Source organism: Mobula hypostoma, chromosome 27 (genome assembly GCF_963921235.1).
Source record: "Mobula hypostoma chromosome 27, sMobHyp1.1, whole genome shotgun sequence".
In the NCBI taxonomy this organism is placed as follows: Eukaryota; Metazoa; Chordata; class Chondrichthyes; order Myliobatiformes; family Myliobatidae; genus Mobula; species Mobula hypostoma.
Window position 1 is genome coordinate 3779448 of NC_086123.1, and position 137661 is coordinate 3917108.

Consider the following 137661-nt stretch of genomic DNA (forward strand, 5'->3'; position numbering starts at 1 on the left):
CCATTGACGGTGGCCCATCTGCTGCACAAGCAAGATTGCTGGCCAGTGGAGTGTTCTTCTCTTTGAAAAAATTGCTCAACAATCCAAAAATATTGACTCCCCTTTGTATCTGTTTCTTGTCCCCTTGAACCATGCTTTCATCGCAAACACAACTAAGAAACAAAGATTAGTTGCCTGGCAAATTTGACTCACCCAAATGCAGAACAAATTCTCTTGTCCTAAGAATGTTGCACGTCTTCCACAATCTTCGACATTTCATCTATTCATCTTTGAACGGTTGTCACTGAGCGGAGTTGTTTTATTTGGTTTGATGGCTTATGCAAAACCCTACTCAAAACCTCTTACAGCTGGCAGAATCAGTTCTTCTCTCTCTCTCTTTCATACGCACACACAGACTCTTTCATTCTACCATCCTGTCTCCTATTTCTTCACCTTTTGCTCACACTGTAACCTCCTGTTCTCACTCTCCTTTCTCCCCACTCATATAAAATGGCTGGCAGCAGAGTGAAAAGATGCTTCCATGGCATCAAGTATGTTTGTATGGGATGTTGAGCATACACCTCTTGTTCCCCAAGTAAGGTGGGTGGGCAATATTGCTCCCCTGGGGGCAGGAGTTTCTAAGACGGCAATAAATATAAAGGGTTCAGGTGGTAGCAAAGGAGGTAGTCTTATTCAGGAACGTTTGACAAGATCCAAATCACTCCAAGTCTTTCACAATGTACCTAGTCAGCATTTGTTTCAACCACCCAATCCCTTCACTGCAAATCCTTGTTTGTTTTAAATAAGCTGCTTTTCCATTAAAAGATAAGTCACAAATTATACTCTTCATTGGAAAGAAAACCTAACTTTATTATAATACTGGTGCTTGGCATTGTTACAAGGAAATGAAACTTTAACAAATATTCCTTAATTTCACACTGTTCAGTTGATATGTTCATTGTTCAGAGGTTGGCTTTATATCCAACCTTTCAGAAATTATACTTTAAATAATTTAATGTTACAATTACTTCAACAGGCACTTCAATAATTTATTGATGCAGGCATTGAGGATATTGATACATGTGGTAGGCTCTTCAAAGGCTATTTTAGTAGCAATTGGTATAAATCAGGAAGGTGGCAAAGTTGAAAAATTACATCTTCAGCTTCACAATTCCAGCATGCTTCAGTGCAATGACTTATTTACTAAACGCCACTTTTCATTCACAGATTATCTATATGTACAGCACTACTAGAGGTTCTTTCCCATGCTCTTGTGTCTTCTAATCTATGATTCAGCTTCTATGCTTTAAAGAACACAAGGAAGACTAAAGTGTGCTTAACTTACATAATTTAAAATGTATAAATAATATTATACAGTTTTATTGGTATTTTATACTGTGCACCATATAAATGTCCTTACATTTGGAGAGAATGAATTACCATTTTCAATGTCAAATTTTGATTGTGAAGCAATTGGTTTTCCTGCTGTTATACAGATTCTCCCAGCATCCCAGAAGTATGAGAGTCGCAGATCATTGTGAACTGAGCTGAGCTGTGGCCAGTGGATTCCAAGCTACTCAACTACAGATGCTCCCAGCTAGCATGTCGTGGATTCGCATGGCCCCATCATCAGCTCACGTCAAGCTTAGTGTCTGATGCCAGCGTATCCACGTCTTGGGCTGAATTGCCAAGTATTATGCTGAAGGGTCCACCTATCTGACTGAACACTGAGTTGTCCTCACTGAACTCACTCAAACATTCTCCAAGCTGCTGCCCAACTTCATTGAAACATTCGAAAGTTTAAAACAACTAATACAATCTGAAAAATAAGCTTACAAGTTGTTCACCTTTTTTGAAAATATGTATTTAAATATTAAAACATCACTAAGATTATTTGCTTTCTTGATTCAAATCATCTTTTCAAGTTGTATTTATTTTTCAGTACTTGATTTTTATCTTTTTAATGATATGTTTGAATGTGCATTTAATAAACATTGAAATAATTTAATGTTTTTATGTGACTTTGTACATCAGAGATACTGAAAAAGTTTTCATTTTTAACTATATTGCTGAGATATTTAAAAATAATACATTCTAAAAGATGAGGTCTTTGGAAGCACTTTGATTGGTTTGCCTCCTTTCAGGGTCTATCAGAAAGTTCCAGGATTTCGGGTTGTGGCCTCACTGTGGGGTCAGTCAGACTATGTAAATGGACACATGCATCTGCACCAGGCCAGCATGGGAACGGGGAGTGCAAATCCAGATGTAAATTGAGCACAATATGGCCCATCTCATCTTCAACGAGTCTTCTAAACACCTGCCATCTCTCTCACCCTTCTTTTTGACAACACAATGCTGAGGACACTGTTGAAAGTAGGATAGGTGTACTTGGGCAGGTAGAAACAGAGATATCCCTTTGAGGAAACAACAAGCAGGAAAGTCACAGGAGAATCAGTGGATGTTGTTGACTTGGATTTTGAGAATGCCTTTGTCGCTGGTGGGGCTCTAAGCAAGGTAAGAGCCCATTGCATTACAGGATAGACACTGGCAAGGATAACAAGATTGGCTGACTCGTAGGAGGCAAAGCATGAGAATAAAGGAGGCCTTTTCTGGTTGGCTGTCAGTGACAAAATGATGTTCCACAGGGGTCGGTGTTTCATATTATATATTAATGACGTGGGTGACAGAGTTGATGGCTTTGTGGCCACGTGTGTGAATGATACAAAGGTAGGTGGAGGGGCAGGTAGGGCTGAGGAAACAGGGAGTCTGCAGAAGGACTAAGGCAGATTAGAAAAATGGTCAAAGTGGCAAATGGAATACGGTGTAGAGAAATGTATGGCTGTGCACTTTGGTAGAAGGAATAAAGGCATAAACTATTTTCTAAATGGAAAGCAAATTCAAAAATCAAGGTGCAAAGGGACTTGGGAGTCCTCATGCAGCATTCCCGAAAGGTTAACTAGCAGGCGTAAGGAAGGGAAATGCCACGGTAGCATTCTTTTTGAGAGGATTAGAATATAAAAGCAAGGATGTAATGCTGCGGCTTTATAAAGCATTAGACAGACCACATTTTGAATACTGTGAGCAGTTTTGGGCCCCATATATAAAAAAAGATGAGCTAGCATCGGAGAGTCCAGAGGAAGTTTGTAAGATTGATCCCAGGATCGAAAGAGTTGATGGATGAGGAATGTTTGATAGCTCTGGGACTGTATTTGCTGAGTTTAGAAGGTGGAGAGATCTCACTGAAGCCTATTGAATATTGAAAGGCCTGTATAGAGTGGACATGGAGAGAGAATTTCCAATAGTGGAGAGTCCGTAACCACAGGGAACAGCCTCAGAATACAAGGATGTTCCTTTAGACCAGAGAGGGGGAATTTATTTAGCCAGAGAGTGGTGAATCTGTGGAATTCATTGCCACAGATGGTTGTGGAGCTAAGTCATTTGTATATTTAAAGCAGAGGTTGATAGGTTCTTGATTAGTATCTATCATTGTCAAGAAGTCCTTCATGACTTTGGATTCCCCATTATAATTATTGCCTAACCAGATGAGTATTTCCAGCATTTCCTGTCATTAAGTTCGAAAGCTACAGAGGTTCCCAGGCTATGGATGGCCTGATTTGTGCAAATGTGATGTACATTTGTAAAACATTTATCTAGATAGCAATAATAGTGTTCTGTGGTGCTTGTGAATAACATGATACATATATATTCAATTAGTTTACTTATGAGAGTGAGTATACAATGAAATGAAAGAATTACAGCAATTGTATGTAGAGCGATTTGATATGGGCAGTAGTGGAAAATGAGTATTTCTCAGGTACAGAGAAATTGGCTTACAGTTGTCAGGAATGGAAAAATATGAAACCTAGGGGCTGCCTAAACTTTGGGAAATTATTTCTCATAAGGGTATGTGACCCGGATCCGGGCCGTACCCTCCAAATATCCAGACCTGCCTTTCGTTTTTTTTGCACTACCTTACTTTCCATTTTTCTATTTATGATTTATAATTTAAGTTTTTAATATTTACTAATTTTTACTATTTTTAATATTTAATATTTGTAACCCAGGGAGCGGGAAGCGCAGAAACAAACATCGCTGTGATGATTGTATGTTCTAGTATCAATTGCTTGGCGACAATAAAGTATAAGCATGAACTCAGTTTTCACTGACAATTGTTGGTTCTTTTGATCAATTTTATGAATTAATCTGCAGATACTTGAACATATGACCTGGATTATCAACAACTGTTTCTGCTGTAGGTTCCCTGCCCAGTGACAGAGAAAACTAACAGCAAAGATCAGCTACTCTACCCCACACTGCATGAAGGCAGAAAAAAAAAGCATAGGGAAGAATATTGTTTAAATACTGAGTAAGAAACTACCAATACTATGATTCTGAAATAAAATCCAAAGATCCTGGAAACACTCAGCAGGTTAGGTAAAAAAAAGTCTGTGCTAATGTTTCAGATCATAAACAACCCCTCTCTTTCTAACTCACAAATGCTGCCTGACCAAATATTAAGCACCAGTATTTAACTGGACATCAGAAATAGAAGTAGCCCAGAGACACCTCACTGTCAAATATCAAGGCTAATCTTTCCACTCAGTATTATTTTCTCGTGCTAACTCAACATCCCTCAAGTCGATCAATCTTTGCCACAGGTACACTCAGCCACCACTGCATTGGACACATTTTCTCATTAACATAAACATCTGATCAGCCAATCAAGTAGCAGCAACTCAGTGCATAAAGCACGGAGACATGGTCAAAAAGTTCATTTGGTGTTTCGACTGGACATCAGAATAGGTAAGAAATGTGATCTGAGTGGCTTTGATCGTGGAATGTTTGTTGGTGCCAGGCCTGGTGGTTTGAGCATCTCAGAAAGTGCTGATCTCCTGGGGTTTTCACAAACAGTCTCCAGAGTTTACAGAGAACCGTGTGAAAGAAAACAAAAAAAAAACACCCAGTGTGCAGCAGTTTTGCGGGCGAGAACGCCTCGTTAGTGGGAGAGGTGAGAGGAGAATGGCCAGACTGGTTCAAGCTGACAGGAAGGTGACAATAATCATGCACTACGACGGTGCAGAAGGGCATCTCTGAACACAAAGCTTGTCAAACCCTGAAGTGCAAGGGCTCAGCAGCAGAGCATACCCTCAGTGGCCACTGTATTAGGTGTAGGAGGTACCTCACAAAGTGACCCCGAGTGACGTGTGCAGCAAATCAGCCTCCACAGAGGCACATCAGTACAGACTTGCTAAGATTCACCAGCCTCCAGATGATGAATTTTCTTCTCTCTCAAGTCCTGAACGTTTAAATCCTTATTTTAAGAAAGGAACCCTTGGTTGTTTATGTTTTGACAGGCTTTAACGTAGTTTCTTTGCTTTATCTTCACTCGGTCTACTTGAGCCCTCTGGAATTTTGCTTATGAAACTCCTTGGAAATTTCAAGAAAGGTCTTTCCTTTTGTTTCGGGCAGGAAGATTCCAATAAAGACGACGAAGAGGAAGCTAAGGAAAAGGAATGGCACATAGCAGAAACTGCCCAGCCCCTCCTGAAAGACAGAAAGACAGGGTGAGGGCAGCACAACAGATTTTCATTACAGAATCAAAGCAACTTCATCATTTACTACTGTCTTTTCTTTTTGCCTCACCCTTAAATGATTTTTTATTAAACTTTTTAATTTTCTGGAATCTGGGCATTACAAGGAGGCAAGTTAATGCCTATTTCTAACTGCCCTTGAGAAGAAGGCTTTCAACTGCCTTCTTGAATAACTGCAGTCCCTCTGCTGAAGGGGAGAGAAGTCCAGCATTTAGACACAGCAGCAATGAAGTGCCGGTGATATATTTCCCAGCAAGGATGGTGAGTCTTGCTATTCCTGTTCTTCATACAACCCGGCAACAATAATATAATTTGCATCAGGATTGAATCCCCCCTGCCCTTCAGATGGCATGTTTTCCAAAGAGCTGGCGGTGTGGTGGGGAAGGAGAGCATTTTATTTCGAATAGACAAGGATTGATTACAAAGATCCTGCAGAATTCCACAAGATGTCCATTCTCTGATGTCCTGAAATGGAAAGCTGCATCCTGGGAACAAATGCAGCGGAGATTAAGGAATTGAGAAAGGGGAATAGCATTTTTACGGCAGACGGAACAGGAAGAGGTACAGTCAAGATAACCATAGGAATCGGCAGGTTTATAAAAGATGTCGGTAACAGTTTGCCTCCAGAGATGGGGACAGAGGTTGAGAAAGGAGAGGGAGGTATTTGTAATTGTCTATAGGTCAGGTTGGGTACAGAAAAATTGCAAACCTCAAGGCTTGGGTTGGTATGAGTCAGACATCTACCAACCCAAGTTCCACTTTTGCAGATTAATTTTACATATTGTTTTGACATTTTCTTTGTCCCTAACAATTACAAATCCCTGTAAGATCTTCTCTCAGGTGACCGTTTTTCATGATGAAAAGCCCAGTCTCTGCAATCTTTTAACACACACACTTAAAAATGGCAACCTACCCTTAAAACTGACAAACAGCTTATTCTCCTTGTCTGGTAAATAAATGCAAGCTGTGGTTTCATTGCCTCCAACTCTGAATCTCTCTCTCTCTCTCTCAGGTCACCAAAAGCCAGCCAGAAGTTGGAATGTCACTGATGCACTGAGCAATTTTATCATCATCTCCTTATAGAACAGCCGACTGTTTTGACTATTTAAAATTCCCACTGGCTTAATTGATTGCAATTGGCAGCAGGTCTATCACTTTGTCTTTTCCATCCACATGCTTAAAATCTTTTAGTGTCATTTGCGGAGGTAATTCCTGCTGAGAGAGAGATATACACCCGTCCTAAAGCAGCTTTCATAGTAACATTTTTTTTGTTTTTATTTGCGGATTATCCCATATTCAACTAGAGTGCTTCATAATGTAAATGTGCACCACCTTTGAATCTTCGTTTTACTCAGAGCTCAGCAGAATCACATTTGTATTATTTTTTTAACATTTTCCAGACTGTTTATTATCTATCCTGCAATGTGTTTCACACATTTTGAGCAATGCACTTCACCCAATTAATTTTACTGCAGGTATTCCTTCCCTCTTGGATCCCTCCTACACATTACACACTTGCATTCTTCAGCCTATATATTACACAGTGTATCACACACTTCATTTCTTTAAATTGAAAATTAGGAAAGATCTTGGAGAACTTTTAAATTGCTTGCAACTAATCATAAGCCTATATAAAAAGTGGGAAGGTGACTTTACCTTGGGGCTATTTAATTCTCTCTTAATTTGTGTATGAATGGGTTTGAAGTATTTAATAATAGGAATCAAACAAAACAATGAGAACCTTAATTAAAAAAAAACATTACGCACACTTGTCAATGCAGTAACAAGCTCACAGCACCCAGTTCCGATAGTGACGTATGGGATGTTTTTGTCAGAAACTCCCACAGCACGAAACACATATGCAGCGTAGTAGTACATCTGTTGGGGCAAAAGGAATCAAAACTCTGAATCCAACCAGATATAACCTGTTTCTGCTAACACGTCAGACCAGGCAAATAGTCATAGTCATAGCCATACTTTATTGATCCTGGGGGAAATTGGTTTTCGTTACAGTTGCACCATAAATAGTCAATAGTAATAGAACCATAAATAGTTAAATAGTAATATGTAAATTATGCCAGTAAATTATGAAATAAGTCCAGGACCAGCCTACCGGCTCAGGGTGTCTGACCCTCCAAGGGAGGAGTTGTAAAGTTTGATGGCCACAGGCAGGAATGACTTCCTATGACGCTCTGTGTTGCATCTCGGTGGAATGAGTCTCTGGCTGAATGTACTCCTGTGTCCAACAGTACATTATGTAGTGGATGGGAGACATTGACCAAGATAATACAAACACAAAGCCGATTTGCTGTCCCCATGAAAGAGTCTATTAACACTTGATTTGCTCTCTCCTGTCATACACAGTGTTATGTAAAATATACATGCTCAGCTAATTCAAGAGTTTATATTGTTATGCAAGATGCCCACAAAATACTATTCACTGTAATATACGGTGTGTTATACTATATGGTATATTCTAATGTATTCGATGATCTATTCTCTGTGTTGTTTGATGTCCTTTCACTTTAATAGTTGATGTGATTTTTTTGCAATCTTGTTCCCAGGTAGTTTGTGTTTTGAAGTTTTTTGACTCTCATATTGGTCTCTTCCTTTACGGCCATTCCTCAGAAACTCCTTGGCAGGTGGGCGCCGTGAACGTTGAAGTTGAAATACAAATTTGATACTAATTTATACTGAAGTTTCCTTTCAGTCACGTGTAAACAAAGTGGGCAATAGTAAGCCAAACAACCAGTGAGACACACTTCCAGACAATAATGTTTCGTCCATTTTTCTGTACACTTTGCATCAAATATCAATTCCTTTGCCAATGCAACAGAATCCATTGGAATTCAAGTGCGTCACAACTACAAATATATCTCTTGTTGCAATTCTACATATTAATCCATTTTAACATGTCCATGCCTCACTGAATTCTAAATATGTCGCTCTGAGGAAGTCCAGCAGAAGCTTGCAGATCTCTCATTCACATCTTTATCTTTTTGTGCTGCCACCTTCAAAGAAATGTCTATGTGAATGCAGAGTTGTTTTGTTTACCTAGCCCCATAAAATTGTACCATTTGAGGTACATTGCCTCTCCACTGGTGCCCATCCTCAAAGCCTTCCGAAATGGAGATGTAAAAGCGCCTTGTGAAATGCATCATGCAGTCCTGCATCCAGCATGTGTTTGAGAAAATGGAGCTTACATTTTGATGCCATCCATTTGATTAAAGATTAGACAGCCACTATTGCTATTATATATTTCCAGTGTCAAACTTCCTTTGGACCTCATCCTACTTACAGTGTCATTCCCACATAACTGTACGGCACAGCCCAGCACAGTGGTGATCATCAGCTGCCTTCGGACACTACGGTCTAGAAACATGTCCCATATTTTCTTGACATTTTCACCTTCAAGTGCAGATTGCTCTTCCAACATTTCATCTAATTCTGACGTCAGGTTGGCGTCACCACGCAGCTGTCTTAGTGCTGTAAAAATAGAGAGGGTGATGTTACTGGCAATCAGAGGGCCAATCATGGTCTGGGGTATTTGCCAATGGTCATGCATTGCATTTCGCTCACATGAGGCAACTGTGAATGTTCTACAGGATGGGCCAGGTCCTGCTAACCCAGAATTTCCAACTGCAGTCCCCCCAGTTAATCTCACTAGCTTTGTACACCGTGCAGGCCAGAAACACGAGGCTCCACCAAAGGACTCCAGAGGAAGTTCAGCTGCAAAGCAAAACTAACGCTAAATCTAACGCAATGCACGCAAGTCAACAAGTCCTTCACTTCCACATGTAGCAGTGGACACACAGAAGTCCAGGTAGATGGCTTAATGTAGTGAGATCCAGCTATTAATAATGAAATTAATTTCTCTTCCCTATAAAAAAACAAATGATCTAAATTTATTAATTTATTTATTTACAAAAAAGACCCTTCTGTCTCAACAAGCAGCACTGCCCAGCGACCATCTATTTAACACTGGCTTAATCACAGGACAATTTAAAATATCCAATTAACCTACTAACCGGTACATCTTTGGACTGTGGGAGGAAACCAGAGCACCTGGAGGAAACCCTTGCATTCACGGGAAGAACGTAGAAACTTTCTTACAGAGGATGCTGGAATTGAACTCTGAACTCCAACGCCCTGAGCTGCAATAGCGTCACACTAACCACTATGCTACCGTGGCTTCACTCGTGCAGACAAGTTTCATTGAAACTAGCCTTAACAGTTTTCCATGATGAAGAGGGTGCCAGATTTCAATGATGCTTTGTGTGAACTGTCCCCTCATGAGGGGTGACTTGATAGAAGCGTACAAGATATTAAGAGGCATAGAACAAGTCGATATCCAGACTTTTCCCCAGTGCAGAAATAACTACTATGAGGGGCATAATTTTAAGGTGATTGGAGGACAGTACAGGGGAGATATCAGAGGCAAGTCAGAGACTGGCGAGTGCATGGAATGCTCTGCCAGGGGTAATGGTAGAGGCAGATAGATACATTAGGGACATTTAAGAAACTTTTAGATAGGTACATGGATGACAGAAAAATGGAGGGTGTGTGTGTGTGTACGTACATTGATTTTAGATTAGGTTAAATGGCACAAAATTATAGACCAAAGGGCCTGTTCTGTGCTGTAATGTTCTATTTTATCATCCCTAATTCTGAAGTCCCTCTCCAAACGTAGCAGTTTCTCCTTATCTTTCCTACTAACCCTTCAATACCTTCAGTTTCTTTATAAAATGTTAAAGGTTGCTATAATCAGAAATTTAGGCACTTCAGCTCTCTTCATAAATTACTTCTGGGAGATACTGTGCCTTATAAAAGCATTCAGCCCCAACCCTTTGTTCATATAAATAAGTATTGCAACCAGGGATCTTGATCAATTTAACTGAGAATTTGTATTTGTGAATCACCTGCTCTTTTTTTCCACAATATTGCCCAAACACAGGAAAAACTAAAAAATTCAAAACCTGTAATGTCAGCATTTCAAAAGTATTCATTCCTCTTTGCTCAGTACTTAATACAACCAAGAGGTGGTGGTGGGAGGCAGGAGAACGGTTACAGGATTGCCTTGAGTCAGTGGACTGGCCAAGTCAGCTGTGGACGGGTGTGTCCCAATGACATCATTCCACACTTCCTCCAATCAGAAGCCCTGGATGAACAAGGAAATCCAGAACCTGCTGAGAGCCAGATCAGAGGCATTCCGATCTGGAGATCAGGAATGCTACAAGAGGTACAGGTATGATCTCTGGAAAGCCACCCCTTAGGCAAAGTGGAGATTCCAGACAATACTGGAATCAATGAGGGATGCTCGACAGCTGTGGCAGTGTTTGAATGCCATAGCCTCCTACAAAGCTAAATCTTGCGACACAGGGGCACAGAGCTTTGCATCCAGATGAACTCAATGCCTTCTCTGCTCGCTTTGACCACCAGAACAGTGAGGAACCATCGCATACCCCCATGTCCCCCAATGATCCTTTGGTCTCAGTATCTGAAGATGTCTTCCAGAGAGTGAGTCCAAGGAAAGCATCCGGTCCGGATGGAGTACCTGGCCAAGTGCTGAAGACCTGTGCCAACCAACTGGCTGGTGTATTCACGGATATCTTCAGCCTCTCACTCTCACTCCAGCAGTGTGTGGTACCCACCGCCTAAAGCAGGCTTCAATCATACTGGTGCCCAAGAAGAGCATGGTAACCTGTCTAAATTACCATCACCCAGTGGCACTTACATCCACAGTGATGAAGTGTTTTGAGAGGCTGGTGTTGAAGCATCTCAGCTCCTGTCTGAATGGTGACTTGGATCCACTCCAATTAGCTTACTGAAGGAACAGGTCTACAGCGGAGGCCATCTCATTGGCTCTTCACACAACCTTGGAACATGTGGACAGCAAAGATGCATACATCAAGGTGCTCTTTATCAATTACGGCTCAGTATTTAATACCATCATCCCCTCAAAACTAATCAGTAAACTCCAAGATTCAGGCTTCAATACCCCCTTGTGCAATTGGATCCTGGATTTCCTCACCTGTAGACCCCAGTCAGTTCGGATTGGCAAAAACATCTCCCCTGCAATCTCCATCAGCACAGGAGCACCACAAGGCCCTGCTTTACTCATTTTACACCTATAACTGTGTGGCAAAGTACAGATCCAACACCAGATACAAGTTAGCATTCATTTCAAGAGGTCTAGAATACAAGAGCAGGGATATGATGCTGAGGCTTTATAAGGCACTGGTGAGGCCTCACCTTGAGTATTGTGAACAGTTTTGGGCTTCTCATCTAAGCAAAGATGTGCTGGCATTGGAGAGGGTTCAGAGGAGGTTCACAAGGATGATTCCGATAACTTAAGGGTTATCATACGAGGAACGTTTGACAGCTCTGGGTCTGTACTCGCTGGAATTTAGGTTGAGGGGGAATTTCATTGAAATCTTTCCAACGTTGAAAGGCCTATATAGGAGATGTGGAAAAGATGTTTCCCATGGTGGGGGAATCTAGGACAAGAGGGCACAGCCTCAGGATAGAGGAGCGTCCATTTAAAACAGAGATGCTGAGAAAGTTCTTTAGCCAGAGGGTGGTGAATTTGTGTAATTTGTTACCACAGGCAGCTGTGGAGGCCAGGTCGTTGGCTGTATTTAAGGCAGAGATTGCTAGGTTCTTGTTTGGACACGGCATCGAAGGTTATGGGGAGAAGGCTGGGGAGTGGGGTTGAGGAGGAGAGAAAAGGATCGGCCATGATTTGAATAGCAGAGCAGACTTGATGGACCAAATGGCCTAATTCTGCTCCTATATCTTATGCTCTTATGGGTAAAGCCCTCACAACCATTGAGCACATCTACATGAAACGCTGCCCATCCAGGCCGTGCTCTGTTTCCGCTGCTGCCATCAGGTAGAAGATACAGGAGCCTCAGGACTCGCACTACCAGGTTCAAGAACAGTTACTACCCCTCAACCATCAGGCTCTTAAACAAAAGGGAATAGCTACACTTATTCAAGAACTTTGTTATATTGTTATTTCATGTTCAGTATTTATTGCTATTACTTTTACTTTGAACCACCTTGCGTCACTATTATCAGCCAGTAGTCTCTTTGGATAAGTCTCTAGTAGCTTTGCACAACGTGATGCAGCAAGACTTGTCCATTCCTCCTTGCAAAATTGCTCAAGATGAGCCAGGTTAGGTAGGGAGCGGCAGTGGACAGCAACCTTAAGGTCTTGTCAGAGATGTTCAATTGGGTTAAGCTCAAAACTCTGAGTAGGCTACTCAAGGTCATCAATTTTCATCATTTGAAGCCACTCCCCAGTGGATCTGGCAGTGTTCTTTGGGTCGTTATACTGCTGAAAACAAACTCACTCCTCATTTTAAGCTTCCTGGCAGAGGCTAGCAGGTTTTTATCCAGGATCTCATTGTATTTAGCAGCTTTCATTTTCCCATCAATCCTGACCAGACTTTCAGTCCCTGCTAGTGAAAAGCATCCCCATAACATGATGCCACCCCCACCACTGTCTACCGTAGGAATGGTATTACCTGGCTGATGCGCAGTATTAGATTTACACCCTATGTGCTGAGGTAAAAATAGTCCACTTTAATCTCATCCAGCTACAAGACCTTCTTCTACATCTTTACAGTGTCTTCTAAGTGACAATCTGCGAAGACTTTACGAGCAAGGATATGTTTTTTTTAAAAGCCAGGGCTCCTCCCTTGCCAATCTTCCATAAATCCCTTTTCTGTGCAAGGCTTCAGAGATTGTGGAGCCATGAACTTCAACTTCAGTTGGAGCCAATGACTTCGGCAGCTCACTCAGACTGACTGCTGGCATCACAGCAGCCTCTTTCACAAGGGCTATTCTTATTTATTTATTTAATATCTTACATCCAAAGGAGTGAAAGTCTTTATGTTGTGTCTCCATCACAATGTACAAGAAATAAAGAGGGGAATGTAGGAGGATATTGGCCAAACTCTAAGGTTGTATACATGTCTGTACAGTCTGAAATGTGACCAGTCAAATCTAGTCAGCCTCATGAACTGCCTTGAGAACATACAGTGTTGGATGGCACAAAACTTCCTACAGCTGAATGAAGGCAAGTCTGAAGTTGTCCTATTTTGCCCCCCTGACTCCATCAAAGTGAGTACCAACAGTCTTGGTAACCTGTCCACCCGTGTCAAACCCCACGTTAAATCCCTTAGTGTGACATTTGATTCCGCCTTTAAGTTTGACAAGCAAGTTAATGCAGTAGTAAAAGCCAGTTTTTTCCAGCTTCGTACTATTGCCAAAATCAAGTCATTTCTCTCTTTCAGAGATCTCGAGAAAGTCACCCACGCCCTTGTATCCTCCCGCTTGGACTACTCCAACTCCCTGTATACTGGGATTAGTCAGTCGTCCCTCTCCCGTCTGCAACTGGTCCAGAACGCCGCAGCCAGGCTCCTGACAGGTGCCCAGAAGAGGGACCATATTACTCCTATCCTGGCCTCTCCCCACTGCCTGCCAGTATGGCTTATAATTGATTTTAAGGTTCTCCTGTTTGTTTATAAAGCCCTAAATGAGCTGGCCCCCTCCGATATCGCAGACCTTCTAACCCCTTATTCTATTTCCAGGTCCCTCAGGTCGGCTTACTTGGGGCTCCTGGCTGTCCTGCGATCTAAATTTAAGCTCAGCGGTGACCGCACCTTTGCTATTGCAGTCCCTAGACTGTGGAACAGAATTCCCCTCCCTATCAGAGCTGCCCCCTCTATTGACTCTTTTAAATCCAGGCTCAAATCTTACCTTTATTCACTAGCGTTTGAATCTTCCTGATGTGGCTGATTTTTGGCTTGTGCCTCGGCTCATGTGTTGTTTATTTTGTGTCTATAAGCTGTGTGCCTCGTTGTTTATATCTGTGGTTCTTGTATTTATGATTTTAGCTACCTGTTATGCTTTGTACAGCACTTTGGTCAACATGGGTTGTTTTTAAATGTGCTTTATAAATAAATTTGACTTGACTTGATAAGTCTGATGGCCTGGTGAGAGAAGCTGTCTCTGAGCCTGTTGATCCTTGCCTTGATGCTGCTGTACAGTTTGCCAGACAGTAGCAGCTGAGAGAGTTTGTGTTCGGGGTGGCTGAAATCCCTGATGATCTTCCAGGCCCTTTTTATGCACCAGCTGCTGTAAATGTTCTGAATAGAGGGAAGTTCACACCCACAGATACACTGGGCTGTCCGCACCACTCTCTGCAGTGCCCTGCGATTGAGGGAAGTACAGTTCCCGTACCAAGCAGTGATGCAGCCAGTCAGGATGCTCTCAGTTGTGCCCCTGTAGTCCTGAGGATTTGGGGACTCATGCTGAACCTTTTCAGCTGTCTGAGGTGAAAGAGGCGCTGTTGTGCTTTTTTCACCACACAGCCGGTATGTACAGTCCAGGTGAGATCCTCAGTGATGTGTATTGAGGAATTTGAAACTACCCACTCTCTCAACTACTCTGGAAACTAAGTTTAGAGGGGTGGCCTGACCTAGGCAGAGTGGCTGTGGTTTCATACTTTTCCCACTTCTTCACGATGGACTGCACTGAGCCCGAGGTATGTTCAGTGCCTTGTACCCTTTCCCAGATAATCATTTCCCCAACTTGCCTTGAATGCTTTTGTCACATTGGTTTGGCCTGGATCAATCTCAACACTTAAGAGAAATTTGGATGGGTTCATGGATGAGGGGGTTATGGAGGTCTATGGTCTGGGTGCAGATCGATGGGACTAGACAGATTAATGGTTCAGCACAGACTAGATGGGCTGAAGGGCCTGTTTCTGTGCTGTACTCTACCTATGACAGGCATCTGGGAGTGTATTAAAGACTGTATTCTAATCTAATGCCACACAACTGTTAGTGAGCACGATGAATAGCGCAGCAAGGTTCTCTGGGGATTGGATAGTTTGTACATTTACACTTTAGGGTGTAGCTGCAGCTTTCTCAGTTCTTAATCAAAAGTTCACATGTTGCAGGGATACAAAGTGAGAAGATCTCTTTTTTGGTGCCTTCATCTTTTCAATTAACTTACTTAGCAAACGACTGCATTTAAATAACAATTTTTTAATATAATCAAACAGCCAGGGCCATTCACAGAAATTGCCATCAAGCAGAGTTTGACAATGTGAAAAAATGAAGGTGACAGATGAGGAAACCAAAACCTTTGCCATAGTAGGAACGTCCTCAAGAAATAGAGACACAAAGAGAGATGGAAAGATGGAAAGGTTTCCCGAGCAAATTCCAGAGTTTGGGCACAGACCTCAATGTTTAGTCCCTGGGTGTACTGGGGCTGAGGAGGAGAGGGAAAAAAGAGGATCAGCCATGATTGAATGGTGGAGCAGACTCGATGGGCCAGATGGCCTAATTCTGCTCCTGTGGCTTATGGTCTTACACTCTTCTTTACAACTACATTGTGAGCAATAGATTTTATTCAGGTTTTGACATGAGCATTAAGGTACACTAGAGCAATCATCTATATTGTAAATAAGGAAATGGTAGAACTTACCTAAGACCTAAAACCTGCCCAGTCACTAATCCCACTGCAGTGAACGGAGCATATGACAAGGCCACTATGCCTCGTATCTTCTTTGGTGCACTCTCACCGAGGTACATGGGGTTGATATTCACTCCCACACCTCAAGAATAAAAGTAAACGTTAGTTGCATGAAGTACAGATTTTAAAATAACAAATTTTACAACATTTGTCAGTGATATTAAAACTGATTCTGGCAGAGATACTGAGCCCAACAGAATTGGATATTTCGGTCTATTTTTATTTCTAGTTTTCCCCAAGTACAATTTTCCATTGATATGTTCCATCTATAAACCAATTCAACAACCCACTGTCTTTACAATTTGTGTGTCAGCTTTTGTAAATCATCTGCAGTTCTTTCAACCTTTCTTTCTCCTTGTTGGAGCTTTTCCCTGGCTCTACTGAAGGGAAGATGATTCCTCATGGAAAGTCTTAATGTTAATCCATTTAACCACATGGAGGAGAAAGAGATCTCAGCACGGTCCAGACAACGTCCAGAGAAACCCCATTTCCAGCAGTTTCAGAGGGCATTGATCATGACTGTGAACAACCACCCCAACGGAATTTACACAGTTCACAGAAATGTCCAGCACAGAATAAGACCTTCAGCACACGATGTCTGTGCCGAATATGACGCCACATTAAACTAAATATCTTCTACCTGCAACTTATCCACCTCATCCTCAGGCCAACTGCTCCTGATGACTTTTAAATCTGGAAATTCCACACAAGGAAAGGTAGATTGTCTCACACCAGACCAGAAAAGAGAAGAGGGTCACTGTGGCTGAGAAGTTTGACAAAATTAACAGCCAGGTGTTTTTATTTCCATATTGCCCTACAACATTAAGGGAGGCCATTTGTCCCAGCAAGTCCATGCCAGCTCTCAGAACAACCCTTTCAATCACATTCACTCACTTGTTTCTCTCTCACATGTCCACTAACTTCTCCCTGAACCTCCAATTTCCCATCTAACACAAAGGGCTACAGTTAACCAATGTGTCAATGGAGAAATGCCAGAGCACTGGGGGAAACCCACACAGACAGAGGAAGAACGTGCAAACTCCGACAGTGCCAGAGATCAGCATTCAACCCACCTAATTGTGCACTACGCCACCCATTATGAAGATATTCTCAAGTGAGATAGAGTATTAAACTTTAAAATCAGCCACGGCAGTGTGTCTAACTTACATGAACAAATTAAAGAACTGGTTAACTTACCACAAAACTTAATTGAACTTTAGATTTTAATAACTTGTAAGAAAACTGCGGTGCGAGAGCAATCCCTATCCCATTCCCACTGCTACACCAGCCTATAACATCAGGTACATTTCCTCTGTAAATAAGTGGCATGAATAAAAACTTAATATCCCAAAACAAAAGTGACAACCTGAGCTTATTCCAGTAAAAAATCTCCCAATTAAAATCATTTCAAAGGATTTGGCCGTCTTGCTCAGTCCCATCAGCAAAGTACCAACGAGCACAAAAATATTGCTCAGTAGCAGCGAATTCCTCCTGAGAGAAGAGAAATGGAAATCAGTTAGTAAAATGTGTTGGCAGTGTTGTTATGTTAATAATAGCAGCAAACATGTTCTGCTCAGAGCTAGTTAACTTCATACTGCATGGTATGAATGGTAGTCTTGACTCGCTAACAACATAGCCTACAGCCAGGAACAGGTCCTTCAGTCGGTAATGTTGTGCAGAACTAAATTAATAATCAAATGTCCAAGTAAACTAATCCCTCCTCCCTAAACAATGCTCCCGTCCTAATTCATGACCTAAGAGTGTCTTAGAATGTCTTCAGAAGTCCATTCACCAGCCCTTCACAATAGTAATAAACGCTGAACAATTTTCAGCAAAATACCTGACAACAAGTAGGTGAGAACGTGCAGGCCAAAGTACGCGACTCAGCCCCCAACCCATTCAAATATTAATGCTCAAAATCACCTGTGCCAATTCCCCATAATTCACTAAAATGTTTAAAAAGTATATCCCCAGTTTCTACAAGCCTCAAGAGTACAGAATTCTAGAGATTCATCATTCTCTGTGAGAAGTTGGTCCTGTGGAGTTATAAATAACCTCGTAACCATCTCCCCTTGTTCAAGATTTTCCCACTGTGACATCTACCCTGTCGTGCTCCCTAAGGGTCTAGAATATTTCAGTAAGATCACCCCTTGAAAAGTCAGATGTCTTTTGAATTATCATGAACCAGATGTTTCATGGCTCAAAAGTGGACAAAATCCTTTATTCTGTCTGTGGAATAAAGGATTTTGTCCATTTTTTTGAGTCATTGAGCTTTGTTCAGGGAGACCTTTAAGTGAAAGTCCATTTTTTGAGCCATGAAGCATAATAATTCCAGAGACATCAGTAGCATGGTTGTCCTGTGGGTAATTGTAGACATGAACTGGATGTGGAAGGGTAAGTGTGATGTGAACAAAAAACGCACCGCCCTTTTTCATCTTGTACTGGAACTTCAAATGCATTGTCCCTTCCCGCTATCGCAGTCTGCCCAATTACATTTAGAGCCTGCTCCCCCCCCCGTACTACGTTTACAGGCAAGAATAGGAGATTTATCACTAGCTTTTAATTTTCACCCTGATAATTCATGGGTGAAACAGTGGCTTACTGTAAGTTACTGCTCTGTATTCACTGCTTTTGATGTAACCACTCTTGTGTACTGTCCACCCTTGCAACTGAAATCCTGGTGAATCTCTTCTGCACCCTCTCCCATGCAATTGCATTCTTCCTATGGTGTGATGACCAGACCTGGCCAAAAATTCAATCTCTACTGGAAAGAGCATTGACAATTATTATATCTACAGCTTACTGATCACACTAGCCATGAACTGTAGATATAACAGTTCTACGTAGGATTTCCCTGAAACCTTTAAATTATTTCAAGGGTTCCTCCAGGGCAAAAAGGTTGAGAGAGGCTGTGCTGGTGTCATGCCCAGGGTTAACTTTAACGCGGATACAAAGTGAACTAATATTTACCGCCCAATACTAATGAACGTAACTCACTTTTAGATTTCCGCAAGTCACGAGTAAATGCAGAAAGTGCTTTTCTTCACCAGGCACTGATTTTAATGGGAAACAGCTGCAAGAAACACAGGTAGATATTTCACACTGTGAAATTATGTTTATATTTTCTAAAGGTTTGTTAATTAAAATCAAACATTTTAAAATACTCCGAGATTTTTTAAACTTCTCAAGTAATATTGCCTTTGTTTAATGCACTCTAAAAGATTTTAAGGATTACTGGTGGCTTTTTTTTGTGAAAAATTCCATAAAGTGTAAATATAGCTTACTTCCTGGTTTGCCAGAGGGTCTGTTTCAGCCCGCGTTTTTCCGCGTCTGTGTGATCCCGGGAATGATTTGGGAGACCACTCGGGAGAGGTCAGGTTGTAGTCTCAGCTCACCACTCCCGTCAGCACACTGACCAGGCGGAACGACTGGCAGAAATGCAGAATGGTAAAAGGAGGAGACACGGGTGACTGCGGATACCGTCAACTGGAGCAACGGGAAATGTGCAGAACAGCAGCTATGGATGCAGAGGACCAACGCATGCACCAGGACACGGGCTACCTGGGGGATTGAGTCGGCACGTCGGGTTACAGCCTCTGTCGCCGGACCTCTGCTATCACTGTCAGTTTAGCATTCCGGTGCGCACTATTCCGGTATTTCTGCGCTCGTCGCTGTACTTATTACTTCCATGCGGTTTACACTGTGAAGTGCACACGAACGAGGAATGCCATTATGGGGGGGGGGGGGGACTACCTGAATCTATTTCTGCGGCCCTTCTCCATCACGGACACGGCAGGTTCGCTTCATCCGGAGCCGCCGGGCTGGTGTGCCGGCGTCGGCCCCACTCCCTCAGTCCCCGCAGTCCATGCTCAACCATCGCTGCAAGTCAGCGAACTCACCGGCATTCCTGACCGATCCTTCACTTTGCTCCTTCTTGTGTTATTTCTCCCAGTGATTTGCCGCCGTGTCCAGCGCTGCCTTGTCCCGAGTCCGCGGACCCGAGTCCGCGGGGCGGCCGCTGTCACCCTCCGGGCGGCAGGGGGCAGCGTCGCGGCGCCGCTGTAACCCTCCGGGCGGCAGGGGGCAGCGTCGCGGCGCCGCTGTCACCCTCCGGGCGGCAGGGGGCAGAGTCGCCACCCCGCTGTAACCCTCCGGGCGGCAGGGGGCAGCGTCGCGGCGCCGCTGTCACCCTCCGGGCGGCAGGGGGCAGCGTCGCGGCGCCGCTGTCACCCTCCGGGCGGCAGGGGGCAGAGTCGCCGCCCCGCTGTCACCCTCCGGGCGGCGCTGTCCGCTGGGGAGTTAATACGAAGTTAGGAAGCGAGACGTTTCATCTCCACAACTTTTTCGTGATTCACTGGAATCTGTCGGGCCACGGAGTTACCGTGGAAGCGGGATGTGACTGTCTCCCGGTGCGGACCTGATGAAGAGTCTGGCCTGAAACGTCAACTGTTCTCTCTTTTCTGTAGAAGCTGCCCGACCTGATCTGCAGCTGTCTTCCCTGTGAGAAGTTTGATTGTAACCGTTGTTGGGTCTCCTTGAAGCCCGCTGACATAAGTTTTTTTAAATCCAAAACGAACTTTATTACTAAACAAATATTTAAATGAATAAACCGTGCAGTGCCTTTTCATTCTTTACTTTCAAAGGCAATGCGTTCATGCTGTGTTACATTCCTGCACATCCAGAGCACAAGCAACACACATCAAAGTCGCTGGTGAACGCAGCAGCCAGGCAGCATCTCTAGGTCTCTGCCTGAGACGTCGACTGTACCTCTTCCTGTAGATGCTGCCTGGCCTGCTGCATTCACCAGCAACTTTATGTGGTTTTTGTTAGTTTTAGTTTTGGTCTGTCCTGTGTTTCTGTGATATCATACTGGAGGAACATCGTATCATTTCTTAATGCATACATTACTAAATGACAATAAATGAGGACTGAGTGTCCTCATAATCTAATAATCTAATATTTTACTATCTCATCTTGAATGCTGAGCAGCTGAATGTTCTTGACTAACCTCCCATGCAGGACCTTGTCAAATGCCTTTCCAAAGTCCATGTAGACAACATCCACTGCCTTGCCTTCATCCATGTTCCTGGTAACTTCCTTGAAACACTCTATAAGATGGGTTACACATGACCTACCACACAGTGAAGCCATGCTGACTATCCTTAATCAGTCTATGTCTATCCAAATGCTCACATATCTGGTCCCTTAGAATACCTTCCAATAACTTTCCCACAACTGATGTCAGACTTACTGGTCTATCATTTCCTGGATTCTGCTTAGAGCCTTTTTTTAAACAGCAGAACAACATTGGCTATCCTCCCATCCTCTGGTACCGCTGATTTAAAGAATGATTTAAACATCTCTGCTCGGGCCCCTGCAATTTCTGCACTTGCCTTCCACGGGTTCGAGGGAACACCTTGTCAGACCCTGGGGATTAATCCACCCTGATTTGCCTCAGGACAGCAAACACCTCCTCCTCTGTAATCTGTACAGGGTCCATGAAGTTGATGCAACTTTGCCTCACTTCTACAGACTCAGTGTCCATCGCCTGGGTAAATACAGATGCCAAGACTGCATTTAAGATCTCCCCCATCTCCCCAGAGCTGACAGTGTGGCTGGGGTGAAAATAAATGATGTTGAAGCTTTAAGCAAATCCGCTGATAGAAAGGTTGTGAGTGGTGGTAAAAATCTTCTGAGGTGTATATATTTCAATGCTAGGAGTATTGCGGGGAAGGCGGATGAGTTGAGGGCGTGGATTGACACGTGGAATTATGATGTTGTAGCAATTAGTGAAACTTGGCTACAGCAGGGGCAGGACTGGCAGCTTAATATTCCAGGGTTCCGATGTTTCAGATGTGATCGAGGCAGAGGAATGAAAGGTGGGGGAGTAGCATTGCTTGTTAGGAAAAATATTATAGCAGTGCTCAGGCAGGACAGATTAGAGGGCTTGTCTACTGAGTCCTTATGGGTGGAGCTGAGAAACAGGAAAGGTATGGCCACATTAGTGGGATTGTATTACAGACCACCCAATAGTCAACGAGACTTGGAAGAGCAAATCTGCAGAGAGATAGCAGGCAACTGCGGGAAACATAAAGTTGTGGTGGTAGGGGATTTTAATTTTCCATACATTGATTGGGACTCCCATACTGTTAGGGGTCTAGATGGTTTAGAGTTTGTAAAATGTGTTCAGGAAAGTTTTCTAAATCAATATATAGAGGGACCAACTAGAGGGGATGCAATATTGGATCTCCTGTTAGGTAACGATTAGGGCAAGTGACGGAAGTCTGTGTAGGGGAGCACTTTGGTTCCAGTGATCATAACACCATTAGTTTCAATTTGATCATGGACAAGGATAGATCTGGTCCTAGGGTTGAGGTTCTGAACTGGAAGAAGGCCAAATTTGAAGAAATGAGAAAGGATCTAAAAAGCGTGGATTGGGTCAGGTTGTTCTCTGGCAAAGATGTGATTGGTAGGTGGGAAGCCTTCAAAGGGGAAATTTTGAGAGTGCAGAGTTTGTATGTTCCTGTCAGGATTAAAGACAAATTGAATAGGAATAAGGAACCTTGGTTCTCAAGGGATATTGCAACTCTGATAAAGAAGAAGAGGGAGTTGTATGAAATGTATAGGAAACAGGGGGTAAATCAGGTGCTTGAGGAGTACAAGAAGTGCAAGAAAATACTTAAGAAAGAAATCAGCAGGGCTAAAAGAAGACATGAGGTTGCCTTGGCAGTCAAAGTGAAGGATAATCCAAAGAGCTTTTACAAGTATATTAAGAGCAAAAGGATTGTAAGGGATAAAATTGGTCCTCTTGAAGATCAGAGTGGTCGGCTTTGTGCGGAACCAAAGGAAATGGGGGAGATCTTAAATAGGTTTTTTGCGTCTGTATTTACTAAGGAAGCTGGCATGAAATCTATGGAATTGAGGGAATCAAGTAGTGAGACCATGGAAAGTGTACAGATTAAAAAGGAGGAGGTGCTTGCTGTCTTGAGGAAAATTAAAGTGGATAAATCCCCAGGAACTGACAGAGTGTTCCCTCGGACCTTGAAGGAGACTAGTGTTGAAATTGCGGGGGCCCTGGCAGAAATATTTAAAATGTCGCTGTCTACGGGTGAAGTGCCGGAGGATTGGAGAGTGGCTCATGTGTGCAGGTCAGTGGGACTAGGCAGAAAATGGTTCGGCACAGCCAAAAGGCCTGTTTCTGTGCTGTAGTTTCTATGGTTTCTATTTTGGCTCCACAAATGGATTACCATTCTGATCTTCCAGAGAACCAGTTTTGTCCCTTGTAATCCTTTTGCTCTTTTCCCTAAGGATTCTCCTTCACCTTGTCTCTGGAACAACCTGTGCCTTCTTTTTGCCCTCCTGATTTCTTTCTGAAGTGTTCTCTTGCATTTCTAATACTGCATAAGCACCTCATTTGTTCCTACTTGACTAAACCTGCTATGCACCTCCTTTTTTCTCTTAACCAGGGCCTCAATATCTCTCAAAAATCAAGGTTCCCAACACTTGTTATCTTTACTTTCTATTCCGACATACACACACGTACAGGCTTCGTACTTGCAATTTTGCTTCTGAAGGCCTCCCACTTACCAAGTACACATTTGCCAGAAAACAGCCTGTCCAAATCCACACTTGCCAGATCCTTTCTGATAACATCAAAATTAGCCTTTCTCCAACTTAGAATCTCAATCCACAGACCAAATTTACCTTTTTGCATATGTACTTTGAAACTAGTGGCAATCGGATCACCAGCTGTAAAGTGTTCCCATACACAGACTTCTGTCGCCTGCCCTGTCTCTTTCCCTAATAGCAGATCCAGTATCACACTCTCTCTCGTTGGGACTTCTACGCACTGATGAAGAAGACTTTCCTGAAATATTGACTGTTCCTCCCACTCCATAGGTGCTGCCTGACCTGCTGAATTTCTCCAACATTCAGTGCGTGATTTCCTGATTCTGCATAATCTCTAGCGTTCATCTATTTTTATTCCTTGTGTTCTGCCTCAAAGGTACGCATACAGAATGATCTGTCTGGATCCCATAGCAAAGTCAGACTATTCACTGTATGTTGGTACATGTGACAATAATAAACTATTTACAATTACAGTTACTATAGTTCCCTACCCATAAGACATTGGGGCAGAATGAGGCCCTTTGGCCCTTTGAACCAGCTCCGCCATTCCATCAAGGCTGATTTATTATCTCTCTCAACCCTCTCCTACCTTCTCCCATAACCTTTTTATACTTACCGATCAAAAACATATCAATCTTCACTTTAAATATACCCATTGACTTGGCCTCCAAAGCCATCCGTGGCAATGAGTTCTACAGATTCACCCCGCTCTGGCTAGCGAAATTCCTCCTCATCTCTGTTCTAATGGGATGACTTGTATTCTGAGGCCGTGCCATCTGGTCCTAGACTCCCCCACTATAGAAAATATCCTCTCCACATCCAGTCTATCAAGGCCTTTCAGTGTTTGATAGGCTTCAATGAGATCCCCCTTCATTCTTCTAAACTCCAGTGAGTACAGGCCCAGAGCCATCAAACACTCCTCATATGTAACCCCTTTATTCGCAGGATCGTTCTACTGAACTTCCTCTGGACCCTCTCCAGTGTCAGCACATGCTTTCTTAGATAAGGAGCCCAAAACTACTCACAATACTCCGAATGTGGTATGACCAATGCCTTATAAAGTCTCAGCATTACGTCCTTTATTTTATATTCTAGTCCACTTGAAATGAATGCTAACATCGCATTTGCTTTCCTCATCACCGACTCAGTCTGCAAGTTAACCCTCAGGGAACCTTGCATGAGGATCCTCTGTCCATTTCAGCCTCTGATTTCTGAATCTGCTCCCTGTTCAGAAAATAGTCTATGCCTTTATTCCTTCTACCAGAGTGTACGAGCATACACTTCCCAACACTGTATTCCATCTGCCACTTCTTTGTCCAAACTCGGAATCTGTCTAAACCCTTTTGCAGACTCCCTGCTTCCTCAACACTATCTGCCCCTCAAACTATCTTCATATCATCCACGTTAGGCCACAAAGCCATCAATTCCATCATCCATCACCGACATGCCACAGGAAGGTAAGTGGTCCCAGACCTGATGAAAGATCTCGGCCTGAAACATCGACTGTTTATTCATCTTCATAGATGCCGCCTGACCTTTTGAGTTCCTCCACCATTTTGTGTGCTGCTCTGGATTTCCAGCATTTGCAGAATCTCTTGTGCTTATGGCCTATAATTTCCTTTCTTTTCCAGAATCCAGTAATTCTTAAAGGATTGCTACTAGTGCCTCCAGAATCTCTTCAGCTACCTCTTTCAGAACCCTGGGGTATAGTCCATCTGGTTTAGGTGACTTATCTACCATCAGACCTTTCAGTTTCCCAAGAACCTTCTGCCTAGTCTTGGCAACTTCACATACTTCTGCTCCCTGGCTCTCAAATTTCTGGCATACTGCTGGTATCTTCCACGGTGAAGACTGAGACAAAATACTCATCGAGCTCATCTGTCATTTTTTTATCCTCCATTACGACCTCCTCAGCATCATTTTACAGAGGTCCGATATCCACTCTTGTCTATCTTTTACTCTTTAATATCTGAAAAAAAAATGTTGGTATTCTCTTTTATATTATTGGCAAGCTTACCTTCATATTTCATCTTTTCTTTCCTTAGTACTTTCTAGTTGCCATTTGCTTGTTTTTAAAAGCATCCAATCCTTTAGTTTCCCTTTAATTTTTGCTCTATTATATGCCCTCTCTTTTGCTTCTATGCTGTCTTTCACTCCCCTTGTCACCGACGGTTGCCTCATCTTCCCTAGAATACTCCTTCTTCTTTGGGATGTATCTACCCTGCAACTTCTGGATTGTTCCCAGAAACTCCATCTGTTGCTGCTCCGCTATCATCTCTCCCAATGTCCCCTTCCAATCCATTTTGTCCAGCTCTTTGCTAATGTCTCTGTAGTTCCCTTCAGTCCACTCTAGTAGTGATACGTCTGATTTTAGCATCTCCTTCTCAAAGTGCAGGGTGAATTCAATCACATTATAATCATTAACTCCTAAGGGTTCCTTTACCTTAACCTCCCTAATGAAATCTGATTCATTACACAACACCGAATCCAGGATTACCTTTAACCTCGTGGGCTCAACTGCAATCTCGCAGGCTTTCAGCAAATTCCCTATCCAGCACCAACCTGATTTTCACAATCTACCTGCATATTGAAATTCCCCATGGCTATCATGACTTTGCCCTTTTTACATGTCTCCTCCTCTTATGGATTTAATTTAATTTTTTAGCAACAGGACCACCCCGCCCCCTCTGCCTACCTGTCTATCCTTATGATACACTGTGTATCCTCGGATGCTGAGCAGACAACCCTGATCTTTCAGCAACAACTCAGTGATGCTCACAATGTCATTGCTGCCAATTTCTAACTTGCACTACGAGATCATCGACCTTATCCTGTGTACTGTGTGCATTCAAATATACCATCTTCAGTCCTGTATTCATCATCCTTTTCAATCTTGCCCCCCTGTGTAGAAAGTTACATTTTTATTCCTTTCTAAACTTTTTGTTTTTTTAAATTTATTCTGGAGACTTTTGTAACCTCTCCTGCACTCTCCTTCCCTTTTATTTTATTCTCATTTTTCCAACTGTTGAACTGGTGAACCTACTATTTGGCTTAAAGGCACTCTTTAACCCTTCCCACTGACTGCAATTTTGTCCTATCATCTGCCTGTCCTTCTTTATGGTCTCACTACACACTGCACCTACTGGTATACCGACTGTCCCATCCTCTGCCCTATCACTCCAGTTCACATCCTTCTGCCAAATTAGTTTAAACCCTCCGCAACAACTCAGCAAATCTATCCACAAGGATACTGGTTCTTCTCAATTTCAAGTGCACCTCATCCTTTAATACAGGTCATACCTTCCCCAGATGAGATCCCAATGTTCCAGAAATCTGAAACCCTACCCCCTGCACCAATTCCTCAGCCACACATTCATTTGCCAGATGATCCTATTCTTACCCTCACTGGCACATGCCACAGGCCACAAACCAGAGATTACTATCCCTTGAGCTGCTGCTTTTCGGCTTTCTACCTAGCTCCCTGTATTCTCCTTTTAGATCCTCATCCCTTTTCCGACCTGTGTTATGTGTACCAATATGTACCATGACTTCTGGCTGTTTTCCCTCCCCTTTTAGAACACTGTGGACCCAGTCTGAGACATCCCCTGACCCTGGCACCTGTGCCCCTGCTTGCCCACTGTACAGCTAAGTCACTCACAGAACCGTGTGCACAGTGAACATCCATTTCAGGTCACAAGAGATCACCATTGTTGTTTTATTGGGATTTCCTAATCTGCCCTCCAGACTGAAGCTCAGATCATTAACAACGCCGACTGTGTCTGAAGTTCTTGGGTCCTTAGCTCCTGGAGGATCATAGATCACTGGTGGCCTTTCATCTTCATCGTCCCCTGTTCTGAGCCAGTTCCTCAAGATACCAGAATCCGTTTTCAAAGTGGAGAATTTTTTTTATTATTATTGAACTAAATGGTTACATTTTTAAAATCATTTTGCATAATTAATGTCCTCCTCAACCAGTCCTGAAGCATCAGCTTCCTAACATCAACATGGAAAAAATGCAAAATATTTCAATATTCATTTCTTTTCTCCCATGCAAGTGAAGAAAAGCAGACACTAAAGAGAAAGGAGAGGCCAGTTGACAAAGGATGTCACACAATGATACTATTAATACAGTTATCTGTTTGGTGCTCATGACATTATCTTTCTCTCTTGGCTTTCAGGAACTTGCTGACGATTCTTCCAGTTGAGTCTTAAAGTTGCGCCTGTGAAATATCTGAGAAATTTCCAAAAAGGTTTTCCCTTTTGTTTCTGGCAGGAAACATCCAATGAAAATAGCCGCAAGTAAGCTGAATGAGAGAAATGGCATATAGCAGAAACTGCCCAGAGCTTCCTGAAAGACAGAAAGACAGAGTCAGTGCCCTTTGGTAGTATACTGCTTAAATGCATTAGCCATTACATGTTTGTCTTGCAATGTCCATACTTTCAACTAACCTTAAACACAAGAGATTCTGCAATGCTGGAAATCTGGAGCAATGCACTCAAAATGCTGGAGGATCTCAGCAGGTTAGGCGGCGTCTACAGCATAGAGAGGAATAATGAGTCAACGTTTCAGGCCGAGACTCCTTATCCCTTTCTATAGACGTTTCCTAAGTTTCTCTAGCATCTTGTGTGTTATACATCTAATCTTGTTCCACATCTCCTAAAGATAATCAGTTTGAAACGTTTATGTTTTTCACTCTCCACGGATGCAGCCTGACGTGCTGAGAACTTGGAGCACTCGGTTTATTTTTTCTTATTTTAAGTTATTCTTCAAGTGCAACTTCAAAGTTCTTGTTTGGACCCTCAACAGAAGCTGATAGAGCTTCCAGTACAACACTCGCAAGTTGGTTGACCTCTGCTTATAGTTGGATGGAAGCTGACATGTCAACTGTGACATACTCCATATAGTCTACAGGTGATGAAACTGAACTGGCTGCTGGAAGATGTGGCTCCGAATTATGCACAAAACCATATGTATGACAGGACCTGGACTTTGTCCACGTTTACATTGCAGTCCTGCTTTATAGCATTGTGCACATCCATCTGTGGTCTATTTCTTCAAAGTCTCAAAAGTCCTCCACAGTAGAACTTCTGTGTAACACTGCCCACTGCAAAGCCGCCACATGAGCTAACCTTCCCCTTGCTATGGCTCATGGCCGGAGACTGCGTGTGCCAGCCCCACTTCCAGACAAGTCTCTACAATATGCAAGATTCCTGTATTTCAACTAGTGACTAAAGGGGACTATGGAGCCATGAGGGAGGAGCTGACCAAAGTTGACTGGAAAGATACCCTAGCAGGGATGATAGTGGAACAACAATGGCAAGTATTTCTGGGAATAATACAAAAGGTGCAGGATCAGTTCATTCCAAAGAGGAAGAAAGATTCTAAGGGGAGTATACACTAGAATTTAGAAGGATGAGAGGGGATCTGATTGAAACATATAAGATTATTAAGGGATTGGACAGGCTAGAGGCAGGAAACATGTTCCTGATGTTGGGGGAGCCCAGAACCAGAGGCCACAGTTTAAGAATAAGGGGTAGACAATTTAGAACGGAGTTGAGGAAAAACTTTTTCACGCAGAGGGTTGTGGATCTGCGGAATGCTCTGCCTCAGAAGACAATGGAGCCCAGTTCTCTGGATTCTTTCAGGAAAGAGTTAGGTAGAGCTCTTAAAGATAGCGGAGTGAAGGGATATGGGGAGAAGGCAGGAACAGGGTACTGATTGTGGATGATCAGCCATGATCACAGTGAATGGTGGTGCTGGCTCGAAGGGCCGAATGGCCTACTCCTGCACCTATTGTCTATTGTCTATTGAGTAAGAGTGTGACACTGAGTGACAAATTGTCAGATGGCACAGTAGAGGGGGAGGCCATTTGGCCCGCTGTGCCAAGACTGATCTTTTATTTGGAATAATGTGTTCAGTTCTGGTCGCCCCATTAGAGAAAGGATGCAGAAGCTCTCGAGAGGGTGCAGAGATTTACCAGGAGAATATTTATGAGGAAAGGTTGAGCAAGCTGGGGTTTTTCTCTTTGGAGTGAAGGAGGATGAGAGGTGACTTGATCGGGCATATAAGGTAAGAGGCATAGGCTGAGTGAATAGCCACAGACTTTCTCTCACAGTGAAAATAGCTAATACAAGAAGGCATAAATTTAAGATGACTGGAGGAAAGTATGGGGGAACATCAGAGAGAAGTTTTTTTACATAGAGAATGGTGAGTGCATGGACACGATATCAAGGCTGGTGGTAGAGGAAGGTACATTAGAGGCATTTTAAAAACCCTTAAGAGAGGCACATGGATGATATAAAAATGGAAGGCTATTTAGGAGGGAAGAGTTAAATTGATGTTAGAGTTGGTTAAAAGTTTGGCACAACATTTTGAGCCAAGAGGCCTGTACAGTGTTGTAGTGTTCAATTGTTCTATGCTCTATATTCTTTATATTCTCTTGGTGTTGAACAGTCATTTAGTCAAGAGATAGTTTTGGCCAACTGAAAGAAAAAAGCAGCAAGGTGTGGACTTACATCTGTACAAATATCTAAATGGAGAAATTAAACTTTCCAAGTTAAATTTGTAAAATTAATAAAGAAACTTAAATTGTTTTTTTTCTCTGTTGAATCAGAAAACTGTGACTCCTGATCACTGATGGAAATTTATGACCCATAAGGTTACATTGAACTAATCAACCTGGTTCCAAGGACTGGCAGAAGAGAAAGCTGTTCACAGGATCTAAGAGCCGAGAAGCAGTCGTCAAGATACAACAAAGAACCACAGGAAGGCAGTCAGTCAGTTAGCACTTCACAGCCAGTCAGGAACTGATTAAGTGCTTACAGCAGAGGGTGGTTGGGTTGAGGAGCTGGAGCTGTGAGCAATGGCACCTTATTGGAAAGGGCAGCCACTCAGAAAAGTATACTCAGCCCAGACTGACTTGCTGAGAAACATTTGTACACAGCCAAACAACTGAAATGATGTAACTCTAATGTAAAGTAACAATTTGTAATTACAATGAGAGATTGATAGTATTTGTGGAAGATATAATGTACTATGTCAATGGATTTAATGACCATGAATGATTGTGTGTGACCCTCTGCAAGAAAGAGGGAACCTAGTGATTGTTTTGTGTGTCGTGCACAGGTCATGGTAGAATAGTTAGTAGCTAAGCAAGCTGCTATATGTGGATTCAAGATTGTCTAATGTCATTTCCAATGCACAGGTGTAAAAGAGAATGAAATACTTGTGGTGGGGGGTGTGGAGGGGTAGGTTAGTGGACGGAGGTTGTGTTCAGCTTTACTGCTTGGGGAGAGTAACTGCTTTTGAGTCTGGTGGTCCTGGAACGGATGCTACATAGCCTCCTCCCTGATAGGAGTGGGTGAGATCCCTCGTGAAGTGACTGGCCTTTTCCTGGCACCTTTCTGTATCCGTGTCGTTGATGGTGGGTAGGCCAGTGCCAGTGGTGTGTTGGGCATTTTGACTACCCATTGTGGAGTCTTCCTGTCTGCTGCAATGCAGTGGCTATGTCATTGGCAGTGCTGCTTGAAGGAGAAATAATGCATGGAAAATTCAGATACATCCTGATTGACAGAAGCTGTTGGCAGATGGAAGTGTGGTGCACAGAGCAGTGCATCTAGGTAGTGGTCTTGCCGATGGCAATGCCATTTGAACATGCGTTCACTGACTTCTACCATTCTGAAAGCACAGACAAACTTGTGGGCTGCCTAGCACAATCCTTGCTGATTTGATTTGACAGAAATGATGAGTTTCACTGTATGTTTCGATGTTTTCGATCTTTATCTACAGGAATGTCAGCGGCTGCTCCAGCTCCAAGAGCCCGTCTCAGCCAGTACTGTAAAGCTTGTGCATTTATTCTTGCCTGATCTCCAACCTCCCTCAGATTTTCCCTTTCCTGCCTCATCTCCTCATCTCCTCACCTCCTCACCTCCTCTGCAGTATTGTTTGGGGTCTACTTGATTTCTGATCAAACCACCTGAGATGCTAACTTCTACTCCCTCCACAAATGCTGGCTGACCTGAGGAATTCCAGCATTTTCAGTGCAATTTCTAGACTTTGCAATGTTTTGAACTATAACTAAAGAAGGGTTTTCTGCTTTCATTTCAGACATTGGTGTGTTTATGGTTAGTTCCAAGAATGGGTACAAATTCATCCACAAACAATTCAAAAAACTGGTGATTGAATCCATCCTTTGTTTTTTATCTGTTTCATTTCATCACAATAGAATGGTGGCTGAGTGAATCTTCAATGGAATGGCAACTTGGTGAATCTTCAATGGAATAGTGACTGGGTGAATTTTCAATGGAATAACGACTGGGTGAATCTTCAATGGAATGGCAACTGGGTGAATCTTCAATGGAAGAGTGACTGGGTGAATCTTCAATGGAATAACGACTGGGTGAATCTTCAATGGAATCGCGACTGGGTGAATCTTCAATGGAATAGTGACAGGGTGAATCTTCAATGGAAGAGTGACTGGGTGAATCTTCAATGGAATAACGACTGGGTGAATCTTCAATGGAATAGCGACTGGGTGAATCTTCAATGGAATGGCGACTGGGTGAATCTTCAATGGAATTGCAACAGGGTGAGTCTTCAATGGAATAATGACTGGGTAAATCTTCAATGGAATTGTGACTGGGTGACTCTTCAATGGAATGGTGACTGGGTGAGTCTTCAATCCTCCAGTGTGGGTGTGGGCAACTGGAAGGTACAGATTTGGTCTGTGCCTATGGGTAGTAAGAACAGAACTAAGGCAGGGTGGGACATCATTAAAGCATGTCACTTCAGCAAAACTTCCAACAGAATGAATCAATAATACAGCTTGTAAAGAACGAGATAGAAAAAAATCCAAATTAGTGAATAATTATTAATGGTATATGCAAGAAATTTTCCCTCCTCTATGCAAGAAACTTCCAAAAAGGACATGTGGTGCAACCTAGAATATTTAGCAAAATCTTTATAGTTTGTACCACAAAATTCAATTGCATTCAGGACACTTACAACAAGAAATGGAAAAGTCAGACCAACTATAATGAGGGTTATCCAGAACAGGGAGCCAATGGTCATGTAGGCGGCTGGCCGTGCAGTCTGGTCGAAGATTTCCATCGGGATGACTGCAGACACACCAGCTAAGACATAGAAAAGAAAGAATTTACAAGTTGAGTGGAACTAAAATACATGATATTGAAATATAGTGAAACATTCTTGGTGGATAGTCAACGGGGAAGAGTGCACCTTGCAGACTGAGTTTTTACAACTGAATGTTCTGTATGTATATTGGACGTGGAACTGCATCAGGTCGGGTAGGGAGAGCATTCTAGTTCTGAAGTAAAGTGGGTTGGAGTGGCAGATGCAACGAGAGGATGTCTCTACCCCCTGGGTCCCACTGGAATATGGGAGTCTCGTGAAGGTAAGCAAATCCACTTGGGGCTACACAACTGCAAAACCCATTTCCCCACACACGTCTAAATTCCAATTGCTCCATGCCCCTCCTGTTTCTGGGAAGTTCAAAGCACCTGTTTCACTTTTCTTAGGCTCTTCTCATCCCTCCAGCTAACACAGAGTTCAACAATGTTCCTTGATGACTTGGCTATTCCTGTTTATATCTTTCTTGAACCATTCATTTTATTTCTACCCCATTTTAGACATCTAATCTTTTGCCATCCTCACTATCATAGCTTAATTCCTTTCCTTCTATATTTTTACCCATGTTTAGAACTTGTCTTATTTACAGTTATGTTGAAAATCATCAAGTTGAAACATTAATTCTGTTTCTTGGTCACTTTCTCTGCACAGACGCTGCCTGACCCAGTGAATATTCCCAGCATTTTTTTTTTAGCTTTTACATCAGATATTTTGTAATTGCCTTGTTCTCTTTTGATTTTGTTTCTCTGTGTAAGATAAAAAGTTTAATAGCAGTAATGACCTGGGCCAATTCCAAAGCTTAAGATCGATGCAAAGATACAGGCCATGCTGAGGAACGGTGCCCAACTGATCTTGTCCTGGGTCAGTAGAGAGGGAGAATCAATTAGACAGGTAAGGCACAGTCCTTTTCCTAATTGCAACATATTGTCAGGATTAGTACTCATTGACAATATGATGCTCATCTCTCAATTCAGAAGTCATGCTTCACTTGCCAGTTCACGTCAAAAATGCAAACCAGGCCTCTGCGTTGCAGCACAGTGTTAAGGAAGTGGATCCATTATTCCTCCCAGTCCAAACATACATGGCTGCAGATTTTTAACTTCAATGTAAGTTGGCTATCTGATATAAAAATATCTCATTTTCATTTCCCATTGAAGCATTTTTCTTGTATTTCTCACTTAACTCAATCCAGCAACTCAAGCACAACATCTTCCACTGAGAACAAATCACGGTCCTGGCCTTGGATCTGATTGTTCCTCAGGGTGGATTATAAAAGTCTATGCTATGCTCAGCACTATACAAGTGCATAAATATTTTGGTCTGTCAATGCCCGCTTTTACACACAGCAATAACTGTTTGCATATATGTATTTAACGTAGCAAGACACTTCACCGGGGCCATTATGAAACAGAAGAAGTTGACTCCAAATGACCAAAGGAAATATTAAGGCAGGTGATGCAATCTTTGGTCAAAGAGCATCTTGATGGATGGCAGAAAGAAACAGACGATTTGGGGAGCTAGTTCGATATAAGCAACATCTTCTGGTGTAAATACCAGTGGTGGAATAGTTAAATCAAGAGCTGAGCTAAGGGGCTGAATTAAAGGAGCCCCGATTTCCAAGAGATTTACAGGACTGTGGAAGGTTAAAGATAGAGGGGAACTCAAGGTCAAGTAGGGATTTCAAAGTAAGGATGAAAATTTTAGAATGTATGTAAGGCTTAACTCGGTGCTGGTGCATGTCAGTAAACACAAGGGCAATGGATGAGTGGCGTAGTCGGAGTAACATGGTGGTCTTTAATGACCTTCGAGAACAGAAGAATAAAGGTCAGTCAGGAATATGTTGTAATAATAGAGCCTACAACTCAATAGACTTTAATGAGAGTTTTATCAGCAGCTTGAAGTGAATTAGGCAGTGAAATAAAGATCAAGAATAGGCCATTCACTTTGTCAGACAGATTCCTTTGAGTATTTTATCCCTCCCATTCCCCAACCCAATAGCTATTGTTCTGACACCTCACAGGGAAATGTGGCCCATTGATAAATTGGAATCTTAACCTATCATCCAAGAGCATAAAATTGAGCAAAGGTTCCCATCCATAGTTGGGAATTCTTAAAACGTGACCTTCATACGTTTATGAACACACCAGATAAATGTGCTCCAGTTAGTGGGAACTTAACAGGAAAACAGTTGAAATCCAACATGACTTGTCCCTTTTACCAGTGAGGAAGAGGCTATGACATACCTGAAGAGTCAAGGAGATGGTGAACAATATTCCACAAGCAGCCATCAGACTATAGCCCCCCATAAGCAGCACCTTGCGCCCAGTCCGGTCAATGAACAGATTCTAAAGGAGGAAAATCAATGTCGTCATTGGATGCTGCTCGAAGTGATCACCCTTCGAAGGCTTACAGTGCAGATCAAGGCACCAATATGCAAGGAATGCACGAGGGGGATCTGAAGAGCACAGAACTACTGTAAAAGTTTTCATAATTCAGAGGATTGACAGGAACTACAAAGCACTTTAAAAGTTGTTTTTCTAGTGTTTCCAGTTGCAACAGCCAGAGATTGGAGAGGAAGAGCCATCAGTATTTTGGCAGGCACAGTTCGAAGATGTGATATGGAATAAACAGTACAGTCCTTGAGGATTCATGTGCATGTACCTCTGATATGTGACGTTTCTACAGATGTACCATGGAGAGCATACTGACTGGTTACATCTCCGCTTGGCTTGGAAGCCACAATGCACAGGATCGGTAAAAAACTGCAGAGGGTTGTAAACTCAGCCATCATGGCACTAGCCTTCCCACCATAGAGGCTATCTTCAATAGCGATGCCTCAGGATCCTCACCATCCAGGACATGTCCTCTTCTCGTTGCTACCATGAGGGAAAAGGGTCAGGAAGGAGTCTGAAGATAAAACACTCAAAGTTTCAGGAACAGTTTCTTTCCACCTGCCATCAGATTTCTGAATAGACCACGAACACAAGCCTCACTTTTTGCTCCCTTTTTCAGTAGGTTTCAATAGGTACATTTAATGTCAGAGAAATGTATACAATATACCTTCTGAAATTCTTTCTCTTCGCAAACATCCACAAAAACAGAGGAGTGCCCCGTACTTCAGTATTTATTTTTAAAATATTTCATATTATGACTTATGGTTTTTTATCTATTGCACTATACTGCTGCCACAAAACAACAAATTTCATGGAATATGTCAGTGATAATAAAGCTGATTCTGATTCTAAGATGTTAGGATATATTGAGTGGATATTTTCTTCGTGGATCTTAGTAAGGTGTTTGAGGAAGTCCCTCATGGATGCTCATCCAGAAGATTAAGATACATGGGATAAATGGAAATATTGAAAGAGGAGTTCATAAAACATGAGAGATCTTAGGCTTTGTAATACATGAACAGGGCAAAGTTCTTCAGAAACAGAATACCGTACTGACGCTGAAAATCCAAAATAAAAGCAGAAAATGTCGAAAATACTCAGCAGGTTTTAGGAGAGAAAGAAGCAGCCTCGTAATTGTTCAAATTGAAACAAGGGAAGAGAGACATCAGACCGGTTTGTTGCAGAGGAAGGTGGACGATAACAAAGGGAATACCTGTTATAAGGAGGAAAGCAAGAGAGACAGAACACTGCGAGTCACAGAGTAAATCCCATCGACCACTACCCGCTACCTTCTATGGGCACGCTGATCCGAAATTTGAGGGACAGAACAAAGTAAATGGTGAGCGAGGATGTTAAAGGCTTGTTAATTCTAGAAGATGCGTCTGGAGGCACCTCTTTCTCCCTTATTAGGGAGAGTGAGAGCCTGTGGTATGTCGAATACCGGGTGAACAACGTAGTCTTTGAGCTCACTGCAAGTCTGTGTCTTTACTGTTGCTTTGCTCACGCTTGAGTGCTCCGTGGCGGGTGCCAATGCTTTTTTTCCCTGGTAGGAGGAGGGGGGATCGTTGCTTGCTGCCAGTTATGTGCGGGAGGGGCTTCGGGGTTCGTTCATTCTTTGGGGTGTTCCTCTTTTCGTAGATGGTTGCGAAGAAAGGCAATTCAGGATGTATATTGTGTACATTTCTCTGACAGTAAATGTACCTTTGAAACCTTTGAAGCCTTTGGCAATGGGACTTGTAAGAAGAGGTGAGTGAAATTAGCCATTTGTTTGAGATGATTAGAGGAATTTCTAGGCCATTAAGTCTCATTTAGTAGGAAATATTGTCTTCCTTCAAGGCACAGTGCAGTGTACAGGCTGGGATAAGTCAGACTCATAATTGCTCTAGTGCTCTCCAAATTAGATATTTTGATGTATCACACTTAATCTGCACAGGTCTCCAGTATATTTTAAAATATTTTTTATCCAACCCAATGTTGATGTTATCCAGCATGATCTCACTTCTGCACTATCTTTAGGCAGCATGAATCAATCTGTGTATAATTTTAGTGACGGGGGGAATCGCTGACAGATTTAAATTCAGAGGACACTGCCTGAAACTTAGCCGAGATGAAAGATGGTGGAACAGCCAACACTGGTGCAGCTCAGTCCTGCGATTAAAGTCAAAAAACATGAGAGTTGGAAATTAGATTTGATGGAGATTGTCATAACCTAACAGAATTATGAGAAAAATTGGTTCATAGTGAAACAGTACATACACTTGTCAACGAGGTAGTGAACTCACAGCACCCAGTTCCAATAGTGACATACTGGATCTTTTCATCCGGAATTCCTGCAGCACGGAACACATATACAGCGTAGTAATACATCTGTCAGAAAAAAAAAGAAATTAGATTCTGAATCCAGCAAAATATAGACAGAATAACGCATTGGACAGGCAGTAAATTCATGTAATTTAGTTTTCTTTACAAAATGCATTTATTATAAATTCAATCATGATAGTGCTATTATACAATCACATTACAAACAAAAACCAGACAAGTCATGTCTAACAGACTGAACGAACACATTCCAATTCTCATCGAGGTTGGGAACCCACATGTGCTCTAAGTGAGATACGAACTCACAGCCTTGGCATTTCTCGATAATGTGCTGTGTTCTGATTGTGCCACTAGATAACAAGTTCAAAGTGTGACTGTGAAATGGGGAGTCAGTTATTCCATTGTTTAACTCTAGAATCCGCAGCACCTAATAACTGGTTGTTTATATAAAACTGAGACTGTGTGGATGCTCCAGACAGTGTGACTGACCGTGATGCATTGAGAGTGTAGACATTGTGCAGGTACACACAGTAACTAACCTGGGGGTTGAAGAGACGTCTCGGCAATGGAGTAAAGCATTTGGTGGGAACAGTATGAAATACAGGGTCAAGCCATTCAGTTACCAGCTCCGGCCACCAACCCCAGGCTGCAATTTTACATTCAATACGATGATGGCTGTTCTCTTGCTTATAAAAGTCAATTAATCTCTGTCTTGAATATAACAAGTGTCCAAGCCTCCACAGCCCTCTTGGGTGGGGAATTCTGAAGGTTTTACAAATCCATTCTACTAGAAAGGAGGAATAAACGAGATGTGGCTTGGAAATACAAGGTTTAATGGTTAACTTCCTGGTTCAGTAATCCAGCAGCCTAGATGAATGACCTGTAGGCACAAATCCAGTCTTCCAGGCTGGAGAACGCAGAATGACGGGGCACAGCCTGATGGAATGCCAGGTAAAAGAAATGTCTTAATTCAGAGGCAGCTGGGTCTGTGCAATTCTCCACCGCAGAGGCGGCAGAGACAAACTCATCAAGACACTACATTTAACATAGAAACAGAAGAAGGGACATTGAGCGGGACATGTGCATTGTTGTGGATTGGGAACAGGGTGCAGACGTCTGTTACCTACTCCTGCTCTTAGTTACCTCATATCTGTCTTCAAATGCCATTGTAGCTGGGAAATCTAAAGCAATTGACCTAAATTAATCTGGAACTAAAACCTGGAATCAGAATTAACAAACAAGAAACTAAAGATAAGTGAGGTCAGCTTTATTTGTCACGTGTACATTGAAACATACAGTGAAATACGTCATTTCCGTCAAATCAAATCAGTGAGGATTGTGCTGGGCAGCCCACGAGTGTCCCAGCACCACGCCCACAGCTCACTAGCCCTAACCTGTAGGTCTTTGGAAAGTGAGGGAAAACCAGAGCATCTTAAGAAAAGCTTGAGGTCACAGGGAGAACGTACAAACTCCTCATAGCTAGTGGCAGGAATTGAACCCAGATCTTACAACTGGCCACTGTACGAGGTTGTGCTAACCACTACACTACCCTGCCACCCCAGAAATACAAAGCCAAAGGGTTCATGGATACCCCGTTCCCTGTTCCCACCTTCTCGCCAAGTTCCTTAATCCCTTCCGTATTAAATGTATTCAGGAAGTTGGATATAGAGTTTTTCATGACGATTTGTTCTCTGCTACCTAGCCCTGATAAAGCTGTACTTCAGTCCCACAACAACCAAAACCACACGCAAAATGCTGGAGTGACCCACGGGGTCAGGTAGCTTCTATGGAAGTGAATAGATAGTTGACGTTTCGGGCCGAGACCCATAGATAGTGTAACACAGGCTCAGATTGCCTCGAGCGTTACTGATGATTCACACCGGTGCACAGAGTTGATCTTCTGTTATGGACTTGGATTCAGTCCAGCCCCTAGGGTCCATCCCACCGGAGTAATGCCATCAGTCTCATTCCTGACCTCGGAGAGGCACGAGACAGCAGGCGCTGGAACCCGGAGCTGCAAACAAGCCGCGGGAGGAGCTCTGCGGATCGAGCAGCGTCTGCGGCAAGGAGGGATCGTCAATGTTTCCTGAGGCAGGGCTTTCGTCTAAAGTATCGACAGCTCCTTTCCTTCCACAGGCGCTGTTGCATCCACTGAGTTCCTCAGCAGATCATTTGCTACTCCAATCTCACTCTTTCCTCCTTCTCACCTCCACTTACTCTCTCACAATCACTATTTGAGATCCTCAGCAGAGCATTTGTTACTCCAATCTCACTCTTTCCTCCTTGTCACCTACACTTACTCTCTCACAATTGCTATTTGCACCCTTTCATTAGTCTAGCCTAACTAGAGGAAATTAAGTTGCCAGCACTTCTTCAGGTTTTAGGAGGAAATTGGAGCACAGAACAGAAAGAAAGCATAAATCCCACACAGACAGCGGCTGAGGTGAGGGCTGTACTCATACTGCCAGAGCTATGGGGCATCCGCTCTGACTGCAGTGACTGGCTTTTAAGAGCTGAGTTTCCCCTGGATCTCAATGCTACTTACAGCATCATTGCCACATAACTGGAAGGCACTGCCCAGCAGAAAGGTTATGATCATCTGCCACCGGACGGCTTTGTCCTGGAACAGCTCCCAGATTCTCTTTGCCCTTTGACCTTCAAGCACAGCCTGCTCCTCCAGCATTTCGTCCATTTCTGCCGTGATGTCGATATTGCCGTGCAGCCTTCTCAGAGCTGCGTAAACAGAAAGGGTGATGCTAGATCGATAATGATTCAGCTCCTCCTTTTTGACCATCTAAATCTCCAACAATACAAAGATCTTGGTGACAAAAAAGCATCTGCTGTCTGAAGTGAGTTCATCAGGAGGTGACCCCCTTGAAAACCCCTGTGAAAATGAACAATAAGCACCCAGAGCAAACCGGGCTATCGGGATTGTGTGGCGTGGGGGACGGGGGACTCGCACTGGAGTATTGAGAGGGTAAAGTCAGATTTATGGATATCTGATTCAGATTCAGATCTATTTATCACTTTTACAGTGAAATGTGTCATTTGCATTAACAACAGACAGACCTAGGGATGAGCTGGATGCAACCCTAAGTGTGGCCACACATTCCAGCGCCAACTTAGCATGTCCACAATGTTCGACAGAACACAACGAGCAACAAAACAACAGCAAAACAAGCCCCTTTCCTACCTCCCACACACCCACCCACATGGACAGTCCCACTCTGGCGGAGGCCTCGAGCCATCAGGCATTGAATTCTGAACTTCCAATTGACCAACGGGCTCAATCATTAGTATTGACCCCTGGACAAGCCAATGATGGGACCTGAACTCTGGGCGCACTGATTCAAGTCAAGTCACTTTTTATTGTCATTTCGACCATAACTGCTGGCACAGTACACATTAAAAATGAGACAACGTTTTTCAGGACCATGGTGCTACATGAACAATACAAAAACTACACTGAACTATGTAAAGCAACACAAAAATTACACTAGACTACAGACCTACCCAGGACTGCGTAAAGTGCACAAAACAGTGCAGGCATTACAATAAATAATAAACAAGACAATAGACACAGCAGAGGGCAGTAGGTTGGTGTCAGTCCAGGCTCTGGGTATTGAGGAATCTGATGGCTTGGGGGTAGAAACTGTTACATAGTCTGGTCGTGAGAGCCCGACTACTTCGGTGCCTTTTGCCAGATGGCAGGAGGGAGAAGAGTTTGTATGAGGGGTGCGTGGGGTCCTTCATAATGCTGTTTGCTTTGCGGATGCAGCGTGTGGTGTAAATGTCTGTAATGGCGGGAAGAGAGACCCCGATGATCTCCTCAGCTGACCTCACTATCCGCTGCAGGGTCTTGCGACTCGAGACAGTGCAATTTCCGAACCAGGCAGTGATGCAGCTGCTCAGAATGCTCTCAATACAACCTCTGTAGAATGTGGTGAGGATGGGGGGTGGGAGATGGACTTTTCTCAGCCTTCGCAGAAAGTAGAGACGCTGCTGGGCTTTCCCTGCTATGGAGCTGGTGTTGAGGGACCAGATGAGATTCTCCGCCAGGTGAACACCAAGAAATTTGGTGCTCTTAACGATCTCTACGGAGGAGTCGTCGATGTTCAGCGGAGAGTAGTCGTTCCGCTTCCTCCTGAAGTCAACAACCATCTCTTTTCTTCTGTTCACATTCAGAGACAGGTTGTTGGCTCTGCACCAGTCCATTAGCCACTGCACCTCCTCTCTGTATGCTGACTCATCGTTCTTGCTGATGAAACCCACCATGGTCGTGTCATCTGCGAACTTGATGATGCAGTTCGAGCTGTGCGTTGCAGCACAGTCGTGGGTCAGCAGAGTGAACAGCAGTGGACTGAGCACACAGCCCTGGGGGACCCCGTGCTCGGTGTGATGGTGTTGGAGATGCTACTCCCGATCCGGACTGACTGACCGATTGCCTAGCCCTTGTGCCCCCTGCTCACACAGACATCCGATCCCATAGATCTACGACATTCCGGTATCCAGTGCTCTGGCTTTTGAGTGCGGAGAAGGCAGGGACTCAGGACGGTCTTCACATCCACATCGCTGGCCCTCTGGCCAATGCGGATTATTGCTTAAGATGCCTGCGTTTCTCCGAGTACGAGCTCTTTGAGTTCACGCAGCCTCGAGGCAGGGTGAAGAATGCTCTGCCAACGTTCAGTGGAGTCAGGACCGGTTGGGTGCCTGGATATGGAGATGGTTGTTTGACTGCCGTTACTGTGTCCAAGTCGTATTATTGAAGCTCTCCATTCAAGGTGAGATAGCCACATTTCACGTCATTGTGCTAAGTGCGAAGCACTGCTCTCTGTGAGGAGTTTGTACCTTCTCCCCACGGGCAATGTGGCTTTCCTCTGCCTGCCCTGGTTTCCTCCCACAGTCCACAGACATAGCACTTGGTCGGCTAATTGCTGATTGTAAATTGTGCTGTGACTAAACTAGGGTTAAATCAGGCGTTGCTGGAAGGGACCATTCCAGGCTGTCTTTCAATTAATAAATAAATAAAAAGGATTTACAAATTCTCAAGATTCCCAAGTCTCCATATAACAAAGGCACGAACTTCACTTTGAGAGTGCTCAGCTCAACTCTTCCGTGCGGCAAAAACAAAAGGAACTCCACTCCCTCCAGCCGAGGTACATCCAAGGCCAGGAATTGGAAATGGTGAATCCCCAGAATCGTGACAGTGTGTGTCCTCAGCACCTAGAGGAGGGGGTGAGGACAGCGGAAGGAGAAGAGGGTGGCTGGAGAGAGAGGGGATAGGAGGGGAGGGTGAAGGAAAGAGGAGAAGGTAGTGAGGACAGATGGAGGAATGGAATGCGAATGGGGAACCCATTGATGGAACAGAGGAAGTGAGAGTGGTTTCCGTTCACTTGAGAGCATCAACTGTCTCTGAGTCCTGATGATCTATTTTCTTTCTTGCTTTCCCACAGTCAACAAAAAGAATTGCTTGCTTCCCTCAGCACCACTTACCCTTCACGCAGGAGTTCTCATCTTTCCTGTCGATGAGCAGGTACCTGGGACTCTCCGGGCACCATGGAAGCATGGCCAGCTGGATCAGGGCTGGCACAGCGCAGGACGCCAGCAACAGAGGCCACCACTCATCTGAGCCCAAAATCTCTCTGCAAGTCATATCACAACACAGATTCACTTGTGTTCACCTTGTGCATTGTGTGGGTGCTGCGATGGAACAACAGTGGAACGCTGTTCCTCTGAATATTCCTCAGTTCCCAGAGATTTACTTAAAACTTACATTAGATTTGAACAGGATAAATGACCCAAACAATATTACTTTATGCTTTGACAATAATCATTAAAGTCTCTCTATTGTCTACCTTTTGCCCTACTATGACATTTTCTCTATTTTTTTGCACAAATGTTTTGCACACTCTTTCCTTCATGTCTTGTATAATTATGTACTATTGCCTGAATCCCTGTGCCTGGGATTCTGCTACAAACAGGCTTCCCACTGTGATTGTAACCCCACCATACCTGTGCGTGTGAAAATAAACTCGACTCGACTGGATAACTTGGCCTTTAGACCTGTAGTACCTGGCATCAAGGAGAGGGTGTTGTTAAGCACCAGATACCATGACGATATGAGGGGACTTGGGATAAATGTAGGGTACTTTCCTTAGCTAACATCACTATATAAATGCTGGCAAATTATTGTTGATGGGGCAGATGATTACATTCAGAGGATTATGGGTCCATGTGAGGAGGAGAATGGGTTATTTAGGATAATGAAAGAGCAGATTATTATTTAAAATGGTAAAAAATTGCGACATGCTGTTGTGCAGAGGGACTTGGGAGTGTTTGTGCATGAATCACAAAAGGTTGGTCTGCAGGTGCAGCAGAGTATCAAGAAGGCAAATGGTTTGTTGGTCTTCATTGCTAGAGGGATTGAATTTAAGAGCAGGGAGGTTATGCTGCAGCTGTACGGGGTACTGCTGAGGCCACACCTGGAGTACTGGTGCAGTTCTGGTCTCCTTACTTGAGGAAGGATAAACTGGCTTTGGAGGCAGTGCAGAAGAGATTCACCAGGTTGATTCCAGAGATGAGAGGGTTAGACTATGAGGAGAAATTGAGTCACCTAGGTCTGTACTCACAGGAATTCAGAAGAATGAGAGGAGATCTTATAGAAATATATAAAATGATGAAAGGAATAGATAAGATAGAGGCAGGAAAGTTGTTTTCACTGGTAGGTGAGACTAGAACTAGGGGACATAGCCTCAAGATTTGGGAGAGTAGATTTAGGATGAAGATGAAGAGGAACTACTTTTCCCAGAGAGTGATGAATCTGTGGAATTCTCTGCCCAATGAAGCAGTGGAGGCTACCTCAGTAGATATATTTAAGACAAGGTTGGATAGATTTTTGCATAGTTGGGGAATTAGGGGTTATGGGGAAAAGGCAGGTAGGTGGAGATGAGTCCGTGGCCAGATCAGCCATGATCTTATTGAATGACAGGGCAGGCTCGATGGGCCGGATGGCCTACTCCTGCTCCTATTCCTTATGTTCTTATACACATCCAGGGTTGTAGGGAACAAAAGAACAAATCCACAGAATAATTAAAAAACGGGTCCACAAGTTACACAGGGCCCTTGACTAGGAGAGCAGTGTTGGTGGAAGAGTGGAGGAGTCGAATTATTGTGTGCAAATGTATGTGTGCGTGTGTGGGGGTGTGTGCAAGTGTGTCAGGATCATGGGACTGCGGCATGGGTGGGTGCAGGCACAGAGGGATGGGTCGCAGAGACAAAGTAATCCCAGGTTCATCTGGGTGGCTCCTACTGGCTTTTCTGTAGGGCTGAGGATTTCAGGATGAGCCCAAGATGTTGTGGTGCTGATGTGCCAGCTCCACTGGAATTGGGACCTCAGAGGGAATGCTGGATTCAGGTTGAGTCCAGGGGGCTGTCAGATGTGTACCAGGGGTGAAGAACTATGGGGCCTAAGTGAGTGTTACCTTGGAGAGGAGGCAAGTGTGACAGGAAAGCCAGCTAATGGGTCATAGTACTTGCATTGTCTGTGAGGTGCATACTGGGGGTTACAGGGAAAGATCTGAAGCACAGCCCTGGTCTGTGAGTGTTGGACAGCTCGACTGCTTTGAGCTGCTTCTCTGAACTGATTCTAAGACCTACAGATGAGCTTTCAAGGCCTCATGCTCTCAGTACATTTTTTATTTGCAGTTTGTTTTCTTTTGGACATTAGTTATCCGCCAGTCTTTGCTTATGTACAGTTTTTAGTAAAGTTCTATTGTATTTCCCTTTTTTGAGAACGCCTGCAACAAAATGGTGACCCATATGTTCTTAGATAATAAATGTACTTTGAAACTTGAGGTGTTTGAGACAAAGGGAGGCTGACCTCACGGGAGGTTCAGCACATGGAATGTAGGTCAAAAGTTCCTGTCCAGGGGGACTTCCGGTAGTGCTCATGGAGTGAAGTCGCGTTCTTGACTCGCTCCATTACCTCTGAGTTTTTTTCTCTATGGTCAGCTATACTTTAATTAACCATTAAGGCATCAACTGTTACAATACTTTGAATTAAACTGAATTCTCCGACAACTGGATGGAACTTAGATCTGCTATGTCTAAGAACGGGAAAAATGGCAAGGATGGTAAACCTCCGGTTAAACCGAAAGGTATGGATTTCCCCCCGACTGAATCACCGGTGACTTTGAAAGCTATATCGGAGTTAATTCAGAGGGAAATTTCAACCTCTGTTAGGGAGATGATTCGTACGGAAATTGCAGACTCTGTTAAAGACCTGATTCATACGGAAATCTCAATTAATCTCCAGAAAATTGCCGATTCAATTGATAAGATGCAAACATCTATTGCGGAACATCAGTCGGCTATATCTGATCTTCAAAAATTCGCGCAACAGAGTGAGCTTAAGATGGGGAAAATCGAAGAAACTATTAATGTAATGAAGAAGAAACTTGACTTTCTGACTTTTAAAAACTCTGATTTGGAATCTAGAATGCGACGGCAGAATTTACGAATGATTGGAGTGCGTGAAGCTGTTGAATCTAACAACCCCATGAAGTATTTTTCTCAACTTTTAAAAGATGCATTCCCTACTGTATTTCCTGACCAACCACCGCTACTGGATCGTGTTCACAGAATCCCATCATACTCGTCTAGGTCAGATAGATCTAGGCATGTTATCTTACGTTTTCATTACTTTCAAGACAAGGAGAGACTGTTTCGATTCGCTCGATCTAAAGGTTTCATTGATTTTTCGGATCTTAAGTTCCGATTCGTGGAAGATTTCAGTAAACCAATCTGGGACCAATGGGTTCGCTACAGATCTGTGATGTCGGAATTCTATAAGATGGATTTAAGACCAGCGCTGCTGTACCCTGCACGTCTAAGGATTCGCATGTCAGATGGAGCCCTTCGTTTTTTTGATTCTCCATCGGATGCCCAGAGTTATCTGGATCAATTTTCACCTTCAACATCTTAATTGCTATTTTTTTTAATTATCTCCGTTGATCGGAGGCTGTGAATTGGTTGGTTTTAACTTTTTCGTGCCCTATTTGGGCAGAAAAGTTTATTTTTGATTTCTTAATATGGTTGCTAAACTTTCTTTTCAACTGCGTCATTTCTTTTTTTCCCAGGGGATTCTGGGTGGTTACTTCCTTTTTGTCATCTTACGTATTTCCTGTGTGGCCTTAAATTTTGTAGTTTTTTTAAAATTTTATTTTGTTTTGCTTTTTATAACTAGTTTATGTCAATAATCTTATTTTTTCTTGTTGTTGTGTTTATTCATGGGTTTGGGGTTTATTGTGGTTTTTTTTTAAATATATATTTTCTGGCTTTTGTTCTGTTGTGTGTGTATTTTAATTGAGTTACCTTTTTTTTACTTTTTTACTGTTTTACAATTAGCTGATCTTTTTCATATTTATACCTTTTTTTTAGGGAGCGTATACCGGAAGTCACGGGGGTAGTTTTAGCGCTTGTTTCTTTCGGGCGGGTCTGCTTTAGATTTTGCCTTGGGGTCTTGGGGCGGGGGGTGGCGGGAGGGGCTTCACGTTTTAGTTTTTTTTCTCTTTGGGCTATATACATTATTGAAGTACTGGTTGCGTCCTTTTTCCCGGTATCTTTTGTATGTTCTGTTTCCTCTCCGGGTTCGTGGGTCGAGCCTATCGTCAATCCTCTTTGCTGTGGGTTGACTTTAGGATTTATGGAGTCTATTATTAATTTTGTCTCCTGGAATACTAACGGTCTTAATCATCCTATTAAAAGGAAAAAAGTTTTTAAAGTGTTCCGGAGACTTAAAGCACAAATTTTATTTTTACAAGAGACCCATGTACGGAGGGGGGACAGACTACGTTTTTTTAAATTCTGGAAGGGACAATTTCATTCGAACTCCAATGCTAAGATTCGAGGCGTCTCTATTTTTATAGATTCCTCAGTTACTTTTATACAACAGGATATTATTTCTGATCCGAATGGTAGATTTTTATTGGTTAGTGGTTTACTATTTAATAAAAAAGTAGTTTTGGTTAATGTTTATGCTCCTAATATGGATTGTCCGGAATTTTATAAATCATTGTTTAATCAGTTTCCGAATTTGAACGAGTTTTCATTGATCTGGGGCGGAGATCTTAATACCTGTTTGTCTCCAGCTTTGGACCGTTCGGCTCCTTTACGGACCTTACCTAATAAATCTGCAAATTTGATTAACTTTTTCCTTTCTGATTCTGGGTCGACGGACATTTGGCGTTTTCTGCATCCTCAGGAAAAAGATTTTTCCTTCTTTTCACATGTTCATCATTCCTATTCAAGAATTGATTATTTTTTTTATTGATTCTCGTCTTATTCCTTCAGTGATTAAATGTGATTATGATTCTATAACCATTTCGGATCATGCTCCACTTAAGCTTTCTATTAAAATTATGGCCAATATACCAAATAATAGACAATGGCGTTTTAATTCGCTGTTGCTTCAGGACTCGGACTTTGTTAACTTTATGAATGAACAGATTGAGCTTTTTTTTACAATTAACCATACAGAGGATATTTCGGTTAACACTCTTTGGGACACTTTTAAAGCCTATATTCGGGGTCAGATTATTTCGTATTCTGCTGCTTTGAGGAAGAAACAGAAGCAGGAGGAGATGGCAATTGTGGACAAGATTAAAGAAATTGATAAGAAATATGTTATGGCTCCTTCTGAGGAGTTATACAAACAAAGAACTGAACTTCAAATGGAACACAGTTTACTACTCTCGTCCTCGATTGTAAACCAATTAAAGAAAACAAGAAGTGACTTTTATGTTCACAGTGACAAAATTGGCAAGCTGCTGGCTAATCAATTGAAATCTAATTATGTTAAATCTCAAATCAATCAGATTTATAACCAAAATGATCGATTGATACTGGATCATGTGGGGATTAATCAAACCTTTTGTGATTTTTATTCTTCTTTATATCAATCAGAGTCTCCTCGAGATTCTAAATATATGAATGATTTTTTAGATAAGTTAGACTTCCCTCAGATTTCACAGGATATGTCTTCTTTATTAGATACTTCCATTACAATGGATGAGATTAAGAATGTTATTTTTTCTATGAATCTGGGGAAAGCTCCTGGCCCGGATGGGTTTACCGTTGAATTTTATAAATGTTTTGCTTCTTTATTGATCCCTTGGCTCTGTAGGGTTTTTGAGGCTTCTCTGAAACTTGGTAAACTTCCTGAATCTTTTAATAGAGCATCAATTTCTTTAATACTAAAGAAGGATAAAGACCCTACTCAATGTGCACCTTATAGACCAATATCTTTATTAAATGTTGATTCTAAAGTTTTTTCTAAGTTATTAGCAAATAGACTAGAAAAAGTACTTCCTTCTATTATTTCGGAAGACCAAACGGGTTTTATTAAAGGTCGTTACTCTTTTTATAATATTCGTACATTGTTAAATATCGTTTATACTCTCTCACAAAATGTTCCTGAGTGTGTTATTTCTTTAGATGCCGAGAAAGCTTTTGATAGAGTAGAATGGCCTTATTTATTTAAGGTGCTTGAAATGTTTAATTTTAGCTTGAAATTTATATCCTGGATTAAACTGTTATATCATTCCCCTGTAGCCTCGGTTCGTACTAACTCTTTAAACTCACCTTTTTTTCCTCTCTTTCGAGGTACTCGACAAGGCTGTCCTCTTAGTCCCCTATTATTTGATATTGCATTAGAACCTCTTGCAATTGCCATTCGAGAATCTTCAAATATTACTGGGATAACTCGGGGATTAAAGTCCCATAAATTATCACTCTATGCTGATGATTTACTTTTATATATTTCTAATCCTGAGAAATCCATTCCTGCTGTTTTAGAGTTATTAGCACAATTTGGTTTTTTTTCAGGTTATAAATTAAATCTTAGTAAGAGTGAACTTTTTCCGATTAATAAACATCTTCCCTTATATTATAAATTTCCATTTAAATTGATTAATAATTATTTCTCATATCTTGGGATTAAAATTACTTGTAAATACAAAGATTTATTTAAGACTAACTTTTTACCATTAATAGACCATATTACTCAACTTTCATCTAAATGGTTTCCCTTATATTTAACTTTGATTGGTCGTATTAATGCAGTTAAGATGTTTTTTTTGCCAAAATTTTTATATGTGTTTCAGGCATTACCAATTTTTGTTCCTAAATCTTTTTTTGATAAAGTTGACTCTAAAATTTCTTCATTTATTTGGCAGAATAAGAATCCGAGACTGGGTAAAATACATTTACAGAAAGCTAAGAGAGATGGAGGTTTAGCATTACCTAATTTTAGATTTTATTATTGGGCTATTAATATTCGACATATGAAATTTTGGTTACTTGACCGGGACATACTATCTATTCCTAAATGGGTAGCATTGGAATTACAATCTGTTCAGGGTTATACACTTGGTTCTATTTTAGGCTCCTCTCTCCCTTTTGATTCGAAACGTCTTAAGCAGGTCTCTAACCCGATAGTTAAATATGCTTTGCGCATTTGGTTTCAATTCAGAAAATTTTTTGATCTTAATCAATTCGGGTTAGCGATTCCTATTTTAGGTAACATATTTTTTGCTCCCTCTTTTACGGATCGCGCTTTTCAAACTTGGAAGACTAAGGGTATTTTACGGTTTTTGGATTTATTTTTAGATGGTTCCCTTATGTCTTTTGAACAATTATCTAATAAATATAACTTATCAAGAATACATTTTTTTAGATATTTACAAGTTAGAAATTTCCTAAGTACTATACTTTCTTCCTTTCCAATGCTTCCTCCTACATATATTTTAGATTCAATAATTAACCTCAATCCATGTCAGAAAGGTGCATCGGCTATGATTTATAATATTATTATGAAACTTAGGAAAGCTCCATTTGATAAGATTAGGGTAGATTGGGAACAGGAATTGGGGCTTACCATTTCTGTGGATGATTGGGGGCAGATTTTACAATTAGTTAATACTTCCTCTATTTGTGCTAAACATTCCCTAATTCAATTTAAAGTGGTTCATAGAGCACATATGTCCAAAGATAAGTTAGCGTGTTTTTACTCGCATATTAATCCTTTTTGTGATAGATGTTCGGGGCAGATAGCCTCTTTAACTCATATGTTTTGGTCTTGCCCTACTTTGGAAACTTTTTGGAGAGATATTTTTAATATTATTTCTAAGGTATTAAATATAGATATCTCTCCTCACCCTATTTCTGCTATCTTTGGACTACCTAAAATTTCTAGTAATCTTTCCCCTTCAGCCCGCAGAATGATTGCATTTCTTACTTTAATGGCGAAAAGATGTATTTTACAACATTGGAAAGAGCTTAATGCTCCAACTACCTTTTTTTGGTTTTCTCAGACGATTTTATGTTTGAATTTGGAGAAAATTAGAAGTAACCTTTATGATTCTTCATTTAAATTTGAACAGATTTGGGGACCTTTTATTCGATATTTTCATTTAATGTAATATTTACCCTTCTTGTTTTTTTTCACTGTTTTTAATGGAGGTCGGGATTGAGGACATGATTTTAAGTTTAACTCTGTTTGGTTTCAAGTTAGCCCATTGCTTTGCTTTGCTTTTAGTTAGTTGCACGGTGGGTTTTTTTGGGGGGTTTTTTTTCTTTTTTTTCCATTGATATATATAAAATTTAGTATACTATTATGTTATCTTGGTTTCTTATGTTTAAATTACATTGTTTGTAGTATTTTTTTTGGTATTGATACCTTTTGGAATTTTATTATACTTTAACATTGTATTAATGTTTATATGGCTTACCTTTTTTGTATACTTATTCAATAAAAAGATTTAAAAAGAAAAGTTCCTGTCCAAACGGATGGAGTTCTGGGAATACGGAACAATAGGGGTCAGGCTGGGCTGTTGTTGGGGCAATGGTGGTTTGGAGTCTCACATGGTAACAGAAGATGGGCAGGCCTGGCTACTGGGTTTCATAATCAAGGTGGTAACAAGTAGAGGGGTGGGCACAATGTGGAGTGCACATCAAATTTAATGTCTACTTCAAGTCAAGTCAAGCTTGTTGTCACTTAACTACAGTATATACACGTGTATAATGTATATAATTATATAATGTATATAGAAATGAGACAATATTTCTCCACAGCAAGGTGTACACAGTGGTACACAGAACAGACAGCAGCTTATGAAGGTAAGGATAAAATCTACAGATGAAGCACGCATAAATAATGAACTAGGTGCATAAATTAAATGCTGTAAGGGACAGAACAGATTAACCGGTGACACTTCGAATACAATGCAGCAGGGTGTTCAGAAGCCTAATGGCCAGAGTGAAGAATCTGTTTCCCATCCTGATCGTTCTTGTTTTTATGCATCAGAGTCTCCTGCCTGATGGTAGAAAGTCAGAGGGTGCTGGATGGATGTGTGGGATCCTTGTTAATACTAAGGTCCCTGTGTACACAGCGCTCCTGATAAATGTTCCCAATGGATGGTAGGGAGACCCCTATGATGCTCTCAGCTGTTCTCATAGCCCATTTTAGGGACTTCCAGTCCAATGCTCGGCTGCTCCCAGACCAGATGGAGATGTAACTTGTCAGGATGCTCTCAATGCTGCTCCTGTAAAATGCAGCTGAGATGGGGGCACAGGTAAGATGGTGAAGATTTCACTACATGTGTGATCTTGCTGAATGTTGTGTCGACCTTTTAACCCATTCTAAGATCTAACTAACCCTTCCCTCATATAGCCCTCTATTGTTCTATCATCCTTGTGCCTATCTAAGAGTTTCTTAAATGCCCCTAATGTATTTGCCTCTCTCAAAAATGACTATGATTTTGTCTCCTATGTCTCTATATAATTGTCTAGTCTGAAACATCTACCCAACACCCAGGGATGGAAGAACTGTAAAATCCTAGAACCTACCTCAGTCCTATGAACTGTCCCACCACCAATCCTGCTGCAGTAAATGGAGCAAATGAGAGGGCCACTGTCCCACGGATCTCCTTTGGAGCACTCTCACCGAGATACAAGGGATTAATGTTGAATCCCACGCCTAAAGAGCAAAGGGGAATGAAGATACTCTTCACTCATACACTTATTGAAAGTTTATCACATCACACTCATCACATTCCACATTCAACTTGCAAGTTTGTATTCTTGGCATTAGGTGAGACACTGAAATTTTAGCATTGCATTATAAAGCTTCATTCCATGGAAGAAGCCACACAGTGCATACAAACAGTGAGTCCCACTTCTTTGCTCTTCCCCTGAGGCTGCTGTGGCTTTCTGACATCTCCTGGAAGGAACATACCTCCAATCCCAGACTTCTTACACTCACTGAGACGCCAGTCACCCTTGCATCGAATGAGCAAAAAAGGCTGTGCTAGCTTGAGCATTTACTCTGGAGATGGATTGCCAGATCATCAAGGATATGCTGGAAGGTTAGTCTGTGGGAAGGAAAAGATCTGAGGGGAGTTCAGTTTTAAGACGATTTGTAAAGGTAATTGGAAACTCTCAACATTGATTCTGACAAGGGTGAAAATGGAGTTAATGGCAACAGAGAATGGACACATTGGCTGTTAGAAAGGATAAAAGATTAGTTGAGAATAATTACAGGAGTAGGGGTTGCCAGTCATTTGTGGACTTTGGGGTTTGCTTTTGTTGGAGTCACCCCGCTCTTCAAGCCCAAGGTGAGTCCCTGCTGCATCAGTTGTGCTTGTCAGAAATCTTTGAGGTAGTGTTCATTCAATGTACAGCATATTTCCACCTTAATTAAACAAAACGGATGTAATAACAAGGGGAATTAAGTATAGGAGCAAAGAGGTCCTTCTGCAATTGTACAGGGCCCTGATGAGACCACACCTGGAATATTGTGTACAGTTTTGGTCTCCAAATTTGAGGAAGGACATTCTTGCTATTGAGGGAGTGCAGCGTAGGTTCACGAGGTTGATTCCCAGGATGGTGGGACTGTCATATGTTGAAAGATTGCAGTGTCTGGGGTTGTATACACTGGAATTTAGAAGGATGAGAGGGGATCTGATTGAAACATATTAGATTATTAAGGGATTGGACACGCTAGAGGCAGGAAACATTTTCCTGATGTTGGGGGAGTCCAGAGCCAAAGGCCACAGTCTAAGAATAAAGGGTAGACAATTTAGAACGGATTTGAGGAAAAACTTTTTCACACAGAGGGTTGTGGTTCTGTGGAATGCTCTGCCCCAAAAGGCACTCGAGGCCAATTCTCTGGATTCTTTCAAAAAAGAGTTAGATAGAGCTCTTAAAGATAGCGGAGTGAAGGGATATGGGGAGAAGGCAGGAAAAGGGTACTGATTGTGGATGATCAGCCATGATTATAATGAATGGTGGTGCTGGCTCGAAGGGCTGAATGGCCTACTCCTGCACCTATTGTCTATTGTCCATTGTCTATTGTAATAACCTGATAATATTTTACAGGGTGACGACCCTACTTTATCTTATAGTCTTACTATGTTGATACAGTAGATGAGTGAACATACAGAATAACATATTTTAAACTACTAAATCACACATGGTACTTATACTTGATATTTGTGTGCATTAAAGAGTTCTGTAACAAGTGGGAGACTACTTCGGACGGAGTGTATTAAAAACAGGGTGGTATCTCCGCTGGACAAGGCCAGAATGGTAAGTTATTGTTTTTTTTTATTTCGTTAAAGATACAGCACAGTAACAGTCCCATCTTGCCTAGGAGCCCACACTGCCCAATTACACCCATATGATCATTAACCTAGCATCCACATGGCTTTGGAATGTGGAAGGAAACCGGATCATCTAGAGGAACGTACAAGCTCTGCATTATTCAGCAGAATACACAGACAGTGGCTGGAATTCAATCTGGGTCTCTGGGTCACTGGCTCCAGAATAGCATTAAGCCAAGTGCTACACTATCGTTTCTCCCCAATACGTTATGCCATTTTCCCAAGGCCATTTCCTACTCCCTGCTTTGAAAGAAAATAGATACCTGAGTTTACTCCAGAAAAGAATCTTCCAATTATGATCATCTCAAAGGATTTGGCTGTTCTGCTCAGCCCCATCAGCAACGCACCAATGAGCACAAAAACATTGCTCAGTAACAGTGAATTCCTCCTGTGTAGGAACAATTTAACAGTCAGAGAGTGTCACGTGATGTCCATATTTTCATAATAATGTAATCATGAGATCCAATCTGATCTGGATTTGAATGTATTAAGTCAGAAAAGTGCTCCAAACAAGTTTATATACGAGTGCATCCGAGTGCATTTGGGTGTATCACAGCTCAGTGACTGCAAGGAACTGCAGAGAGTTGTGTGACATTGGGTTTGCTGACTGCGAACTTCTAACCTGAAGTGAAGACCTTAAGCCCTAAACAGCCACGAGTACTCTCACTAACGGGAGATCCTACTGTAACTACCCAATCTTCAAAGAATAGTTTACTTCCCTGTTTATTCTCCATGGTGAGTTTAGCTGCCAATACCCACTATTTAAATGGTGGGTCCCCATCTCCCTACCAAGGTGAAGATACTTCCAGCTAACAAAGTAGGTTAAAACACAGTTCATTTATATTCAGTGATACATGTTTAAATTCAAGCAACTTTCTTAAAACACATTTAAAGCTCAGAGAATTTTTATCTTAAACATTTCCAAATTATGAACCACTTCTAAAACACAAACCACATAGCATTTCTAAATCACAAAGTATAAAGGATCTCCAAAACACAGGTACAATTCCTATAAACTAAAATGACATACCACGGTACAGACAAACAAATCGTCTGTCGCAGAAACCAAAGCTGGAGAAATGGATCTAGTTCACCCTGTGTTCCTTTCACATTTCTTCCTGATGTTCTTTCCCCATTCCTAATAAGACTGAACTGCTTTCTACACTTATAATCCTTTTCTCCACTTGGGTGATTTCACACATATATGGTATTTCCTCAGATATCCTTTTAACACAAATGGTCTAAAACCATCTTGGAGATATAGATCTCAATTAATACTGAAAATGCTGTGAAGCTAACGTCCTTTTGTACATAAAATCTTTGAATTATAAACACATCACTTATTGATATGCTAAATAGTATTAGCCATCTATTTGACAATGTAAAAATCAGGTTGTCTGTTTGAACCAAGCCAAATTAAACAATCCATTATCTTATATTACACCTTGAGCAGTAGTAAAGCAGGTACAGTGAGCTAGCAATCTGCTACATAGACAGAGCTTGTTTGCAAAGATATGTTTTTAACCTCAAGCTAATCATTGCTATCCATTTACATTTTAAAAACTGAAGAGTCGCTCCCTAAACAAAGCAATATTACTTTGGAAGTTTACCTATCATTGTTTTTGGTCTAACCAAGTCGCAGATGCTGTTTAGAAAGCTGAGATTAGCAAACAACCAAGGAGTGAATATCCATCACAGTTGTGGACAGAGCTCAGCACATAATGGAAATCAGCCTCCCATCCATGGACTCTGTCGAAACTTCCTGCTGCCTCAGTAAAGTATCCAACATAATCAAAGACTCCAGGCACTCCAGGCATTCTTTCTTCTCCCATCTTCATCGGGCAGAAGATACAAAGTGGGAAAGTAGGTGCCACCAGGTTCAAGAACAGCTTCTATCCCACTGTTATAAAACCATGGAATGGTTCCCTAGTTCGACAAGATAGACTCTTGACCTCACAGTCTACATCATCTACCTGCTACCTGCACGGAACATTCTCTGTAACACTTCATTCTGCATTCTGTTATTGTTCTAACTTGCGCTACCTCAATGGACTGTTGTTAATGAATTGATCTGTATGAATAATATGCAAGGCAAGTTTTTCACTTTACATTGGTAATGTGACTATAATAAACCAATTTACCAATTTAATTTTGCATCATTCCATAACCTGCAAGTATATCAGTTCCTCTACCTTCTTGTAGTTATTGTGAGGCCTATAGTCTAGCCCCATTGATTCCACATTTAAACTTTGCCAATTTTAAATTTAACAATTTAAGAGAACATTTATTGAAATTGTCAGCAACAAATGTTTTAATGTCTCAGAGCCTGTAAGATTAGAAAAGGCTGTTTTCTCATTGAAGGATTTAACCTTATCGGATGATAGAACAACAGCCAAATTAACCGCTGATCACAGAAGTCAAAATTTACTCAGATGTCATCTTACTGGAATTCCAAATTTCAGGGAATTGCAAGAATGGGGCAGGAGGTTAATGAAGAGGAGAGTGACAGAGGATGGATGGATGGATAGATGGAGGGAGTAGATGGGAAAGGAAAGAAGGAATAGCTGGAGGAAGAGCACTGGGAAGGGTGAGGATGCGAATGCAGAATGGAAGATGAAGAAGCTAGGTTGACTTGGATATGGCTAATGATATAGGGAGACTATGAAGAGAAAGGTAATAGGTGGAAAAGTAAAAAGAGAATTGAGATAAAGTGTGGCAGCACACTGGAAGTGGAGAATTCAGAGGGAGATGGAAACACTGAAGACGGGGAAGAAAACAGAGGATTGCAGTCGAGAGAACCATGTTGTAAAGATGGAGGAAGGAGGATAGAAGACAGAGTAAGGGTGAATGGAGGACAGGATGCAGTGAGGAGATATCATGGTGGGAGAAAGACGTGGGAGTGAAATCAAATCTTTATGTGTTTGGGAGTTGGACATTACAAATAACCTCAACAAGTCTTAACCCCTAATAAATGCAAATAGAAGTGGATATATCTGGATATCAGAATTCAACAAGCACATTCTTTTCATGATTCATACCTTCCAAATGTTATGGCCATGGGTCCAGCAATAAGAGCCCCAACCAGTCCTCCAACAGAGTAAGTGGCCACGATAAGGGTCCAGAAAAATGTAATGACCCTGTTCTCCAGCTGTGTGTTGTAGCGTTCGGTCCAGGTCTCATTGATGAACTTCTGGACAAACTGATTAAAAGTTACAGATTTAGTTTTGGTTTTACAAATTTGGAGAACACTAATGTTTCTTTGTTGACCATAACTGTGGACTCACGGTTGTTGGTGCATTAATGATCGTCAGGTTCAAGCCATACTGGAAGGTGCCACCAATACAGGCCGCAAAGATGGTCAGGAGGAGACCCCGAATCTGCAGCTAAAGGAACAAAAAGAAAGCAAAGAGGATTATTTTCTGTAGGCACCATGTATTTTGAAAGGAAGACAAAAGCAGACATTTATACAAGATTTTCACATCCCAAAACGAGCAGCCAATGTTTTACTGCAGGTACAACCGAGAAATTCGATCACTTTTCTGTTTTGTTGGGCAAACTGCATTTGTCTGAATTTTATAGTAATTTGTTGGTGCTATTCAGGAGTGACTTGCTTCTACATTATGGTATTCCTTTCAACACTGCTTATTCCAATATTGTATCTTTCAGCTGATTGCTGATCTGAGAAATTCAAGAGTGCAGGAAGGGATTTGCTTTGATAGGATTGGGTAGGATATTTCAGTTGTATGAAATCATGAGTGTTACCTAAAATGGTACTTGGAGCTTTGAGCAGCAGCAAATCAGAGGTCATAAGCCTGAGAAAACATAATTCACCCATGTTCACCGAATGAGTGAATAGGCAGTGATTTGCAGCGGTTTGGAGCTTTGAGCAGCAGCAAATTGGACATCGGAAGCCTGAGAAAACGTAGTTCACTCAGATTCACAATTGAATAGAAAAAGTAGAAAATCATGGCAGTTTCGTGCTTTGTTCAGATGCCAATCAGAATTTGGGATTGATTGGCAACATCAAATTAAAATAAGGCAGGGTCAAGCGGAGCAGCCATTGTTGGAGTGGTCAGTGTTGGAGTGGAGATTTTTTTTAGGCTTTAACTCTTTGAGGTTTCAGTGAGAGAAGGCAAAAAAGCTGTAGGTGGAGTTCCCCCACCTCCATGGTTTATTGTTCTTCCTACTTTATATTTGATCAGTTAGAACAGGATAGTGGAAATGTTCCTCTTGCGGGATGTGGGAAAACAGGGAGACCTCCAGTATCTCTGATGACTATGCCTGTAAGAAGTGCATCCAGCTATGGCTTCTAACCATACGCGCTAAGGAGTTGGTGCTGGAACTGGATGAACTCTAGATCATACGGGAGGGAGGATGAGGGGGTGATAGATAGGGCATATAGAGAGGTATATACACCCAAGGTGCAGGGCACAGGAAGCTGGGTGACTGTCGGGAAGGGGAAAGGGATTAAACAGCCAGTGCAGAATACTCAAGTGGCCATCCCCCCAAACGACAGATATACCACTATGGATACTGTTGGGGGGTTGTGGGGGGCGGGGAATGACCTAGCAGAGGGAAGTCATAGAAGTTAGGTCTCTAGCACTGAGTCTGGCTCTGCGATTCAGAAGGGAAGGGAGGAGAAGAGGTGAGCTGTGGTGACCGGGATTTGTTAGGGGAGTAGAAAGGAGGTTCTGTGGACGAGAATGAAATTCCCGGATGGTATATTGCCTCCAGGGTGCCAACGTCCACGATATCTCAGATTGAGTCCTCAGTAAGCTTAAGTGAGAAAGTAAACAGCCAGAAGCTGTGGTCCATGTAGATACCAATGACGTAGGTAGGACAAGTGATGAGTTTCTGCAAAGTGAGTTCAGGGAGTTAGGTGCTAAGTTAAATGGCAGGATCCCCAGGGTTGTGATATTAGGATTGCTACCCGTGCCACGTGCTAGTGAGACAAGAAATCGGCAGATTACAGTTTAACACGTGGCTAAGCAGTTGGTGTAGGAGGGAGGGCATAAGATTTTTGGATCATTGGGCTGTCTTACAGGGAAGGTGAGTCCTTTACAGAAGGGATGGCTTGCACCTGAACTGGAAGGGGACTAATATTCTAGTGGGAAGGTTTGCTAGTGCTGTACGGTGCAATTTAAACTGGAGTTTCAGGAGGGTGGGAACCAGAGTGCCATAACAGATAGCGGAGAGGTTGCGAAGGCAGATGTTGGTAAATCCTCACACAGTCAGGAATCAAAAGATTGAGCGTGGTGTGACTAGTGTCCTGAGCTGCGTATATTTCAATGCAAGAAGTATCGTACAGAAGGTGGATGAGCTCAGGGCATGGATCAACACATGGAATTATGATATTATAGCCATTAGTGGTTGCAGGAGAGGCAGGACTGACAGCTTAATATTCCAGGGTTCCGTTGTTTTAGACGTGATAGAGTGGGAGGGATTAGAGGAGGAGGGATGGCGTTACTAGTAGGGAAATTTCGTGGCAGTGTTCAGTCAGGATAGACTGGAGAACTTGTCTAGTGAGGTGTTGTGGGTGGAACTGAGAAATGAGAAATGTATGACCACATTAACGGGGCTTTATTAGAGACCGTGCAACAGTCGTAGGGATATAGAGGGACAAATTTTTAGAGAGATTGCAGACTGTTGCAAGAAACATATGGTTGTTGTAGTCAGTGATTTTAACTTTCCACATATTGACTGGGACTCCAATACTGTAAAAGGACTAGATGGGATAGAGTTTGTCAAATGTGTTTGGAAAAGTCTTCTTCATCAGTGCGTAGAAGTCCCAACGAGAGAGAGTGCGATACTGGATCTGCTATTAGGGAAAGAGACAGGGCAGGTGACAGAAGTCTGTGTATGGGAACACTTTGCATCTAGTGATCTGAGTGCCATCAGTTTCAAAATATGTATGCAAAAAGGTAACTTTGGTCCGTGGCTTGAGATTCTAAATTGGAGAAAGACCAATTTTGCTGGTACCAGAAACAACCTGGCAAATGTGGATTGGGACAGGCTGTTTTCCGGCAAATGTGTACTTGGAAAGTGGGAGGCCTTCAAATGTGAAATTCTGAGAGTACAGATCTTGTACGTGCATGTCAGAATAACAGGTGTATGGAACCTTGGTTATCAAGGGAAATTAAGGCCCTGGTTAAGAAAAAAAAGGAGAGGCACAGTAGGAATAGATATAAAGGAGCAAATGATTTACTTACTGAGTATAGGAAATACAAGCGAGTACTTATGAAGGAAATTAGGAGGGCTAAAAGAAGGGATGAAGTTGCTCCAGAGACAAGGTGAAGGAGAATCCTAAGGGATTCTACAGTTATGTTAAGAGCAAAAGGGTCGCAAGGGACAAAATTGGTCTCTGCAAAAATCAGAATAGTAATCTATTCAGGGAGCCAAAAGAGATGGGGAAGATTTTGAATGATTTCTCTACATCTGTGTATACTTTGGAGATAGGCACAGAGTTTCGAGAAGTGAGGCAAAGTGACATCAACTTCATGGGCTCTGTACAGATTACAGAGGAGGAGGTGTTTGTTGTCCTGAGGCAAATCAGGGTGGATACATCCCCAGGCCCTGACAATCTGTTCCCTCAGACACTGTGGGAGGCAAGTGCAGAGATTGTCAGGGCCCTAGTAGAGATATTTAAATCATCCCTATTGACTGGAGGATTGGAGGGTAGCCAGCGTTGTTCCACTGCTTAAGAAAGACTCTAAAAATAAACCAAGAAGTTATAGACGGGTAAGGCTGACATCAGTCATGGGAAAGTTATTGGAAGAAATTCTAAGGGACGAAATGCAAAATTATTTAGATAGACAGGGACTGATTAAGGATAGTCAGCATGGCTTTGTGCGTGGCTGGTCACGTCTAAACAATCTTACAGAGATTTTTGAGAAAGTTATCAGGGAAGTTGATGAAGACAAGGCAGTGGATGTTGTCTAAATGGACTTTAACAAGGCTTTTGATAAGGTCCCGCATAGGACGTTGGTCAAGGATTAGGTGCTGGGCATTCAAGGTGGGGTAGTAAATTTGATTAGACATTGGTTTGTGGGAGAAGCCTAAGATTCGTAGTAGATAGTTGCCTCTCTGACTGGAAGTCAGTGACTTGTGAGTGCTGCAGGAATCAGTGCTGGGTCTGTTGTTGTATGTCATCTATATCAACGATCTGTATGATAATGTGGTTAACTGGATCAACAAATTTGCATATGACACCAAATCCTCCCGGGAGGGGGGGAGAAGATGGCGGCGCGACAACAGCGCGCGCGGCCACTTCAGTGATGAATATCTGTTATTTGTCAAGTAGGGGACCGTGCACAATCCTGATTTGATGGAGACAGACGTGAGCGCACAGCAGAACATCTGGAAAACTTCTGAAATGCCCGCTTCACTGCCGCTGCTACTGTGTGGTAACTGGAATCTCCAGAGCTGAAAGCCTCAAAATCCTCGGCTTTGCGTGTTTCAGCGGCCGGGGAGAGGTCGAAGGTGCTCAGCAGAGGATGGTGCTCAGGAGGCTGTATCGGAGAGGCTGCTCGGAAGCTCAGAGTTTTTGGACGGATGGACTCAGGGTCGGCTGGGGTCGGCTGCTTCCAAGGCATCGGCAAGTTGATGGTGCCTGGAGGTTTATGGCAGGGAGTTTCCCCCTTTTGCCGCCTGCTATCGGGGACTCAGGAGTCGATTGACTCGGGACTTTGAGACTTTATTTACCATGTCCATGGTTTGTTCTTCATCAAATTATGGTATTGCTTTGCACTGCTGTAACTATATGTTATAATTATGTGGTTCTGTCGGTGCTAGTCTTTGGTCTGTCCTGTTTTCTGTGCTATCACTCCGGAGAAACATTGTATCATTTCTTGATGCATGTATGCATTTCTAAATGACAATAAAAGAGGACTGAGTGTTCTCATAATCTAATCTAAGATTGGGGGTGTGATGGACAGCAAGGAAGTCTATCATGGCTTGCAGTGGGATCTGGATAGCTGGAAAAACAGGCTGAAAGTTAGAAGATAGCATTTAATGCAGACAAGTGTAAGATGTGGCACTTCGGCCGGACCAACCAGGGTAGGTCTTGCACAGTGAACGGTAGGGCACTGAAGAGTGCAGTAGAACAACGGGATCTGGGAATACAGGCCCATAATTCCTTGAAAGTGGCATCCAGGGGCGGCGCTCAGGTGGTGCTAGCTGGGGCTATAGCCCCAGCAGAAATTGCAATAGCCCCACCAAGAAATTAACTGCAGCTGCTTTGCTTCTCTGTATAGTTTTGAACACAGCTTGTTTCTCCAGCAGATCTAGTGAAACAGCGCCCCCAATTACCATAGCACCCACGCAGCAATAAAGTTATAAACTCTGTCCGATCCACTCTACACTTCTGCGTATTGTCAATGTCTTGCCGTTGCTGTCCTCAGATCAGTTAAGCTGGTGACGTCAGTCACTCTGACTCACGCGAGAGATTGATAGTATACATCCGGGCACAGATCCGTGGTCTCGCGAGACTAACGGATGCCACACACACACAGTGCTTTTACACGCGAGCGTCAACCTGGCACGTGCATGATTTTGGCCGGCTTGAAAAATGGTTCGATTTTTAGTCAGAAAACGACCTCATCCAGAGGAATCAGTGGTGTCTCAGCCTGAGCCTGTCATAATGGAAAGTGACATGCAGAAAGTAGTAAGTGAGGATGAGGATGACAGCAGTTCATCAAAGGAGTGTGAGGGTGAAGTAGAGGAACAAGAAATGGAGCGGGATTCAGAAGAGAACGTGGATGAAGCTGCTCTTAGTGCTAGTGGGAATACTGTTAGTGATGTCAGCCAGCATTGAAAAAGTACCTTTTGCTGCTCGCAACAGTTTGGCAATCAGCAAAGCAGTTTTATTCATGGCTGGTTTGACTGGCTGGAATATTCGATCACGAAAGATACTACGTTCTGCTTTGCATGCAGGCATTTCCTGTGTGGAGGACATGGGTTCCATTCCGAGTCTACCTTCACTGTCACCAGTTACCGCAACTGGCGGAAAGCTACAACAGCTTTCATAACCCACCATGTAAGTGCAGCTCATAAGTTTGCTATGGAGGCATGGGCCGAATTCAGATTGAGAAAACAAGATGGTTCAAGATCGGGAAATATGCTTGACAAAGGACATGCAAAGATTGCCCAAGAAAATTGTGAGTATATGAGAGCAGTAGTTGAGTCTCTACGCTATACTGCGTGCCAAAGCATTGCTCAGCAAGGACACTGGGAGGATGATGGATCTGGCAATAGGGGAAACTTTGTTGAGTTGCTCAGTGTAATTGGGAAGTTTGATGAGACTGTAGCTAAAAAAAAGAGGACAATCCTGGAAATGCAAAAAAAAACACCCATCACGATATCCAAAATGAAATTATGGGAATTATGGCAGATATGGTCAAATGTCAAATAAGTGCAGAAATCAAGGAGGCTGGACATTTTGCCATCATGGTGGATGAAAGTAAAGACTTGAGTAAAGGAGCAAATATCAGTGGTGGCGCGGTATTTGAATATCGAAACAGCGCTTGAAGAATTCTTGCACTTCACTCCAGCAGAAGGGTTGGACGCAGAGTCACTTGTTAAAAGCATTGAACAGACACTCGCCCGGCCATGTCTGGGTCAGTGTAGGTCCTCATGCGAACGGAGTTTCTCTTGCCTCAGACGCGTCAAAAACTACTTCAGGAATAGCAGCACCGATGCTCGGAACAGCAACTTGGCTCTGTTGGCCACAAACAGCCAGAGGACCAGGCACTTGACATCCAGAAATCACTGATTCTTTCGCCACCGATCACAAGAACAGACGGATTGTGCTTCTCTGAAAACATCAATGGTAAGTGCAGTTGATTTTTTAAAAAATTTGGGCCAAGACTAATGCTGATTATTATTATTATTTTGTGGTGGCTACCCCATAGTCCTTATGTTTCCTGCAAATCCTAAAATATTACATTTACTGCTGTTAAGCCTCCTGGTCTTGCTTAGACTTCCAAGCGGTGATTCTGTTGATTTTTGTTTAAATTCAATAGCCGAATTAATTGAGGTATTGCATGCTCAGAGTACGATTTGTCCAACGCCTGGTAAAGCCCTGCATCTGTTGTTTGCCTTACTTGACTTTAATAATGGTGTATCTTTTGGCATTGCTGTCTATGTAATGCGAATAGCAGTGGATTCGTGTTGTGTTTTTCAGTTGAAAAGCACGCATTTGACACTGATTGCGGGATTGGTGCGTGATTCACGTTGTCCGCTGTTGCTCGGATGCTCTGTTTGTTTTTTTGTTTATACTCTGTGTAGCCCAGGTTGTCTCCGATGCCGTTGACACTGTAACAGTTCACTTCTATATTAGATCTATCAATTGCTGTTGCTTGTGAATCAACAGAGGCATTTATAATAGGCACATATTGCTTGAAACTGACTTTTTAACGCCACCCATCTGGCCTTGCGTATACATATTACTGTACCATACAGTGCATCCCTCAGCACCATCACCGAATCATTTTGCCCCTCCGTAGCACCAGCAAGAAAAAATCTCTGTTGCCGCCACTGGTGGCATCACAGGTAGATAGGGTCATAAAAAAAGACTTCATAAATCAAAGTGCTGAGTACAGGAGATGGGATGTTATGTTGAAGTTGTGTAAGACATTGGTGAGGCCTAATTTGGAGTATTGTGTGCAGTTTTGGTCGCCTATCTGCAAGAAAGACGTAAATATGGTTGAAAGAGTACAGAGAAAATTTACAAGGATATAGCCGGGTCTGCAGGACCGGTGTTACAAAGAACGAATGAATAGGTTAGGACTTTATTCCTTGGGACATAGAAGATTAAGAAGAGATTTCATAGACCAGCGGTCCCCAACCACCGGGCCGCGGACCGTTGCCGGGCCGCAAAGCATGTGCTACCGGGCTGCGAGGAAACGATATACTTTGGCGATATGAGTCAGCTGCACCTTTCCTCATTCCCTGTCACGCCCACTGTTGAGCTTGAACGCATGCGAGGTCATTACCTGCACGTCATCCATGTCAGCGCGGGAGGGAGATCAACTCCTCGAGCTTGCAAATGACAGCGGGCTGAAAAGTATGTTTGACATAACATCTCTGCCGGTATTCTGGATCAAAGTCAAGGCTGAATATCCTGAGATAGCCACGAAAGCACTGAAAACGTTGCTTCCATTTCCAACATATCTCTGCGAAGCAGAGTTTTCTGCAATGAATGCAACGAAAACTAAATTGAGAAATAGACTGGACGTAAGGAACCCCCTTCGGGTATCTTCCTTCACTCCTGACGAAGGGTCTCGGCCTGAAACGTCGACTGCGCCTCTTCCTATAGATGCTGCTTGGCCTGCTGTGTTCACCAGCAACTTTGATGTATGTTGCTTGAATTTCCAGCATCTGCAGAATTCCTGTTGTTTGCCCTTCGAGTATTGCTGTCTCCCATCACCCCTCGATGGGACCGTCTTGTTGCAGGAAAACAAGCCCAGGGCTCCCACTGATTCAGCGATATTGGTGTGTTGCAATTATTTTATATGTTCATACGGGGAAAATACGTGCTGTGTGTTTAATATCCAAACGTCACTTAAAATGTTATGATGCTATTGACTTATAAGTGACTTATATAACCATATAACAATTGCAGCACGGAAACAGGCGATCTTGGCCCTTCCAGTCCGTGCCAAACGCAACTGTCACCTAGTCCCACTGACCTGCACTCAGCCCATAACCCTCCATTCCTTTCCTGTCCATATACCTATCCAATTCTTCTTCAAATGATAATATCGAACCTGCTTCTGCCACTTATACTGGAAGTTCGTTCAACACTTACTTCAAGCTCCCCTGTCTTCCCCTGATAATTGACTTATCACTATATTCATGCGAGGAAAATATGAGCTGTGTGTTTAATATTAAATTTGTTAGATAAACCCTTTTAGAAATGAAATTGAGTGTATTAGCCACTTATCACCTATATGCCGGTCATGATTAACATCAACTCCCCCCCCCCCAAACAGAATTGGCAAAAATGATTTGCAGGGATAAAAATCGGCAGGTATGGTGCCCGTGCAAAGCTCCATGGTCATTGTAATCTATTCTGTGTAAACACAACGTATTTGACTGCTACTCTTGTCCGTTGACAACCCTACTGCACCCCCGCACCCCCCCCCCCGCCCTGGGTCGGCCGGTCCAAGAATATTGTCAATATTAAACCAGTCCGCAGTGCAAAAAAGGTTGGGGACCCCTATAAATAGATGTATACAAAATAATGAGGGGTAAATGCAAGAAGGCTTTTTCCACTGAGGTTGGGTGGGACTACAATGAAAAGGTCATGAGTTATGGGTGAAGGGTGAACATGAGGGAAACTTCTTCACTCAGAGGGCAGTGAGTGCGGAATGAGCTGCATGCAAGCTCTATTTCAATGTTTAAGAGAAGTTTGGATAGGTACATGGATGATAGGGGTTTGGAGGGCTATGGTCCAGGTGCAGGTTGATGCGAGTAGACATTTTGAATGGTTTGGCATAGACTAGATGGGCTGAAAGGCCTGTTTCTGAGCTGTACATTTCTATGACTCTCACTTCAAATTGACATTAGTAGTACGTTTACCCCTCAAGAGCATGTCGGGAAAAGAGGGTTTTACCGGAAGCATCAGTCACCAAAATGTCATGCAGACACTTCAACAAGCACAATAGGACACTTATAGAATAATCATAGAATAGTTACAGCTCAGAAGGACGTTCAGTCCATCATATCCATACTGACTTTCAACAGGGAAGCATAAATAGCATTTCACCAGCCTCTTCCCTTCAGCCGTGAAATTTTTCCACATTATAATTCCCTTTTGGTGTCGGGAGATCATAGTAAAGTTTACAAAGGTAGGTGGGGGATAGGTGGTGAGAGGGAAGCAGGGAGTTTGCAGAAGGACTGGATAAGTTGGGAGAATGAGTCAAGAAATAGCAGATGGAATACAGTGCAAGGGAAGGGTGTGTTCATGCACTTTGTAAGATTAATCCTGGGAATGAAGGGGTCAATGTATGAGGAACGTTTGATGGATCTAGGCCTGTACTTGTGGAGCTTAGAAGGATGGTGATGGTGGATTGGGGAGAAATCTAATTGAAATATACCAGAATTGAAAGCCCTAGGTAGAGTGGAGGTGAAGAAGACATTTCCTATTGTGGGAGAGTTCAAGACCAGAGGACACAGACTCAGAATAGAGGGGTGTCCTTTTAGAACAGAGATGAGGGGGAATGTAGAGAGAAGGTTTAGCCTGAGAGTAGTGAATCTATGGAATTCATTGCCACAGATGTCTGTGGAGGCCAAGTTTTGGGGTATATTTTAAGAGGAGGTTAATCAGTTCTTGATTAGTAAAGGTTTCAAAGGTTGTCATTTTTAGAGTGTTTGATGGCTCTGGGCCTGCATTCCCTAGGATCCAGAAGAATGAGGGGTGACCTCATTGAAACCTATTGAATGGTGAAAGACCTTGATAGAGTGGATGTGAAGAGGACATTTCCTATCGTGGGAGAGTTTAAGACCAGAGGACACAGGCTCAGAATAGAGGGGTGTCCTTTTAGAACAGAGATGAGAAGGAATTTCTTTAGTCAGACAGTGGTAAATCTGTGGAATTCTTTGCCACAAGCAGTTGTGGAGGCCAGGTCTTTACATATATTCAAGGCAGAGGTTGATAGATTCTTGATCGGTCAGGGCATGGAGGGATACAGGGAGAAGGCAGCAGCCTGGGGCTGAGAGGAAAATTGGATCAGCCGTGGTGAAATGGTTATTACTCGTGTTTCTATTTATTTTGTTTCTTTTTATTTTGTACTATATGAAAGAATTGTAAAGAAAAATCTGCATTTTCTAGAAATCTAAAATAAAACCAGAAATGATCAAAATATGCAGCAGGTCAGACAGAGTTTGTAGAGAGATAGGCAGTGTGAATGCTAACAGAGTTGACACTTATAAACCAGCTTCTAAAGTCTCTGAGACTATTATAACATCGAGACATATCTTTCAATGATCTGCGAAAGGTTATTGCTAGCACTTTTTTTTTGCAGTAAATAACCAAACTGGGTTAGGTACCTGTGCAACTTGTTTTGTGCTGTCCATTATTTAGCAGGAGCTTCCACTAAGATGCCAATGTTCCCATTAATCCCAACCTCAATGGAATCATAAGTCTTGTGCTAGAGTACAGTCTTCATGGCCAGTGATTCAAACAGACGTACAGTATGTAAGTTGAGCTCAGCAAAAGCCTGTCTATTCACGTTAATCTTTTGCTTTCAATACTGAACTTTCACACAAAGAAACCTACCAACTTTCTTCCAGTGTGTCTTACAGTCTGACGCCAAACCAATATATCAAAAGTCACAACTCAGGTCACTAGGCTTCCTTACATTTGGTTATTCGCTATGCAACAACTTGCATTAATATATTGCCTTCGACTTAGTTAACACATCTAAATATTTCCAATGTGATATGCTGTTATTTCATTCCTGAAATTTCAGGCTTATTTTCAAAGTCATCAGCAAAAATGTAACATTGCACTGTTTCAAGTTATTTTCCTCAAAACGCAGATTCTTTTATTCGAGAGTCATTAAGGACGTGACATCATGAAGAGCCCAAACCAGAATTGACCAGCAAGTTAGTAGAAATCTGCCTTGAATGGAAAAGTAAATCAGAAAGTAGCAAATATTTATATTCAGATACATTCGCGGCTGATTAAAATCCCTGGCTTCACAGAGCTGTGATCAGTGGCTGATTCACATTGCGCCTATTTCCAATCGGGATTTTATTCAACTAAATACTAGATGCAACTTCAGCTGAAGGAAGGTACATTTCAGATCTTACCAACTTGCTCAGCATTTGTGGTGTCCAAGTCTTCAGTCTGTAAGTTACTTTAGCGGTAGCTGGATTCTCCCAATTACTTCCAAAAATACTCAATAGAAAATGGACAAATGAGTCCAGATGTAACTATTCACGTGCAATTAATTTATGGTAACTTTGTACACCAGAGATGTCAACGGATTGATGAAGTTCACTATTGCTCTGGAGTTTTAAACTGTCTGTTGTCAGAAAGCCAACATCATTAATCACTGACAGACCACCTTTACAAACAAGCCAACAAAAACTGAACTCAAAGCAATACCTAACTCCAGGAATTCAAGGAAATGAAGGTGTATGAAATGTGCCACTGATAGTGACGACTGACCTGGAAAATCCAAATGACCTTTATGTCATGAAATCAGCCAAGCCACATCCTTATAGTTGGCATTAATGCGATAAAGGGTAAATACTAGTAACTGGTGGAATGCTCTCATTGTCTGAAGAATGAGCAAGTGATTTAAACGGTATTCACGGAGCATAAGAATGTTATTTCTCATTCCTTCCATACATATATTTTACTATTAGCGTTTATCATCATTCATTGATAGAAAGCACAACACTTCTCAAATCTCCACTGTCACTCATTGACAGAAAACCCATAGCAGCCTCCAACGTCCCACTCTTCCCACATGTTTCTGAAAATATGAAGATCCAAGGACATTTGTCGCAGTGTCTACAGAACAGAACAGTTAAACACTAGACATAAGTTGTACGAATAGAATTAGGCCATTTGGCCCATCGAATCTGCTCCACAATTCACCTTTTCTTTGAGTAAGGATATTGATTTACCTGTCATTCTGACAACGGCAGATGAACCAAGCATCCTCATTCAAGCAAAGGGTGGTTTACCTGTTCCATAAGGACAAAGCAACAGATCAGTAGCAGCTTATTATTGGCACATATACCAAGATGCCGGTGGTGTCGTGGCATCTGCACCCAAGTGGTCCCGGGGTTCGAATCCAGCCGGCTCCTTTCACAGGCTGGGTTGACAGCATTCAGCTGGCAGCTCAGTCTCAGAAAACAGGCAGTCGCTAAAGAAATGGCAAGGTTGCCATGGAGGTGCAGGAAGATATTTATTATTATTACATAGTGAAAAGCTTCAGTTTGCATGCTGTCCAATCAGATCCTACCATATAAACGAGTATCGAGGACTGGTGAGGGGCCTCAGCTCCAAACGTCGACTGATTATTCTTCTCCATAGACGCTGCCTGGCCTGCTGAGTTCCTCCAGTATTTTGTGTGTGTTGCTTTGCCTGTCATGTGTGTGGTATATGTGTGTGCAAAGTAGACAATTGGTACTACCAGTCTTTGTGGAGTACTGATTGATGCTTTCTCCAAACCAGCTAGTGTTTACTTGTTAATTACACATAGCAACCTGGCATTTGGCTGGAGGGAGGGATCTTCCACTTGCTTCATTGGCCATGAAACCTTAAACTTTAAAGTGTCCTTAAAGCCTGTATGATTGTACTCTATGTGTTTAACCCCTGAGATAAAGACGCATTGTGTGTTTTGAATTTATTTTAATTGGGTGAATCTTTCCTGAGTTTCAAGAATATGCTTTGGCAGCTTCTGAGACCCTATGGTTCAGAGAGGAAGTGGGAGTGAGAGAGACAACAAAGAGAGAAAAAGGGGTTGTAAATCCAAAATAAAAATTCATTGTCTATGTTCTCACTCTCTAACTACTCCCCTTCACCCATTAACAGGATAACTTTTTGTAACTTATTCTCAGGCTCATCCCATTAGGGACATAACCCTTCTCCACTGACCCTGCAGCTTAACAAGCTTCTTTTCTCATGGGAGGGGCTTTGACCTGAAATATTATCTTTGTTACTCCTCCCCCAGATGTGGCCCAGCCTGCTAAGAATTTCCAACATTTTAGATTTGAGTAAAGTGAGTGAGTGTTAATTAACTCTGAGAGAGGTGTTGAATTTAACTCCACCTACTGTGGAATCAGCTCTGACTGGAAAAATTACTTGCTATTTTATCTGTAATTACATTGCAGGGATTTTGAAGAAGTTCCTGCGTAGAATCATCTTTTTAATAATGTTCTTCCTTTCTTTTGTGAGATATCTGAATTAATGTTGGTGGAATTTAGAACTTCAATTCCACAATAACACATTTTGGCTTAATAAAGAGAAAGACAGAAGGATTTCCAATATGAGTCACCAGTACAGTACTTCTCCACAATCATTACTGCACTGTTCTCCGTAGCGAAAATCTCACGCAAGTGCCATCGGCAGAAAATCTCACGCAAGAGCCGTCGGCAAAAACACGGTGCAAGCGCTCTCCAGTAACCTTTAAACTATGAAGCTGCCAAATCATACCAAATAACACGTAAAAATACACAGCCTATATAAAGTAGAAATAATGTACGTACAGTGTAGTATCACTTACGGGAATCGGGAAGACAGCGCAGAGCACACTGATGATGGTGTGTTAGACTGAGTCGTAGCAGGCTGGGGTGGTGCAGTGGCCCCCACCCTCCGGGCCACCACCGATACTGTTCCACAAAGCACGCAGGGGTGCAGCGGTAGACGAGAGGCACACAGCACATCTTTAAGAAAAAAGCCAAAACAAACATGCTAATTAATTAGGTGCCGCCCAGCACGTAATTGTCGGCCCAGATCAGTGACGATCGTGTCGTCTCTGATCTGGGTCGACAATTATGTGTCGGGCGGCACCTAATTAATTAGCATGTTTATTTCGGCTTTTTTCTTAAAGGTGTGATGTGTACCCTTGCATTCTCCACGAACCGGTATCTGTCCGTGGCCTGGGTGTTGGGGTGCTGGGACACTGGGGTGTCATCTCGTCATCGTCTGTTTCCATTAGGGCAGGCAGCTCATCTTCTATCTCTGCCTACCTCGATGTCGAAGGTCGAGGTTCGTCGTCTGCTGTGGCTGATGTGAAAGGCTTGCTTGACTGCTGAGCCTTGTGCATTTTTCTATCACACAGTTCTTTGCAAGGACTCAAACCATCTTGCAAATATCCCCTAAACCTACGTACCCTTTCAAAATTAAAGTTGTACTTTATCAATGCAGCGAAAATCTCATGCAGTTGCTTCACGTTCACTTCGCTACTGCATTCGGTTTCGATTGGTATCCTTTTTTCTTCCAATTGCATCAGCTCTTCATCTATCAGATCTTGGTCATGGGATATCTCTTCAACATCATATTCATCAGCTTCCACAAGCCAAACTCACTTTGTCCTTACTTCGTTCACCATGATCGAAACGCTTAATTATGTCTAGTTTTACGCTGTGTAACACCCTTAGGAGCTCTTTTAGGCTTTTCCGATACCATAGAACTCATCTTGCAAATGACTGCTCACAGGCATGTGATTAAGCAAGGCCAGCGAGAATGCCGTTTCGAATCCGGGGGAGAGTGGCTGCTCGGAGCGCGCGCTGCCTTTTTCGTAACAGTGAAAACACCTTCTGTTAGTGAAAACAGGGTACTAATGTAGGTCTTTCGTAACAGTGAGGTTTCGTAAAGCGAACGTTCGAAAAGCGGGGGACACCTGTATTTCTACTTCATATAGGCTGTGTATTTATCATATCATTCCTGCTTTTACTATATGTTACTGTTATTTTAGGTTTTATGTGTTATTTGGCATGATTTGGTAGGTTATTTTTGGGTCTGCGAACACCCACAAAATTTTCCAATATAAATAAATGGTAATTGCTTCTTCGCTTTACGACATTTCATAGGAACGCTCTACCTTCGGATGGCGGGGGAATCCTGTAAATGAAATATGCATATATGTATCTAAAGCAATGATAGAGTTTCAAAACCTAATTCAAAACTCCCTTTTCATCCATCCATTTTAATGAGTACCCATTCCTTTCCTTAATATCCTCTCCTTCATCCTGTTATTTCACACAAAAATTGTAAAAGAATAACAAATTTTCCTTGGGATGATTTCTTTCAATAAACATTTGGCTAGTGCATCATTCCTTCAACAAGGAACTGTTTCAACCCATCGTGAAGAAAACATCAAGAATGACCAATACCTATTTATATCCTTCACACAAAGGAAATTCTATAAAATCCATCTGTAAAATCATGAAAGGTCTATCAGAGCATGGTGTATGAGATCCTTCCAAATTCACTAGTTTCCCTGGAGTCTGTGAAATACATATCATACATTATTCATAAATTTGATTTGCAGCATTTGATAAACTAGGGGCATGCCATGTTTGATTTATATGATCTATCAATCCCCTCTTCAGCCTCTAGGGAAAGATTTCCCACCATAATAAGCTGTACAGTGAAGATAACGGTGTCACTTACTGAGTTATAGATCTAAACAGAATCTAGAGAACTCTCCAGAGGCTTTCAAGGCACTCTCGTAAAAATGTTCCAAACTCCTTGATAAGTGGTTAATGAGTAACTGCACTTATACAAAATAGATTGACTACTACTGAAATAGTATAGCCACAATGGCTCCCTGGTAAGTCCCTCAGGAGTGTAGGTAATAGTAGCTCGCATTTTACACAATAAATCTCTTCCACATGGGTTCACAAGCACATCCGGAGAAAGTGAAAAGGTATGATATAATCCTGGTCTCCTATGCTAAATTCCACCGGTCTGATTTCAAGACATTAGTAGTCTGTCCACTGTTTGGGAAGGACAGAATGCAATTCAGGCCAAAGGAGATTAGCAATAATACAAATTGTAGGTTTCATAGCCTGCCCTTTCAGCAGTCCTGAATATTGTTCCATTTTCTATGCTATCCTCTGTATATATTCTTCTGCAGAATCACCTCAACCTTCTTGTGTCCCCATAATCTTAGACAAAATTAGCCTTTTTTGGAAAGTCAGCCTGCAATGCATCATACGTATTTTTTAAATAAATCTTCATTTGATGTGATGGCAGCTCCTGGCCTGGCACTGTTATGGTGTTCTTGAAAGCCCTGAAATTTAACCTCAAAATATGAAATTAGGGCTAACCATTGCCTCGTTAAGGTATCCAAACCCATAATACTAGGTCCTTGACACAAAACAATAGTTTTAAGTTTCTGAATAGCTATTTCCAAACCTGTCTCAAAGTCTCCTGCTGTCCATGGTCAATATATACCCCTTGGTTCCCTGTCCATAATTCTTCCACTGATCCCTTGCCTTAATTATTAAACATATACCATGATGGTGTCCCCTTATTTGGAGCAGGGAAGGACTCCTCTTGTCCTATTATTACCAATTTTAGCCTCTCATTCTCATCCTACTTACAGTATTTACTCTTTCACTTGTTCACTACAGTGTCCTGTCGGGATTAAATTTATGAGCCCAATGTCCACAAATCTCACTCTTACTTACTCTTTCTACCGGTACCACTGCGTCCCTAACTTCAGATCTCAGGTGTCCCTGACACACTTACCGTACAGACTCACTGAGTCCCTGACATTCTTACCGTTCAAATTTGATGTGTCCTGAATGCCATGGGTGTTCCTGACAATCTTACCAGTTAAAGCTGGTGCATCCCTGACTCCAGGGGTGTCCCTGACACTCTGAACTGTCAAAACTAATCAATAATTAATAGGCTCCAAATCCTTGGCCTCAATACCTCCTTGTGCAGTTGGATCCTGGATTTCCTCACTTGCAGACACCAGTCAGTTTGGGGGCTACTACATCTCCTCCACGATCTCCATCAGCACAGGTAAACCACAAGGCTGTGTGCTTAGCCCCCTGCTTTACTCACTTTACGCTTATGAGGGTGTGGCTAAGCACAGCTCCAATGCCATATTCAGGTTTGCTGATGATAGACTGAATTACATGTGGTGATGAATCAGCATTTAGGAGGGAGATTGAAAATCTGGCTGAGTGGTGCCACAACAATAGCCTCTCACTCAACGTCAACGAGACCGAGGAGCTGATTATAGATTTCAGAAGGAGTATTGGATTATTGTGAACGGGTTTGGGCCCCTTATCTTAGAAAGGATGTGCTGAAACTGGAAAGGGTTCAAAGGAGGTTCACGAAAACGTTTCCAGGATTGAATGGCTAGTCATATGAAGAGCATTTGAATGATGCAATAAACAAAACACATCCATTGCGTGATGTACTGTATGTGTAAGAATATCATGGACGAAACGAATATCTAATGAGGATGTCATGAGCAGAGCAAGCACAAAAAGAGAAATAATGTATGAGATCATGAAAGGGCAACGTAACTTCATTGGACATGTGATTAGGAAAGAGGAGTTAGAATGCACGGTAATTATGAGAAAGATTGAAGGGAAGAAAGCAAAAGGAAAGCAAAGACAAGTGATGATGGAGACAGCAGCCAGAGAACTGGAAATGAATACCAATAAATTGATCCACTTAACCCGAAACAGGAGTGTGTGGGCCATGGCAGTCAAAGCTCAAACTGGGCACGGCACCTGATGATGATGATGACTGTACGTGTCTGAAGAAGATGCATGTTGTAACACAAGGCTTCGATCTCAGATTGAAAAGTGCAGTGAAGAAGAATCCTTATTTTCTTAGTCATAGTCATAGTCATAGTTATACTTTATTGATCCCGGGGGAAATTGGTTTTCATTACAGTTGCACCATACACAATAAATAGTAATAAATCATAAATAGTTAAATAGTAATAAGTAAATTATGCCAGGAAGTAAGTCCAGGACCAGCCTATTGGCTCAGGGTGTCTGACCCTCCAAGGGAGGAGTTGTAAAGTTTGATGGCCACAGGCAGGAATGACTTCCTATGACGCTCTGTGTTGCATCTCGGTGGAATGAGTCTCTGGCTGAATGTACTCCTGTGCCCACCCAGTACATTATGTAGTGGATGGGAGACATTGTCCAAGATGGCATGCAACTTGGACAGTATACTCTTTTCAGACACCACCGTCAGAGAGTCCAGTTCCATCCCCACAACATCACTGGCCTTACGAATGATTTTGTTAATTCTGTTGGTGTCTGCTTCCCTCAGCCTGCTGCCCCAGCACACAACAGCAAATATGATAGCACTGGCCACCACAGACTCGTAGAACATCCTCAGCATCGTCCGGCAGATGTTAAAGGACCTCAGTCTCCTCAGGAAATAGAGAGGGCTCTGACCCTTCTTGTAGACAGCCTCAGTGTTCTTTGACCAGTCCAGTTTATTGTCAATTCGTATCCCTAGGTATTTGTAATCCTCCACCATGTCCACATTGACCCCCTGGATGGAAACAGGGGTCACCAGTACCTTAGCTTCTATGTTTCGGAGAGAAAATAACCATGTGAGTATCAAGGGGAAGTGACTTGGAAGGACAGAGAGAGGGTGGTACTTCCATTGAACTGTGTAGTAGCCCCAATACAGGCAGACGTAAAATGAGAGAGCCCTTCCCAACACTTCTGGAGACAATGATCAGGAGGTATGGACCAAGATACTTGCTAACTCAAAGCCTCCTGCTGACAGTTTAAAAGAGCTGAGTGTTCGGAGCAGAACTGACCCCACAGAAAGCTGTGCCCGCCATGGTTCGGCGACCTTTTGGGGTGGTTACGGTCTGAACATTTCACCAACACAAGTTCGTGTGTATGATCCTCAACTTCACGCAGATCCATTTATTCAATTGATGCCCCTTGCCCATAAGACAACAGCCGAGTCACAATCAACATTCCCAGATGGTTGACCTGTGCCCAGGCAGGTGAGAATATGGGGAAGGACTTAAAAGCAGCAGTGTAAAAAGTAAATTAATCCTACTCAGGATAACTAACACAGGACAGGGAGGACTCTAGGAGGGATGGTTCAGGTTATTCTGGAAGGGGATAGTCCACAGTGTGAGGGTGAATCATGACAAGGGGTAGACTCCAGCCCCTTGGCATGAAACCTCATTTACTGTACTGTCTAGGTAGACTCCAGCCCCTTGGTATGAAACCTCATTTACCATCTGGGTAGTCTCCAGCCCCTTGGTATGAAACCTCATATACAGTACTATCTGGGTAGTTTCCGGCCCCTTGGCACGAAACCTCATTTACCATCTGGGTAGTCTCCAGCCCCTTGGCACGAAACTTCATTTACCATCTGGGTAGTCTCCAGCCCCTTGGCACGAAACCTCATTTACCGTCTGGGTAGTCTCTAGCCCCTTGGCACGAACATTGAATTCTCCAACTTCCAGTAATTCCCTCCCGCTCCCTTCCCCCATCCCAGTTTCACTCTGCCCCCTCTCCCAGCTGCCTATCACCTCCCTCATGGTTCTGCCTCCTTCTACTACCCATTGTGTTTTCCCCTATTCCTTCTTCACCTTTCCTGCCTATCTCCTCCCTGCTTCCCCTTCCCCACCCCTTTGTCTTTCCCCTTACTGGTTTTTCACCTGGAATCTACCAGCCTTCTCCTTCCCACCCTCCCCCCACCTTCTTTATAGGGCCTCTGCCCCTTCCCTCTTCAGTCCTGACGAAGGGTTCCAGCCTGAAACGTCGACTGATCGTTTCCACGGATGCTGCCCAACCTGCTGAGTTCCTCCAGCGTGTTGTGAGTGTTGCTCCTTCCCACATTTGATATCCCCGTGTCCTTCCTCTGCCTTTCACTGTATAATCCCCAGCCCTGTTAAAATCTGCTGTGTGGGTCTGATACAAAACTATGATGGTCCTGTGGTGGTATCCTGGCTGTCCTCTACAATCCATCCTTGAAATTGTCTGGTAGCTTCACTGACTTGTGGAAAGTATCTTGACTGCGCAGAAACATCAAACTGCAGAGAGCAGTGGCCGCAGCCCAACACATCATGGACTCGTCCCTCCTCACCACCAGTAGTGTCTATAGGAAGGACTGCCTTAAGAAAGCAACATCTATCATCAAAGATTCACACCATCCAGAACATGCCATCTTCTCACAGCTACCTCAGGAATGGGGAACAGAAGTCCCAAACCACCAGATTTAGAAGCATTATCTCCCTTCAACCATTTTCTTCTTGACCCAAACAGTGCAACTCACCACTACCTCAGTATAGTTACACTACGTCCATGTTAATCACTTTACTCCACTATGGACTTTATGTATTTTTCTCTCTATTTGTGTTCTTTCTTGTAATACTTGTGTATGATTTACGTTTCATTTATTTGTCTGGGGGACTCCTGTGATGGATTTCACTATCCAGGCTGCTTCTCTGATGCTGTGAGCCCATGACACCTGTGCAAGTAAATATTTTATTACATCTGTACATGAAAGTACTTGTGCGTATAACAACAAATTTACTAAAGATATCGTTTGTGTTGAGATCCATTAGACATCTCCCACTCTGCCCTGTGTGTTTCTGTTCCCCCGAATCTGTCAGGCTGATTTGGTCATCAACAGTGCAGAGTTGGGAGGGGAAGGTGAACATTCCCCATAACGTGGCGGCTTGGAGCCTGAGCGTGAGCTGGCGAACTAGGAATCATGGGGCCGCACTGAGTCCAACGGCTACTGCTCAGACTTCAGCCAGCCACTCCCACCCGCATCTTCTTTCTCTCCTGAGTTATCCTCTTGCTCCTGGTGATCCCCTTATGATCCTCTCGGCCATTCTCACTGCCCTTTGTTGGGACATCCGATCCAGTGCTCGGCTGCTGCCATATCAGTTGGAGCTGCAGCTTGTCAGGACACTCTCAATGGTGCTCCTGTAAAATTCAGTTAAAGTGGGGGGTAGGAGGCTCTCCTGCCTCAGTCTCCTCAGGAAGTGGAGGCACTGCTGTGCCTCCTTATTCAGAGAGTGACGTTGAGGGACTAGGTGAGGTCATCCGTGATGTCAACTCCCAGGAACTTGGCGCACTTGACTCTTTCTACAGAGGAGCCATATATGCACAGAAGGGGATGGTTCCTAAAGTCCACAATCATTTCTTTGGTCTTCTCCACGTTCAAAGTTGGGTTCTTCTTCTCGCACTTATTATGGGTTATCCTATCGGTTATAATATAATTTGTAGAACTCTGACTCTAAAACTGAATTAGGCTTGTATTTACAGTAAGATATGGTGTATTTATGAGTTAGTATTTTAAAGCAAAATTTTGGTGAACTATGGTGAATAGCGGAGCAAGCTCGACAGGCCAGATGGCCTACTCCTGCTCCTATTTCTTATGCTCTTATGCTCTTCTAGGGTGATAATTTCTTCACTTTCTGGGTTGTGCTTTCATCTGAGTTGTGTACTGTAATTCTTATTAAAGTTTCATATGCATGCTTGGAGTGCTGAATCCTGTTTTTGTTGATGAGAATATGTCCTTAGAAATTTTACCTGACTGTTGTGAACACTTTTTATGTCTGTTATTCCTCTTTCTCCTCCTGTCTTGGGTAGTGTTAACCTAAGTATGTTCGAGTGTACATAGTGCTTTATAAAATTTGTCATTTCAGTTCTACTTCTCTTTGTAAATTTTCCAGATTGGTTTCAGACCAAGACATTATGCAAAAAGAATACATTAATGTGGTTACAGTGGAAGTGTCTATTGCCTTTGTTATATTTTTACTACTGAGCTCTGTTTGCAGATTTTCTTAAGCCTGGAAGTGATTTCTGTCAAAGATTATCCCTTTATCACACTACTTTCTATGTTTGTTGATATCCCAAATACTGCTATGCTTCATATTCATCCACTGGTTGTATTGCAGGCTGCTGCTCTCTTTTAAATTCTGCTTGCTCTTTTCTTTATGTTTAATGTTCTGCACTTATCTCATCCAAAGTTCATGTTTATAACTTTGAAAAATAATTCTACTATTTGAATTAATTGCTTTAGCTTTACTAATGAAGAGGCATATAATTTCAAATTGCCCATGTATAAGAGATGTGACAAGGTATAAGTCGTTTGGTTGTTTCTGATTTGATACTGTTGTGTATGTAATATTTAAGTAATACTGTATATGTATTTGGTTAATTAAGCATTCTTGTTTGTTTGTAAAATTCATTATGGGTTATATGTATAAATACGTGAATTGCATGCGTCATTATGCCACCAGATGATATGAGTACACCTCGCTTAAAGTAAAACATGAAGTTAAACCCACATTCCTGGACTTGCATGTCTTTCTTTGAATTAGTTTAATGTTTTGAAGTTACAAAAGACCATAAGACCATCAGATATAGGAACAGAATTAGGCCATTTAGCCCATCAGGTATGCTCTGCCATTTCATCATGGCTGATCCAATTTTCCTCTCTGCCCCAATCTCCTGCCTTCTCCCCAATCAAGAACCTAATTCCACAGATTCACCGCTCTCTGGCTAAAGAAATTCCTTCTCATCTCCGTTCTATTTTGAGGCTATCTTCTCTGGTCTTAGACATTCACACCATAGGAAACATCCTTTCTACATCCACTCTATCAAGGCCTTTCACCATTCAAAGAATTTCAATGAGGTCACCCCTCATTCTTCTAAGTTCCAGTGAATACAGGCCCAGAGCCATCAAACACTCTTCATATGACAAGCCATTCAATCCTGGAATCATTTTCGTGAACTTCCTTTGAACCCTCTCCAGTGTCAGCACATCCTTTCCAAGATAAGGGGCCAAAACTGCTCACAATACTCCAAGTGAGGCCTCACCAGTGCTTTATAAAGTCTCAACATTACATCCTTGCATTCATATTTTAGTCCTCCTAAGTAAATGCTAACATCACATTGCCTTCCTCACCATAGACTGTTTCTTTATTGATGCTCTGATGGACACTTGAGCGCTTGGCGGCGGGTACCGATGCTTTATTTGCTGGTGGGGGGGGGGTCGTTGCTTTGCTGCTGCTTACGCGTGGGAGGGGGGAGCTGGGGGGGCTTTGGGGTTCTAACATTTGACTGTCGTTCATTCTTTGGGGCACTCCTCTGTTTTCGTGGATGGTTGTGAAGAAAAAGCATTTCAGGATGTATATTGTATACATTTCTCTGACATTAAATGTATGTTTGAACCTTTACAGAAGCAATTCCCGTACCTTCTCTGCAATGAAGACAACTGAAAGCAAAGTAAGAAAGGTACTGGGTGATGACACAACTGTCACTATGCTGCACAACATGAACCCTTGTCAAACAGAGGGCAAACAGGCCTTCGTGCCAACCTCTGTCCCTCTGGGTGGAAAACGTATTGGACCAAGGAAGCACCAGGTTGCTCAGAGGAATCGTGATAGTGGCAAAAGCAGTGATCCGATTGCAACAGTTTCTGTAGGCAACCTATGTGAGAAAGCTTCTGCTATGTCCATCAGGCAGTTACTTGTGAAATGAGGCTTGGTTTTAGGCTGGAAAGGAGATCAGGGAAATTCAGGAAAAGGTGCAAGCATCGGCTTTTGTGAGTATAAAGAAGCAGAATCTACTCTGCATGCAGTAAGGTCATTGCATGAATCTCAAGTGGGAGACAAAAAGCTGCTTGTAAAAGTAAAGCCCAGCTGGATGAATGGAAGGCCAAAAAGAAAGGAGTCAATGGAGATACGAAAACAAGGTTTGTCAGATGATGCTGGGGATGCGGAAATCAAGCGGAGAGATCAGATCATAAAGGGGGCAATAGAAGAGAGTGGTGATCGAAATGGACCTTCCCAAGATCAAGCTGCACAAGCTAGAAGAAGGAAAGGGAAGTAGCAGAAAGGTGTCCAGAGCTGTCAGAAGCACTTCCTGCAGTTCCAGAATTAACTCCTACAACCACCATGGAGGAGGCCCCTAATGAGATTGTTTTACAGCCGCAAGCCTTACCTGCCAAGCAGAGTGATTCCCTCTTCTCAGGAAAGACATTCTCCTACAAGTGTAAGAAATTCTTCACAGCGATTAAATCTTTAGGCCTGAATGGGACTTTTTAAGATTTACTATGCTGTGGAGGTTCCTAAGGTTGTCATAGCCCAGGGTGGTAGTGGGGATAAACTCCTACTGCCTATAAAGTGCTAGTGGTGTGCGTCTCCAGCAGCCTCTGACAACTAAGTCCAGCTCTCGGCCTTCATGTGCGGCTGAGCTACTAGACCCGGCGGAACTGTTTCTACTGACAAGAGGAGGAGCAAAGGCGGACCACTGGCACTTCAAAACCAGTTGCTTCGGGCAGGTGGGGCTTGTCAGCCTAGGGAAAGGAAAACTCTGATCTTAAACCTCTGCTGCCTTGCAGCCATGCCCACCCATGGGAAAGGCTTCGGGAGTAAACCCCAAGGAAGAAATCCAGAGCCGGGGTCCCTAAGGCAGTTTGATGTTTACAACTTCACTCTGGCAGCCTCTGCGACGACACTGGTGCCAAGCTGTATCGGCGCTTGCCCTTCCCTTGGACTACATCGGAGACGTGGAGAGTGGAACCCGCTGCATGGGCAACAGCCGGTTCCTCAGATCTTCCTGCCCAGGCTTGCGCCCTGGAGAGGACACAGTCCACCAGAGGCACAAACCCACGATCCCCTGGGACAACGGCTGCCTACTATGCTCTGGATGTCTGTATAGTAGTTGGATTATATAGTAAACTGCGCATATTTGAACCTTCTCTCTATTTATAGTAACTTCACACACTACATGACCCCGACACCTGGAACTTCCACCAAACTGCTAGTGTCTTCCATAGTGAAGACTGATGCAAAATACTTACTCAGTTCATCGGCTATTTCATTATCCCCCATTACTACCTCTCCAGCATCATTTTCCAGCGGTCCAATATCCTCTCTCGCCTCTCTTTTACACTTTCTGTGTCTAAAGAAACTTTTCCAATCCTCTTTAATATTATTGGCTAGCTTACTTTCATATTCTATTTTTACCTTCTTAATTACTTTTTAGTTGCCTTCTGTTTGTTTTTAAAAGCCTCCTAATCCTCTAACTTCCCACTATTTTTTGCTCTATTATTTACCCTCTCTTTGGGTTTTATGTTGGCTCTGACTTCTCCTGTTAGCCATGGTTGTATCATCTTTCCTTTAGTGTACAGGTGTCCCCCGCTTTTCAAACGTTCGCTTTACCAAATCTCGCTGTTACGAAAGACCTACATTAGTTCCCTGTTTTCGCTTTCAGAAGGTGTTTTCACTGTTACAAAAAAAGCAGCGCGCACCCCGAGCAGCCATTCCTCCCCCGGATTCGGAACGGCCTTGCTTAAACACGTGCCTGTGAGCAGCCGTTTGCAAGATGAGTTCTAAGGTATTGGAAAAGCCTGAAAGAGCTCGTAAGGGTGTTACACTTAGCGTAAAACTAGACATAATTAAGCGTTTTGATCGTGGTGAATGAAGTAAAGACAACATGAGTTTGGCTTGTGGAAGCTGACGAAGATGATGTTGAAGAGGTTTTGGCATCCCATGACCAAGATCTGATAGATGAAGAGCTGATGCAATTGGAAGAGGAAAGGATAACATTTAAAACCGAATGCAGTAACGAAATGAACGTGAAGCAACTGCGTGAGATTTTCGCTGCAATGATAAAGTACGACTTTAATTTTGAAAGGGTAAGTAGGTTTAGGGGATATTTGTAGGATGGTTTGAGTGCTTACAAAAAACTGTATGATCTAAAAATACGCGAGGCTCAGCAGTCAAGCAAGCCTTCCACATCAGCCACAGCAGATGATGGACCTCGACCTTTGACATCGAGGCGGGCAGTCATAGGAGAAGATGAGCTGCCTGCTCTAATGGAAACAGACGACGAAATGACACCCCAGTGTCCCACCACCCCTCACCCAGGCTGTGGACAGATACCAATTTGCAGAGAATGCAGCGGTAGCTGGGAGACACACAGCACATCTTTAAGAAAAAAGCCGAAATAAACATGCTAACTAATTAGGTGCCGCCCGACATGTAATTGTCAGCCCAGATCAGAGGCGATGCAATCGGCACTGATCTGGGCCGACAATTACGTGCCGGGCAGCACCTAATTAATTAGCATGTTTATTTTGGCTTTTTTCTTAAAGATGTGCTGTGTGCCTCCCGGCTACCGCTGCATGTTTCGCGGATTGGTATCGGTTCGCTGCCCGGAGGGTGGGGTCCACTGCACCACCCAGACTCCGACAACTCAGCCTAACACACCATCATCAGTGTGCTCTGTGCTGTCCTGATTCCGGTAAGTGATACTACACTATACATACATTATTTCTACTTAATATAGGCTGTGTATTTTTACATGTTATTAGGTATGATTTGGCAGCTTCATAGCTTGAAGGTTACTGGAGAACGCTTGCGCCGTGTTTTTGCCGATGGCGCTTGCGTGAGGTTTTTGCTACAGAGAACAGTTCAGGCAATGATTGTGGAAAAGTATTTCTACTTTATATAAGCTGTGTATTTATCATATCATTCCTGCTTTTACTATATGTTACTGTTATTTTAGGTTTTATGTGTTATTTGATATGATTTGGTAGGTTATTTTTGGGTCTGCGAACGCTCACAAAATTTTCCCATATAAATAAATGGTAATTGCTTCTTTGCTTTACGATATTCCGGCTTATGAACCATTTTATAGGAATGCTGTACCTTCGGATGGCGGGGGAAACCTGTACTTCTTCCTCTTTGGGATGTATATATCCTGTGTCTTCCAAATTGCTTCCAGAAATTCCAGCCATTGCTGCTCTGCTGTCATCCCTGCCAGTGTTCTTTTCCAATCAATTCCAGCTAACTCATCTCTCATGCCTCTGTAATTCCTTTTAGAAACATAGAAACATAGAAAACCTACAGCACAATACAGGCCCTTCGGCCCACAATGCTGTGCGGAACATGTACTTTAGAAACTACCTCAGGTTACCCATAGCCCTCTACTTTTCTAAGCTCCATGTACCTATCCAGGAGTCTCTTATTGTATCCGGCTCCACCACTATCGCCGGCAGCCCATTCCACACACTCGCCACTCTCTGCGTAAAAAACTTATCTCTGACATCTCCTCTGTACCTACTTCCAAGCACCTTAAAACTGCCCTCTCATGCTAGCTGCTCTAAAAAGCTATCTCGTAGGCACTCTAGAAATCACCCCCTCCACCTCCTGTAATCCAGCACCAATCTGATTTTCCCAATCTACCTGTATATTAAAGTTCCCCATGACTATTGTAACATTTCCCTTTTGACATGCATTTTCTATATCCTGTTGTAATTTGTAGGTCACATCCTTACTGTTTTTTGGGTGTCTATATGCAACTCTCATCTGGGTCTTTTTACCCTTGCTGTTCCTTACTTCTATCCACAATGATTCAACACCTTCCAACCCTATGTCACCTCTTTCATTTTTTACCAGCAGAGCAACACCGCCCCCTCTGCCTTCCTGCCTGTCCTTTCATTGCAATGTGTATCATTGGACATTAAGCTTGCAATTACAATCCTTCGGCCATGATTTAGTGATACCCACAACATCATACCTGCCAATTTGCAACAGTGCTGCAAGCTCATCTATTTATCCCGTAAACTGCCGCGTTCAGTCCTGTATTCACCCTTGCAATTTTGCCGTAAGTTTGATTCCGAGCTTTGCCTCAGGTCTTATCAACATCTGGCTCCACAACCTTTCTACTAACTGTCCCGGCACCCAGGTTCCCATCCCCCTGCAACTCTAATTTAAACCCCACCATGTAGCATTAACAAACATTCCCACTGGGATATTAGTTCTCCTCCAGTTCAGGTGCAAACCGTCCCTACTGTACAGACCCCACCTTCCCTAAAAGAGATCCCAGTGATCCAAACACCTTATGCCCTTACCACCATTCAGGGCCCCAAACAGTCCTTCCAGGTGAGGCAACACTTCACCTGTGAGTCGACTGGGGTGATATACTGCGTCCGGTGCTCCCGATGTGGCCTTTTATATATTGGCGAGACCCGACGCAGACTGGGAGACCGCTTTGCTGAACATCTACGCTCTGTCCGCCAAAGAAAGCAGGATCTCCCAGTGGCCACACATTTTAATTCCACATCCCATTCCCATTCTGACATGTCTATCCATGGCCTCCTCTACTGTAAAGATGAAGCCACACTCAGGTTGGAGGAACAACACCTTATATTCTGTCTGGGTAGCCTCCAACCTGATGGCATGAACATCGACTTCTCTAACTTCCGCTAAGGCCCCACCTCCCCCTCGTACCCCATCTGTTACTCATTTTTATGCACACATTCTTTCTCTCACTCTCCTTTTTCTCCCTCTGTCCCTCTGAATATACCTCTGGGTCCCCCCCACTTGTCTTTCTTCCTGGACCTCCTGTCCCATGATCCTCTCGTATCCCCTTTTGCCTATCACCTGTCCAGCTCTTGGCTCTATCCCTCCCCCTCCTGTCTTCTCCTATCATTTTGCATCTCCCCCTCCCCCTCCAACTTTCAAATCCCTTACTCACTCTTCCTTCAGTTATTCCTGACGAAGGGTCTCGGCCTGAAACGTCGACTGTACCTCTTCCTACAGATGCTGCCTGGCCTGCTGCGTTCACCAGCAACTTTGATGTGTGTTGCTTGAATTTCCAGCATCTGCAGAATTCCTGTTGTTTACCTTATGCCCTCCCTCCTACACCAACTCCTTAGCCACGTATTAAACTGTATAATCTGGCCTCACTAGCACGTGGCATGGTTAGCAATCCTGAGATCACAATCCTAGAGGTCCTACCCTTTAGCACCTAACTCCCTGAATTCCCAATGCAGAACCTCATCACTCGTCCTACCCATGTCATTGGTACCTACATGGACCATGACTTAAGACCATAAGAGCATAAGACAAAGGAGCAGAAGTCGGCCATTCGGCCCATCAAGTCTGCTCCGCCATTTTATCATGAGCTGATCCATTCTCCCATTTAGTCCCACTCCCCCACCTTCTCACTATAACTTTTGATGCCCTGGCTACTCAGATACCTATCAATCTCTGCCTTAAATACACCTAATGACTTGGCCTGCACTGCTGCCCGTGGCAACAAATTCCATAGATTCACCACCCTCTGACTAAAAAAGTTTCTTCACATTTCTGTTCTGAAAGGGCGCCCTTAAGTCATGCCCTCTCGTACTAGACTCCCCCATCATGGGAAACAACTTTGCCACATCCGCTCTGTCTATGCCTTTCAACATTCGAAATGTTTCTATGAGGTCCCCCCTCATTCTTCTAAACTCCAAGGAATACAGTCCAAGAGCGCACAAACGTTCCTCATATGTTAACCCTTTCATTCCCAGAATCATTCTAGTGAACCTTCTCTGTACCCTCTCCAACGTCAGCACATCCTTTCTTAAATAAGGAGACCAAAACTGCCCACAGTACTCCAAGTGAGGTCTCACCAGCGCCTTATAGAGCCCCAACATCACATCCCTGCTCCTATACTCTATTCCTCTAGAAATGAATGCCAACATTGCATTCACCTTCTTCACTACTGACTCAACCTGGAGATTAACCTTAAGGGTATCCTGTACAAGGACTCTCAAGTCCCGTTGCATCTCAGAACTTTGAATTCTTTCCCCATTTAAATAATAGTCTGCCCATTTATTTCTTCTGCCAAAGTGCATAACCATACACTTTCCAACATTGTATTTCATTTGCCACTTCTCTGCCCATTCTTCCAATCTATCCAAGTCTCTCTGCAGACTCTCCGTTTCCTCAGCACTACCGGCCCCTCCACCTATCTTCGTATCGTCAGCAAACTTTAGCCACAAAGCCATCTATTCCATAATCCAAATCGTTGATGTACAATGTAAAAAGAAGCGGCCCCAACACGGACCCCTGTGGAACATCACTGGTAACCGGCAGCCAACCAGAACAGGATCTGTCTGTTCTGGCTGTTCACCCTCCTACTTAAAGATGCAGAAGACTCAGTCCGTGATGTCCCAGACCCTAGCACCCGGGAGGCAACATACCATTCGGGAATCTTGTTCTCTCCCACAGAACAAGATTCCACGAACTGAAGAATTCCCTAACAGCGCAGCGTGACGGGTATGTCACTAACACTTTACCCCTTTTGCAGAACTGAATCGGCTCTTTATCAGCCGGTTTGGTTATGCCATCAGGAAGAAAAGGAATAGATTGTCCAAAAAGGGAGTACTTTCTTTCAAGAGGCGATTGTTCAATTTGACAACAAGAAGGACAGGTAACCATCCAGATAAGGCGTGGGCAGCAGTAAGTAAGCAGGTTTGTTGTTTTAATAGACCATTCGTTCGCTCAATTAGACCACTAGCCTGAGGATAATAGGGTCAGTGGAAGACTCACCTTACACCATTAGAGACAGCACACTTTTGTACCTTGGCGAACCATTATTGGATTGAATTTCAAGGGGATTGTATGCAGAAGCAAGATGTTCTAGTTCCCGAAGGGTACTATCCTGATGAGCTTTAACAGATGGAATTGCCATCAAAACCCCAGAAAAAGTGGCTACCATAGTGAGAAGGTACGGGAATCGCTTCTGTAAAGGATCAAAGGTGCAATTTAATGTCAGAGAAATGTATACAATATACATCCTGAAATGCTTTTTCTTCACAAACATCCCCAAAAACAGAGAAGTGCCTCAAAGAATGAACGACAGTTAAATTTGAGAACCCCAAACCCCCCCCAGCTCCCCCCGCCCACACGTAAGCGACAGCAAGCAACAATCCCCCCCACCAGCAAAAAAAAGCAAGTATCATCTCTGCCACCAAGCACTCAAGTGCAAGCAAATTAATAGCAAAGACACAGACTTGAAGGTACCCCAAAGACTCTGCTTTTCATCTAGCATTCGACATTCCACAGGCTCTCTCTCTCCCTAAAAAGGGAGAGGGAGGCATCTCCCTTTTCCGGAAGGGAACCGACATAATTTATTTGCCAAATCTGAGCATGGCAAATGGCAGCCAAGAGTCACTTTAAAAGCCCGAAGATAATTTCTAAACATAGCCCGCAATTTCCGCTTGCTGTGCAAGGTTTATCAGTGGGAAGGGATAATCCCCACTGCCTCGACCGCTCCACGGCACCCAGAACACCACCGAAATGAACAGAAGACTCATAGGCCCACCGGGCAAGTGCCAGTAACAGGACGAGAAGTTGAGGGCGAAGTGTCACCATGTCAACACAAGTGAGTTTGTCAGCAATGGCATTAAATCTTGTCATTGGGAAATCATCTTCCAAATGGGCGTCGACATGGTTAACTGCAATGGTAACATGCCATGACTGGTTCCATATGTCCGTCCATAACCCTGATCCCCATAAGGGACACCCAGTACCAGTATAAGACTGGTATTCGGGGCAACCAGGCATCAAACCATCACCAACTGCCCAAAAATCAGTATAAATCCGGCTTCTTCAGTTTCAAGCATGATGTCAGTACACACTGTATACTGACTTGACCCATCAGAGCCTTGCTCCTTCAGAACTTGCCAGGTGAGAGGGTTAAAGGCAACAGCCTTCCATCTACGACAACCATTCTTCCACACCACAGAGCCGTCGGGGAGCCAGGCGTGCGCTGCTGATCAGCAGACAGAAGATCAAAGGGAACACCCCAAGCAAAAAAAGTCCCCTTTGTTTTATAAAATCTTTTCCAGAATGTAATATAACACAGAGCTGCACTGATCAGGGCACTGGAGGGTATCCAAATCCCGACTTGTGCCTTGTAGATGGCGGCCCAAGTCTTTGGGCTGTAAGAAGTGAATCACTGACTGCAGTGCGTTTAAATTCTGACTTGTTCTCCTAACTGCTAGTTGGTGGCCTTTATTTAGTTTTGGGTCAGTGGTGATCCCACAATGTTGATCAAGGGGGAACAAAGTGATGGGAGTGGTGTAGTGGATTTTTTTTGGAAATACTTATTGCCTGATACCTGTGTCAGTGAATGATACTCAGTGACTAAGAATCTGTGCCTGGAAATTGCTTGGACGGTGTGCAGAGAACAGATCCTGAACTGTGGCCAACAGGTTCCATTACGTGAAATAGGAGAAGGAGTAACCATTTGGCTCCAAAAGCCTGCCTCACTGTTTCTCAAGATCTAGCTTCTTCTTTGGCCTCAACACTTTTCCCTGTCCCTTTCCCAAATCCCCGGATTCCTCCCTTTTCCCAAATTCAATGGGTTTCAGGTTGGAATGAATTCAGAGGGAGCATCCACGGCCCCGGGATGCAAACTTGCACAGTTTCAGACCTACAAGGCTATTCTTTTAACCTAATCCCATGACCCCTGGTTCCAGTCCCCACCAGTGCAGAAAACATCCCTCCATATCTGTCCTGTGATCCCTGCTGTGGCTTTGAATTTCAGTCTGCAGAAAATGCATTCAAACTAACAAACAAAGGAATAGTCTTCTTCTCTTCACCTCAGGGCATAACAAAGTCTCTACATGGTAGTGAGCAGTCTGTACACAGCATGATTCTATTGGAATTATGACCAGATAAATTATCTAAGCTGGAAGTATCACAGTATCATAGGGATCTTCTCAGCTTTTTTGTAACACATAGTTTCCTCCATCTGAGAGCTCAGTTTAACACCTCAGGAGAGAGTGAACTCCTAGGGTGAGGTCAGCCTTCTCTCGGGACTGCAGTGGAACATCACCCTTGCAAATTGTGTTAATGTCACTGCAGTGGGTCTGAAACCTCAGAGTCACAGGCAAGAGCCAAGGCTGCTGCTTGGGGCCACATCAGTGGTGAAGGGCTGGGGATTACCAGGGACTCTTCAAGAACCTTGTCCACAATGCTTCATTGTGGTGTAGATCTTCATTGGATTTGTTATTTTAATGTCAATTTGTGTCTGACATCAGTTTAAAAGGATCCATTGACTCTAGAAATGATGAGGTCATCACAATAAAATAAAAAAGCCCTAATTACAACTACTGTAATATTTTAAACAATATACAGAGCATTGACATAAAGATTAGAATATTGCACATACTATATAGATAGAAGCTGAAATACTAAAGCATAAAACTATCTTTCATTCCTTCACATTCCAAGGCTAATATGTTTAAAATAATGCATGATTTCAAATATGTTTCTTTCCAGATACAGATAACTGTTGAAAGAATTTTATCTGTGAATGTGATCGTAAGGCAGCCATCTGCTTCTCAAAAGCAGAATACAACTCTGAGCATTACTTCATAGATCAGTCCCGCTGTAAATATGAGTTTTCTGGCCATGCGTTTATGAATTTCCTTGACATTGAATGACAAATACTTTCCATCCAAATTGTATCATCCATTTTATTTCCAGGAAATCTAAACATCTTTGATCTCCATATCTGCTATGTTAATGTAATCAATAATCTCATTTGCAATCAACACCCTTTATCTTGTTCTCATAGTCTAATGTTATCTGTGACATTAGGGAAGCTAAAGACCTTTATTATTTCAACCTTCCTCCCAGTGAAAGCACATTATTCTTGTGAATTTCTTCCCATCATTTTAGAAAATAAATTCTGGAATTATCCATATCCATTTTCTTCAGATCTTCTCCAGAGTATTAAAGTTGCAGCACTTGGGAATCTTATGGAACAGCCGGATGCATATCCTACTCGGACACTGTTCATTCCCTCGCCTAGGCTTTCTTTAAAACCTCATCTGTGGAAGCTGAGCAGGTACCTGCTCAGTTTCAGGTGATTTTTGTCATTGGATGATCCACCACATGTAATGAGGCTGTTTCTAATTGATGCCATTCTTCTAAAGCCAAAAATGATTATAGGCACTGGTAACACTAAGGTGGTGGATGTCCATCTCCTATAATCTACTAACACTGATTTGAGAGCATTTGAGCATGTCTGGTGTTGCAGTTCCTGTGTAACGCAGTGAGTAAAAGTAGTTTAAGGATGGGATGCCTGGGCTGGAGTGTTTACAACCCACAGACAAAGCAGGCAGGATGTTCAACAAATCTTCATCTACCTTGCCCACCTCCCAGCCTCCTCCCTCCACTCAGTAAGCAGAGTGCCCATTGCATTTATGACAGGTTATGGTGAGGGACCAAGATAGAGCTCAGGGAATTTCTGAATTTCTGACATTGAACGAGACAGCAAAATGAAATTGACCGCCTTGAGCTTTGACCTCAGGATCAGCCTTTGAAGGGAAGATATTGCTTCCATTCACATACATTACGAGCAACAGAGGTCTCATCACGAGTCCCTGCAGAACACTACTGTACTATCTCACCACTACCCTCTGGCGTCTATATGCAAAGCAATTTTGAATTCAAACTATTAAGTCACCATGGATTCCACCTGCCTTAATCTTCCAGACCAGGTTGACATTACCATAAGGAACGATGTTAAATACTGTACTAAAGTCCATGGACCAAGTTGACATGACCATGAGAAACGATGTTAAATACTGTACTAAAGTCCATGGACCAGGTTGACATGACCATGAGGAACATTGTTAAATACTGCACTAAAGTCCATGGACCATGAGGAACATTGTTAAATGCTGCACTAAAGTCCATGGACCATGAGGAACGATGTTAAATACTGTACTAAAGCCCATGGGCCAGGTTGACATGACCATGAGGAACATTGTTAAATACTTCACTAAAGTCCATGCAGACAACGTCCCTTCCATCATCAATCACCTATGTCTCCTCCTTAAGATATCAACACAAAATCATGCTATCGCTAATCAAACTCTGTTTATCCAAATTCTTACATATGGAAGAGAATCCGAAGGGCTTCTGTAGATACATTAGGAGCAAAATGATAGCAAGGGACAATATTGGTTTTCTTGAAGTTCAACACTGGCTCATCCAATTACACCTCATCCCTCCTGTCGCTGTTGGCCAGTCTCTCTCCAGGCTGCCTCGGTAAACCTGTGGAAGTGTGCTCATCCTGTCCTGTACATTTATAGTTCACTGAATCACCACTGCTGTTTGAAAGTCACAACCAGAAAATTTTAGGCAATAAAATTTAACAGAAGAATTGCTTATCCTGTGGTGTTTTATACTCATGTGGCATTAATATATCACAGTAAGAGCTGACTCCTAGAGTCCTCTCCCTTTCTCTCTCCCCCTTCCTGCACACTCATCACCATCTTGGGGGTCAATCCATTGACAATGTATGTGAACCATGAACTCCAGTCACTGACCAGCTCTCCTCTCCTGACTGCAGTAAAACTGTAGCTCACAGATTAAAACTGTAAGTACAATTTCACTGTCATAAACAATCAAACCTGCAGCTGTCCCTTTGTTCTAACACTGTTTATACACTCACACTCCTCAACTGTCCCGAGCAAATTGTGCCACCCACTTCCCCTTCCGTCTCTGCCAACCGTGCTTGAAGCAATCATTCAAGATTCAAGATTGATTAATGTCATTTCCAGTACACAAGTGTAAAGGGGAATGTGAATCTTACCACATCACAATTTCACAGTTACAACCCAGAACATTAAATACTCCTTCAGTATTTACAGAGGGTGACTTTGAAAATGTTTGGGTGTGATGAGAGTTTGATCAAATTACACATTCACAATGGAAATATGGGGGAATTATTAATATGGAAAAGGACATTCTTCAATAAATTACATCTGCAGAGAACAACAAAACTGCTCATACGTTTGCTATGGAGGCATGAGCCGAATTCAGATTGAGAAAACAAGACGGTTCAAGATCGGGAAATATGCTTGACAAAGGACATGCAAAGATTGTCCAAGAAAATGGTGAGTATATGAGAGCAGTAGTTGAGTCTCTACGCTATACTGCGTGCCAAGGCATTGCCCAGTGAGGACACTGGGAGAATGATGGATCTGGCAATAGGGGAAACTTTGTTGAGTTGCTCAGTGTAATTGGGAAGTTTGATAAGACTGTGGCTAAAAAAAAAATAGAGGACAATCCTGGAAATGCAAAAAACACCCATCACGATATCCAAAATGAAATTATGGGAATTATGGCAGATATGGTCAGATGTCAAATAAGTGCAGAAATCAAGGAGGCTGGACATTTTGCCATCATGGTGGATGAAAGTAAAGACAAGTAAAAAGGAGCAAATATCAGTGATGGTGCGGTGTTTGAATATCGAAACAGCGCTTGAAGAATTCTTGCACTTCACTCCAGCAGAAGGGTTGGACGCAGAGTCGCTTCTTAAAAGCATTAAACAGACACTCGCCCAGTGCGTTATTGATAAGAACGCGTGTACAGGTCAGTGTTATGACGGGGTGGCAGTGATGCCCGGGTGCAATAACGGGGTACAAGAGAGGTTCGGGAAAGAGGTCCCACAGGCATTATATATACACTGCCATGCTCACAGACTTAACCTTGTTTTAGTGGATGTTGTGAGCAATGTACAACAAGTAGGCGGGTGAGTTTTTTGAAACTGTGCAGCTACTTTACAACTCCTTTACAAATTCTGTTGCCCACGATCTTTTCATGAAGAAACAGAGAACACTGGAATCAACTGCACAGCCCATGGAGTTGAAAAAATTGTCAGATACACGCTGGGCATGGCAGTATATAGATTTGTGGGCTATAAGGAAATCACTCCCTGTCATTTGGAGCTTTCATCCGCTGTGGACTTGGCTCAGTCTGTTATCGATGCACTCTCAGCAAAACGGAAAGAGGAATCATGGAGTGAAATTCAGACAAGAGCTAGGGACCTGTGCATCAAGGCCGGTATACAGAGGAGACAACATGAAAGGAGACAGGTCCAGCCACCCCGCCGCCTACATGATTTTGTTGTTGAGGCCTAAACTGAACACACACCTGTCACATCCTCTGATGACCTCTGCAAGCACTGTTTCTATCCGGTTATAGACAGACCTCGGACTGAAATGAAAAGACGGTTCTCAGTTGAGACTGGGGGTGTTCTGACAGGAGTCTCAGCATTGAGTCCCAAACACAAGTTCTTCCTAGACAAGAATTGTCTTTGGCCAATGGCCCAATGCTATGGAGTGACTGAAGTGAACCTGACTGCAGAGCTACATCAGGTTCGGCGTCTGCTGGAAACAAAACAAAAGCAAGGACAGACAGTGAATGACACAGTGGAATTTCTAGCTCTAATGAGACCCTACCACGATGCATTTAGAGATTTATACAAACTAATCTGCATATCACTGACTCTGCCTCATGCAAACGGAGTTTCTCTTGCCTCAAACAGGTCAAAAACTACCTAAGAAAAAGCAGCGGTGATGCTTGGAACAGCAACTTGGCCCCGTTGGCTATAAACAGCCAGAGGACCAAAGCACTTGACATCCAGAAAATCACTGATGCTTTCGCCACCAATCACAACAGATGGACCGTGCTTCTCTGAAAAGATTAATGGTGAGTGCAGTTGATTTTTTTTTAAATTTGGGCCAAGATTAATGCTGATTATTATTATTATTTTGTGGTGGCTACCCCATAGTCCTTATGTTTCCTGGAAATCCTATAATATTACATTTACTGCTGTTAAGCCTCCTGGTTTTGCTTAGACTTCCAAGCGGTGATTCTGTTGATTTTTGTTTTAAATTCAATAGCCAAATTAATTGAGGTATTCTATGGTCAGATTATGATTTGTCCAACTCCTGGTAAAGCCTTGCATCTGTTGTTTGCCTTATTTGACTTTAATAACGGTGTATCTTTTGGCATTATCTGTCTATGTAATGCGAATAGCAGTGGACATTGTGGGTTAGCGTTGTGTTTTTCAATTGAAAAGCATGCATTTGATGCTGATTGCGGGATTGGTGCGTGATTCACGTTGTGCGCTGTGGGTCGGATGCTCTGTTGGTTTGTTTGTTTATACTCTGTGTAGCCCGATTTATCTCTGATGCTGTTGACACTGCCACAGTTCACTCCTATATTATATTTATCAATTGCTGTTGCTTGTGAATCAACAGAGGCATTGATAGTAGGCACATAATGCTTGAAACTTACTTTTGAACGCCACGCATCTGGTCTTGTGAATACATATTACCATAGGGTACATCCCTCAGCACCATCACTGAATAATTCAGCCTCACTGTAGCACCAGCAAGAAAAAAATTTCTGGTGCCACCACTGTGTAACTCCAACAATTGCACAGCAGTCAGAAGCTATAACAGGAGTGAATCCTTGCACATGCTCTCGAAGTCACCTACTTCTGTTCTCTTCCATGAAAATACCAGGTGACAGGCATCAGATGCTTCAAAACCAGAATCAGGTTTAATATCACCGGCCTATGTCGTGAAATTTGTTAATTTTGCAATGCAATACCTGGTAATTCTATAGGGCTCTCAGTAATACTAGATGGACTGTTAACTGTTAATCGCTTCTTACCAAAATGGCTTCTCTGAGGTGTTATATTAAAATGGCTTCTCGTAATGTTAACTGCTGAGCAAGGGGTTCTCTGTAACAGCAATATTTGGGTCATACAGTGTGATAATGGAAACTACATTCATTTGTTAGCCAATGGAAGTCATGTTCTGTTATCTTGTATGTGTGTGCTGAGTTGAGGAGTGCGGGTTTTTTCGGGAGGCGAGCAGAGAGGACGGACGCGTGAGGAATGGACAGTGGTCCCAGGGCGAAGGACACCGGACCTCGGGGGTTTGGAAGGTGGCCGGAGTCTCGGAAGGACGTTGTGGATGGAATCGGAGGTGTGAGCTCCAACGTATTAAAATATTATGTGCACAAGACTGATAAGTTACTTATGTGGCACCTTTTCTTTTAGTTGTTGCTACTAACCCATCACCAAAAATTTGCTATAAAGTATAATTCTTACTCGCACTTTGTATATTATTTCATATTTGTGTCGTGGCTGATCACTGGGCGACTCGCACCTTATCCGCACCAAAGCATTTGCCCTGTTTAGCGGGGTCGACGGCTAGTCACCCTAGGCAACGGGAGTCAGTGGGGGAAAAGGCCGTTTCAATTGCTTAATGGGAATTTGGGAATGGTACACTGACTTCAGAACAGGGCACCCTGCCTGGAATTTGGAAAGATGTCGTTGATTGACCTACTCCAATGGGGCAGACACCAGACTCATTGTGTTAAACAGCCTGACCACTTCCAATTGACCCCATTTGCTGAGGGACGTCTAAGGTCCACTTTAACGCTTTCCCCTCTTGTCTTAATTCTGTGCCCGCTAGTTTGAGAGAAGGCAGCATCCATCATTGAGGATGCCCACCACCCAGGACATGCCTTCTTCATGCTGTTACTGTCGGGGAGGAGATACAGAAGCCTGAAGTCACACACTCAGTGATTCAGGAACAGCTTCTTCCCCTCTGCCATCCGATTCCTAAATGGACATTGAACCCATGAACACTACCTCACTACTTTGTTATTTCTGTTACAGTATTTTGTACTACTTGTTTTATCTTAACTATTTATCAGACATATAGATACCAAATGCCACTCAGGTTAATTCTCTATATTTATTTATCATGTATGGCATTGTACTGCTGATGTAAAGTTATGACCTATGCCGGTGATGTTAACCTGATTCTGATTCTGACCCTGTAGTACAACCTCATTAATGTGATCACTGCCGTCTTACTTCTGGTTCAGTGTTGGAAATTCATTTGGTGCTCTACTTGTTTATAAGCACATGGGTGGTGGGGAGTGGGGAGGGGTGGTAATGGAATAGGTGAAGGTTTTGTCTGAGTTGTGCCTATGGGATGGAAACACTCCAGGAGAAGTCCCAGCCTGTGCTTCCCGTCCTTTGACTGGTTTTCCTCGTTGTGGTACATGTGGTGTGATACAAGAGTGAGACGCCAGGCATGTTTCAATGCTCTCAAATCAGGTTTAATTGATTATAGAAGATACATGCCCATCACCTTAATATTATGAGTGGCACCAGCAACGTCATTGCAAACAATCTCCGAGTATAATCACAACTGGATTTCCAAGTGCAGCTTCCAATCATTATTGTGTTTAGATGCCCTGTAAGGAACCAACTGAGCATCTGTTGTGGGCCATCCCAAAGTTTTCATCACCTTGATGTGAACAGAATTTTCCTCAGGTTCCACAGCTGAGGCTTTAAGGAAAGCCTGGGCTGAGGGAATGATTATCATCCCAGTTCAATTTATTCCTGGTTGTTGAATGGGATTTGTTTTAGTGAAAATATCAGCAAAATTGACATGATACTTTCAGATTTTGGTTTATAAAGTAACCAGTATGTGCTTTCATTGGGAGAAAGATTAAAGTGATGAAAATCTTTATCTTTCTGAGTGGCACAAATAATGTAAGACAGGATAAGGAGTGTTGGATTTAAATCAGATTATTGATTATAGTATCATTGTTAATATGGAGTTCAAAGATGTTTGAGTTCCTGGAAATAAAACAGATGACACAATTTGGAAGGAAAGTATTTGTTAGATAAATTCAAGAAAAATCATAACCACATGGTCAGATCGACCTCCTATTTGCATCGAGATTGACTGATGCCTTTATTCTCAATGTTGTATTTTGCTTTCGAGAAGCAGATGGCCGCCTTTCGATCACATTCACAGATAAACTTCGCGCAGTGATAATTACCACCTGAAAGGAAGCATATTCAAAATAATCCATTATATTAATGATATAGTATTTGCCTTGGATTATGAAAGAATGAAAGATAATTTTATATTTTAATATATTTTGATAATTCAGCTTACATCTATATAGTATGTGCAACATTCTAATCATTATATAAATGTTCTGTAAACAGTTTAAAATACTAATTGTAATTTGGGTTTTTAATTTCATTGTGATGATCTCATCATTTCTAGAGTCAATAGATCCTTTTAAACTGATGTCAGACATGCATTGACATCAGAATAACACTTTCAAATCCCTTACTCACTCTTCCTTCAGTTAGTCCTGACGAAGGGTCTCGGCCTGAAACGTCGACTGCACCTCTTCCTAGAGATGCTGCCTGGCCTGCTGCGTTCACCAGCAACTTTTACGTGTGTTGCTTGAATTTCCAGCATCTGCAGAATTCCTGTTGTTTAAATTTTTCATCTGTCTGGTGAGGAGATTGTACGTAACAAAAGAGCTTGGGAGAAACCTCTTTTAATGTGATCAGAATTGTCCTGCAAATATCAGCTTAGATATTTTATCTGGTAACATACATCAAAGTTGCTGGTGAACGCAGCAGGCCAAGCAGCATCTATAGGAAGAGGCGCAGTCGACGTTTCAGGCCGAGACCCTTCGTCAGAACTAACTGAAGGAAGAGTAAGTAAGGGATATTTTATCTGGTCATGGCTCCATTGGGATCTTGCTGCAAACAAACTAGTCACAGCATTTTTAATGCATTCTGTAAAATGCTGAGGTAAAGTGAAGCAAAAATATTCCTCCTTTTATTCATCTGAATCCATTTTCTGTGGGTGAATTTTGAAACCACAGCAGGGATCACAGGACAGATATGGAGAGGGTGTTTCCTGTACTGATGGGAAATAGAATCAGGGGTCACTGGCGCAGATTAAGGGCAAACCATTGCGGGTTCAAACTGGGGGAAGATCCTGTGCCAGAGGGCTGTGGATGCCATGAATTCACTCAAAACTGAAGCTGATTAAATTTGATAAATTGGAGGAATCTGGGAATATTGAAATAAGTCAGGAAAAATTGTTGAACAAGAAGATAAACCTATATCTTGACAAATAGTGCAGCAGGCTTTCAGAGCCAAATATTTACTCAATCTACTATTTCAAATGATTTTTGATGGTGTCAGTGCTACCAGACGGTACTTACTCATCAATAATGCTCAGTTCATAACTTGCTCTCTGCATATGATCCAGCAATATCTGGGCCCTGACCACTAGCTGGTGAGTAACATTGACAACACACACGTGTCAGACAATAACCATCTTCAAATAAGGAGTGTAATTCAGCCATCTTTCACGTTCATAGAGTCGTAAAGGTTTTGCAGCTCTGAGTCAGGCTCTTCGGCCCAACTCATCCATGCTGACCCACTGTCTTTCTATGCTATCCCATCTGCCTGCACGTGGCCCAGATCCCTCTGAAGCTTTCCAACTATCTTTGAAATATTGTAATTGCTCCCATCTCCTTTGCACCTTCTACATACCCAGCAGCCTCTGGGTGAACAAGTTGTTCCTTTTAAAACTTTTTCTACTCCCACATTAAACCTAGACCTCTAGTTTTAGACTTTCCTGCCTTGGAAAACGGCTGTGATTTTTTATTTTATCTATGCCTCTCATTATTCTATAAACCTCCGTAAGGACACTCCTCAGTCTGTGGGACTATGTCAAAGGCCTTGCTAAATTTCATGGACATTCCTTCCTTTCAATCATCAACATAATCACTCCAAAAATTCCATCACAACACAATTTCACAAGTAGAAAACTATGCAAACTATCCCTCATCAGTTTTCCAGATCAAAGGCTGGTATATGCTGCCTCTTGAAATTTCCTCTGGGACCTTTCCATCCACTGATCTTCAGTCATTACCATCTCTTTGGCCCCAACATCACCGTTCTGGAATCATAATGTCACAACCGGGGCTCGTTTAAATTTTTTTTCAGTTAGTATGTGGGTTGTTTTTTCTCAGGTATTCAGACTTCCTTGGATTGCTTACCCTTTATGTCCCATAAGCAAGGAGTTGTCCAGTATTAAGGACCCTCACCACCCAGTACATGCCCTCTTCTCATTGTTACCGTCAGGAAGGAGGTACAGAAGCTTGAAGGCACACACGTCAAGACCAGCTTCTTTCTCTCTGCCACCTGATTTCTAAATGGACATTAAACTTATGAACACTACCCCATTACTTTTTTATTTCCTTTTTTTGTACTATGTATTTAATTTAACTATTTAATAAACATATATGTAATTACTGCCATTCAGTTTATTTCTGTATCTATCAGGAGTGGAGAGAATGGGCAATTTCAAGTTCCTGGGTGTCAATATCTCTGAGGACTTAACCAGGTCACTACATATTGATGCAGCTACAGAGAACATAGAAACATAGAAACTCTACAACACAATACAGGCCCTCTGTCCATAAAGCTGTGCCAAACATGTCCTTAACTTAGAAATTACCAAGGGTTACCCGTAGCCCTCTATTTTTCTAAGCTCCATGTATCTATCCAGGAGTCTCTTAAAAGACCCTATCGTATCCGCCTCCACCACCGTCGCCAGCAGCCCATTCCACGCACTCACCACTCTCTGCGTAAAAAACTTACCCCTGACATCTCCTCTGTACCTACTTCCAAGCACCTTAAAACTGTGCCTTCTCATGCTAACTATTTCAGCCCTGGCAAAAAGCCTCTGACTATAACACGATCAATGCCTCTCATCATCTTTTACACCTCTATCAGGTCACCTCTCATCCTCCGTCTCTCCAAGGAAAAAAGGCCGAGGTCACTCAACCTATTCTCATAAGGCATGCTCCCCAATCCAGGCAACATCCTTGTAAATCTCCTCTGCACCCTTTCTATGGTTTCCACATTCTTCCTATAGTGAGGTGACCAGAACTGAGCACAGTACTCCAAGTGGGGTCTGACCATGGTCCTATATAGCTGCAACATTACCTCTCAGCTCCTAAACTCAATCCCATGATTGATGAAGCCCAATGCACAGAACCACAGAAGGCAAGACAGCAGCTATATTTGATCTGGAATTTGAGGAAATTTGGTTTGTCAACTAAAACACTCAAAAATTTCTCCAAGTGTACCGTGGAGAGCGTTCTGACTGGCTGCATCACTGTCTGGTGTGCGGGAGGGGGCTACTGCACAAGATTGAATTAAGTTGCAGAAACCTGTAAAATTAGTCAGCTCCGTCATGTGTACCAGCCTCTGTAGTATCCAAGACATCTTCAAGAGTGATGCCTCAGGAAGGCGGCATCCATCATTAAGGACCCTCACCACCCAGTACATGCCCTCTTCTCATTGTTACCATCACGGAGGAGGTACAGAAGCCTGAAGACACACACTCAGCAATTCAGGAACAGTTTCTTCCCCTCTGCCATCCGATTTCTAAATGGACATTAATCCCATGAACACCACCTCACTACTTCTTTATTTCTGTTATTTTGCACTATTTGTTTAAACTCAATTAATTAATAGACATGTGTATAAAAAAAAAGCACCTCGTGCTTTCCCGGCATATATGATGAATAAACTGTTCTTGGGCTTCCAGCTGGGTACCGGTATTGATTATCACTGATGCTTTGATGACGTCAGATATAATTAATACCTGTACTTGGGTAGAAGCCCAAGAAGAGTTTATTAGACATATATACTTAATGTTAATCAGTTTTTCTGTATATTTATTTATCGTGTATTTCATTGTACTGCTGCTGTAAAGTTAACAAATTCCACAACATGTGCTGGTGATATTAAACCTGATTCCGATTCGGATTCTAATTATTCTTCTTAGAACTCACTCACTTTGTGTTGCAGGTGTCTCGTTTGGGATCAGACACTCTCTTTGCATTTATCAATTTTATTCAATTTGGGTAACTGAATCAGCACAGGATTTTCTCTGTCTTTCAGTGTAGTCGTTGACTTGGGGGTTAATGTTTTGCCTGGGCTCCGGGGCTGTTCTGAATTCCTATGTGTTTCAGGGTGTAGGTCAGGGGAACTGGCCAACCCCTCTTTGCTCAGTCATTGTGGGCCCTTGTCTGGTGAAACTTTGTCCGAGTTCTTCTGTGTATCTGAGCGATTTCTGTTTGTCAGGATTCTGCATAGTTTGCCTGAGCTCTTGTTAGTTTTCTTGCTTACTTTCTGTCTTAAATCTGTTGTTGTGTTTGAATTGCCAGAGTCTCTGTGATTTTGCACTGGAGTTCACTGGTGACCCTCACATATAATTCACCAAGATGCATTAACGAGTGTTTACAAGAGCAGGTCAGAACTTAAACATCCCATAAGAAGTGATTGATGTCTTACTGCTTGAAGCCTTTCCACCATCAGCCAGGCGTGGGATATCGCCCCAGTACCTGGGTGAGCGCAGCTCCCAAACACAGAAGGAGCTCGTCATTACTAGTGACAAAGGAACTGATTTCATTGCAACTCTGTCTGTATGGATGGCATGAAAAACAAAGCTTTTCACTGTGGCTTGTTACCTGCGACAATAATAAACCAAATGAAATGATCTCTACCAATATCCACTATCAGCATTCTGTGCTATTGTACAATTCAGCAGCCAGTGTATCTCAGCCAAATCTCCCAGACCAATAACCTTTACCATCTAGAGGGACAGAGATCAGCATCACATACAGGTCCCTGCAAGTCTCACACCATCCAGACATGGAACATAACCCGTTCCTCCATCATCACTGGGTCTGAATGCTGGAGCTTCAGCACAAGAGCATTGTGGGAGAACCATCACCAGGGCAACTCCAGTGGTTCAAGATGGCAGCTCACCAGCACCGTCACAAAGACAATGAGGGATGGACAAAAGTTGCTGACCATGGAAGCAGAGATAAAAATTAGACAATGAGGCACTCTCTGATCATACTCACCTGTACATTCGAGTTTCCCATTTGAGCAGCTGTACTTGTAATATACCATTTTGGGTGAATAGACTATTCTGCACTTCTCTTTCTTCTCAGCATCTTCATAACAGTTGTCATGGGTCTGGCAGCACCTGTAAAATCACAGATAATGTTTAGTAGAAAACTCATGGACTAGAGTTAACAGAACACTGTTACAGCAGCCTCCAGTGTCAGACACTTCCCATGTAGAGCTAAGAGTCAGGAGGTGATCTGAGCTGAGGGTAACTGAGCAGGCTCATATCGTACCAGGGAGTTGAGGAGGAGCTTCACAGTGGGACGTGGAATCAGGATCTGTGGGGACTCAGGCAGGAATGTGGAAAAGAATTCCTCCAAGTGACATGACCACAATAGACCTGAGAAGGTGACCAATGTTTAGTTCTTCCCTTTTTCTATGGATTGTGTGTGTTCAAGACCCAACAACAAGCAACAGACTGATCGACCAGCTGGTTGCCCTCTCTCCTTTCCTTCCTCGCTCCCTTACTAAGGTAGCTACAGTGTCATGGTTCTCTCTTGTGCTGCCATGATCGAACCCCCTGTTCAATCCTCCAGAAGGACAGAATCCTCCCTGGGAGCAGCTGCTCTGTCCTCGGTGTGTTCCACTACACAGTCCTGAACTCCTGTACAGACCGGTGGCACTGCAAACCCAGCACTACCCTCTGTACCATCACTGGGGCTCTGAAGTCAACAGGCACTGAGTGTCTCCCAGCCCTAGCAAGTGTCATTGTCCTCCCCCACCCTCAGCAGGAAACCTTCAGCCCCAGCTGCACCAATCTGTGATCTGTCTCTCGTGATCACTGCAGGACAGACGGCATATCCTGATCACGGCTCACATCTCAGAAAACACCACTGGAGAGGTTCCAGCAAATCAACTCGCTAAAACCACGATGCAAAAAATTCTTCAACAGAGACCGCATTACCAACTCAATGGAGCCAATTTCAGGACTGAAAGTGACACCAAGCAGAAAATTAATACACGGCCATATCTGCACCAACGGAAACTTAACTCAAGTCGGAGTTCTGACAACTACAGCAAAAAGCAGATTGTGAGATATACCATCAGCAATTGCCCTCTCTGATTATTTCCAGGACACACGGCCAGTATTTGTGTGGCCACAGTAGGCACCATAACCCGGCTGCGAACCCCATGACATCAATTGTCACTCACTACCACCATCAGAAACATATTTCACATTGGCAGATTTAATGGGGTATCTTAAAGCTTCAGTGAAGATGCAATCCTGCTGCCTCTGACAATGAATGAGAACATTTCCCTGTCCCTGGACTCCAATGGATGGTAACTGGCTCTGTAGAGATCGTCTGTCCACCTACCGTTCAAGGTCATCCACTGGTGTCCCAGATCCACCAGTTCCACAGTAACAGCCGTAGTTATTGAATTGCAGTGGTGAAGTGATGCTTGGGTTGGCACATTTAATCATTTTATTGAACTGATAAAGGTTCCTGGACTCAATGGAAGTGCTCCCAACACCAGCTACATCAGGAGAGAGAGGAACAGACAGACACAAACAGGTTAGAACATGAAGCAACCAACATCAAAGTAAGGCTCACTCGAGGAGAGTCTCCTTACCTGAGAGCAGAAGCAGGACAAACAGGCCAAAAGCAGGCAAGGACGGGATTTTGAGGCCTAGCCTGCAAAAGATTCCTGACCACACAGTAACGACAGCAGCGAACGGGCGTTTCAGAAATTTCTCCAGATGTTCCTCTGTGCTTTCCCGTCCATTCTCCATCAAATCAGAATTGTCCACGGCCCCTATTTAACAGATACGATATCATTTTGCACCGGAGAGCTGCGCACATGCAGGCGCGCCGCCATCTTCTCCTCCCGCCAGACAAGATTATTGTCCTAAACTTAAGACGAGACCTTAAGCCTTAAAGTTATAGACAGCTATTAGCCTACTCACTTGAGAGAGGTTATACTGTAGCAACCTATAAGTCAAAGACTAATTTACTTATCTATTTTGGTCTCTTTTCTGAATGAGTTTAGCTGTCAGTAATCACTATTTCGAGTGGTGGGACCACCCCTCACAACCAAGGAGGGGATACTTCCAGCTAACAAAGCAGATTAAACATCATTATTTTATTCTTAAAGAGCACATTTACTCTCTGCAGTAATTCGAACAGAGATTATAATTCTAAAGAAGATTTCCAGACACAAGTACCATTCTTACAAAAACTTTGCAATGAGTTGCAGACAGACATGTCAGGGCCACAGAAAGGAGGCTTTCTGCAGTTGTAAGTCTCGGGTTGAGACCGAGGAGAAGATTCTATGTCTTCATCTCTGTCAGTCCTCACAACCCCACTTCCTTCTAAAGTTTATATCCATTTTATTGCCATTCATCTAAAGTCACCTCATTGGCCCGTGATGTTTTCACAACTGGATTTATCAGGTTAGATGGCAGGACCCTTAGATTAAAGTAGACAATGTGTTTTCTCTGGATTGGGTTCAAGTCTCAGGTAGGTTCCTGTCCCTGAACCTGCACGTTATTTCTCGATGGGAAACGGAAGTAGAATCATAGAGAAGTACAGAACAAAAATTGTCCATGCCGAAAACTATTAAATTGCCTACTCCCATCGACCTGCACCGGACCATAACCCTCCATACCCCTACCATCCATGCACCGATCCAAACTTCTCTTAAGTGTTGAAATCGAGCTCTCATGCACCACTTACGCTGGCAGCTTGTTCCACGCTCTCACCACCCTCTGAGTGAAGAAGTTTCCCTTCATGTTCTCCTTAAACTTTTCACCTTTCACCCTTAACCCATGACCTCTGGTTGTAGTCTCACTCAACCTCAGTGGAAAACGCCTGCTTGCATTTACAATACCTAAGGACTAATAATTTTGTACATCTCTATCAAATCTCCTCTCAATCTTCTACGTTCTAAGGAATACTGTCCTAACCCATGTAATCTTTCCTTATAACTCAGGTCCTCAAGCCCCAGCAACACATCCTTGTAAATATTCTCTGTATTTGTTCAACCTTGTTTATAACTTTCCTGTTAGTAGGTGATCAAAACTGCACACAATACTCCAAATTAGGCCTCATTAACGTCTTATACAGCTTCAACATAATATCCCATCTCCTGTACTCAGTACATTGATTTATGAAAACCAATGTGGCAAAAACTTTCTTTATGACCCTATGAACCTGAGAGGCCACTTTCAATGAATTATGGATCCCTTTGCTCCACCGCACTCTTCTGTGCCCTACCATTCGGTGAGCTGCCTCCTAACCCTGCACCGGAAGATCAAACGCTCTCTTGAACTCAACCACGAGTTGGTGGAAGGACTGAGCTGTAGGGGGAACCTTGTTCTCACAGAGCATTGAACAGGTGAATGGAGTCCGAGTGATTCACCACGTACGCACATCATCACTGAACCGACCTGGCTGGGCTTGGAAAGTCAGCTCACACTGGGTCATAAACTTCCTGCAGCCGTTAGGGTCACCGGAGTATCTGCCTGGTGGAGGGATGCTCGGCTGTGATCCAGAATCAGCTGAAGGAATGGCTGAGACTGTGATGGGGAAGATGTGGGACATCCCGGAGTGGGATCGTCGGTGCTGAAGGCTGTAAATTGCAGGCTCTATCCCTCCAGAAACGTTTTTAAGGTGAAAACATACGTAAAAGAAGTGAAAAAGCTTTTTGCTTACCATCTGGAAGATGTCGACTATGGGAACGTCGTACGCTGGCGCCATCTTGACCACTTTTTTCATGTTCTGAATTGATAGAAAGTGGGTGAGTGATCCATGAGTTTCAAAAGAGATTTGCCAAATTTTGAGATCCTGTGATTTGGTGAGAGTAAAGAGAGAATGAAAGAGAGAGGAAGAGAGAGAGAGAGAGAGAGAGAGAGAGAGAGAGAGAGAGAGAGAGAGGAGAGGGAGAGAAAGAGAGAGTGAGTGTGGAGGGAAAAGAGAGCAGATGAGGCTGAGTTTCAAAAATGTTCCTTGAAGCTTGGGAGCTTTTGAGATCCTGTGATTCAGAGAGAGTGAGAATGAAGGTCGGATAGAGACCAGATAATATACAGAGATGAAGAGCAAGATAGGGATTTTGAATTCACTCCATGTTTGATGAAATAGACTGTAACCTAAGGAAAATTATGATTTTTTAATCTTAGACAAAGTTGCTTTGCTCGTGATGAGCTAAAGTTGGGAGGTGTTTTACCTTTCCTTTAACTATGATATTCCAATCCATTTGTTAGTTATCTGAACTATAGTTGGTGAAAACAAAACATGAACTGGGTCATGTACAATTCAGGAAGATATAATAAAACTCACAGGGATTTGGAATATTGGCTCAAAGCTTTAAAAATAGACAATACTGTTTTGGTAATTCTGCCAAATATTTTAGGACAATTAGGAGGAATCATAAATGTTGTTTTCCTCAATAAGAATGGGCTTATTTTCTCTTTCTGACAAGCTGAACCAAACATAAATGGTCAATACTCCTGTTCAAACTGCTCTTCTGGAGCAAGAGTTTGTTGGGAAAACTACTACTTATTTTAACTTAGTTACAGTAAGGAGCAGTCTTTGTCTTGTACAATGCGAATGCACAGATGTAATGATCACTTCTTACACATCACATGCAAATAATCAATAAAACTGCTAAGAGTTGGAACACTGACTAAAAATGTAATTTGAATTGCTGAGTTTGTCAGGTAGCAATAATCTGCAGCCTGAGAACAAAGGATTGTAATGGAATAAAAAGGCAAATGAGGGGGCTGTGATGAGTTGCCCGACACCGTTGGTTGGCAGATTTCAAGTTCAGCTGTCTGTCCCTGCTCCCGAGTAGAAACTTTGAACCTCACCCAAACAGGGTCAAACATACAGTGGTAGGTTGGGGTAGGGAAAGGGAACATTCTGAGGTTTGGAAGCCCAGAGCTGCATCATAGAATGGAAACTGCAGGGAGTGAAGAGCCACATTTCTTTTTGTGTATTGCAGATGAAGTAATTCTGTGAGTATTGAGGGGAAGTGACAGGGAAGAATGGAGAGGGAGGTGACACAACCACAGTCATTAATTTACCAGGTTCCATGGTGGAACATCTGGTCCATCAGGACTCAGAGTGTCAGTGTACGGTGATCCAGATCAGAAACATTGAATAGGTTCCAGAGCATCAGTCAGCTCTCCCATCCAGGATGGGCAAGTTCATTCCGATCACGTAGATGGACTGCTTCAAGTATCAGCAGAGTTGTGTCTCACATCAGAATATTTCTCCTGTTGTTCCTTGTGCCACCTTGGTCAACATAATGTCTTCACTTCCCTGGTCTTCTCCTGGCCTGGTCTGCCTGATCCTTCAGGCTGTATCCCGCATTCGTCATCAGCAATGGAGAATCAGAGGGATGAAGTGAACATTCATCGTTAGTGGATGGTCTGGTGCCCCAACACTGCGTGTGGGACTGGGAAAAGGTTGAATCATGTGGCTACACTCTCTATGGTTCCTGATGGGACTGCACTAGGTTAGCACTGACACAGATGTTGTTATTTGGTTTCCACTCCGGCCATCTTGTCTACCTGGGAGTAAACCGTGCTCATTGAGGCAAATCCAGTTTCCTTACCACAGCCGTCTTCAGTGTCGACAGGAGAAACAATTCTTTCTCTGGGATCTCACAGTCAGCAATGAATTGCTCTTCTTTGGTGCAACTCCATTACATTTTGTTTCCAGTGCTCCTTCGCAGTTCTTGAATCAGAATCAGGTTTATTATCACGGACATACGTCATACAGTATATATGTCAGATGTCATGGTCAACCTCTCAAAACACTTCATCGCAGTGGATGTGAGCGAAGGACTTGATGAAGTCCCTCATTCATTCTATTGTGGTTGTTGGATTTTCTGAGTATGCCCGCAAGAAAATGAATCTCAGGCTTGTATATAGTGCATATATATACTTTGAACTTTGAAATTTAATAGCTACGTACAAGACTTAAGATCTTGGCTTGTTTCGGACAATAAAATGGGTATACCCGATATCATCACGTTCACTCCTGACATGGTTTTGTTTCTGCCTCCCCGTGTCCTAGGGTGTGGAGTGTGTGTGGTCACACATTTGGATGCTTAATGCTCTGTTAAACTGATGTGTAGACTGGTGCCCCGTGGGTCTCTTTATGCCCCAACAGGGCTGTAAAACTGCCCCTTTGTGATACCCTCCCTCAATTTGACAATAAAGTTGCAAGGGTCAAGTTTTGAACAGTCAGTTTCGTGCTAATGCTGAGATGGGGGCAATTTAGGTTTCAGTGGGTGATATTTGTTGGACCTGTCCCCCAAACTCTCTCTGGAAAGTGGAGCTGGAGGAAGGAGGGTGGAAGGGGTTCTTTTATTGATGGGGTCACCACCATGGTCACCAATCCCCAGGAAGAGCACCACCTCCCTCTCCATCCCTCCATGACTCGTCCCTTTCACACCTGAAAGTTGCTTAACCTTTAGGGCACAGAAAATGAGGCTCCATCATCACTACAGCTGCCATTCTGTGACAATATTCCTCTTCTAAGTTTGACCCCATTTGGTCGAGGTTCACATTGTGCTCAGGAGTTGGGGTGAAGCAGGAAATATAGCTTATGATCTGTTCAACCCAATACCTCAAATACCAACCCAACACCCCGACAATTCCCACCTTCACCCACATTTCATCCTATTGTAAATCAACATTTTCTCACAAGTCAGCCAGAAAACCCAGTGCTTCAACTTGGGTTGTTTCAGTACAAATTCCGATTGTTATTGGTCAGAACTATTCATTTATGTTTGGTGAGATAAAGATGAGCAGGTGTGTGCATTTGCATGGAATGAGATTCTAGATCTTCTTCAGCAGAATGAGGGATTTGCATTTTATTCATATCCAGTATGTATGGGGAACTGTTTATATGGAGCTGTACGTGACTGGAATGGAATTTTGATCAATTCCTCTGAATTAATTAGTATAGATAACTTACTAATAAAAAAATTGTGTTCTTGTGATTGAGGGAGAAGGTCAAAAGTCATGCAGGTGCTTTACATGATGGAAGACTGTTAAAAGCTTAACTTTTCAGTGAATTGAAACAAGGTCGTCAAAGAAAAAGAAGAATGCAAAATGTCTGTGGCTCAGACACATATCTTAACGTCTGAAATCTGTAGGAATGCTGGAGGTTATTAATCATGCAGACACATCCGGACACCTCAAATCAAACAAAACTGAATGGTCTTCATGTTTTATCATTTTCCAATCTCTGGTTCTGAAACCTCTCATGCAACTCGCAGGGCAAGTCCCACAGTGACTCTTCTCATTTTCAGAGGTGACACCACATCCTCACCATATTGTGATACCAATTATCGAGAGTTCGTGTCGTAACAATTCCAACCCATCACCCCGTCTCACTCTGTATTCAGTGTCTATGTGTCAATCAGTGAAACCCATCATGAGCGCACTTGAGGTAGTTACACTCACTCATAATAGAACACAGTCTCACACACACGCACACACTCATACATGTAAATTGACACACACTCAAACACACACACACACACACACTGAGAAGAGTCGGAAGCAGTCAGGATTGGCTCTGTCTCTCCAGCTCAGTCAAATAGAGATCAGCTGTATCAACAGGAGAGTTTGTCTTTATCTTATCCATGTTATCAGCTCCCAATATATAATCCAGGGACTGAACCTCACAAGTGTGATTTCCAGGACAGGGAAGAGCAAACGACAATGTTGGGCCTGTTTGTCCTGCTTCTGCTCTCAGGTAAGGAGACTCTCCTCGAGTGAGCCTTACTTTGATGTTGGTTGCTTCATGTTCTAACCTGTTTGTGTCTGTCTGTTCCTCTCTCTCCTGATGTAGCTGGTGCTGGGAGCACTTCCATTGAGTCCAGGAACCTTTATCAGTTCGGTGCAATGATTAAATGTGCCAACCCAAGCATCACTTCACCACTGCAATTCAATAACTACGGCTGTTACTGTGGATCTGGTGGATCTGGGACACCAGTAGATGACCTTGACCGGTAGGTGGACAGACGATCTCTACAGAGCCAGTTACCATCCTTTGGAGTCCAGGGACAGGGAAATGTTCTCATTCATTGTCAGAGGCAGCAGGATTGCATCTTCACTGAAGCATTAAAATACCCCATTAAATCTCCCAATGTGAAATATGTTTCTGATGGTGGTAGTGAGTGACGATTGATGTCATGGGGTTTGCAGGCAGGTTATGGTGCCTGCGGTGGCCACACAAATACTGGCCGTGAGTCCTGGAAATAATCAGAGAGGGCAATTGCTGATGGTATATCTCACAATCTGCTTTTTGCTGTAGTTGTCAGTACTCCGACTTGAGTTAAGTTTCCGTTGGTGCAGATATGGCCGTGTATTAATTTTCTGCTTGGTGTCACTTTCAGTCCTGAAACTGGCTCCATTGAGTTGGTAATGCGGTCTCTGTTGAAGAATTTTTTGCACCGTGGTTTTAGCGAGTTGATTTGCTGGAGCCTCTCCAGTGGTGGTTTCTGAGATGTCAGCCGTGATCAGGATATGCCGTCTGTCCTGCAGTGATCACGAGAGACAGATCACAGATTGGTGCAGCTGGGGCTGCAGGTTTCCTGCTGAGGGTGGAGGAGGACAATGACACTTGCTAGGGCTGGGAGACACTCAGTGCCTGTTGACTTCAGAGCCCCAGTGATGGTACAGAGGGTAGTGCTGGGTTTGCAGTGCCACCGGTCTGTACAGGAGTTCAGGACTGTGTTGTGGAACACACCGAGGACAGAGCAGCTGCTCCCAGGGAGGATTCTGTCCTTCTGGAGGATTGAACAGGGGGTTCGATCATGGCAGCACAAGAGAGAACCATGACACAGTAGCTCCCTTAGTAAGGGAGCGAGGAAGGAAAGGAGAGAGGGCAACCAGCTGGTCGATCAGTCTGTTGCTTGTTGTTGGGTCTTGAACACACACAATCCATAGAAAAAGGGAAAAAATAAGCATTGGTCACCTTCTCAGGTCTATTGTGGTCATGTCACTTGGAGGAATTCTTTTCCACATTCCTGCCTGAGTCCCCACAGATCCTGATTCCACATCCCACTGTGAAGCTCCTCCCCAACTCCCTGGTACGATATGAGCCTGCTCAGTTACCCTCAGCTCAGATCACCTCCTGACTCTTAGCTCTACATGGGAAGTGTCTGACACTGGAGGCTGCTGTAACAGTGTTCTGTTAACTCTAGTCCATGAGTTTTCTACTAAACGTTATCTGTGATTTTACAGGTGCTGCCAGACCCATGACAACTGTTATGGTGATGCTTCGACAAAAGAGAAGTGTGGATTTCTCAAATCACCCAAAGTAATATATTACAAGTACAGCTGCTCAAGCGGGAAAATCGAATGTGATAGTGAGTATGATCGGAGAGTGTCTCATTGTCTTATTTTTATCTCTGCTTCCATGGTCAGCAACTTTGGTCCATCCCTCATCGTCTTTGTGAAGGTGCTGGTAAGGACATGTTCGGCACAGCTTTGTGGACAGAGGGCCTGTATTGTGCTGTAGAGTTTCTATGTTTCTATGGTCTCTGTAGCTGCATCAATATGTAGTGACCTGGTTAAGTCCTCAGAGATATTGACACCCAGGAACTTGAAATTGCCCATTCTCTCCACTCCTGATAGATACAGAAATAAACTGAATGGCAGTAATTACATATATGTTTATTAAATAGTTAAATTAAAGACATAGTACAAAAAAAGGAAATAAAAAAGTAATGGGGTAGTGTTCGTAAGTTTAATGTCCATTTAGAAATCAGATGGCAGAGAGAAAGAAGCTAGTCTTGACGTGTGTGCCTTCAAGCTTCTGTACCTCCTTCCTGACGGTAACAATGAGAAGAGGGCATGTACTGGGTGGTGAGGGTCCTTAATACTGGACAACTCCTTCCTGAGGCAGCTTATGGGACATAAAGGCTAAGCAATCCAAGGAAGACTATACACCTGAGAATTATGAGAGGCATAGATAAAATAAACAATCGCAGCCCTTTTCCAAGGCAGGAAAGTCTAAAACTAGAGGTCTAGGTTTAACGTGGGAGTAGAAAAAGTTTTAAAAGGAACAACTTGTTCACACAGAGGCTGCTGGGTATGTAGAAGGTGCAAAGGAGATGGGAACAATTACAATATTTCAAAGATAGTTGGAAAGCTTCAGAGGGATCTGGGCCAAGTGCAGGCAGAAGGGTTAGCATAGAAAGACAGTGGGTCAGCATGGATGAGTTGGGCCGAAGAGCCTGGCTCAGAGCTGCAAAACCTTTACGACTCTATTAATGTGAAAGATGGCTGAATTACGCTCCTTATTTGAAGATGGTTATTGTCTGACACGTGTGTGTTGTTAATGTTACTCACCAGCTAGTGGTCAGGGCCCAGATATTGCTGGATCATATGCAGAGAGCAAATTATGAACTGAGTATTATTGATGAGTAATTTATAATTATCATGGAAAAAGATAGAATCAAAGAGGACAGGGAAATTTTTAATTGGGGAAAGGCAAATTATGAGGCTATAAGGCTAGAACTTGCGGATGTGAATTGGGATGATGTTTTTGCAGGGAAATGTACTATGGACATGTGGTCGATGTTTAGAGATCTCTTGCGGGATGTAAGGGATAAATTTGTCCCGGTGAGGAAGATAAAGAATGATAGGGTGAAGGAACCATGGGTGACAAGTGAGGTGGAAAATCTAGTCAGGAGGAAGAAGGCAGCATACATGAGGTTTAGGAAGCAAGGATCAGATGGCTGTATGGAGGAATGTAGGGAAGCAAGAAAGGAGCTTAAGACGGGGCTGAGAAGAGCAAGAAGGGGGCATGCGAAGGCCTTGGCGAGTAGGGTAAAGGAAAACCCCAAGGCATTCTTCAATTATGTGAAGAAAAAAAGGATGACAGGAGTGAAGGTAGGACCGATTAGAGATAAAGGTGGGAAGATGTGCCTGGAGGCTGTGGAAGTGAGCGAGGTCCTCAATGAATACTTCTCTTTGGTATTCACCAATGAGAGGGAACGTGATGATGGTGAGGACAATATGAGTGAGGTTGATGTTCTGGAGCATGCTGATATTAAGGGAGAGGAGGTGTTGGAGTTGTTAAAATACATTAGGACAGATAAGTCCCCGGGGCCTGACGGAATATTCCCCAGGCTGCTCCATGAGGCGAGAGAAGAGATTGCTGAGCCTCTGGCTAGGATCTTTATGTCCTCGTTGTCCACGGGAATGGTACCGGAGGATTGGAGGGAGGCGAATGTTGTTCCCTTGTTCATAAAAGGTAGTAGGGATAGTCCGGGTAATTAAAGACCAGTCAGCCTTACGTCTGTGGTGGGAAAGCTGTTCGAAAAGATTCTTAGAGATAGGATCTATCGGCATTTAGAGAATCATGGTCTGATCAGGGACAGTCAACATGGCTTTGTGAAGGGCAGATCGTGTCTAACAAGCCTGATAGAGTTCTTTGAGGAGGTGACCAAGTATATAGATGAGGGTAGTGCAGTGGATGTGATCTATATGGATTTTAGTAAGGCATTTGACAAAGTTCCACATGGTAGGCTTATTCAGAAAGTTAGAAGGCATGGGATCCAGGGGAGTTTGGCCAGGTGGATTCAGAATTGGCTTGCCTGCAGGAGGCAGAGGGTGGTGGTGGAGGGAGTACATTCAGATTGGAGGATTGTGACTAGTGGTGCCCCACAAGGATCTGTTCTGGGACCTCTACTTTTCGTGATTTTTATTAACGACCTGGATGTGGGGGTAGAAGGGTGGGTTGGCAAGTTTGCAGACGACACAAAGATTGGTGGTGTTGTAGATAGTGTAGAGGATTGTCAAAGATTGCAGAGAGACATTGATAGGATGCAGAAGTGGGCTGAGAAGTGGCAGATGGAGTTCAACCCGGAGAAGTGTGAGGTGGTACACTTTGGAAGGACAAACTCCAAGGCAGAGCACAAAGTAAATGGCAGGATACTTGGTAGTGTGGAGGAGCAGAGGGATCTCAGGGTACATGTCCACACATCCCTGAAAGTTGCCTCACAGGTGGATAGGGTAGTTAAGAAAGCTTATAGGGTGTTAGCTTTCATAAGTCGAGGGATAGAGTTTAAGAGTTGCGATGTAATGATGCAGCTCTATAAAACTCTGGTTAGGCCACACTTGGAGTATTGTGTCCGGTTCTGGTCACCTCACTATAGGAAGGATGTGGAAGCATTGGAAAGGGTACAGAGGAGATTTACCAGGATGCTGCCTGGTTTAGAGAGTATGCATTATGATCAGAGATTAAGGGAGCGAGGGCTTTACTCTTTGGACAGAAGGAGGATGAGAGGAGACATGATAGAGTTGTACAAGATAATAAGAGGAATAGATAGAGTGGAAAGCCAGCGCCTCTTCCCCAGGGCACCACTGCTCAATACAAGAGGACATGGCTTTAAGGTAAGGGGTGGGAAGATCAAGGGAGATATTAGAGGAAAGTTTTTTACTCAGAGAGTGGTTGGTGCGTGGAATGCACTGCCTGAGTCAGTGGTGGAGGCAGATACACTAGTGAAGTTTAAGAGACTACTAGACAGGTATATGGAGGAATCTAAGGTGGGGGCTTATATGGGAGGCAGGGTTTGAGGGTCGGCACAACATTGCGGGCCAAAGGGCCTGTACTGTGCTGTACTATTCTATGTTCTATGTATAAGTACCGTCTGGTAGCACTGACACAATCAAAAAGCATTTGAAATAGTAGATTGAGTAAATATTTGGCTCTGAAAGCCTGCTGCACTATTTGTCAAGATATAGGTTTATCTTCTTGCTCAACACTTTTTCCTGACATATTTCAATATCCCCAGATTCCTACAATTTCCCAAATTTAATCAGCTTCAGTTTTGAGTGAATTCATGGCATCCACAGCCCTCTGGCACAGGATCTTCCCCCAGTTTGAACCCTCAATGGTTTGCCCTTAATCTGCGCCAGTGACCCCTGATTCTATTTCCCATCAGTACAGGAAACACCCTCTCCATATCTGTCCTGTGATCCCTGCTGTGGTTTCAAAATTCAACCCACAGAAAATGGATTCAGATGAATAAAAGGAGGAATATTTTTGCTTCACTTCATCTCAGCATTTTACAGAATGCAATAGAAATGTTGTGACCAGTTTGTTTGCAGCAAGATCCCAATGGAGCCATGACCAGATAAAATATCTAAGCTGATATTTGCAGGACAATTCTGATCACATTAAAAGAGGTTTCTCCCAAGCTCTTTTGTTACATACAATCTCCTCACCAGACAGATGAAAAATATGCTCAGTTTAACAGTCAGGAGAGAGGGAGATGGGTCACTTCTCCCTCAGGAGCACAGTGGAATATCACTCTTCCAGTTTGTGTTAATGTCACTGCAGTGGGACTGAAAACTCAGAGTCAGAAGCAAGATCCAAGGCTGCTGCCTGGGGCCACATCAGTGGTGAAGGGCTGGGGGTCACCAGGGACTTTTCTAGAATTCTAGATTCAGCTATGATTGTGGTGTAGATCTTCACAGGATTTGTTATTCTGATGTCAATGCAAGTCTGACATCAGCTTGAAAGCATCCATTGACTCTAGAAATGATGAGGTCATCACAATGAAATTAAAAACCCAAATTACAATTAGTATTTTAAATGATTTACAGAACATTTATATAAAGATTAGAATGTTGCACATAATATATAGATGGAAGCTGAAATATCAAAATATATTAAAATATAAAAATATCTTTCATTCCTTCATAATCCAAAGCAAATATCATTAATATAATAGATTATTTTGAATATGTTTCCTTTCAGGTGGTAATGGTCACTGCGCGAAGTTTATCTGTGAATGTGATCGAAATGCGGCCATCTGCTTCTCGAAAGCAAAATACAACCCTGAGAATAAAGGCATCAGTCAATCTCGCTGCAAATAGGAGGTCGATCTGACCATGTGGTTATGATTTTTCTTGACTTTATCTAACAAATACTTTCCTTCCAAATTGTGTCATCTGTTTTATTTCCAGGAACTCAAACATCCTTGAAATCCATATTAACTATGATACTATAATCAATAATCTAATTTAAATCCAACACCCCTTATCCTGTCTTACATTATTTGTGCCACTCAGAAAAATAAAGATTTTCATCACTTTAATCTTTCTCCAAATGAAATCACATACTGGTTACTTTATAAACCAAAATCTGAAAGTATCATGTCAATTTTGCCGATATTTTCACTAAAACATCAATGCTGCAGCACTTGCGAATCCAATTGGACAACCAGGAATAAATTTAATTGGGATGATAATCATTCCCTCAACCCAGATTTTCCTTAAAGCCTCAGCTGTGGAACCTGAGGAAAAATCTGATCACATCAAGGTGATGAAAACTTTGTGATGGCCCACAACAGATGCTCAGTTGGTTCCTTACAGAGCGTCTAAACACAATAATGATTGGAAAATGCACTTGGAAATCCAGGTGTGATTATACTCAGAGATTGTTTGCAATGTCATTGCTGGTGCCACTCATAATATTAAGGTGATGGGCATGTATCTTCTATAATCAATTAAACCTGATTTGAGAGCATTGAAACATGCCTGGCGTCTCACTCTTGTATCACACCACATGTACCACAACGAGGAAAACCAGTCAAAGGACGGGAAGCACAGGCTGGGACTTCTCCTGGAGTGTTTCCATCCCACAGGCACAACTCAGACAAAACCTTCACCTATTCCATTACCACCCCTCCCCACCCCCCACCACCCATGTGCTTATAAACAAGTAGAGCACCAAATGAATTTCCAACACTGAACCAGAAGTAAGACAGCAGTGATCACATTAATGAGGTTGTACTACAGGGTCAGAATCAGAATCAGGTTAACATCACCGGCATATGTCATAACTTTACGTCAGCAGTACCATGCCATACATGATAAATAAATATAGAGAATTAACCTGAGTGGCATTTGGTATCTATATGTCTGTTGAATAGTGAAGGTAAAACAAGTAGTACAAAATACTGTAACAGAAATAACAAAGTAGTGAGGTAGTGTTCATGGATTCAATGTCCATTTAGGAATCGGATGGCAGAGGGGGAGAAGCCGTTACTGAATCACTGAGTGTGTGCCTTCAGGCTTCTGTATCTCCTTCCCGACAGTAACAGCATGAAGAGGGCATGTCCTGGGTGGTGGGGATTCTCAATGATGGATGCTGCCTTCTCTCAAACTAGCGGGCACAGAATTAAGACAAGAGGGAAAGTGTTAAAGGGGACCTTAGACGTCCCTCAGCAAATGGGGACAATTGGAAGTGGTCAGGCTGTTTAACACAATGAGTCTGGTGGCTGCCTCATTGGAGTAGGTCAAACATCGACATCTTTCCAAATTCCAGGCAGGGTGCCCTGTTCTGAAGTCAGTGCACCATTCCCAAATTCCCATGAAGCAATTATCAGGTATTGCATTGCAAGGTTAGCAAATTTCACGACATAGGCCGGTGATATTAAACCTGATTCTGGTTGTGAAGCATCTGATGCCTGTCACCTGGTACTTTCATGGAAGAGAACAGAAGTAGGTGACTTCGAGAGCTTGTGCAAGGACTCACTCCTGTTTTAGCTTCTGACTGCTGTGGAATTGATGGAGTTACAAATAGAGGGAGGGAAAGGGAAAGAGAGAGAGATAGAGAAATAGTGAGAAAGAGAGAGGGAGGGAGAGACATGAAGTGAGAGAGAGAAAGAGAGAGACAGAGAGAAAGAGGGAAGGAGTGAGGGAGAGAGGGAGAGAGATGAAGAGAAAAAGAAAGAAGGGAAGGAAAGGGTGAGGGAGAGAGATACAGATAGAGAGATGAGAGAAAAGAGAAAAATAGACAGCAGGTATTCAAGGGTTATTTCTTCAGCGGTTTGATCAGGGAATGATTGCGTAGGCGCGTGAACATCAGCCAGTGAGAATATTGAAAGAGTTTAAAAGGAGACAGCTTTACAGAGCATGTGACAGAGTGGAGGGAGACAGAGTAGGAAGGCTTTGGCTCAACAGGGCTTTGGTAATAATGGGTCAAGGCAATGTAGGTTGCCTGTATTGAATACAGACAGGAAGAATGTTTGTGAGGCCGGTGTTCTGTGTTAGGTGTCAGATGTGGGAAGTCCAGGAGACTCCCAGCCTCCCAGATGGCCACATCTGTGCCAAGTGCGTCGAACTGCAGCTTCTTAGGGACTGCATTAGGGAACTGGAGATGTAGCTCGATGACCTACGTCTGGTCAGGGAGAGTGAGGAGGTGATAGACAGAAGCTATAGGTAGGTAGTCACACCAGAGCCTCAGCTGACAGATAAGAGGGTAACAGTCAGGAGAGGGAAGGGCAGGAGTCAGAGGCTAGAGAGTACCCCTGTGGCTGTACCCCTTGACAATAACTACTCCTGTTTGAGTACTGTTGGTGGGGACAGCCGACCTGGAGGAATCAACAGTGGCCATGCCTCTGGCACAGAGTCTGGCCCTGTGGCTCAGAAGGGTAAGGAAAGGAAGAGGATGGCAGCAGTGATAGGGGACTCTATAGTTAGGGGGTCAGACAGGCGATTCTGTGGACGCAGCAAAGAAGCACAGATGGTAGTTTACCTCCCAGGTGCCAGGGTCTGAGATGTTCCTGATCGCATCCACGAAATCCTGAAGTGGGAAGGTGAACAGCCAGAGATCGTGGTACATATTGGTACCAATGACATAGGCAGGAAAAGGGAGAAGGTCCTGAAAGCAGACTACAGGGAGTTAGGAAGGAAGTTGAGAAGCAGGACCACAAAGGTAGTAATCTCGGGATTACTATCTGTGCCACGTGACAGTGAGTATAGCAAAAGAGTGAGGTGGAGGATAAATGCGTGGCTGAGGAATTGGAGCAGGGGGCAGGGATTCAGATTTCCAGATCACTGGGACCTCTTTTGGGGCAGGAGTGACCTGTACAAAAAGGACGGGTTGCACTTGAACCCCAGGGGGACCAATATCCTGGCAGGGAGGTTTGCTGAGGCTATTGGTGGGAGTTTAAACTCGTATTGCTGGGGGCGTGGGAACCAAACTGAAGAGATGGAGGAAGAGGTGGTTGGCTCACAAATAGAGAAAGCTTGGAGACAGTGTGAGAGGGATGACAGGCAGGTGATAGAGAATGGACACAATCAGATGGACAGTTTGAGATGTGTCCATTTTAATGCGAGGAGTATTATGAACAAAGCGGATGAACTTAGAGTGTGGATCAGTACTTGTAGCTATGATGTTGTGGCTGTTACAGAGACTTGGATGGTGCAGGGGCAGGAATGGATACCTCAAGTTCCAGGCTTCAGATGTTTCTGAAAGGACAGGGAGGGAGGCAAAAGAGGTGTGGTATTGTTGATCAGAGATAGTGTCCCAGCTGCAGAAAAGGAGGAAGACATGGAGGTATTGTCTACGAGTCTCTGTGGTGGAAGTCAGGAACAGGAAGAGGTCAATAACTCGACTGGGTATTTTTTATAGACCACCCAATAGTAAAAGGGAAATCGCAGAGCAGATATGGAGACAGATTCTGGAAAGGTGTAATAACAGGGTTGTCAAGGCTGGAGATTTTAATTCCCCAAATATCAATTGGCATGTCCCTAGAGCGAGGGGTTTAGATAGGATCGAGTTTGATAGGAGTATTCAGGAAGGTTTCTTGACACAATATGCAGATAAACCTACAAGAGGAGAGGCTGTACTTGATCTGGTATTGGGAAATGAACCTGGTCAGGTGTCAGATCTCTCAGTGGGAGAGCATTTTGGAGATAGTGATCACAATTCTATCTCCTTTACCATAGCATTGGAGAGGAATAGGACAGACAAGTTAGGAAAGTTTTTAATTGGAGTAAGGGGAAATATGAGGCCATCAGGTAGGAACTTGGAAGCGTTAATTGGGAACTGATGTTCTCAGGGAAATGTACGGAAGAAATGTGGCAAATGTTCAGGGGATATTTACATGGAGTTGTGCATAAGTACGTTCCAATGAGACAGGGAAAGGATGGTAGGATACAAGAACCATGGTGTACAAAGGCTGTTGTAAATCTAGTCAAGAAGAAAAGAAGAGCTTACGAAAGGTTCAAAAAACTAGGTAATGATAGAGATCTAGAAGATTGTAAGTCTAGCAGGAAGCAGCTTAAAAATGAAATTAGGAGAGCCAGAAGATGCCATGAGAAAGCCATAGAGGAGAGGGTTAAGGAAAACCCCAGTGGAAAAGTGTGTATGGAACTGGAGGAGATAGCAGAGGTACTTGATGAGTACTTTGCTTCAGTATTCACTGCAGAAAAGGATCTTGGTGATTGTAGGGAAGACTTACAGTGAACTGAAAAGCTTGAGCATGGAGATATTAAGAAAGAGGATGTACTGGAGCTTTTGGAAAGCATCAAGTTGGATAAGTCACTGGGACCAGACAAGATGTGCCCCAGGATACTCTGGGAGGTGAGGGAGGAGATTGCTGAGCCTCTGGCAATGATATTTGCATCATCACTAGGGATGGGAGAGGATCTGGAGGATTGGAGGGCTGCAGATGTTATTCCATTATTCAAGAAAGGGAGTACAGGTAGCCCAAGAAATTATAGAACAGTGAGTCTCACTTCAGTGGTTGGTAAGTCGATGGAGAGGACCCTGAGAGGCAGGATTTATGAACATGTGGAGGGGCATAATATGATTAAGAATAGTCAGCATGGTTTTGTCAAAGGCAGGTCGTGTCTTACGAGCCTAATTGAATTTTTTGAGGATGTAATTAAACACCTTGATGAAGGTGATATATGGAGATGAAGTGTAGATGAAGTGTATATGGATTTCAGTAAGGCATTTGACAAGGTAACCCGGGCAAGGCTAATTGAGAAACTTAGGATGCATGGGATCCAAGGGGACATTGCTTTGTGGATCCAGAAACAACTTGCCCATGGAAGGCAAAGAGTGGTTGTAGCCGGATCTTATTCTGCATGACGGTCGGTGACCAGTGGTGTGCCTCAGGAATCTGTTTTGGGACCCCTACTCTTTGTGATTTTTATAAGTGACCTGGATGAAGAATTGGAGGGATGGGTCAGTAAATTTGCTGATGACACAAAGGTTAGCATTGTTGTGGATAGTGTGTGTGTGTGTGTGTGTGTGTATGCTTGTGTGTCTGTGCTTGTGTGTGTGTGTGTTTGCGTGTTTGTAGGATAATGTCTGTGTTCATGACTGTCTGCATTTGTGTGTTTGTGTGCATGTGTGAGAGTGTGTTCTATTATGAGTGTGTGCAACTGATCAAAATGGGATTACGGCTTGTCTCACCGATTGAAACATAGACTCTGAATACAGAACGAGACGGGGTGATGGGCTGGAATTGTCACGACACGAACTCTCGATAATTGGTATCACAATATGGCGAGGATGTAGTGATATCTCTGAAAATGAGACGAGTCACTGTGGGACTTGCCCTGCGAGTTGCATGAGAGGTTTCAGAACCAGAGATTGGAAAATGACAAAACATGAAGACCATTGAGTTTTGTTTGATTTGGGGTGCCTGGATGTGTCGGTAGGATTAATAACCTCCAGCATTCCTACAGATTTCAGACGTTAAGATATGTGTCTGAGCCACAGCCATTTTGCATTCTTCTTTTTCTTTGATGACCTTGTTTCAATTCACTGAAAAGTTAAGCTTTTAACAGTCTTCCATCATGTAGAATGATTCCTGGTGTAAAGCACCTGCATGACTTTTGACCTTCTCCCCACATCAAAAGAACACAAATTTTTTATTAGTCAGTTATCTATACTAATCAATTCAGAGGAATTGATCTGAATTCCATTCCAGTCACGTACAGCTCCATATAAACAGTTCCCCATACATACTGGATATGAATACAATGCATCCCTCATTCTGCTGAAGAAGATCTAGAATCTCATTCCATGCAAATGCACACACCTGCTCAGCTTTAGCTCACTGAACATAAATGAATAGTTCTGACCAATAACAATCGGAATTTGTACTAAAACAACCAAAGTTGAAGCAACATACATCAAAGTTGCTGGTGAACACAGCAGGCCAAGCAGCATCTATAGGAAGAGGCGCAGTCGACGTTTCAGGCCGAGACCCTTCGTCAGGACTAACTGACGAAGGGTCTCGGCCTGAAACGTCGACTGCGCCTCTTCCTATAGATGCTGCTTGGCCTGCTGCGTTCACCAGCAACTTTGATGTATGTTGCTTGAATTTCCAGCATCTGCAGAATTCCTGTTGTTAAAGTTGAAGCACTGGGTTTTTTGGCTGACTTGTGAGAAAATGTTGATTTACAATGGAATGAAATGAGGGTGAAGGTGGGAGTTGTCGGGGTGTTGGGTTGGTGTTTGAGGTATTGGGTTGAACAGGTCATAAGCTATATTTCCTGCTTCACCCCAGCTCCTGAGCACAATGTGAACCTCGACCAAATGGGGTCAAACTTATAAGACGAAAATTGTCACAGAATGGCAGCTGTAGTGATGATGGAGCCTCATTTTCTGTGCCCTAAAGGTTAAGCAACTTTCAGATGTGAACGGGAAGAGTCATGGAGGGATGGAGAGGGAGGTGATGCTCTTCCTGGGGTTTGGTGACTTTGGTGGTGACCCCATCAATAAAAGAACCCCTCCCACCCTCCTTCCTCCAGCTTCACTTTCCAGAGAGTGTTTGGGGACAGGTCCAACAAATATTGCCCACTGAAACCTAAATTGCCCCCAACTCAGCACGTGCCCGAAACTGACTGTTGAAAACTTGACCCTTGCAACTTTATTGTCAAATTGAGGGAGGGTATCACAAAGGGGCAGTTTTACAGCCCTGTTTGGGCATGAAGAGACCCACGGGGCACCAGTCTACACATCAGTTTAACAGAGCATTAAGCATCCAAATGTGTGACCACACACACTCCACACCCTAGGACACGGGGAGGCAGAAACAAAACCATGTCAGGAGTGAACGTGATGATATCGGGTATACCCATTTTATTGTCCGAAACAAGCCAAGATCTTAAGTCTTGTACGTAGCTATTAAATTTCAAAGTTCAAAGTATATATATGCACTATATACAAGCCTGAGATTCATTTTCTTGCGGGCATACTCAGAAAATCCAACAACCACAATAGAACGAATGAAGGACTTCATCAAGTCCTTCGCTCACATCCACTGTGATGAAGGGTTTTGAGAGGTTGACCATGACATCTGACATATATACTGTACGACGTACGTCCGTGATAATAAACCTGATTCTGATTCAAGAACTGCGAAGGGGCACTGGAAACAACTCAGATCATAATGGAGTTGCACCAAAGAAGAGCAATTCATTGCTGACTGTGAGATCCCAGAGAAAGAATTGTTTCTCCTGTCGTCACTGAAGACGGCTGTGGTAAGGAAACTGGATTTGCCTCAATGGGCAGAGTTTACTCCCAGATAAGATGGCAGGAGTGGAAACCAAATAACAACATCTGTGTCAGTGCTAACCTAGTGCAGTCCCATCAGGAACCATAGAGAGTGTAGCCACATGATTCAACCTTTTCCCAGTCCCACATGCAGTTTTGGGGCACCAGACCATCCACTAACGATGAACGTTCACTTCGTCCCTCTGAGTCTCCATTGCTGGTGACAAATGGGGAATACAGCCTGAAGGATCAGGCAGACCAGGCCAGGAGAAGACCAGGGAAGTGAAGACATTATGTTGACCAAGGTGGCACAAGGATCAACAGGAGAAATATTCTGATGTGAGACACAACTCTGCTGACACTTGAAGCAGTCCATCTATGTGATCGGAATGAACTTGCCCATCCTGGATGCGAGAGCTGACTGATGCTCTGGAACCTATTCAATGTTTCTGATCTGGATCACTGTAGACTGACACTCTGAGTCCTGATGGACCGGATGTTCCACCATGGAACCTGGTAAATTAATGACTGTGGTTGTGTCACCTCCCTCTCCATTCTTCCATGTCACTTCCCCTCAATACTCGCAGAATTACTTCATCTGCAATACACAGAAGGAAATGTGGTTCTTCACTCCCAGCAGTTTCCATTCTATGATGCAGCTTTGGGCTTCCAAACCTCAGAACGTCCCCTTTCCCTACCCCAACCTACCACTGTATGTTTGACCCTGTTTGGGTGAGGTTCAAAGTTTCTACTCGGGAGCAGGGACAGACAGCTGAACTTGAAATCTGCCAAGCAACGGTGTCTGACAACTCATTCACAGTCCCCTCATTTCTCTTTTTATTCCATTATAATCCTTTCTTCTCAGGCTGCAGATTATTGCTACCTGACAAACTCAGCAATTCAAATTACATTTTTAGTCAGTGTTCCAGCTCTTAGCAGTTTTATTGCTAATTTGCATGTGATGTGTAAGAAGTGATCACTAGATCTGTGTATTCGCATTGTACAAGGCAAAGACTGCTCCTTACTGTAACTAAGTTAAAATAAGTAGTAGTTTTCCCAGCAAACTCTTGCTCCAGAAGAGCAGTTTGAACAGGAAGAATAGAAGGTACAGAAATAACATTGCTGAATGTTTATGCTCCTCCAGGTTGTGAATGGTCATTTTATAGACACATTTTTGACCTAATGGTTAGTTCTCAAGGGGTAGCAATTTGTGGAGGGGATTTTAATATTAGATTAAATCCTGTATTAGATTCTTCAAGAATAGTTACTCAGAATAAACCTCTGACTCGGAAAATGAATTTATTGATGGAGGAGTTGGGAATTATAGATGTGTGGAGGGAATTACACCCCACTAGTAAAGATTATACACATTACTCTTTCCCTCATTCAGCCTATTCAAGGATAGACTATTTCTTTATCTTTAATACAGATAGACTCAGGATAAAAAACTGTAATATTGCAACAATTGATCTGTCGGATCATAGCCCAGTCTCTATGTCTCTAATCCTGGAAAGGAAAATGAGGAAAACACTATGGAGGCTAAACTCACATATACTTAATAACCCAAAAGTAATGGAGAGATTAAGGGGAGAAATCAAAGAATATCTAGACCTTAATGACACGGGAGAAACATCACCAGTGATCTTATGGGATACATTGAAAGCTGTACTGAGAGGGAAAATTATTTCCATTACCACTCACATGAAAAAAATCAATGCACAAAAATTAGCAGACCTTCAAGGAAAATTAAAACAACTTCAAGTTGTAGATAGCAACAAAAGTAATTCAAATCTAAAACAGGAAATTAGGAAATTGCAAAGTGAAATTGACGATATTTATACATTGGAAGCTCAAAGAAATTTTCTCTACCTGAGACAAAAGAATTATGAAGTAGGAGGTAAATCAGCTAGATTATTAGCATATAAATTACAAAAACAACAAGCAGACAATACAATTCATAAAATAAAGATTCCAAAGACAAAGCTTGCGGAGAGTACAATAGGGAAAATTCAAGAGAGTTTTGAAACATATTATCAAGAGCTGTACTCCCAACCCCAGGCCCCCAATGAGCCCTATATAGACAGTTTATTGAATACTTTAGATCTACCTAAACTTACAGATTTACAAAATGAAAGTTTATTAGAACCAGTAACTGCCAAAGAACTGAACGTGGCCATCTCTAGGTTAAAGGCTGGAAAGTCCCCGGGTTCTGATGGGTTTACCTCAGAGTGGTACAAGTCCCTGAAGACACAGTTAGCCCCATTACTACTTAACACCTTTAATTGGATCTTGCAGAGAGGAGAAACTCCACCTTCCTGGAGAGAAGCGATTATTTCAGTTATTCCTAAAGAGGGTAAAGATAAACTAGAATGTGGCAATTATCGGCCAATTAGTGTTCTTAATTTAGATTACAAACTATTTACATCTATATTAGCGTGCAGATTGGAAAAGCTTTTACCTGGCCTAATCCATTTAGACCAGACTGGATTTATTCAACAAAGACAAACACAGGACAACATAAGGAGAACTCTGCACATATTAGAACAGGTTAATAAGAACGAGACAGAGACAATGGTAGTAGGATTAGATGCTGAGAAAGCTTTTGATTCGGTTAGTTGGGCATTCCTATACAGAGTGTTAGGAAGATTCGGCTTTCAAGAAAAGTTTATTAAAGTAATTCAGACTCTATATGACAGCCCTACAGCCCGAATTAAGATAAATGGGGACCTCTCTGACTCTTTCATCTTAGAGAGAGGCACTCGACAAGGATACCCAATTTCTCCTCTCCTTTTTGCGCTATATATTGAACCGCTTGCCCAACTAATAAGACAGAGCGAAATCCTAAAAGGTATCAAGGTGGCAGGGATTGAACAGAAAGTGGCGTTATTCGCAGATGATGTTTTGGTCTATATGAGTGAACCAGAAAAATCATTTATAGGATTGTTTACACTGTTGGATGACTTTGGGAAAATATCAGGTTATAAAATAAATGTAAAGAAAACGCAGGTTATGTCCCTAAGTTATACACCATCCAAAAAATTGCAGGATACATATGATCTTAAGTGGGAAGCTAAATCATTAAAATATTTAGGAATAACCCTGCCGAAGGATCTTTCAACGCTGTCACAGGTAAATTATGGGCCATTAATCTCAGAGATAAAAGCAGATATGCATAGATGGAATCTTATCCCCTTTTTAAGTTTAAATTCAAGGATAAATACTATAAAAATGAATATTCTTCCTCGGTTACTGTATCTTTTCCGTACTTTACCTGTGGAGATGGATGATAATCAAATCAGGGAATGGGACAAATGGATTTCCTGCTTCATTTGGCAAGGAAGGAAACCTAGAATTCGATATAACACCTTACAGTTAGGGAAGGAAGGCGGAGGTATGGTTCTTCCTTGCCTGAGAAATTATTTTTATGCCTCACAGATAACCCCTCTATTATATTGGTGTAATAGGGAATATAAGGCTAGATGGAAGGAAATAGAATTTGGATTAGTTGACAGTTTTCCTCTACAGGCCTCAATAGCTGACAAAGGATTGATGGCCCAATTGGAAAAATTTAAAAACAGTTCGATAAATCTTACTTTAAAGGTATGGCAGAAGGTGATTAATTCGTGTGGAATTAATAACATGTTAAAACTCTTCAGATGGTGTGCATATGATACCGAATTCCTTCCCAACAGAGGAGATAAAAGATTTGAATTATGGAAAAAGAAAGGTCTTACAACCTACCTCTCATTTATAGATAAAAGAGTATTACAAAGTTTCCAAATCCTGCAGGACAAACATGGCCTAGAACACAATGACTTTTTTAGGTACCTTCAAATACGAAACTATGTTAACCAGAGTTCTAGATATACAGACCTATCAACAGTAGAATTAGAATTTTTCAAGATCCTGAATTTGGCTTGCAGTTCAATACCTAGTTAATCAGTTTCTCGAGTATATAATGCACTCTCCCATGCTAAAAATGTAAACACATTGTATATTAAAGAGAAGTGGGAGAAAGAAGCGGGGTTGGTACTTTCAGAGGAGGCTTGGGGGAAAATATGCAGCTTTCAGTGGTCCTCGACTAATTCTTTGACTTGGAGAGAACATTGTTGGAAAAATATTATAAGATACTTCAAGACCCCATATCAGGAAAAATATAGAGATACAAATGTGACATGTTGGAGAAGGTGCGGCTCTAAGGAGGCAAATCATTTTCATATTTTCTGGGATTGCCCTAAATTAAGTATATATTGGGAAAGTATTCATAGAACATTAGTTAAGGTAATTAGGTCCCAGATACCTCTGAACTTTGAGACGCTCTATTTGGGGCATGTATTGTTTCTTGAACAGAAGGAAGATATAAAGTTGCTGCAGGCCCTCTTAGCGGCAAGTAAGAAATCAATCACTAGAAAGTGGCTAAATCCAATAGCACCTACATTAGAAGATTGGCACGAAATTATCTTGGAAATATTTTAAATTGAAAAGTTGACTTACTCCCTGAGAATTCAAAAAGAAAAATTTTATCAAATCTGGAATAAATGGATTGAATATATAACCCCAATGCGAGCAGACTTTAGATGACTCTCCTAATGATTTATACTGCTCTTCTCATCAACACAGTAATATTGCTAACGTAAGCACCCCTAGTCTAAATGTTTACTGTTTTTGTTTTCTTTTGGAAAATAGAGAATTAATACAAGTAAAGGAAAAGATTTGGGAAAGGGATAAAAAATGATAAAATTAAGTAAATAAGTACATAGGGATTGGATAATTATGTCTGGGGGCAGGAGCAAGCATGAACAAATTAGGATATAAACACCTACAATGGTTGTTACATAGGCTTACATACAACATTTTGGACCAGAAGAAATGGTCCAGAAGAGATTTATGGAAACTATTATTACTATGTCTCTTAACAACTAATACCATTACTTGGCCTAATAGATTAGAATTACCACTGTACATAATTATCTATTTAAGTGTCTAATTTCCTTTTATATCATCTCAATGTGTACTTAAGAATGTATAAATAATTATAGTTTTATACATATAAAAAATGGAAAAGGTTATAAGTGTGGAAAAAGTACAAGATACTTGTGAATTCCTTATCCAAATAAAAATAAAATTTTAAAAATAGAATCCCCTATCAAAACAAAAAGGAATCTGTCAACCAACGGTTTCCGGCAACTCATTCACAGCCCCCTCATTTCTCTTTTTATTCCATTATAATCCTTTCTTCTCAGGCTGCAGATTATTGCTACCTGACAAACTCAGCAATTCAAATTACATTTTTAGTTAGTGTTCCAGCTCTTAGTAGTTTTATTGCTAATTTGCATGTGATGTGTAAGAAGTGATCACTAGATCTGTGCATTCGCATTGTACCAGACAAAGACTGCTCCTTACTGTAACTAAGTTAAAATAAGTAGTAGTTTTCCCAACAAACTCTTGCTCCAGAAGAGCAGTTTGAACAGGAGTATTGACCATTTATGTTTGGTTCAGCTTGTCAGAAAGAGAAAATAAGCCCATTCTTATTGAGGAAAACAGCATTTATGATTCCTCCTAATTGTCCCAAACTATTTGGCAAAATTACCAAAACAGTATTGTCTATTTTTAAAGCCTTGAGCCAATATTCCAAATCCCTGTGAGTTTTACTGTATCTTCCTAAATTGTACATGACCCAGTTCATGTTTTGTTTTTACCAACTATAATTCAGATAACTAACAAGGGATTGGAATAACATAGTTAAAGGAGAGGTAAAACACCTCCAAATTTTAGCTCATCACGAGCAAAGCAACTTTGCGTAAGATTTAAAAAACCGCAATTTTCCTTAGGTCACAGTCTATTTCAACAAACATGGAGTGAATTCAAAATCCCTTTCTTGCTCTTCATCTCTGTTATTATCTGGTCTCTATCTGACCTTCATTCTCACTCTCTCTGAATCACAGGACCTCAAAAGCTGCCAAGCTTCAAGGAACATTTTTGAAACTCAGCCTCATATGCTCTCTTTTCTCTGCACACTCACTCTCTCTCTTTCACTCTCTCTTTACTCTCACCAAATCACAGGATCTGAAAATTTGGCAAATCTCTTTTGAAACTCAAGGATCACTCACCCACTTTCTATCAGTTCAGATCATGAAAAAAGTGGTTAAGATGGCGCCAGCGTACAACGTTCCCATAGTCGACATCTTCCAGGTGGCAAGCAAAATGCTTTTTTACTTCTTTTATGTCTGTTTTCACGTTAAAAGTGTTTCTGGATGGATAGACCCTGCAATTTACAGTTTGGAATCCCCGAGAAGATTTCAGGAAGTGAGTTGGTGCTCTGACGGCCTCGATGTGAAGAAACTGAACCGGTGTGAGCCGATGTTTGACTCCATTTCACCATTTAAAGCGTGAATTAATCGCTGTTTAACCCGTAGAGAAAGACTGAGACATTGAGGCAAATGCGGAAGGTGAGCGAGAGTTTGGGCGATGACTGCCTGCCGTTTGGTCGCTGCCGGAGGAGGGTTCTGTGAGCGGCCTATCTGTGTGGCTTGCTGTGGCAGGCGGGTAGGCCTCTGCACTCGCGTGGGGTCCCTCTCTTTCGATGAATGTTGGTGATATCGGAGGATGTTACTGTGGTTCTGTGTTTCTGGATTGGAGTATTGCGTTTATGGACTGTAAACTTCTTCAGAATGATGGTTTTTATATTCTGTGTTGTTTTATTGCCCGTCCCTTTTCCTTCTGGTTGTGCTAGGGGAGTGGGTTTGGAGCTGATGTTCTGTTGTGCTCTGTTAGTTTTTTGTGCGGGGGAAGGGTTCTTATTTTGGGGGTCGATGTTGTTGTTCCATTTTGTACGGGGTTGAGGGATTGGGTTGGTGTTAATGATCAGGATGTTGTTCTTTTCTGTACAGGGTTGTGGATTTGATGTTTCTCTCTGAAAGACTTTCATGTTCTTCCTTTGTTTCATGGCTATCTGGAGAAGGGAAATTTCAGAGTTGTATATAGATACATGCTTTGATAACAAATGAACCTTTGAACATTTGAATGTGACTTTCTCTCAAAGTTTTAACAAATTGACAACAATAATAGATTAATGAAGGACACTTTTAAACTGTAAGGAACATTAAAGGTTATTGATCCAGCAGACACCTATAAACAAACATTCCCAATCATTAAAGCCTCCAGCAACTTGCAACATCTCTGAGTTTCTAAGCCCTGACTTTACGATCCCTCTAGGACATACTGTACAGCAAAGATCACAGCAACTAGCTCACTTTCAGAGGGGTTAGCAAAGTCTCCCCCTCGAACATAGAACACTTCAGTACAGGAACAGGCCGTATGATGTCTGTGCGCAACATGATGTCAAATTAATCTCATTCTTTCTGCCAGCAACCTTGCATATCCCTCCATTCTCTGACTATTCATTTGCCTTTCTGAGAGTCTCTTGAATGCCACTATCATATCTGTTTCCACTATCATCACTGGGCCACTGTCACAATCACGGACTCCGCTGTGGGGTCTGTGCGAGCTGCGGAAGGGACTTGGCAAGCACACTCGTGAGTAAGTGTTTCATTGTGGTGGGATTTAATGCCCTTCCTCCCATTCCAGTTTTGCTGACACCTGATCAAAAGTACAGCAACGCCTACACCCGCTGCTGACCTTCAGCCGTGTCTGGGACAGAAGACGACTGTCTGTTTCCATTGATGCTCTAAAGGAGAGGTATTCCTCAAGTAATAAGTTACCGCTTTCTAGTCACAGTGTTGATGTTAGCTTTCAGTTTGAGAGTTTTAGTTAAAGGGCCTGCTGGCCTCGCATTTTTCCTTTATCCGGCACAGTTCTCACTAATAACTAGTGATCTGTTCATCTGCCTCGGAGTCGCTCCCTCTGTGCTTGGGCCCTAACCTCACACTTGTGGCTGCAAATCCTAACAAACTAATATGGACCCAGCAAAGAGAGAACAGCTGATCACAGCCCTGTATTTCATTGGGCAGGTAAGAGAGAGAGACCATCAGATATAGGAGAAGTAGGCCATTCAGCCCATCGAGTCTGCTCCGCCATTCAATCATGGGCTGATCCACTTCATCCAGTCATCCCCACTCCCCTGCCTTCACCCCATACCCTTTGATGCCCTGGGTAATCAAGAACCTATCTATCTCTGCCTTAAATACACCCAATGATGTTGTCTCCACAGCCACGTGCGGCAACAAATTCCACAGATTTATCACCCTCTGACTAAAGTAATTTCTCCACATTTCAGTTCTAAAAGGACGCTCTTCAATCCTGAAGTCGTGCCCTCTTGTCCTAGAATCCCTCTGCCATATCTATCTGTTCAGGCCTTCTAACATTTGGAAGGTTTCTATGAGATCCCCCCTCATTCTCCTGAACTCCAGGGAATACAGCCCAAGAGCTGCCAGACATTCCTCATACAGTCACCCTTTCATTCCTGGAATCATTGTTGTGAATCTTCTCTGAACCTTCAGTATATCCTTTCTAAAATAAGGAGCCCCAAACTGCACACAATACTCCATGTGTGGTCTCACGAGTGCCTTACAGAGCCTCAATGTCACATCCCTGCTCTTATATTCTGTACCTCTAGAAATGAATGCCAATATTGCATTCGCCTTCTTCAATACCGACTCAACCTGGAGGTTAACTTGTAGGGTATTTTGTACAATGACTCCCATGCCAAGTGCATTTGCATTTCTGCATTTTGAATTCTCTCCCCATCTGAATCATACTCTGCCCATTTATTTCTTCCATCAAAGTGCATGACCATATACTTTCCAACATTGTATTTCATTTGCCACTTCTTTACCCATTCCCCCAGACTATCTAAATCTCTCTGCAGGCTGTCTGTTTCCTCAACACTACCCGCTCCTCCACCTAAAGCCAGTGGAGGATGTGGCTCGTATGGTGCGACAGCTTCTCGCAGGGCGGCAGGCCCAGTCCGAACGTGAAGAACAGGGGTAGCACTCGGAGCGACAGTTCAACAACTGGCCGCGGACAGCCAGAATCAGGTGTCAGCCATTACCACTCCTGTTGCCCAGACCAGCAACAGCATTCAGCACGGACAGTCCCACTGCCGGCATCTCCCACATCTTCCCCGTCACAGTCTCAGCCATTCCTTCAGCTGATTCTGGATCAGAGCCGAGCATCCCTCCACCAGGCAGATACTCCGGTGACCCTAACGGCTGCAGGAAGTTTATGACCCAGTGTGAGCTGACTTTCCAAGCCCAGCCAGGTCGGTTCAGTGATGATGTGCGTACGTGGTGAATCACTCGGACTCCATTCACCTGTTCAATGCTCTGTGAGAACAAGGTTCCCCCTACAGCTCAGTCCTTCCACCAACTCGTGGTTGAGTTCAAGAGAGCGTTTGATCTTCCGGTGCAGGGTTAGGAGGCAGCTCACCGGATGGTAGGGCACAGAAGAGTGCGGTGGAGCAAAGGGATCCATAATTCATTGAAAGTGGCCTGTCAGGTTGATAGGGTCATAAAGAAAGTTTTTGCCACATTGGTTTTCATAAATCAATGTACTGAGTACAGGAGATGGGATATTATGTTGAAGCTGTATAAGACGTTAATGAGGCCTAATTTGGAGTATTGTGTGCAGTTTTGATCACCTACTAACAGGAAAGGTATAAACAAGGTTGAACAAGTACAGAGAATATTTACAAGGATGTGTTGCTGGGGTTTGAGGGCCTGAGTTATAAGGAAAGATTACATGGGTTAGGACAGTATTCCTTAGAACGTAGAAGGTTGAGAGGAGATTTGATAGAGATGTACAAAATTATTAGTGCTTAGATATTGTAAATGCAAGCAGGCTTTTTCCACTGAGGTTGAGTGACACTACAACCAGAGGTCATGGGTTAAGGGTGAAAGGTGAAAAGTTTAAGGGGAACATGAGGGGAAACTTCTTCACTCAGAGGGTGGTGAGAGTGTGGAACAAACTGCCAGCGTAAGTGGTGCACGAGAGCTCAATTTTAACATTTAAGGGAAGTTTGTATCAGTGCATGGATGGTAGGGGTACGGAGGGTTGTGGTCCGGTGCAGTTCGATGGGAGTAGGCAGTTTAAAAGTTTTCAGCATGGACCATTTTTGTTCTGTACTTCTCTATGATTCTACTCAGTCTCAACACGAGATTTACAACTACAAAGAGCCTCCTTTCTGTGGCCCTGACATGTCTGTCTGCAACTCATTGCAAAGCTTTTGTAAGAATGGTACTTGTGTCTGGAAACCTGTAGAATTATAATCTCTGTTAGAATTACTCCAGAGAATAAATGTGCACTTTAAGAATAAAATAATGATGTTTAAGCTGCTTCGTTAGCTGGAAGTATCCCCTCCTTGGTTGTGAGGGGTGGTCCTACCACTCGAAATAGTGATTATTCACAGCTAAACTCATGCAGAAAAGAGACCAAAATGGATAAGTAAATTAGTCTTTGATTTATAGGTTGCTACAGTATAATCTCTCCAAAGTGAGTAGGCTAATAGCTATCTATAACATTAAGGCTTAAGGTCTTGGCATAAGTTTAGGACAATAAAATGGATACACCCAGTATCTTCACATACATGTACTGCCTGTGACTGTGTCCTAGCGTACAGAGTGTGGGTGGTCACACATGAGATCGCTCAGAACTATGTTAGACTAATGTGAAGAATGGGGCCCCAAGGGTCTATTTATGCCCCTGTGGGTCTGCACAGCAGCACCAATGTAAAATCATCCCTCGCTGTAGCAATGAAGTTGGAAAGGGCACAGTGTGTTCAGTATCTGCACAGAGTGTGCAGAAATTAATGCATTTTATATTTCAGTACAGGGGGTTCTGTTGATTCAGTCCCCAAACACTCTCTGGAAAGTGGAGCTGGAGGAAGGAGGGTGGGAAGGGTTCTTTTATTGACTGGGGACACCACCATAGTCACCAATCCCCAGGAAGAGCACCACCTCATGGAACTCACAGGGCAAGTCCCACAGTGACTCGTCTCATTTTCAGAGGTGGTCACCATATCCTCTCCATACTCTAATACCAATTATCGAGAGTTCGTGCCGTGACAATTCCAGCCCATCACCCCTGTCGTGGACTCTGTTTAGTGTCTATGTTTCAATCAGTGAGACCCATTATGATCACATTTGGGTTAGTTATGCACACTCAAAATAGAACACCGTCTCTCACACACACACACACACACACACACACACACACACACACACACACACACACAGACACACACACGCATACATGTAAATTGACACCTGGACACACACAGTCGTGGACACGCACACACATACACATGTAAATTGGCACACACTCAAACACGTGGACACACACACATACATGTAATTTGACAGACAGACACACACACACACCCCCACTGCGAAGAGCCGGAAGCAGTCAGGATTGGCTCTGTCTCTCCAGCTCAGTCAAATAGAGACCAACTGTATCAACAGGAGAGTTTGTCTTTATCTTATCCATGTTATCAGCTCCCAATATATAATCCAGGGACTGAACCTCACAAGTGTGATTTCCAGGACAGGGAAGAGCAAACGACAATATTGGGCCTGTTTGTCCTGCTTCTGCTCTCAGGTAAGGAGACTCTCCTCAAGTAAGCCTTACTTTGATGTTGGTTGCTTCATGTTCTAACCTGTTTGTGTCTGTCTGTTCCTCTCTCTCCTGATGTAGCTGGTGCTGGGAGCACTTCCATTCAGTTCAGGAACCTCATTCAGTTAGGTGGAATGATTAACTGTACCAACCCAAGCATCACTTCACCACTGCAATTCAATGACTACGGCTGTTACTGTGGACCTGGTGGATCTGGGACACCAGTGGATGACCTTGACCGGTAGGTGGACAGACGATCTCTACAGAGCCAGTTACCATCCATTGGAGTCCAGGGACAGAGAAATGTTCTCATTCATTGTCAGAGGCAGCAGGACTAAATCTAAAGTGAGTATGTTTGGAGACTGCCTGATTGCCTTATTTTTATCTCTGCTTCCATGGTCAGCATTTTTTGTCCATCCCTCATCGTCTTTGTGAAGGTGCTGGTGAGCTGCCATCTTGAACCACTGGAGTTGCCCTGGTGATGGTTCTCCCACAATGCTCTTGTGCTGAAGCTCCAGCATTCAGACCCAGTGATGATGGAGGAACGGGTTATGTTCCATGTCTGGATGGTGTGAGACTTGCAGGGACCTGTATGTGATGCTGATCTCTGTCCCTCTAGATGGTAAAGGTTATTGGTCTGGGAGATTTGGCTGAGATACACTGGCTGCTGAATTACACAATAGCACAGAATGCTGATAGTGGATATTGGTAGAGATCATTTCATTTGGTTTATTATTGTCGCAGGTAACAAGCCACAGTGAAAAGCTTTGTTTTTCATGCCATCCATACAGACAGAGTTGCAATGAAATCAGTTCCTTTGTCACTGGTAATGACGAGCTCCTTCTGTGTTTGGGAGCTGTGCTCATCCAGGTACTGGGGCGATATCCCACGCCTGGCCGATGGTGGAAAGGCTTCAAGCAGTAAAACATCAATCACTTCTTATGGGATGTTTAAGTTCTGACCTGCTCTTGTAAACACTCGTTAATGCATCTTGGTGAATTATATGTGAGGGTCACCAGTGAAGTCCAGTGCAAAATCACAGAGACTCTGGCAATTCAAACACAACAACAGATTTAAGACAGAAAGTAAGCAAGAAAACTAACAAGAACTCAGGCAAACTATGCAGAATCCTGACAAACAGAAATCGCTCAGATACACAGAAGAACTCGGACAAAGTTTCACCACACAAGGGCGCACAATGACTGAGCAAAGAGGGGCTGGACAGTTCCCCTGACATACACCCTGGAACACATAGGAATTCAGAACAGCCCCGGAGCCCAGGCAAAACATTAACCCCCAAGTCAACGACTACACTGAAAGACAGAGAAAATCCTGTGCTGATTCAGTTACCCAAATTGAATAAAAGTGATAAATGCAAGGAGAGCGTCTGATCCGAAACGGGACACCTGCAACACAAAGTGAGTGAGTTCTAAGAAAAATAATTAGAATCCGGTTACTAATTTCTCAAAGGACATCAATCGGCTTTCTTGAAACAAGTCCATAAAGGAAAAAATTCCTTTATTCCTCCAAAGAGAAAAGGTGGGATCACTAAGTGAAGGTTTA

The 137661-nt window shown here is 42.9% G+C and overlaps 3 protein-coding genes and 1 long non-coding RNA gene across 9 annotated transcripts; 1 reads left to right on the forward strand and 3 right to left on the reverse strand.

Moving 5' to 3' along the window:
- Window positions 1-836: 836 nt before the first annotated feature.
- LOC134338514 (uncharacterized) lies at window positions 837-20168 on the reverse strand. Of its 5 annotated transcripts, XR_010016238.1 has the most exons (7): window positions 20018-20168; window positions 19116-19191; window positions 17485-17609; window positions 16071-16200; window positions 8869-9056; window positions 7338-7448; window positions 837-5523 (listed from the first exon to the last, which is right to left on the reverse strand). It is a non-coding gene; the product is annotated as an uncharacterized LOC134338514 (long non-coding RNA). The 5 variants fall into 5 exon arrangements; XR_010016240.1 differs by lacking the exon at window positions 8869-9056; XR_010016241.1 differs by lacking the exon at window positions 7338-7448.
- A 7471-nt stretch (window positions 20169-27639) lies between these two features.
- On the reverse strand, window positions 27640-69334 carry LOC134338513 (solute carrier family 2, facilitated glucose transporter member 11-like). 2 transcript variants are annotated; one of them, XM_063034389.1, is made up of 12 exons: window positions 69140-69334; window positions 57610-57708; window positions 57364-57524; window positions 54589-54713; window positions 52512-52641; window positions 43101-43249; window positions 40153-40340; window positions 37545-37655; window positions 35139-35240; window positions 33677-33752; window positions 32752-32879; window positions 27640-28095 (listed from the first exon to the last, which is right to left on the reverse strand). In XM_063034389.1, exons 1-12 carry the CDS (start codon window positions 69152-69154, stop codon window positions 27922-27924), a joined length of 1458 nt encoding a protein of 485 aa, XP_062890459.1. In that variant the 5' UTR covers window positions 69155-69334; the 3' UTR covers window positions 27640-27921. The 2 variants fall into 2 exon arrangements, 1 of the variants encoding a protein (XP_062890459.1); XR_010016237.1 differs by lacking the exon at window positions 33677-33752 and having other exon boundaries at window positions 27963-28095.
- Window positions 69335-98167: 28833 nt separating this feature from the next.
- On the reverse strand, window positions 98168-106947 carry LOC134338362 (phospholipase A2-like). Its single transcript, XM_063034153.1, has 5 exons — window positions 106903-106947; window positions 104822-104852; window positions 104566-104725; window positions 103204-103328; window positions 98168-98286 (listed from the first exon to the last, which is right to left on the reverse strand). Exons 1-5 carry the CDS (start codon window positions 106945-106947, stop codon window positions 98168-98170), a joined length of 480 nt encoding a protein of 159 aa, XP_062890223.1.
- Window positions 106948-110927: 3980 nt separating this feature from the next.
- On the forward strand, window positions 110928-117101 carry LOC134338439 (phospholipase A2, minor isoenzyme-like). Its single transcript, XM_063034248.1, has 4 exons — window positions 110928-110961; window positions 111058-111217; window positions 112455-112579; window positions 116983-117101. The coding sequence occupies exons 1-4, from the start codon at window positions 110928-110930 to the stop codon at window positions 117099-117101; spliced, it is 438 nt and encodes a 145-aa protein (XP_062890318.1).
- The last annotated feature ends 20560 nt before the right edge of the window (window positions 117102-137661 follow it).

Excerpts from the sequence above, each read along its gene's own strand:
- LOC134338362 (XM_063034153.1), bottom strand. The coding sequence starts at position 106,947 with ATGGCGCCAGCGTACGACGTTCCCATAGTCGACATCTTCCAGATG. Across the intron at positions 104,853-106,902 it reads TAGTCGACATCTTCCAGATG|TTTGGCCTGTTTGTCCTGCT; the intron begins GTAAGCAAAAAG and ends TCCTTGCCTGCT. Across the intron at positions 98,287-103,203 it reads TGGGAAACTCGAATGTACAG|GTGGTAATTATCACTGCGCG; the intron begins GTGAGTATGATC and ends GCTTCCTTTCAG.
- LOC134338439 (XM_063034248.1), top strand. The coding sequence starts at position 110,928 with ATGTTGGGCCTGTTTGTCCTGCTTCTGCTCTCAG. Across the intron at positions 110,962-111,057 it reads TGTCCTGCTTCTGCTCTCAG|CTGGTGCTGGGAGCACTTCC; the intron begins GTAAGGAGACTC and ends CTCCTGATGTAG. Across the intron at positions 111,218-112,454 it reads CCAGTAGATGACCTTGACCG|GTGCTGCCAGACCCATGACA; the intron begins GTAGGTGGACAG and ends GTGATTTTACAG.
- LOC134338513 (XM_063034389.1), bottom strand. Across the intron at positions 52,642-54,588 it reads CTTTTCTGGAGTAAACTCAG|GCGTGGGATTCAACATTAAT; the intron begins GTATCTATTTTC and ends TTTGCTCTTTAG. Across the intron at positions 37,656-40,152 it reads AGTTATGTGGCAATGATGCT|ATGTATTACTACGCTGTATA; the intron begins GTAAGTAGCATT and ends TTTTTCTGACAG.